Genomic DNA, 131076 nt, shown 5'->3' with positions numbered 1-131076 from the left:
GGGTCTGGTGACTTCTGTTTCAGTGTATCTGAAGAAGTGTGCATGCACACGAAAGCTCATACCAAGAACTGACTTAGTTGGTCTTTAAGGAATTTGTTTTGTTAAGACTTCCATTAATTACTCCTGTGGTGTTCAGTTTCACTGGCCATTCATAATCAGTTCCTCCTGCTTTGTAAAATGCTGCATTAATATGTGAGCAGAAAACATGTCTAATAAAATTATATTTTACATATTACCATTTCTAAGTAAAAGGTTTTGTTTGTCTTTATTTTTTTCCAGACTTGTGTATGTTACCTTGATTCATGTCACTTCAGAGTTTATTTTAGGAAAATAAATTTCTCGGTGCTGAAAGGGAAAGTGCACAATTTTGTAGCTTTTATCTAAATTCTAATGCTATCACCAGATTAAATAAATCTGTATTTTTAATTGGATGATTATTACTTTTTCTAATCTGCATGCATGTGTACATTAATAGAACAACTGTTCTAAATAAAAATACATGAACACATCACAATTGCCAAAGTTATAGAAGATACATTCTCCTTTGAGTGACAGAGAGGTGAAAATGCCTATTCTAAGTAGCTTTTGTCATCTGCAGTTTTTTTGGGTCACACAGTCATATGGCCAGAAATCCTCTGGCCTTCAATAATCTAAAGCAGTGGTTCCCAATTAGCTAATTACTGAGGACCTCATATTTTTCAAAAGCCAAGCCACAGACCCCCCTACATTTGAACATTTTGATAAATCAGAATTTACCCATGCAAAGCATTTTTGGGGGGAAATGTGTGGTGGTCCCTAATAAGCAAAGGATTATAGGTATACCAAAAAACATACCATAAAATTTGTGATATTACCACAAATTTCCTGTCCCCAGACAGTAGGAAAAGGTTGTTTACATTGGTCCACTACAACTGAATAATAAAAAAACCACAGCTGTATCCCTAACCTGCAAGTGTTCTATATGAAGAAGGCTATTTATCCGAGGCTATTTATTTAAACATGCTATTCCTTACTTGTAATCTAAGACGGTAAAGGTAAAGGGACCCCTGACCGTTAGGTCCAGTTGCGAACGACTCATCTTGCCTTATTGGCCAAGGGAGCTGGTGTACAGCTTCTGGGTCATGTGGCCCGCATGACGAAGCCACTTCTGACGAACCAGAGCAGCACACGGAAATGCTGTTTACATTCCCGCCGGAGTGGTACCTATTTATCTACTTGCACTTTGATGTGCTTTCAAACTGCTAGGTTGGCAGGAGCAGGGACTGAGCAATGGGAGCTCACCCCATCACGGGGATTCGAACCGTGACCTTCTGATCGGCAAGCCCTAGGCTCAGTTGTTTAAACCACAGCGCTACCCGCGTCCCTAATCTAAGACGGTACATTTTAGCAAAACTTTGCAGCATATGGTTCTGCTGAGGGATCGTGCACCTTCAAAGGCATAGGTGAAGGCTTGCTAAAGTATTGACAAAGACTGAGTAAAAAGCAGGTGGAATTTTCTAATGCTGGTAATAGTAGTAGTACCGTAATTTATTATCCTGTGCCCAAGTTTCATTGCTGGCTTGAATACAGTGCTTATTTGGACTGAGGTTTCTATTCTTGCTGGTTACCCAATAGGAACAACTAACTTTGTATTTATTAGGATTCTGCTGTACATCTGTTTCCTCCAACCCCAAAATGTAGCTAAATAGCTTCTTACAGAAAAGAAGAAAAGAAAATCCACACAGACTGCCTTTTGCACTAAATAAGCCTGGGTGATGTATTGATACTTTGCCCAGGACAAGTATGAGGAGCAGACTGCGATGGCAGCTTCACTCTGCGGTATATCGCACTTGACTCCTTCCAGCTGGCATTGGTAGCAGAGGGACTCAGGAGCAGTGGTTTCACCAGTGATATACTGCAGAGTGAAGCCACCATCCCACGCTGCCCTCTTACCGGCACAGAGGGAGAAACAAGCTGCATTGGCGAGGCCCTGATACAGCTTATTCCTTCCTCTGCTTCATTAAACTGCTCCACTGAGGAGCACACAGCTGCCTGTGGTGGGGTTGGGGCTCCGTTAAAATGCTCCTGCACCCCCTCTCAGCTATAGAGAGCCCCAATGCTTCTCCTGCTCACATGCAAGCTGGAGAAACATTGGGGCTCCCTCCACTGGGGGCAGATGCCTTCTGAGGCATCTGATCTGTCTAGCTGGAGGGTGGGAAGCCTCTTCCACCCCCCAGTTGAGCAGTTCAGTGAAGCCCTGATGCTCCTCAGCTTGCACTTGAGCCTGCAAGGCATACACTCACTGTGTAGATACCCAGCTCAAGGGGGGCAGTGGTGGGACACACAGAAATAATCCTCCATTTTGCCTTTCTGGGATTTATTCCCAGCAGGTTCTGTCCTCCTGCCACTATGGGTGTGCAATGGACTAAGGAATCAGTGTAGGATACACCTCCTCTGTGGCATGTCCAACATACAACCCATTCTTGGCTGCTTCAGTGCCAGGATTTGGTCCATGAATCCTTCCAGCTGGAAGAGCCTTCTACAAGCATCCCAAGACATCTTTCTTCCATCGAAGCTCATTGTCCACTGGCAAAGCAATAATAGCACCACTTTCAATGATGACTCAGCTGGAGGATTTCAGGGATAAGATTGCAAGCTAATAGTTTTATCAAAAAATATTTAATTTTTTAAAAAATTGCTCCTCAAAAGGTATTCATTTGAGTGATTAAAAAGATTCTTAATGTATTAATCTAACTTGTTGATTGACTAAACGTTATAGTTCCAACACAGGGGTAGCCAACCTGGTGCCCTCCATATATTGTTGGGCTCCAGCTCCCATCATTCCTGACCATTGGCCATGCTGGCCAAGGATGATGGGAGCTGGAGTTCAACACCATGTACCTAACAAATGTGAACAATATCTTGCAAGCATTACTATTTTATTTCTGTGCAATACACCATCAGTGTGCATGCTGCTTTGCAGAGTCCAGGTAGCTTACAATCTAACTTTAGATGGGAGGGGAAGAGAAAAGAGTATGTTATTTGAATATCTTTCATATTCATTCATAAACAAATAGCACAACCAGAAAACATTTAATTGTCTTTACTAGCCTTGGTTGTGTGATTGTAGCAGCTAGGACAGTCAAATTAAGTGGCTGAATTAGTCATTACTTTATCTCCTGTTTCATTGTGGTGTGCCAGGAACAGAAAGAAACAACTTGGCCACCTACTGGCAACATAATTGAAACATCTATGACACTGAATTTGCCCCATTAGGAAAACAGATATGGGTTTTATACGTTGTTACATTAACAAGAATACCTTCACCCAGTTCTGGAAAAGTAGCTGAAGACCAAGTAAAACACAGTTAATAAAGAAGATGTGGGAACAAAGAGAAATTATTAGAGTTTACAGCACTCATAAGGACTCCACAAAAATATAAAGTAATTCTGAAAAGCTGGAAATCTTTAATGCAATATATAAAAGGGAAATTAGAAATTAGATCATATATGCTATAAAATGAACAGTTGTAATAGATTTCTTTGGCTGGAGTCTATACCCTGGAATTAAGCCCCACTGAACTTATGTGACTTAATAGTAGATATGTATGGGATGTTTGCAGTAGATCAGTTAATACTTCAGGTTTTATATTTCAACCCCGTTTTTTGATGCATTAAGATAATGTACAATATTGTATCTAAACTCTATTGTACATTTTGCATTTTCATGAGAAAAGGTATATGATGCTTTCATAAACTAGTTGTGTCTTTACATCGTATGGTGCCATTTTCCAGGGATACAGATTTAGTGGAAGGAGAACCTGATTGGTCTCTGCTGCAGCTGCGGCTTTGGATAAGGCAATAACAAATCACAGTGTTTTCAGGCACTGGCTGGAAGCAGACAAATCTGCCTGAGCAGCAGCCAACAAGACTGCAGTTACCAAGAACCCCCCCCCCCCCGCCCAGTTACTGCATTCTGATATGACAATGGAGAGCCAAGCATGATGCTGAAAAGCACTGCAGCTTGTCATATGGGTGGCATCACTTTTCAGCTGAATGCTCTGCCATGATGGATTCTGACTGCAGGATCATTGAGGCAAAATATCCATTCCTAGCAAGAGTGTGAATTTCATGTACTATGAGACGTCTGGGAGAGTGTATGCTTACTTATGTCCCACTGGTTTGGGGATTTCTGAATGAAGGCATTTTTATGATTTTAAGAATAAACTCTGGAAGCAATTATTGTTCAGGAAGCAATTTTCATCTAGGTTAGGATGGTGAATGGCTATGTTTTAGATTGATCGCTGGTTCTGTTAGCAGCCCAATATACTGAAATTGATTCTCTCTCTCTCTCTCTCTCTCTCTCTCTCTCTCTCTCTCTCTCTCTCTCTCTCTGTGAGAGTGTGTGTGTGTGTGTGTGTGAGGAAAGTTTCACTTACTCAAATTCTGAATGCTGTTAAAAGAAAAAGAGTGATTAGAAAAAGAGGAGGGGGTAAGGGGGGAGTTGCAATGCTACATAGACATGTCACAGCCTGACAGACAGTGGGACATTTTTGGAGGATAAATGAGCACTACCTTTCCAATGGACTCAGTCACAAATGCTTCTCATCCCCCACCTTGCTGACCTTATGTGGCTGGCTGGGGAAAGGGGTCTTTCATGGATACAATCGCACCTCAGTCATTTCTCAGGTTTTCTCCACTCCTCTGTAGAGGTAAATTCAGAAGAAGCTGGGGGCTTATGAGGCATCTTTAGGAGGCCTTTGTAATTAGTTTTATATAGGAGCAGCGTTTATCTTCAGGTTCCTAAGCAGAGCTGCTGTTCACCATCTTGGCCTAATGAGCTTGAGAGTTGTGATCTGAGCCTCTTCCTAAGATTTGACAGTAGGTGGCTACACATAAATTAAGCAGGGGGTGAAGATAACTGATGGGGAACGGTTTTCTTTCTTTGTCCATTTGTATCGTACTTGTATTGCTGGGCAAGCTCCTTTCCTGGCTCAGTTATCTGCCCTTAGTCATGCATTTCAACAGGCTGCTAATACACTGAGCTGGAATGCAGGCTCCTACAACAAACCATTGGCCACCCTTGCTATATGCTACCAGTAATGAGATCCTTATGCTTGAATATCTTCAGATTCAGGTACATTGTTTAAGCTGGGTGAGTTAGCTTAATCAATATTATATTCTAATAGAATGACAACGAATAATGCTAATTCCTGAACAATAGATAAAAATAAAAAATGGCTTTGCCTGCAAATAAGCTTGCATTTCTGCAAATGAAAACTCTCCATAAATCTAGAATTTCTAATTAAGTACGATACAGGACACACCACCTCTGCCATGTCAGACACTCCCAAACTTAAAATAACTCTGGAATTTATATGGGGGAAATAAGTCATAATGAAGTATATGATAATCATTCAGAAAGCATTTTTCTGTTCTGTTCTTTGTCTTTAACCTTAGTATTACATCAAGCAGAAGTATCTTGATTCATCTTCTCCCTAAACAATGAATTCATTTAATCCACCTCTCCCCACCCCTTTTGTGTGTGTTTTTGTGTGTGAACCCTTAAATGGGTCAGCACTAGTGCACGTTTTTCTCTAGCAAAAGGAATTGATATATTTGAAGGAACAGAAATGATCCAGTGCTATTTCGTCTCCACAAGAGATAAAGTAACAAGAATTAACAATTTTAAAAGGACTGGACAGAGCCTGTGCAAGATAATGGCTATGGCTGCTGCTTTGTAATATAGCTACCTAGAGCATTTCTTTTATCTCCCCAAGGAGAACCTTTGAACAACACATTGTTAAATGTGGGCAGAGGAAAGATTTCACTTTATTTTAGGTCATCACTAATGAGTGTGCCAGTAGCCATGCATTGTACAATAGCACACGAGATCAGGGTGTTCAGTTTTTGCTAGTCCTCAGCTGCGGTACAGCAGATACCTGGTTTTGAAACAGGTTGAAGGCTGACATTTTTCACTGCCATCCTTTGGTTTCTTCTAAAATTATGCTTCTTCTCTGGATTCTTCTAATATCATAGTTCTTCCCACCTTTTTTTGATCTTAGAAGAAACAAAAGAACCCCAATGAAACCAAACCACGCAACCACATCTGAGAAGATACTTTATTAGATGCTATTACACCAAAGTACAACATGAATCTACTCATCTTATATTTCTTTTTATACCAGTATGCTCTGCTTACAAGATGGGGGGGGGGATAATATTGTGTCTGCTAGATTCATTTAGATGGCTAGTTCAGAGAGCCACTCCCTTTGTGACCATCTGCATTATTGTCGAATCTTTGGTGGCATTTTAAAGAGGGAACACATGGTGACTAATTCATCTGATTTGTATGTAATGTGGCAAGTATTATCAGGTTTTTGTGATAAAAAGTGGTCACTGAGTGTGGAATAAGAGGATAAAACAGGTGATTTCTTTCTCTGGGTGTGGAACTTCTTCCATACTGAGGTGATGGGAGGAAGGCAATGTATGTTTATGAGAATGTAAGTCCTTGGAGCATTTTCCTGCTTAACATTTCCACCCATCAGATCCACTTTTTTTGTTCTGCTTCCATACACCGATTTTCACAGCATTGCAGTCTACTTCCTGCTTGTGGAGTATTTATGACAACAATTATTAATAGCCTTCTGCACTTTGCTGGTCACATTGTCAATGCATGTCATAAATCATATGCTCTTACCTTCACATCAGCTGCCAAGCCTTGAGTCCCAGGAGACCAAACATGATTACTCACCTTTTCTTGCCATGCTAACTTTTGCTCAGCTGGTTCTTCCTGTTCCTATAAATCAGCCACTTGTTATCCAAATATCAACTTCTTCTCACCCTCCCCTTTTTTGTTTTTTTCCCCCAGCTGATCCTGGTATGACTAAAAGATACCTAGTGGAATTTAACTCCCCCTCATTCAGGTTTAAAAGAACTGTACTGCGTGCCCTGACCTCTGCATCTGTAGTGACACATGCAGTCACTATGCATGTTGAGGGGGTCTGCCAACAGATATACATGCTCTCGTTTGGTCTGCAAATGGAGGAAGCATTGCCTTTGTCTAAACTGCTTTGAGAAAATATTGAGAAGCAGGCTTTACCAACCTTCTCCAACCTAGTGCCCTCCATATGTTTTGGGCTACAACTCCCATTAGAATTGTTCTGGCTGAGGCTGATGGAAACTCTAGTCCAAAACACCTGGATCTGCATGATTGTGTAACAGTTCATGCCCCAAATCTAGCAAATGTTAATATTCACATTTAAATGTTTATAATCTCAGACACATTTGGCAAGAGTAAGTTTACTCTCTAGGGAAGGAGGGAGCAATTTATACAATTGCTGGGCTTAACTGCAAATATCTCCATAAGTTTGAATGCTCTTCTACAAGTAGTGGTTATTTTACTAACAAATCTACACATGAGTTAGTCCTTTGATTTCAGTGGGACATGACGGTTATTGGTAGATGTATTTAGGCTTTTGGGCATCATTCCTGGAAGAGTGACTGAAAATGAGCAGGGGATGATACAAAAACAGTAAGTCAACTCTACAGCTGATATGTATGCATAATATTTCTAGACCACGCATAATTAAAAGAAATCTCAGGGTGAGGTACTTAATATGACAACAAAACATAACAAAGAATTAAAAGTGATATAAAAAATCCAATAGTACAGTACAACCCATCAACAAATGCAATAAACCAAAACATTAATGAGATCAAGCTATTGCCCTCCATAAGTAAGTTAACCAAATGCCTGCATGAACAGATGTGGTGTGTTTTGGAAGAATTTACTTCTTTATAAGTTGGCCATGAGGATTTTATCAGCTATGGGTCAGAAACAGCCCAGAGCAAGTTTGTAGTAGTCAATGAAGGCCTGTAGTATTGCCAAATGAAAACAATCTAGTTCCTTGACCGTAACAAGTGAGCTTCAGTTTAGCACAGAATTGGCACGTTTAAGAACATTGTTTCGAATGAGCATCAGCATAACTAAACTCTGTATTGGATTGCGGCATTTGATACATTGGTCTCAATTACTGTAGCAGGTTTCAGTTGAAAGGAAAATGTTTAGGTCTAGGACATGCACAATTCTTATAAAACAACTATAGTGGTTGCTGGGTCCCTTGCACACAAAGATCCATAGACCTAGCTAAAGTAATTTTTGGAAGGATGGTATATTGATTTGGCTTACTTGAAAATTTAAATGGCTGAAGTGCAAAAGACACCATCCAAACCTTTGCTCCCTGCTGGCAGGGCTTCACAGAGTGGAGGCACCACTGCCACATCTGTAGCCCCTGGAAGGGAGGGAGACGAAGATTGCTGTACCAGCCTAAAACTGGCGCAGCAATCAGGTCCCATGCTGCTGCGTCATGACTGTGAAACTGCCTTGGGATATGAGATTTGGCTTAGCTTCACTTTATCCCCATCTCCAGAATGTCCTTCTGAGGGCCTTTCATGGCACTCCCTGCAGTCCAGGCATTTGGCAGCCAGCAGGATGACAGCTTAGCTGGGCAAGCTAGGCAGAGGGACAGCTCTGCTCATTCAAACCCTCCCTGCCTCCAGCCTTGTGTAATGGACTTGTTCTGTAAAAATGGATAGGATAGGTACTGGACCATCTTTGCAGTGAGTGCTGAGAAAATAGCTGCCACGTGGCCTCTCATGAGCTTCTCCTCATAGAATCATAGAATCATAGAGTTGGAAGAGACCACAAGGGCCATCGAGTCCAACCCCCTGCCAAGCAGGAAACACCATCAGAGCACTCCTGACATATGGTTGTCAAGCCTCTGCTTAAAGACCTCCAAAGAAGGAGACTCCACCACACTCCTTGGCAGCAAATTCCACTGTCGAACAGCTCTTACTGTAAGGAAGTTCTTCCTAATGTTTAGGTGGAATCTTTTTTCTTGTAGTTTGGAACCATTGCTCCGTGTCCGCTTCTCTGGAGCAACAGAAAACAACCTTTCTCCCTCCTCTATGTGACATCCTTTTATATATTTGAACATGGCTATCATATCACCCCTTAACCTCCTCTTCTCCAGGCTAAACATGCCCAGCTCCCTTAGCCGTTCTTCATAAGGCATCGTTTCCAGGCCTTTGACCATTTTGGTTGCCCTCCTCTGGACACGTTCCAGTTTGTCCGTGTCCTTCTTGAACTGTGGTGCCCAGAACTGGACACAGTGCTCAAGGTGAGGTCTGACCAGAGCAGAATACAGTGGCTCTATTACTTCCCTTGATCTAGATGCAATACTCCTATTGATGCAGCCCAGAATTGCATTGGCTTTTTTAGCTGCCGCGTCACACTGTTGGCTCATGTCAAGTTTGTGGTCAACCAAGACTCCTAGATCCTTTTCACATGTACTGCTCTCAAGCCAGGTGTCACCCATCTTGTATTTGTGCCTCTCATTTTTTTTTTTTCCCAAGTGCAATACTTTACATTTCTCCCTATTAAAATTCATCTTGTTTGTTTTGGCCCAGTTCTCTAATCTGTCAAGGTCGTTTTGAAGTGTGATCCTGTCCTCTGGGGTGTTAGCCACCCCTCCCAGTTTGGTGTCATCTGCAAATTTGATCAGGATGCCCTTGAGTCCATCATCCAAGTCGATAAAGATGTTGAATAAGACCGGGCCCAAGACAGAACCCTGTGGCACCCCACTAGTCACTCTTCTCCAGGATGAAGAGGAACCATTGATGAGCACCCTTTGGGTTCGGTCAGTCAGCCAGTTACAAATCCACTGAGTGGTAGCATAGTCAAGACCGCATTTTACCAGCTTCTTTACAAGAATATCATGGGGCACCTTGTCAAATGCCTTGCTGAAATCAAAGTAGGCTACATCCACTGCGTTCCCTTCATCTACCAAGCTTGTAATTCTGTCAAAAAACGAAATCAGGTTAGTCTGACATGACTTATTTTTCAGAAATCCATGCTGACTATTGGTGATCACAGCGTTCCTTTCTAGGTGCTCACAGACTGTTTGCTTAATGATCTGCTCCAGAATCTTCCCTGGTATTGATGTCAGACTGACTGGGCGGTAATTATTTGGGTCCTCTCTTTTCCCCTTTTTGAAAATAGGGACAACATTTGCCCTCCTCCAGTCTGCCGGGACTTCGCCTGTTCTCCAGGAATTCTCAAAGATGACTGCCAGTGGTTCTGAGATCACATCTGCCAGTTCTTTTAATACTCTTGGATGCAGTTCATCTGGCCCTGGAGACTTGAATACATCTAAACTAGCCAAGTATTCTTGTACTATCTCCTTAGTTATTCTGGGCTGTGTTTCCTCTGCTGAATCATTTGCTCCAAATTCTTCAGGTCGGGCATTGTTTTCTTTATCAGAGAAGACTGAGGCAAAGAAGGCATTGAGGAGTTCAGCCCTTTCTGTGTCCCCTGTTTGCATTTCACCATCTTCTCCTCTGAGTGACCCCACTGTTTCTTTCTTCTTCCTTTTGCTACGAACATACCCATAAAAGCCTTTTTTGTTGCTTTTAACCTCTCTAGCAAGCCTGAGTTCATTCTGTGCTTTAGCTTTTCTGACTTTGTGTCTACACGTGCTGGCTATTTGTTTGAATTCCTCTTTGATGGTTTCCCCCCTTTCCCATTTTTTGTACACATCCTTTTTTAATCTTAACTCAGTTAAAAGTTCTTTAGATAGCCACCCTGGCTTCTTTAGGCACCTTCCATGTTTCCGTCTCATTGGTATTGCCTGAAGTTGTGCTTTTACTATCTCCCTCTTAACAAACTCCCAGCCATCATGAACTCCCTTTCCTTTTAATATTACTGTCCATGGGATCTCACCCAGCACTTCCCTAAGTTTTATGAAGTCGGCTTTCTTAAAGTCAAGAAATTGAGTCCTAGTATGCTTGGTTGCTCCTTTCCGCTGTATAGTAAACTTCAGAAGAGCGTGATCACTCGCGCCTAATGATCCTTCCACTTCTACCCCACTAACCAGGTCATCAACATTGGTTAGGACCAGATCTAAAATGGCTGTTCCTCTTGTTGCTTCTCCCACTTTCTGGACAACAAAGTTGTCTGCAAGTCCAGTGAGGAATCTGTTTGACCTTATGCTCTTGGCTGAGTTTGACATACAGCAAATATCCGGGTAATTGAAGTCCCTCATTACTACTATCTCCCGTCCTTTTGCATGCTTGGCCATCTGTTCCAGGAAGGCATCATCTATGTCCTCTGTTTGGCTTGGGGATCTATAGTAAACTCCCACAATGAGGTCCCTGTTATTCATCTCTCCCTTAATTTTGACCCAAATGCTCTCACTTTGGCTTTGAGGTTCTAAATCTTGGATCTCTTCACAGGTATACACATCCCTGACATATAACGCCACTCCTCCTCCTTTCTTGTCTGGTCTGTTTCTCTGAAATAGATTGTAACCCTCCATTATTACATTCCAGTCGTGGGACTTATCCCACCAGGTTTCAGTGATGCCTATTATGTCATATTTAGTTTGCTGTACCAAGAGCTCAAGCTCATCTTGTTTATTACCCATGCTTTGCGCATTAGTGTACAGACATTGAAGTCCATTAATCATTCCCCCGTGTCTCTTATTTAAGGATTTTTTCCTCCCACCACTAGGTCTGCGTGTTGTTTGCTCCATTTGGTCTATGACATTTGGATGATCATCTTCATCAATTGATAGACTCCTACCTTCAGGAGCACTGTCTTCCTCCCCCACATTAGTCAGTTTAAAGCCCTCCTGATGAGGTTTCTGAGATTTTTGGCAAAAACATTCCTCCCAACCGTTGTGAGGTGCAGCCCATCTCTTGCCAGAAGTCCATCTTCAAGAAACTGCAGTCCGTGATCTAAGAATCCAAACCGTTCCTGTTTACACCATTTGCGAAGCCAGCTGTTCACTTGCACTATTTTTCTCTCTCTCCCTGGGCCACGTCGTTCAACTCATCAGCGCTCAGCTCCTCCATTGTTTTCCTCTTAATGGTGAAAGGAGTTTGGGGGAAGGCGAGCTCTGTACTTCCCTTGAGGGGCGTGCTTGTGGGAGAGAGAGTCTTTAAGGGACATCCTGTCGTGCTGCCTCTTTCCCTAGGGACGTTTCAGAATTGCATAGTCAGAGGTAAAGACCACCACCACAGAATATACTTCCCCTGTTCTTGGGCAGAGGCTGTTTCTCTCTGGTTTGCTAGTCAACTAAATGATTATGAACACACACATAAGCCACTCCTATCTAAACCTCCAGGCCTTACCCCTTCCTGTACCTGAAGCTATCTCCACTGTAGCCCAAGCTTTAAAAGCCTCCCTCCACAGGCACCCCAAGCTGCCGATAACCCCCTAGGATCCTAGCTCCTGCTTCCTGCCTTGGGTCCCACTGACCTTTTTTCTCCACACTCCAGGCGCCCCAGGTGGCCTCCCAAGCAGCCTCCAACCGAAACCTCGCTGCTCACTGTCCCCCAGTTGTCCTAAAGCCTCAGTGGCACCCTGCCGCCTGTTATGGACCTTCCTACAAACCCTGAAAGCTCCCCAGGTCAGCAAGACACCGCCTCGTGTCACAAGAGGCTCCTATTGCTCACCGTCCACCAAACACGGCAGAGAGCCTTCCGCTTGCTCACTACCCCCAGTTCCCAATCGCAGGCTGCCTTCCGTATACCCAGGAAACCCTATTAGTCCCATATATACACATAAGATAGGTCCCGCTCTTTCTCCCTCTGGTAGAAGCCCCAAGCTGCTTGCTGGCTCCTATACAGTATATTCAATATATAGATAGATATATGAATACAGCGCCCTGCCACCAGCTATATATTACAACAGTCTCCCCTTAATCGGCTGCCTAACCTGAAGCCCCAGCTTAAGCCACCTTCTCTTCCACCTCAGCCCCTTGAATTCTCCAGGTGCCTGGCTTGGCTGGGGCTGCAGAGAAAAGGAGGCAGTGTGGAAGGAGGGTGGTGGTGGTGGGGAAAGCCCGCGCCAATGACTGGCCTTACACCTCTCGGCAAGCCACCAACACACTCCCCTCAGAGCTGCCCCCTCACACTCTTCTCCCTCAGCTGCTGCAGACGCTGCTTCTGCCTCCCTACACAGAGATTATTCATCAAAACAAGGCGGCAGCGGCGGCCATCTTGGCGTCGGATCACGTGACCTCTCCCCTCCTCTCCCTCGCGCGCGCGCTCTCTCTCTCAACACCTCACCCTACACCTCGCCAGAAGACCCTGCTTCTGGCATGTTGTAACCTGTTCTGATGGGAAAGGAGGAAATCTGGTTGATAAGGAATGTTTGTCCACACTCTCCCTCCCAGCGGCTCCCCCTGGGTGTGTGTTTTGGCAATTTATTTTAAATGCACAATTAGCCTTTTGACACACTAGTTCAAGCGCGGAGGCTCGCTGCACAACTGTATTAAAATGTAAATCGTAGAACAATTGCGTTTTTTAAAAGAGTGGTAAGACTAGGACAAGTGGCAAGACTTTTTTTAAAAAAAGAATTTAAATGCAACAGCAGTAGAGAGAGCTAAAAATAATTTAACCCAGAACCCTAAGAAGCCTGTGGAATAAAAAGGCCTTAGCAACTCTTCTGAAAATCTGAGAAGAACAAGCCCTGGCAGGTGGGATGGGGTCAGTGAACCTATTGAGAAAGGTTTCATTCTTGCTTGTTTGAGACTTAGTAGCACAGAATAGTCTTCCCTCTTGATAACAAAGGGATTATTTTTGGTCAGTGATACATAAAGGTGTCCCCCCCACCCCACCCCGCGCCTGCCTGGCTTCATTCCTACTGCACCTTGAGAAATGAGGATGCAAAACAGAGAATGGGTGACTTCTCAGCCCTTATGCAGAATGACCTTGTAAAGATCACTAAGCAGCACATAGACAGAATGGTTCTGCAGCAGAAGTCTTTCATCCTACAGTCCATGTCTTCAACTCTTTGGCCATTGGGTCAGATTAGTAAAAGGCTATATTTAGGGAAGGTAGCAGGGGCTCATTACTCCTGTTCAGTGTTTCAAACCACATGAGATTATTCCTAACAAACTTACAAGCAGAGGTTGTTAGGACTATAGAAAGTCCTCATTTAGGAAGGGCAGAGGTTGCCCTCTTCAGTTGCTTCTCAGGGTCATCTAAGTACTAGGTGTGCATACCAAAGACACTGCTCTGCATTGCTTAAGCCAAGGATGGAGAACCTGTGGTCCTTTGGAGGTTGTTGGACTTTCAACTCCTATCAGCTGCCTCTACCAGCAAGGGCAATGATCAGGGATGGTGGAGTCCTTGTCCAACAGTGTCTGGAAAGCAACATGATGGCTGTTCCTCCTCTATATCTGCCCCCCCCCCCAATTTAATTGTGAATAAGTCCAAGAACAGGTATGAAACCTCATGGGAAACTTTGCCCTGTCACTCCTCCTAACACTACTTCACTGAAATCTCCTTGCTTCCACTACTCTCAAATCTGAAACATGCTGAAGAAGCTTCACATTCTATTTCATCTCTTTTTCTGTGGTGTTAAATGAACCCTTCTAAATCAATCTTCTCTCATTTCCAAACAGGGGAATGACATGCAGGAAAAAAATTCTTGTTTGGGGGTTTTATAAAAAGCAAAATATTTTTAATTAACAAACATCCCTCTTGCTTACAACATTTGTTTTCATTGACCTCGTGAAAGTTAGTTCTGACTTATGGAAATACCCAGGTAATTAAAATCCATATTGAAGTTTGAAAAGTAAGACTGAGCAACATATATATATGTGTGTGTGTTTTAATATATCATTTTCAACAGTCATTCAACATAAGTTACATCTTATACAATTTTTTTGGACTTCCGTCAACCACATCTGAAATTTTTCCATTTTTTCCACTTAATTTCCATTTCTTAATTTCACTATTGCTATTAATTATCTTATCTATTGACTCTCTCATCATAACCTTCCTTACAATATTTCATATATTCCTTCTTACAAAACTTCTTGTAGTCCTACTAGCGCAATGTGTTGATTACAGTTGCTTTTCAAATACCGGTAGTTCACATATTTCTTCCAGTCTTCTGAGATTCTCTGGTCCTGCAGGTTTCTAATCCTTCCTGTCATCTTGTCTAATTCTGCATAGTCCATTAATTTCGTCTGCCTTTCTTCTTTCGTCGGTAATTCTTCTTGTTTCCATTTCTGTGCCAACAGTACAATTGCTGCTGTTGTTGCATATAAAAACAGTTTTTTGTCCTGTCTGTTAATATCATCACTTACAATACCAAGTAAAAATGCTTCTGGTTTTTTAAAAAATGTATGTTTCAACATTTTTTTCATCTCATTATATATCATTTCCCAGAAGCTTTTTACTTTTTTACATTCCCACCACATGTGGTAAAAGGTTCCTTCTTTTTCTTTACATTTCCAACCTTTATTATTTCTCTTATACATTTTAGCTAACTTCACTGGTGTAATATACCATCTACACATCATTTTCATCACATTTTCTTTCAGGACATTACATGCTGTAAATTTATTCCTTCTTTCCACAATATCTCCCAATCTTCTAACTGTATATTACAGTATATCCAAAATCTTTGGCCCAATGTATCATAACTGACTTTACTTCTTCATCTTTCAAATGAAATTCCAAAGTAGTTTATACATTTCGGACAGTATTTTACAGTCGTTGTTTCTAAGACTTAAAAGAAAATGGATTTGATGATAAAATGAGAAAGCTATTTCACACTCATAGCTTCTAATGGAGATAACTACCATGGTGTTTTACGTTCTAATAGGTTTTTATACCTATCCCATGTTTCAAATAGAGATCTTTGGAATATATGGTTACCAAATCCTTTATGGACTTTTGATTTATTATACCATAAATATGCGTGCCAACCAAATCTATTATCATAACCCTCCAAATCCAACAACTCTATATCTTCTAACAACATCCATTCCTTTAACCAACAGAGGCATGCCGCTTCATAATATAACTTCAGGTCTGGCAGAGCGAAGTCCCCTCTTTCTTTAACATCTGTTAACAACTTATATTGAATTATTGGTTTCTTCCCCTGCCAGATATATCTTGAAATTGTCTTCTGCCATTCCTTAAAAATTGCTGCCACCTTGATTATTGGAATTGATTGAAATAAAAATAACATCTTTGGTAGCACATTCATTTTAATCACAGAAATCCTTCCCCAAAATGACAATTTCATCCTCTCCCATACTTCCAGATCTCTTTTAATTCCATTCCACACTGGTGTATAATTATTTTGTAAGTCTATATTCTTTGATGTTAACCATATCCCTAATTTTTTGACTTTTTAAATCACTTCTATACCGAACTGTTGCTGCAACATATCTACCAAATCTTGTTTCATATTTTTGACTGACATTTTAGTCTTCTTTTTATTCAATTTAAAACCTGCTACTTGCCCAAATTGTTCTATCTCCTCAATAACCTCTTTGGTACTGGTTAGTGGTTCTAATGTTAATACCAAGTCATCTGCAAAGGCTTAAGACTGAGCAACATCTAATTACATTCACCAAGCTGCATTAGTTGTTCCTGTAATGAGGGGGCATAAAATGGGATTGCACCACCCATAATGAAACATAGTATATGTGCTGTCTTCATAACGTACTGCAGGTTACCTTAGAGCACCTTGAATTTTCTAAACTTTAAGGAGCAATTTGATAAAGGCAGGCAATTCCTCTGCACACATGTCTTTGCTAAGTAAAAGGAGAAGTCTTTGAAGGTGAGGGGGGAGTGTCATGTGAGCACTGGAGCTCTCTTGCCTGAAAATAATTGGTGGGGCAGAACTAGCGGTTTGTCGAAAAATTCTTGAGTTCTCCATCCATTAACTTGCATCCAAAAATTATCAAATGGGAAAGATAATTTCAGTGAGATTTTCATGGGTGGATGGTAGGCTTTCTGGTGCACTTACCTTACATGTGAGGTGGCCAAAGGGTGTTTAGCCCACATTCCCCCACCCTCTTATTTCTCTACTCCCAATTAGACTTTGTGAACCCAGCCACAAGGTCATTTTAGGAAATTAGCAGTAGATTATTTCTCTATCACCAGCACAGGTATTGGATTTTTAGTTGTACAGTACAGAAATAATTAAAGCTACCACCAGTTTTGAATAATAAATCCTTTGCGGTGTTTATACTGAAAAAATGAGCTTTGGAACTGACTAGATTTCCAATTTACTTTGAGTGTTCAGGATTTTGATATGCAGGTCCTTACTGATGGAGAGAGTTTTAGATTTTTGTTGCTACTTTTATTGCTAGCTATCATGCACACACTCAGAGCAATTGATGGTCACTCAGTCGCTCATTGCAAGTGATTTGTTTCAGTCAAGGAGACCCTTGTTTTGGAGAAGATCTATATGGGATAAACACATGCCACTTGCTGTCGATTCCTCCAGCGTTTGATGATACAGAAGGAGGATGCTAATTTGCAGATCTCCTCTCGAAAGTCTCCCCCGGCCAGGAAACAGAAGAGAGGGTTGATGCAGGTGTTCAGGCTGCAGATAGCCATCTCCACAAGGAACAAGGTGTCGGCATGCTGAATAGACTGGGTTGCAGAAGGCCGTACAGCTCTCAGGAGGATGCAAGTGTTTCGTGAGACGTGGTAGGGGAAGTAGAGAAGAGCAAAAACGACCAAGGCTGAATACATGAGCTTGGTGAGTTTCTCCCTTTTCTGAAAGCGCTGGAGGCCAGTATCTTGGAGTTTCCTAACGCTGCTGCAATAGCAGTAACAAATAGCAGTGAAAGGAAGTAAGCACCCTGCAACTGAGCAGCTCACAGACAGGGGGAGGGTTATATAGGTAGAGCTGGAAAATACATAGAGGGAGCAAATTGTTTTGTTGTTTGGGCAGGCCTGGGTGCCTGCAACATAAACAACTGGCAGGCTAACCAATCCTGTAACTGTCCAGATGGAAGAAGAAATCAGCAGGGAGTGTTGTTTGTTTAATACCCACAGGGACTTCAGAGGGTGGACAATGGCCAAGTACCTGTCCATGCCCAGGCAGGTGACAAAATGGATGCTGCAGTAATAGCACAGGTGATAGGCAGTCCGTATAATCTTGCAGAAGCTCTCTCCAAAGGTCCAGTGCAGCTGGTTTAGGTGATAGTAGATCAGGAAGGGAAGGGTTAAGATCCACATGATATCAGCAAACACCAAGTTGCAGAGGAAAACTGTGCTCCTGTTCCAGCGCTTCATGCGGAAAGCAAGGATCCAAATGATGGGGACGTTGAGCAGCAATCCCGCAACCAGGATGAAAAGGAAGGTTCCAGGGATTAGAGTCCTTTGGATGGTGTCTAAGAGGGTGTCAGTACTTCCACAAAAGTCTGCTTCTGGTTTCTGCCAAAAGTAAACATGAGGAAAATGACTCCCATTTTGCTCAGAAGAATCTCTCAGTCTTGTAAGAGGAAAATGGCTACAGACCTAACTACCTTACTTGGGACTTAAAAACATTTAAGCAAGCACTGTTTTATGCACTCTTTTTCATCAGATGTTGAATGTACCACCAGTTGCCAATCTGCATGTGTGAATGAATTTTCACAGATCAAAATTTCATATTACTTATTTCCAGAGGGGTAGCTGTGCTAAGTCTCTCACAGCAAAAGCAACCAAGAATCTCATGGCACCTTAAAGATTAACAAATCTACTATGGCTTTGTTAGACTTAAGATGCAGCTGACAGTCTTGAGTCCATGAAAGTTTATGCTACAACAATTATGCTAATCTTTCAGATGCCACAAGATTCTTTGTCATTTTACTCAGTAAGTCACATTTAAAAAATAATAATTCAGCGACGTTTACACATCCAACTACCAGTTATCAAGTGTTGAGTAATCAAGAGTAATGAAGCGATGTACATGCAAGTAAGTGTAAATTGGCTAATGTCTAGGAAATTGAATGTGAAGCTGGAAGATCAAGGAGGTCCAGTCTGTGAAATAAGCAGCATCAATCCACAGCATGGAAAACAGTACGAAAAATGACAGTGTTTATAAATATCTCATCACTGATAGTTCTCCCTGGGCTAGAAATTATGATCAAACATAGTTATAATCAATAACGTAAGTCTCAGAAATCTCTGTTATTCTAAGAACAACACCAAGTCCAGCAAAACAACAACACTAAAAATAGTCTTACCTGGCTAGATGTCTGTTCCATAATCCTTACATGTATTATGCTGATTTCATAATGCTCTCTGTGCCGTTAATTATTCATTTACCAGAATGATTGGCCAACTTCCTGAAATGACAGATGTGCAAGGGATGTTGCTGCTGTTATAGCTCTATGCCTGGGTAGGAGTAGATGAGAGACAGGAGGGGAGTATTTGATTATGCGGTGTGCAAATTTAAAGCTGTTTTGCTTTCCCAAAGGTAGCGAATCTCATATACTGGGGAGTCGGGACTTCTCTGGATTTCTTCAGCTTCTTGACTGATGCAGAAAAAATATCAGAGGAAGAAAGAAGTGGTGGGGAGGGAGCATTTTAAAACAATAAACCAGTTGCACATTCTGGTTCTCCTTTTAAATACTTATATGGTTGGCTACTTTCTCATATATTACTGTAGCCTATACTGTTTTATTTTAATTATTTTTATTAGCTCTTTTGAAAGAACAGATATATTTAGCATAATAATATAGGATTCCATTATGTGTTATTTATGTTTGGAATGAGTCTTTTAAAAAAGAAATATCATGATTTATTTATTAATTTCATTTATCTCCTGCCTTCCAAGGAGCTCCAATACATGGTTCCCCCATTTTTCATCATCACTACTCTGGGAGGTAGGTCAGTCTGAGACATAATGACTGGCCCAAGGTTATCCAGTTAATTTCATGGCTGAGCAGGGATTTGAACCTGGGTCTTTCAAGTTTTAGTCCAAAATTTGAATCGCTACATCCACTGACTCCTGGATTCCATCTCTTCTTCATCATCTAGGTATTGTAAGGTAAAGGTAAAGGGACCCTTGACCATTAGGTCCAGTCATGACCGACTCTGGGGTTGCGGCGCTCATCTCGGTTTATTGGCCGAGGGAGCTGGCGTGCAGCTTCCGGGTTATCTGGCCAGCATGACTAAGCCACTTCTGGCGAACCAGAGCAGCACTTGGAAATGTCGTTTACCTTCCCACTGGAGCGGTACCTATTTATCTACTTGCACTTTGACGTGCTTTTGAACTGCTAGGTTGGCAGGAGCAGGGACCGAGCAACAGGAGCTCACCCCGTTGTGGGGATTTGAACCGCCGACCTTCCAATCGGCAAGTCCTAGGCTCTGTGGTTTAACCCACAGCACCACCCTCGTCCCTCTTGGTATTGTACTGTACCATAATTGTACTGAACCCAGAATGGAGCTATGCAGAGAGGCATGACAGCAGCTTTGTTCTCAGAGGCTCTCGCAGAGTTTATGAGACCAAGTAAATGGCATTCAACCTGGGATACAGGTGAGGACCAAACCAACATCGTGCCTCTTTGCTGTGATTGAGGAACAGAGGCAGGATTGCTCCTGGCTCTAATAGTGTTCCTGTGTGGGTACCATAGAAAGTTGCCATTCACTCCAATGGAGACAAAGTCCCTGCTGTTATGCAGGTACAACGTGAGCTGCCCCCAACAGGAGTCCCACTGAAAGTGAAATACATAGACTGCAAAGAGATATACTTTGGTCTCCCAAATACATCTTCAGCACATAGTCCCATTCTCTCTATCTCAGTCGCTATTACTTGGATACTGACTTCCACTAGTTACTGAATATTCAAGTTCCTGTGTCTGATTAATTCTTCCCTTGCTGACATGGAACACTGCTGGCCTGAATGTCACAAGATGTCAGCGGCGTCCCATTGCTGACAGAGGGGGAGAGATTGGAGAGACAGGAGGAGGTAATGAGGCAGGAATGTGGAACAAAGGAGGAGCAGCCAAGTTGCAGTAGATGCCTGATCTCTGAGAACAAGGGGAAGGAAGGGGGGAGTTCCAGGGAGAAGACACAGACTGACAGTTTAAGCTTGGACTCAGAGGGAGGGCCACCGGAAATAGCCTATCCCAAGACGCGTAGGCTCTCAAAAATTAATGAGAGGCGTGAACAGGAAAGGAAGTGTAAGTGGGGCTTTGAAAGTGGGAAGAGGAAGGGGCAGAACTCAGACTTGGCAACAGCTAATTTGGAAGCAGACACTGAGTGACTGAGCTCCAGAGTGATTTGTGTGTTTTGAGCAATAAACCTGAGTTAATTGCTGCCGGAGTTGTCTCGCTTCTGTGGGAGAGACCCAACCATTACACAAGAACTACATCACTTTTGGTTTGGTTCCCCTCTTCCTCTGCTTTTTTACATTGCCCACGAACATATCTCGTCGTAGTGGCGTCACAGGGGGACCAGTGTGCTCTAATAGTTTTTGCAAAAGGGGAACTTGTGTAAGGTGGAACACCGAGACCAAAAGTGGGTGTTTTGTTTGAAAAGCATGACGGCTTTTAATAATTTCCAAGTGATGCTGGCAGACTAGGTTGTGTCCACATAGGATAACAAATCTGCTGTTTTACTCATGAATGGGCAACAACAAAACATGTGCCTCTGAAAGAATATATTGTGCAGTGATGGAAAGCACACAGTACCAGTTTCTTTGTTCTATTGAAAGTTCCAACAAGTGGGGTGTTTTGCTTTGTTTTAATTCAGCTGCATGACAGCTGCCTGCCTACACAGCTGAACTAAATGAGGTGAAAGGAATTCGTGATTTCCACCACTCCTCCACATGCATGTTCATTTCATGGAAATTTGTGATACACAGTTCTCCATGCCATGCTTGACACAGTGCGGTAAATAATAAAAAATCCTCTTTCCTTATGGGTTGTTTAGGATAAATGCCTTTGTGCCTGTGCATGATGCAACCAAAAATTATAACTCTGTATCGAGTACTCTCCCCCACCCCCACAATCAATGGTGCTGGTAAGTAATGGGACTTAATATTCCTATATCCCCATTTGTGCGTGCGTGTGTAATTTTTATTAAACCTTCTATTTTACAATTAAAAATATTCATTAAACAACCTTAAAATGTCAGGGACTTCCCTTCTTCTCTTTCCATGGTTCAGTTTGCACATATAAATCCCTGCATATTTTACATTAACTAAACCATTCAGTATTCCATGAATACGTACATCAAAACTTGTTTACACTGTTGAATTTATCTCAAAGCTGCAAACGTTTTCAAGTGTAGAGTTTGCTCCCATATATTCAAGAAACATTTCCCAATCTTCTTTAAACGTATGTTCTTTTTGTTCTCTTATTCAATATGTTAGGTCAGCAAGCTGTGCATATTCCATCAGTTTAAACTGCCATTTTTCTTTAGTTGGGACCTCGCTCGTTTTCCATTTTGGGGCTAACGAAACATGGGCCACAGTACAGTGGTACCTCGGGTTACATATGCTTCAGGTTACAGACGCTTCAGGCTACAGACGCTTCAGGTTACAGACTCCGCTAACCCAGAAATAGTACCTCGGGTTAAGAACTTTGCTTCAGGATGAGAACAGAAATCGTGCTCTGGCGGCGCGGTGGCAGCAGGAGGCCCCATTAGCTAAAGTGGTGTTTCAGGTTAAGAACAGTTTCAGGTTAAGAACAGACCTCCGGAATGAATTAAGTACTTAACCCGAGGTACCACTGTAGTGGCATACATAAATAGCCTTTTTTGACCCATTGGAATTTCCATCTGAATTATCCTCAACGAAAAGGACAAAAAGGCAAGTACTTTTCAACATTTTTTTCAATTCATTATAAATTATTTCCCAATACTTTTTTACCGGCCCACCACATATGAAAGAACCTACCCTCAGCCTCATTGCATCTCCAACACTCATCTGATTCAGTCTTATACATCTTAGCAAGTCTAAAAGTAAAGGGACCCCTGACCATTAGGTCCAGTCGTGGCCGACTCTGGGGTTGCGGCGCTCATCTCACTTTATTGGTCAAGGGAGCCGGCATACAGCTTCCGGGTCATGTGGCCAGCAGGACTAAGCTGCTTCTGACGAACCTCAGTGTTAAATACCATCTGTAAATCATTTTCAAATAATTCTCCTTCAAAGAATAACATGCTGTAAACTTCAGATCGTTCAGTTCCCTTCCCCCCTTTAAATAATGATGTGCATTACTTCATTCACTTCAAAATGTGGTAGGACAGCCTTGCTGCATTTAGGGGCCCTCCTGCTCATTCTCCTGAGAGGAGCCCTGGCCAACTGCCCCAAAGTCCTGCCATGACACACACAAAAAGAAAGGCCTTCTTCACACAGCATGTAAACTATGGAATTTTCTCCAACAAGAAGTAGTGATGGCCAACAGCTTGGAGGGCTTCAAAATAAGTGTAGACAAATTCATGGAGGATAAGACTATCAATGGTCATGTTCTATCTCCCCTATCAAAGGCCGTATGATTTTGAGTGCCAGTTGTTAGGACTCACAACCGGGGAGTGTTTTTCAGAGCTCTGGTCCTGCTTGCAGGCTTCTCAGAAGACATCTGTTTGGCCATTGCAAGAAAAGATGCAAATCTGGTTCTTTATCTACTATGTCACCTTCTTACTCGCCTTGACCCAATGGCGCTGACTCTATTTAGAGTCAGATGCCATATCTTCCACTACAATTTTATTTCAACCACTATCCCTATAGTTATCATGGCCTTCATCAAAGGCTTCTGAGTTCGGTGATATTGAGAAATTGCCATTCGAGATCCCCATAGCTCGTAGTTCCTGTAGCTTTCTGAGGGCCAAACTGTCAATGTCCCCCCCCTGCCCTGAAATCTTGGCATGTGGAGCTACAAATCAACTAAGACCAGCAAGGTGGAGGGTAAAGGTAAAGGGACCCCTGACCATTAGGTCCAGTTGTGACCGACTCTGGGGTTGCGGCGCTTATCTCGCTTTATTGGCCGAGGGAGACGGCATACAGCTTCCGGGTCATGTGGCCAGCATGACAAAGCCGCTCTGGCGAACCAGAGCAGCGCACGGAAACGCCGTTTACCTTCCCGCCAGAGTGGTACCTATTTATCTACTTGCACTTTGATGTGCTTTCGAACTGCTAGGTTGGCAGGAGCAGGGACCGAGCAACGGGAGCTCACCCTGTCACGGGGATTTGAACTGCCAACCTTCTGATCGGTAAGTCCTAGGCTCTGTGGTTTAACCCACAGCGCCACCTGCGTCCCTAAGGTGGAGGGTGGGGGGTTACAAATCAACTAAGAGCAGTAACTTTCCCCTTGGACTACCTTCCCAATCAAAATCGCTCCTCCAAATGTTCTCCTGCCTATTGACCAAATAAAACATTTGGCAGTGCCAGTTCTAAATTTTGGGGGTCCTTGGGTAAATGATCTCAGTGGGCCTCCCTTTCTGAGGGGGCTCATCGCCGCCGCCTCCTCCTCCTCATTGTTGCCATTGTCTATTCACTTGTTTTTTTGCTCCATCACATCAGAGAGAAAGAGAGATGGGGGACAAGGTCTGCAGTGAACAGGTAAGAACTGCAAGGAAGAACAGCAGTACAGCCAGGAGGCTTCATGGATTTTAGGCATAGGTCCAATCCAGCCTTGGATAGTGTCCCTTCTTCTGCAGGATTCTGACTGTTGGATTACCGAGATGACAGCTAACTTCCTGCTTAGTGTGATGAAGAGGAAAGCGGCACCAACTTCTTCTTTAATACCACAGAATTAGTCGATACGCCGCACAATCGAACTTGTTTTTGTATTCTCTGTCACTCGATGTTTTAAATCCCTTGTTACTTTTGTTATCCCCATTTTTTTCAAAGTATTCGCCCAGGACGACATCCACTTTTATCTCCCCACCCCCATTTTATGTTGTTATTTCTATGTATATTATGCTATGGCCACATGGCTAATGCAATAAAATCGTCTAACTAGGCATAGGTCAGCAGCACAAACAGTAAATCACTTGAGGCCAGTGAAGTAAAATCTTTATTCCAGGAAACAAACCACAGTTCTGCTTCTTTCTCAGCTATGTGAAGACTATGGACATGGTCCCATGAAACAAACCATATGTGATGCTCTTAATGCTTTCAAAAATCAGCCACTCTGGAAAAATAAAACCTCTTGGAAAAATAAAAATAAAACAGTGAGGCCACAAGGTAGCTTGTGTTCCCATGAGAATTTCCAGCTGAAAATCACCTTTCCCTGGCTGCTATTGGCTTCAAATCTGCTTGCTGCAGTAAACTGCAGATTTGAGGGCAAAGAGCAGCATATGCTCAGGTTTTATCTTTCACATCTGGAAATAAATCCATCTGTTGCTTCCAGTGGGCTTGATCCTGGAAAAAATAGCTGAGTATTATTAAGCAGATTTTTAAAAATGTGAAGGACATACCCCAAGATCCCCCCCCCTGTAAACACACACCTGCCCATTTTTATAACACTGAAAGGTTTACATAGCACAGGAATACTATGTTCATTGTTCTTATTCTCTGATCTTCTTAGCTAATGCTATACACAGAGAGCCTGCAATGCAGATAGCAACACTTGAAAGCAACACTGGGTAGCTAAAGCACTACAGTGTTTATTGATCTTTTCCCTAATGGGCCAATATCAAATGTTTATTCAAAGGCTACTGATAAAAGCCTAAAACGGTGGAAACACAGCACAGGGCTATCTCTTGTTCATCATGTTTTCCTTGTTAATGCTACCCTAATGGGGTACTCTTAATTCATTTCCAACAGAACTGCGTAAAAACAGTCAGTTCTTATTTAAAGACTATCCTCCCAGAACATTCTCCCTGCTTGGTGTAGCTCAGCACAGCAAAGTGATTCATCGGCAAAGGCTAATGCAATGAGAGCTAAGTGGGAATTTATTTTTTTTAAGAAAAAAATCTTATTTTGAGGATGTTCAACCCAAGGCTCTGTTGCCAATAGCAAGGGGTATATGGCTGTACTCTATCCATTTAGAAAAGGCCATAATGGCAGAGTTCTAGGGATCTCACAACATTACAGTGGTGCTTCAGGTTACAGACTCCGCTAACCCAGAAATAGTACCTCGGGTTAAGAACTTTGCTTCAGGATGAGAACAGAAATCGTGCGGCAGCAGTGGGAGGCCCCATTAGCTAAAGTGGTACCTCGGGTTAAGAACAGTTTCAGGTTACAGAATGAATTAAGTATGTAACCAGAGGTACCACTGTGCTGCTAGGTACTCAAAATACTGTAAGCCAAACATACCCAACTATTTAGTGAAGAAATGCTTTATGAGCTTGTTAATTTTTATAAGAGACAGTAACCTTGCTTTGAAAAAAGGTGCAATACTTCTGAAGACATGAACCAGAGAAGTGCTTCTTGGAATTTTACTCATTGTACAGAGATTAAGTAGCAACAAGAGATCCTTCAGTGACCTGATGCTGTTCTTTCTTAGTCAGACTCCCATCTGTCTCTCACCCTCTTTCTCATGTACACACATAACCAGCAGCACTCATATGTGGAAGTAGTAAGCACTAGAGGTGTGCAGGAACTCATGCTGAGATTTTAATCATAGGGTTTTATTTTACCCAAACTCTCCAGCGTCAGTATTTTGGGGGAGGAATGTTTAAGGAAATCAATAGTCTTTGTTTCAAGTGCTTCTTGCTCTTTCTCAAGTTCTGTCTCAGAGGACCAGGAACATTATTAAAGGTGTGGTGGTGGTGCAGTTAGGTTTGCTGCAGCTGTGTAAAGCAAATACATTCAGAGAAGCATTCCTGAGAACTCAGAGGGCGTGTGCCAAGGGACAGTGGCCAATAGAGCTTTCTAGAGTTAAGAATCCTTTGTGGGCAACTGTGAAGTCACTTGAAGAAAAACATCATGAACTCCCCTGTGGTGGCAAGACAATTCAAATGCTTCCTGCTTTTGTCTTACCTATTCCTAGGGAAAGTCATCACCATTCTTTATCATGGATGAGGTAAGTTGTGACAGACAGCCTCTGGGATTCCGGAAAAGAACAGTGGGAGTGAACAGGTAACAAGCATATATGCATTAAGATACCTATGATCTTGTTTTGTTTTCGAATTCTTATTTGTGGAATCTGCCAGTATACAGTGATAAAGTTTATGACAGAAATGAAACCAGGAAATGAAAATGTGAAAATTCCTGATTACAGACATTCTACAATGAACCTTGCTTGTAAAGGCAATAAAATGAAATACAACATAGAGATAATCTGGTCCAGGAATTGCGTATTAAAGAATAAAAACAGAATCAACCTCTGCACCATATAAAAATTCAGTGTTTTGCTGTAAATGCGATTTGCAGTTCTCGTTAAACACAATGTACTTAATCTCTTTCTCTAATTGAAGGACCATTACTTTAATTCATCTAATATTGATTCAACATCTTTTAAACTACATCAACTTCACCTACAGGTCCTGTATAAGTCTTTGATCGAATTTCATTAGCATATATTTAAAGTAACATCCATGTTGTGCAATTCATTTAGATCATTTCTTATATTCCTTGAATCATGGGGAAATGGAAGGCTTAAAAAAAAAAAAGCTTGCCTTGATGATCTTAACAATAAATTGAAATCCACACAGGCCTAATACTACTTTCTTTGTAGGTTTTCAGCCCTTAAAGTGCTACATTGTTGATTTTTGTTCTTTTTCTGATGCATGTAGATTCTGAAATACTAGCACAGCATCTGCCATTTCTCAAAGGTACTACAGGTAAGCTGCAAGTGGCAATTTCTCCCTTCCAGCTCACTCTGCCTTTTATTCCAGACACAGGGCTGTCATTCAGTTATGGTTCCTCAGTAGAACAGAGTGTCCTTTCTCCATTTTCCTTCCTCCTTCTCTCTGGCATTAACTGATTTCCCTGGCTCTTTAAATGGAAGCTGATGCTGGAGAGAACAATGAAAGAAAACCACCTGAGTACACTGTGATGCGGTAACCCTGTGCTACCACAAGTAGAAGTAAGGCAATTTGCTGTTATGAAGGTGAACTGCAGAGGCCACAATGCCTGTTTGGGATGGAAGGGGAATCTCTGGGCATGGTGCCCATTGTAGGTTTTGGGAAAGGAGTTGAAGGAAACTTATTTCCTACATGGTGCTGTAAATATATTAATTGGCATAAAATATAGATAAGTCAATTGTCAGCCTTTATACAGCTTTGGTTCTTGTATAGGACACACTTCTTTCCTTTGATGAAGACAAGTTTTCCCCATTTCTGGACTGGTGTGGAATTCAGTTTCATCTACCCTTTGAGACAAGGCATTGCAGTGCCTAACTTCCATCTCCCAATATTCCAACCCCCACAGCAGTAACAATGGTCTTGCATGCAACACAGCTGATAGGGTAAACTGCACAGAACTATGGATGTAAACAAAACCTTTTATTAACAGTCAACTTTTCACAGAATCAGTTGAATACATGTAACAATGTATTTACAAAACAAGCAACACACTATTTGCAGACACCTTTTAAATACCATCATCAGTTAGCTGATTTTTTTTAAAGATCCCAGTATTGCACATATCAGCTTGATGATCAACCATCTAACCATAGATATCAGTTTATGAGACACAATTTGAATAAGCTTAGACTACCAGGCAAACATCCCAGATCCCCAAATTTAGCTTAAAATTGGCAACATCAACAAATTGCACTGAAAGCCCAATAAAAACCATCTAGTAAATGTTCACTTAGAAACTTAAAGCAGACTAATTCTCTGTAATAAGCAAAGTAGGGAGTGGGGGGGTGGGGGGGTCCCTGATCACAGTCAACCACCAGCACTGAAAATCCTCTCATTACGAACAATAAGAGTGAAAGGATATGGTACTCTTCGTTTCACCCAATTTTGACGTTATGGGAGGCATGCTGATATGCCTATTGCACTACCAGAGCCTTGATGGGTTAAAAAATGGAGTTAGATCTCTGCTCTGCTAAGTTAAGGTTGGTATGTATTATAGCGTAACTGACTGCTTGATTCAATGTTTGCAGGTATGTCTGTTTGGAATGGGACCATTGTCCACAAAAGGATACTGCATTAAGCAGAACACTCTCTACATAGTTGTGGTTAGTGATTTGGGACTGTACTGTGTAAGACAAACATGAAGCAAGTTTAATACCAATTACTTGTTTAGGAGTGTGGGAGAATTGAATCTCAAATTCTTCACCTTTCTAGCCTCCTCCTGAAAGCACCAACTATTCAGAGGATGCAGGCAGGCAGATGCTCTTACACTCAAGCTTGAATTCAACCCACTGATGTGGGAGCGGGGCTTAAGGCTGCAATTCTGTATGTATTTCTTAAAATAGAGATTTTTTTTATTGAAATCAAAGGGACTTACTTCTGAGTACAGAACTGCACAGCACAGAATCGGGAAAGAAACTTGAATGTTTGTTGTCACAAGAAAATTTAAAGCAATTTTTGAAATCACAACTTCTACTTTAAAAGCATAAATAAAAGTTTGTAGTCCTTAAAGGCATCACAGGACATTTATATACCATGATTCAGTATGCATAAACCAACAATTTACAAATATAATCATTGGATTCATCCACCAGTATACACAAGACGGCATATAATCCATATGCAACAGAAGACTAGCGCTCACACAATGATAAGACAGGGATACGGAAAGGTTAAAAAAAAATACACAGGTAAACAGATGCACAATACATGATGCACAATTCAAAAACTCTAAGACAGGAGTGTTATGCACAATTCAAAAACTCAGACGGGGTAGTGCTAGACCACTTACAGTTCTCTGTCAGAAGCAAGGGCATAGAGGCAAACATGCACAACACCATTCCTTAGTAAGTGTTGTTACAAGGCACAAGGGTCCAGTGCTTGCATATGAATTAACTGAAAATATAACACCACAGCAGTACTTGGTAACTTGGCTCTTTCAGTGGACTAGTATAAAAGTATCTATTGAAAAGGTTGCTAGAATGCAAAAAGCACTGCTGCCACTCAGACCACAACTGATATAATTCTCCTTGAGTGAGAGCTCAGTTTGTACAAGTTTAACAAACTGTGACTCAAAATGTATCATGCATGGGCACTTAAAGCTGCAGCCCTGTGCATATTTTTAAGAATAAGTCCCACTGAGCAAAATGAGGTTTCCTTACAGATTGAGCTAAGCACAAAGAGGCTTTATCTACATATTTTTGCCTAGAAGTCATAGCCTACAAATTAAAATGTCTGGAATTTAATCCAACAATACTAAAACAATACTTGGAATTGGTTAAAAGGGAATTGCATATAAATACAGAACAGAGGATGCCATCCCAATGTTCCAGATTTACAAATAAAACCTTCCATGGGTACAGTTGCCCACCAGGGGCTTAAAATATCTTGTGTTTTTGCTCCCTGCCAGGAACTACAAAATCATAGACTCAATGCAGTTGTAAAGATGGCTGGTCGCCTGTGTACCAGAAGTTGCTAGAAGTTCTGTTCTGTTGATATCCTCATTCAGGGCTTGCCCCACAGCCTCCTCAAATGACAGGTCAGAGTTACATAAGTAAACATGCCACTTCTTAAAAATTTAACCCCTCTCATTGCTCTGGCTGCAATGGGTAGAGTGCATAATAACAGCAGACAAAGCTGTTTGTGTAATCTTCATCTCAACTGGACTAGACAAAACGCAACCCAAGGTACTGTGCAACTACAGCCACTTATTTCATTTACATCTGTGCCAAGTCACTGCAGCTCAGTGTTCATTTAAAAAAATATATGATTCTACACAATTTAAAATAACTAGTGTGGCAAGCTAAAAAAAACCACACATTTAATTTGTTAATACATTTAAGTTTGACACGGATGGCATTTTTTGTCAAGCAGAACTGTGATTTGTTGGACTTGATTTGCACTGTTTGCTGCCTGTTTTACAACCACTGCAGTTCATTATACATTAACATAACACAAACATATTTTAAATATGAATCTATCGCAAATCCTCCATTTATATTTACAAGAACACTTATAAATAAGCAGCAGAGTGTTTATGCTCAAACGATGAGAAAGTGTTTTTGGCTAAATATGTAGATTTTTTTGGTGACTGCAATGTATCTTTGGCATATGTAATATACACTATATAATATTATTTGTCTTAACTGTACATCATTTCGGGGGGGGGGGGATGACAGTATCTTAGGAGACTGAGCACATCACAAATAGAAAGAAAGAAAATGTAAGCCAGACCGTTTCAAGATGTCAGAAAGGTTTTGATTCAAAATTTGAGGAGGATGCTAAATTCAGTCTGGTGCTGAATACTTTTTGTCACACCACTCTCCAAACTCTCTTCAAAACCCCATAGGTTATGCACAGACCCTTATAATATATGCACAAAGCAGAGAATGGGCAGTAGGGCAATGGTGACCAAAACCCTGTCTCTGAGCATGGAAACCTTTGAAATTAGGTTCAATAAATAGAAATTGGGCTAACAACTTACATTATGCAGACAGCACCCTTAGTACCTTAGTTTTTCCTGCAGACCTCTCTGCTGGAACAGCCCATTAAATATGGGGTGTGCACAGGCTCTAAGATTTGCTTTGTATCTGTACATTTTAAAAACTTACAATTCTGTGCTCTGTTTGCTTCAATCTGTGCCCCCCCCCCCCCGGTTCAGAGCTGCTCTGTATAAAATGAAGCTGTGTGCTCCCGATTTACTATAATGGGGAATCTAAAGTGAATCTAAAAACCTTCCTCCCACCTTTGACCAAAATGGATGAAATTTACATGCCCAGGAGCTCCATCAGAGAGATTAAATCTGCCAAATTGCAGACAAAGAGGTCCAGGGATTTTTATTATTCACTTTCCTCCATAATGCTCTACTGGATAAGCGCAGGGAAATGGGTGTTTGTCTCTTTCTTACCATAAAACAATTAAGTGATAGCCAAGTGGTGCATATTCTTACCTGAACATTATTTTAACATTTGCAGCTTCACAACAGCCTTTCTTTCTGGCTGAGCAAAGAAGACAATTGAGGAGCAAAGTGGCTGCAAGTTCCTCTCTGGGGGTCTGCATAGTTTTGGCAAACCATGCTATTATAAATGCAAACATTGAATTATACAGCACAGAAAAGCAAAGAAACAGAGCAACAGAACCCCAGGAGAGGGCCAGGAGAGGGCCCTATCTGATTTGGGGGAAGTTACTGATATCATGTGTCAATGAAAAAAAGGAGGAAACCCCCAAACCCTGCAATTCTCATTGTTCTATTCCTGGAGCCATTGCACACCCCTAGTATCTGCATAACCTTCTTGTTTGTTACCCAATATCTGTATAAGTTTCTTATTTGCCAAAAGCACCATTCTTTTCTTGTTTCGTTTTTTCGATACAGATACTATGAATCTAATCTGGGCATTTTGCCCATTAATCTAGCTCTTTTCTTTGCCAAGGATATGAGTACTGTTCCTTCATTGATTGGGATCTTTTACCATAGTGTTTCAAAGTAGATAATTTGCTCTTTTGCCATAAGAAATGAAACCGAAGCACACAAATGTATAAAACAGCATAATCTTTAGCTCACATGCTAGACACAGCCTGGGATATTTGTTCCAATACTTAACAGTCAAGAATAAGCTTCAAAGTGCAAGTACTTTATGTCCAACATGCTTCATGTTTAGTGAATTCAGAATTCAGCAAGTGTTTGTTTCTCAAGGTTCGTATTGCATTGAGCAAAACACCTTGGACGTTTGCAAAACTTGCTCCTGACCAGCTACTAATGCACAAGACTGAGTTTGAAAGCTGATACTTTCATAATACCTGTGAATTCACTGATAAGATACATTATGCTACATAACTTACACTACTAGCATTTTCACATCTTTTTTTCCTTCACAAGTGCATGTAAATAAGGCACTATGCAGTGTGGGGCAAACTCGGGTATAAAAATGTAGCAAAACTTCAAAAATACTTGTAAGAACTTAAAATTATATAACAAAACACTGCCTGTAACACCTTCTAGCTAAGTCTACATGCACAGTTTACACTAAATAAACTTTATAAATTTGCAAAATTGTCTCAAGACAAAAAAAAAAGGAACTGTTTCTCTTCTTAGCAACAATTTAAAAAACCATTATTTCTAAGCATTGCGGATTTGGCTACATTAATGTACATAACCTTTCATTCATTAAATATTATGAATAGATATTCTGTACAAACACAGAGATCTAGTATTAAGGCATATTCACAACAAATGGCTTTGTTTACAATTTATCCCTGTAGATAACTTACTCAGGGGTTTTGAAAAATATGAAATCATTTTTAAAAATTTCTGAAATAATGACTTCAGATCCCAAATAATACTACTACAATCACAGGTAAAACTCCAGATTACCTCAGTGGATCTGGTCTTGATAAAGTATATTTCCAATTCAATATCATACTAATTTTAGGAAGAATCTGGTCATCTTTCTAACTCTCACTAATCATGTAAGAATAGAAAATTATTTTATTTTATTTTAGCAACTCTGAGGTATAATTCCTTAAACTTCCCTTACTATTTTGGAGAAAATATGGCTGATGAAAATTATTAAGCATAGAAATTGCTTATGAAAAAGTAACTGTGGGTTTTAATTTTTGTTAGGTCACTATAGTTACTGAACTGTTAAATCTACAAATATGTTATCTGTGCCTTAAAAATAACCTACGAAACAACCCACCTCAAAAGGTACTGAAAGGTACAGGTTTGTGCGGCAGAAATGCACACGTGATATGTGAAAGATTTTCCAAGTAATGTTCCAAAGTAATGCATGATCAAGGCCAATGTGTGGAAAGTACATGCTTTTGAATAGCCAGTGCTACCTATCAGACAAATACAGATTAGTACTTCTCTAAGTAAGGCATCCAATTTAGTTTTTTGTTTGTCTGATGTTAGCATCTTACAGTAAAGGCTGCCCAAACGTTTGTGTACTTGCTGCACTAAGCCCCTTCTGCCTTAACAAGGTTAACTATGACTAGCATATTGGCAGTTCAGATCCCAGTTTCCCCAACTCTGAGAACAGGCAAACAAAAATAGGATTGAACTATAGAGCCATAGGTTGGAAGGGGCCTTGAAGCTTGGTTAGTCCTACCAAGATGATGCATGAAATCCACAGCCACAGCATCCCCACCGGAGTCTGTGGAGTGCTTTAATATCACTTGAAGAGCATGATGAAAAGATACAGAATTCCGTTTAGGCTCTAGCATCATCAGTTGACAGTGCAACAACTGAAGGACAACACACCAAACTCTTGGCCTTATCAATTAATAATGATACTAATTAAATATAGGCTGGGTGAGGGAGGAACTTCCTGAGCTTCATTCAGGACGCCATTGCCACACTTACCAAGAACTGTGACTGCAAATGTGGAACATTATGAACTTTTCGCTATAACACACTTAAGACAATTCTAGTAATGAGAAACATACAGTCTTAGAAAGGCAAGGCATTTCAGCAGTGTCATGAGCAGATTCATTTTTCAAGGTTCCACAGCAGCAAAGGTACGTAGCTTGTTGATTGGCCAACAGGAAATCCATGTTGATTCTCTCCACTTGCTTCAGTAAAATTGTTAGAACCAAAAGAGAAGCTTTCACGCATATTGAACTGCTCATCTCAGATTGGACAACCAATTTTCACAGGCTGGAATTTCACAGTCAGCTGTTCCTCAGGTTACATGACTTCTGATAACTCCACTCTCCCTTCGGTGGCAATGACTTCCTTTTCCATGCTGGCGGTGGTCCTGTTTTCACACAGCTTCTGCTTGAGTTTATTGAGTTCATACTCATGCAAGATTTTCTGAGTTAAGTACTTCTCACGCTTTATTTTGGCTTTCACTTCAGCCGGGACATCAGGAATCATCCAAGCCACAAAGAATTTGACAATGAAAACAACATGCTGCAAGGCAGGGGAACAATGCAAAAATAGGAGGATGTATGCAAAGAACTATGGAGGCAAGGTATTTCATCAAACAGTTGTTATTCCCTGTCCTAAACATTTGCAATGCAGACTTTCTAGGCTTGAGCTCTGAGAAAGATGGTTTTGCAAAGTGATGATATCTTCCTACACCAGGCTTCCTCAACCTCGGCCCTCCAGATGTTTTGAGACTACAATTCCCATCATCCCTGCTAGCTAGGGATCACGGGAGTTGTAGACCAAAAACATCTGGAGGGCTGAGGTTGAGGAAGCCTGTCCTACACCTTAAAGTTGTGGCTACAAAGAGGGGTTTTTTTTGGGGGGGGGGTCAACAATAGCATGCCATGCACACTAATTTCATCAAAACAAAATAAAAAAATTCCTTCCAGTAGCACCTTAAAGACCAACTGAGTTAGTTCTAGGTATGAGCTTTCGTGTGCATGCACACGAAAGCTCATACCTAGAACTAACTCAGTTGGTCTTTAAGGTGCTACTGGAAGGAATTTTTTTATTTTGTTTTGACCATGGCAGACCAACACGGCTCCCTATCTGTAACTAATTTCATCAGCTTGGGATGCATTTAGATAAATAGCACAAACTTTTGGGAGGCAAAACAACAGAGGGTTGTTTGCAGTAAAGCTTGCAAAATTCTGCACTTCTTTTATAATCTGCATATATGCAAATAGTATTCAATTCTGGATTTCTGTTTGCAACTTGTAAATCCTTTGTGTTTTGTTGTTACCTTTCTTTTAAAGCTACAATTCCATGAATCACAACAAGATAATTTTGTACCCTCATCAAAACTGCAGTAACTCTACACTGACACTCTACAGTGAATCAATTACAAGAGGCAAGGGAACAACTTACCTCCATAATAATGATAAAAGCCATCTTGGCAGCCAGGATGTGCCAGAACTGCATTGTGTGTGCATATTTCCTCTCATGGTCTGGTGGATATCGATAGTCCCTGTACCTGTTGAATACAAACATGTAAAGGTGAAGGGCCACATTCAAAGGCAGACAGATTACAAGCTCAGTGGCATTTACATTCAAATACACCTGTCACTTAAGAAGCCTTTCGATCCTGATCTTAATGTTTTGCTTTATTTATTTCTTTTCAGGACATGGCTTTTGTAACTGGTTCAGTGTCCCTCGTTTGCTCATTCATAGCAAAAGCAAACTGTAGAGCACATGCTAGCAGAGCTTTCAGCTATCATAAGGTGATGTTTGGATAGGTGGATCATGGAAGAGCATAAATCAGGGAACAGAAACATAAAACAAGACGTGATGTAGGAAAGTTGTTCAAACAAAGCACTAAAGCTTAAATGGTACAAACAGAAGCCTTGGGCTTTAATGGGAACATGTCCTACACTTCTACTGTAGATTTCCATGGCTCATTTATAGCCAACAGGAACAGTCCTCCTCACATGCAACTCATGCAAATGGATAGCACAGATATAAAGAGAGCTGCATGTATAGCCCCACGCCTGAGGCAGTGTGAGTCCTCCTGCCCGCCCCCCCCTTGAGCAACACCTTCCATTGACAAAAAAGGCTCCCTCTTCCAGAAGGTATCTGTAAGCACACTGGGGGCCAGGAGGAATTACATGAGCTCCAGGGTAAAGCTAAATGTGTGGTCTTTTACAGCCATGATGCCCCTTTGCATGAGAAACATGCAAAGAAGGCTAATGCTAGAAATGATTCTGTAGGCACCTTGTAGTGAAAAGCCATGTGGAATCTTGTGTGTTATAGTAGCCCCATTCCAAGAGGTGCACTCATCAGGGAATAGGGTTATCAGGAATGTCATAGTGGTAGCACTGGATAAAACAAAATGTTGAATCCATTCCTAGCTAATTACATATGAGTCTTCTTTTAAAGGAGACTGTAAAAAGTCTCCATGTGATACAACTCCCCTTTCTCTGAACTCTGATATATGCATTTTATTTTAGGTCACCTCTCCAGGTGAGACAATCACAGAGCTACTATTGAAAACTGTAGTTCTGTGTTGTGGGCCCCTTCTTCCCCTAGTGACATGTTAGAGAAGCAGGTGACATGACATCATTTTATTTTATTTTAGCTTTTCCTGACACACATTACATGTTACTGAGAAAGGTGGCAGGGGGGTTGCCAATATGGGGTTGCAGAGACACCATGATCAGCATTACATCTACTTCTAGAGTGAAATTACTTTAAATTTAAAAGTGAGAATAAGGCAATGAAAGGTTGTAGTCTTTACACTTCCTTACTTCTGTCCTTTGGGCTACATTTGTTCTTTTCCCCCCTACTACCCTACTGGTAATATTGCCACAATTACATCTTGCCTTCAAGATGACATAAAATTACATTCCCTAAAACTCATATAATAAAGCAAATGTCTTATTCTGATGGCTAAAGGGCCCCTCACTTCATCTTATAGAAGGCAACAGTAAGGAGAAGAATTTAATGATCAAGACCAATATAACTGATTTATTACAGAAATCTACTGCAAAAAACCACAAACAAACAAACAAACAAACAAACACACACACACACGTAAAAGGGGTTAATTGCAACTAACCTGCAAGTGGAAAAGTTTTCTGGGTTTATGTCAGGCCTGTTTTTATCAGGAAAATCTGAGGTTTGAAATATGGAGAGGCTGTCATTAATGTATCCAGACATGGGTGAAGAAGGATCCATAGAGTAGGCATAATAATAAACCAATCGAGGGATCATATCGGATGTGAAGGCAACAATAAATGCCTGCAGGAAAGAAGTTGGATTATATGTTAAATGTTTCATTCACAGGAAATGCAAAGAAATGAACAATGTATCTACAGTGGTGCCCCGCAAGACGAACGCCTCGCAAGACGGAAAACCCGCTAGACGAAAGGGTTTTCCGTTTTGGAGGCGCTTCGCAAAACGAATTTCCCTATGGGCTTGCTTCGCAAGACGAAAATGTCTTGCGAGTTCCTGCGGGTTCCCCCCTTTTCCTAAGCCGCTAAGCCGCTTATCAGCTGATCCTCTGATAAGCCGCTTAACAGCTGATCGCTAAAAGCCGCTAAACCGCTAATAGCGCTAATCCGCTAAGCTGTCAATGGGCTTGCTTCGCAAGACGAAAAAACCGCTATACGAAGAGCCTCACGGAACGGATTAATTTCGTCTTGCGAGGCACCACTGTACCTTTGAATACTAATCCATGCACAGATACGAAGGTCACCAGCTGACCTTAAACCACTCTTTCTCAGCCTAAGCTACTTCACAAGAATGTTGTGAGGATATCGGAGAAGAAGAAAAACCAGGCATGCCACTTCGAGCTCCATTGAAACAGGGATTGAAAAGTGTCTATTTATTGATATATGTAAAAACATAAGAACAATGGTGATTTATCAGATGAAAACCCTACCTAGTCCAGCAACCCATTTCCCACAGTGGTCTATCAGATGGCTATGTGAAGCCCACAAGTAAGACAAGAGCACTTGCCTGTTCCTATTCCACAGCACCTAGCATTCAGAGCCTCTGATGCTGAAGGAAACCTGGATATACAACTGGTAAACTTAACTGGAACCATTATTGATCTGCCAGTGCTCTATGATCCTCTGCCAAGGCTCTCTTCCATGTACCTCTTCCATCTGGAGTATGACAATACCTTCAGAGGAGAGGGCTTTCTTGGCAGTGGTTATAAAGGATCCTTCCCAAAGAGGAAGGTGCAATCATTTAAATGCCAGGCAATAGCACATTTTAATTGATTTAATTGAGCAATCATTTAATAGTTCATTTTAAAGCTTTCATCTGCTGCTTTTATCTTTGTTTTTGTATTTCATTACATTGATCTTTTATGTTTAGTGCTGCCCTGAAATCTAACCTGACAAAGCATGGTCCACAATGGAGGCACCACTATGGATGCTTTGCCATTCACACTTCTGCAAAGGTCAGGACGAAAACCAACATTTATTCCACTAATTTTAATGAAACTAACTTTAGCTGAATTGGGGTCCTGTGCTTTACATATTACAATTTCCCTTAGAAAAAAAGTGATTATGTTGGAGTGCACCAATTAGCACCTTCTTAGAAATTCGGTTCCCAGGATCCCTGAAGTAAGACATGAGCTTTAAAACAATGTGTACTACCATACACCTTCCAATCGGCTTAAACGTACACCCAAGCCTCAGCAAAATGCAGGACCAGCTGTATGGATTCTAATACAATAGCAATTCAAAGAGGCACAAAACAAGGATGCCCACTGTCTCCCTTCCTATTAATCTTGGCTTTGGAACCTCTAGCAAACCGAATCCAAGCAGCCACAGACATCAAGGGAATGGAAATAAAAGACAGAACCTATAAATTAGGGCACTTTGCAGAAGACCTGATGATCACAACACCAGACCCCATAACACAGCAACCACCCTAACCAAAGAACTCAACACATTTGCAATGGTGTCGGGCCAACAATTAAACATTGCAAAATCTGAGGCCATGTGTTTCAACATCCCCCTCATATCCAAAAAGAATTTCCCCCAATCTCTCTCACCACCAAGGAAATATAACAGGCGAATAGAAAGCGAACCCGCACAAGTGGCACTGACACAAAACCCCACACATACACTGAGTACAAGAATAGAAGCATTACCACACCACTCTACTCACTGTCCCCCTCCCCCTCTTTTCTTCCCAACCTAATACTGCATGCAACACTAATGTCTCACAACAAATGAAACGGATCTGTAGAAAACACAACTTGAAAAAACAGGCAATGCACATATTTTTGTAAACTAAGAAATCACACACACACACACACACACAGAAAACTTACATTTGTGACAACAGACAAGATAGCCATCCCATTCAGAATTTCTTGCCAGACTCCTATGCTATGGGCTTTGGCTGCCACTGGCCTTCTAAACTGCGTTGTAAGCTTCCAAGAATCAACTCGAATTTCCAGGATATTGTTCATCAGAGCAAGTAATGGAGCCAAAGGAAAAGAGGCCACAAATAAAGTGATAAATCCAAACTGGATAACTACATGAAAAGGAGAGAGAAAAATAAAGGAAAACATCTGAATGAAACCTTAGAGAATTTACATTTGAATTAATTGTGAATAGTAAACATACATATAAGAATATTTGTGTGCAGCTGTGGATGCAAGTACATGGTATGAATCAAAACAAATGTAGCAAGTATTCCTGGGGAAAAAGTAAGCCTAATTCAGAAAAAATGGTAGTTATTTATTAAGAAAAATAATACAGAGACTGAAGATGAAGAGATCAATTCCAGAATAAGACTGAAAATCTTTTCCCTGAAGAAGAAAAACCCTAACACAGAAAAGGAAATTCTACCTCTTCCTTCAAGTCTTTCACTCAGAGGCTGGAAGCCAACAACCTTCCAGATGTTGCTGGACTACAGCTCCCATCATGCCTGACCATAGGCCACACCGACTGGGGTTTATGGGAGCTGGAGTCTAACAACATCTGGAAGAGCACATGTTCCCCACTCCTTAGTTCTCATGACCTACCATAGACTGCAGTCAATCTTAAGCATGCATGATCAAAGCAACAGCATAGTCTTTCTCTCCGCCTCCACTTTCTTCCCTTTTCTTGGTTGATTTCCCTTGACTGAATTTTAGATTGTAAGCTCCTCAGGGCAGGGTCTCTGTAAGTGCCATGCATACTGTTGGCATGGTATTCACGCTAAATGATAAACCAAGAGTTTGTGTGACTTTAGCTGTGTTCCAGCCCCATCCCTGGCCTAAAAGCCTTCATGGCAGTAGTGGCTGGTGTGGCAGCCATCAATGCTCTCCCAGCTTCCAAACACACTTACAGGACGGAGAGAGGCTAGGAGCATGGTGCTATGCAGTGGACCCAACCCACTGCTGTTGCCATTATGTGCCTGCACAGTGCCTAGTTTGGTGCTGGGAGGACAGTGGTGCCCCACCTAAGCCACTACTCTGGCCACTACAGCTTCATTGAGACTTTATTTCCTTGCAAGTCACTGCCTCTCCATGGCTGTCAAAGTGAGCATGGGTGGGAGAGAAGGGCATTTTATGAGGTAATAAAATTTTAAATGGGGAAGAAGGGGCTACGATTTGACAAGCTGCCCAGTGAGAATAGGATAGGGTCTAAAAACAGAATAATAGAATGCATATTTACCTTTACACTATAATCTTCTCTGCCCCCCAGCTTTAAATTTTCATTTGGTAATACAGGTGTCCCCCCTCCACTTACGCAGGGGTTACGTTCTGGGCCATCATGCACATAAGTGAAATTGCATAAAGTGGGAAGCACCCTCTAAAATGCCTCGAAATGCTCATTTTTCCATGCTTTCTAGCTCCCTCTCATGCTCTCTCTCTCAATACAACTCTCTCTTCAACTAGTGTAGAAGCTCTGGGGCCAGCTGGAGGCTGGAAGATGCGTGGGGAGGCTGAGCAGCCTAAACAAAACCCAGCTGTGTCTCAAGTCTCTTTGGGGCTTCCTCCGCCCTCACTGATGTCCTCTTTGGGCTCTGTGAGGGTCTCCTCATGAGCAATGAGGACTCTCTCCCGCCATTTCCTGGTATGATTCTATTTAGAACATGGGAAAGTGGGGAGATGCCTGTATGGTCCACAACAAATAAAAAAATATTTCGCTCTATGGTGCTTTCAGATAAAGAGAAAACCCAAAACATACTTTATTCATTACTGCAATGAATACCAACTCAAATCAGCACGTCTGCTTTTAGTTTCTTAAAGGCTAGCACACAAAACACAATGTAGCAGCCATAACAGCACTATTTTAGAACAGATTTTCTTGCAAGCTACCATATGCCATCTGTTGGCTGCTCTGTGAAATCACAACAGCTGTTGGCTTCTTATCTTCTGCTCTCTGTAGTCATGCTCTGTTTCTGTGGTAGCACATTGTGACAGCAGAAAGTTCATGTCTTTCACTGTACAGAATGGGTCAAACTGCAGATACTGCTGTGTTCAGATAAGGCAGGGGTTTAAGCCACATGAAGTCTGTGCTGAAAGCTCACTAAAAGCAACGTAATTATTGTTGTGAGGCACAGCACTGCAGCAAAATTTTAGAATATATTTTTTTAATGGATATTCTACATTTTGTACCCAAGAAGTTGATTCTTTTCCAATACTTCACAGCTTGGCAGCCAGAAGTTGTTATTGTTTATATAGTGCCATCTATATATAAGGTGCTTTACAATGAAAAGGTTTGACAGGTCCCTATTCCTAGGGGACAACCACTGCAAATGCATGTACAGGTGTATATGTAGTACTATTAGTTCACATAGTCTTTCAGCCAAGAGACATCAGCTGAGGAATATGTATTAGCTCCATTCAATTGCACAGAAGAAAAGCAGCTGTCAGAAACTTAAAAAGCTCTATACAGAGGTATTTTATAACCATTCCTTGTGCTTACCCATTTCCAAGTACTCATAGAATAAGCCCAAGGCTCCAAAGTTCTGCAGATCATGGTCCTGCTCCCATCGACTGTATAAATTCTCAGGACTGCTACTGGCTTTCCGACGGCCCCACCAATTCCGGATCCAGCTGTGGGTTGGGGTAACAGAAAACACAGGATGGGGCAGGTTGCATAAAAGGTACAGCATTGAAGTCAGAATCATGTCCCATATGGTATGACACCAAAAGTGTTTACAAAGTATCTCTCCCATAAAGAAGACTACCCAGGGTTTAATACAGGGTGGGAAAAGTCCAGATTACAGGGCCACTGTAGTTCTATGTGGGTGTTCTAAATCACACAACACACACAATGCATCTGCAGTCAAATCACCTACCATCATCACCCCTACTGTTCACATACTGGGGTGAAAGTCTGAAAAGAGGAGCTTGGCTCTTTGTGTGTATGACAGTGCCATGATTTGTAACCCTGATCTCACAGTGCTCCAAATCAAAGAGAGACCATGTGTGTGCAGACACTCCCTCCTATAGCACTGATTCAGGTGCCTAGGAATGCTCCCTCTTTTCCAGTTCCATAACCATTGCCTACATTTTAAATAATTTTCTCTCATGCTGCAGTAAGAAGTTTCTGCAACCAAAATTAATATCGTTATGCCTTTATGCACTGACTGCGTTCACTGTTGAGATGCATAACGCAACCTATTCCCCTCTCTTAAAAATGAAACTTACTCAACATGAAGGCATCACTTACGGTACAATAGCCTCTTGGATGTTGCCCCATATCTGTTTGCCAGCCATGATAATGGTAAGCTGTGTTGTCAGCTCTATCAGGCATCCTGCAGGATCACACTAATGAAACAAGGGTGGTGAGAGGAAGAAGCAACACGTAATTGGTCTTTCCCTTGAAAACCACAGTGTTAAAGTAGAAGACAGGAACTCTTTACTAAGTAGTAAAAAAAGAAAGCGAAAAGAAAGAAAGCAAAACCACATGGGTTTAAACCTAAAACTGCTTACCTACAGAGCAACTGTTCTTGATTATGCCGAGAAATTAAACTGACTACAGCATTCATTATACTCCTCAACCTTACCCCAAGTTGACACCAAAAGCCAGCAGAAAGTTTCTGCCAGAAAAAGAGAACAGCAGGACCAAAAAAGAAACTTTCCAGTGCTGGGCTTGCCATCTTTTGTTTTAGGAAAACTAAGGCAATGAGAATTGGTTAGAGAGCTGGGCCAGGGGTGAGAGGTTGAATTATGTGTATACCAAGTACTGATGTAAAGCGCCTATTTTTAATATTAAAAAGCCAGCAGCCAAACATCTGACTGGCTGTTTCAAATCAACAGGCGACCCCTCATTTCTGTTCCTGGGCATGTGCAGCTCTCTTCTGTGCCCACCTCCCAATTTTACTTCTGTCAGGTTTCTCATTCTTGCCTTCTCTTCTTACCCACATTCCTCTGACAACTCAACCCAGGAAAGTAACCTGTTCCAACCTTCATTCCATGGATTCTCTTGGGCAGCAATCCTTCTTCTCAAGTTCTTGGCTCCTGCCTTCTTCTGCCATTCCCCCCCCCCCCCATGGTCTTTCTGACTTCTCTGTCCCTTTCTAAGATCTGAACACCTCAACTAACGGCAGCCAGAGACTCAGAGAAAGGGAGCTAGGCTGACTTGCTTCCTTTGCCTACGACCCAGTTAGCTGTACAGAGGATTCTTATGCAGAGAAGGTATATCCCACTATTTACCTAAGGTCAACTTCTGAGGAAGCCCCCTGAAAATTTATCCATCACATTTTGTAGCGGCAATTTCACTGATAGGGAACAACAGATTTCAGCCAATCAAATCCAGAAGCTATTTCTCCTACCCCACCCTGACATTAGAGTGGCTTAGTCTGTCAGTGGCACTGTCAGCACCATAAAAAAATCCCTTAATACTATATAAATTTATGATTTGGGAAGAAAGGGAGAGACCAAGTCTTAACGCCAGAATGAGAGACATGACTATTGTTCTCAGAGAGCCAGTCTGTTTCAGCAGTTTACTCTTGAGTTATATAATGCAAGGACCTTTGTTTGCAAATAGCACATTCCAAAACATACACTGACAAACACAGACAGGCATCTTCTACTGCATCTTATGTACATTTGTGACATTTTTCTGGCTTTTTATTCAGAATATTGTGCTGTTTTATTGGGCTGTCTTTACAAAAATGAGGGTGGTTGGCAATTACTTCCTTAATTCACTGAAAAATGACCCCATACCTCTTCATTTCTCCAGCGATCAAACATGTATGTGTAGTGACCTGGGTACCCCACAAATTTCCCTTTGAAGAAAGCCACGTAGAAACATGAAGAATAATAGTTGACAAACTGAAACAGGAACATCTTCATGGTGAGTCTGTTCTCGTATTCAAGGTGAGTTCTTGGGATCTCTGCAAGGTCAACAAAATAAACAAGGATTTTTTTTCTTTTCTGCACCATGCACAGCAAACAAGGCTACAGCAAACACTGACAATTTTGAATTTGGCTGAAGCAATGCAGAACTATTAGGTATGAGTAAGAACAGGGTTTCCAAAAGAATACTGCAAGACCATTCACTGCATTTTTATGCCAGCAGAGGGCAGCAGCTATAGATCAGTGAGTCAAGTCTATAGCCTCTCTATGCAAGTGACAGAACTACTGCAGAATTATTCCTATAGGTGAACAATTAAATTCTTTCACATTTAAAACACATTATAATTATTATTCCCACTGTGGAAAAATGAATGCAGATTAAAACATTTCCATTTGCCAGCTAAAATGGGGGATCATCATCTTAGTTCAGGAAGCACTTATTTTAGGATTACTCTAAATGCTTCATTATCCCCTGATAAATTTATCTGAACAACAAACATCACTCTAGTGTGGTAGTTAATGACACAAATGGAATTCGTGGTCCAAATCTTAATTGTAAGGTTTTCAAATTGTAATAAATGCTCACATAAGCAGCCTACTCATATGAAAAATGTAAAATCTGGAGGGGCGAGTCAAGAAAAATGTCAGTTGTGGATGGTATATTATTATGGAAGGGGAGAAACGCTCTTCCATGAGTTCCATACAGTGATGTTACACTCCTAATAAGTAGTTATTAGCATAGTCAAGCCAGCTGCAATAGTGTACAAGCTCTTCCTCATAAAATCACAGGATGCAGCTGTGGATAATCTAGGAACTAAACTACATGATACAGAGGGAGGTCTCAAAAACAGTTTCCCAGGAATGCTAGCCAACTTGACCATATGGAAAAATTGTACAAATATTCAGCTTCTGGTTGCCAATAAACTCAGCATTTCCACCACAGGGACAGAAACATATCCCTGACAATTCTGTCTTTATGCAACATACCTACCCATATCTGTGATCCAGATGGCTATCCTCTCATACAAGAAATTCAGTATCATAATGATGACAAAATTCAGGCATGAAGCAGTGACCGATGTTGCCAGTTGTGGTGTCAGGATACCTTGAATAGGCTGCAAGGTTTGTGCATTCTCCATGATGCTGGCAAAAGCAGCATAGACGGCAAGGCGGTAAACTATCACAGCTATCATACTAGCTATGATCAAAAAGATCTGAGAGAAACCAGAGGGTTAAGGACAATGACATCGTATCAGAAACAGCCTTTGATGCTTTTTACTATATAGCAAGCACGGGGAACCCATGTCCCTACAGCTGTTGATGGACTCCAAGTCCCATCAGCCCCACCCATAATATCCAATGGACATGATGGGAGTTGTAGTTCAGCAACATCTGGAGGACCACCAGTTCCCTAACTGTGCCATATTCTAAGGACCACACTACACATTGAGAATAATAGTGTAGTATGGCCCCATCAGGACTGTATCACTTCAGACTGCAAGAGGGAGGATATGTGTATCTGAAGGCTCATCTGATACTCATCCAATGTATTCTTCTTGCAAGTAAAACCCAATCTTATCAGGGTGAGAGCCAAGGCAGACCCTTTCCGCCTGATGCACTGTTATTTTTGTGTCTTTCAGTTGATATTTGCTACCAACAGTTGTGTGTAATGGACGCAATGCTGTGATAGTTCTGCATCTACCTCCAGGGTCAGTTTCAGAAAGCTGCAGTGGGGAGCTTCTGCTCAACCACTATGACACTTGTGTCGTAGAGTCCTACATGGCTCTGTTTTATGCCCCCATGCTCTTTCTCAAACCGCTCAGTAAGGTAATCTAACCTAGATCTATTTCTCTATGTCATGTGAGTCAAGTGAGCCTCAGCCAATGCCTGGATTTGGAAATGGACAAATGAGGGTCAAGACTGAAGCTGAATCCTGACAAGGCAGAAGGACTGTGAGCAGGTGATTCTTGGGTCTGGGAGACAGATGTTCAGTGTGTTCTGGATGGCACTGCACTCCCCCTGAAGTAGCACACATGGAACTTGAGTGTACTCCTTGATTTAACATTGCCACCTGATGCCTTAGTGGCCTTGTCTTTTAACATTTGCCTGGTTCTCCAGCTGCATCTGTTCCTGGCCAGAACCTCTGGTAATAACCTGGATGGTTTAGACACATTATACATAGGGCAACCCCTCAGTGTTATACACAGGGCTGCCCTTTAAGACTATATAGAAGCTTCAATTAGTGAAGAACTCAGCTGACACAATTTTAACTGGCTCAGCCCAGTTGATTCACAGTATTCTGATTCAGAAATTGTCTCGGCTACATGGTCATAACTGGGACCAGTATTCAAGATGGTGATATGAACTTGTAAAGTCTGAAATGGTTTGGGTCCTTTTCTGCAGTGGTACTCCAACTCTGGAACACCCTCTTCAATGCTGGTAAGCCTTTTGCTGACATTGTAATATTTCTGGTGCCTCTTGTATTTGGCCAAGCATTTCAAAGGGCTATGTTTGTTTTTGCTTTTGTAGCTTTTCCTGCCTATTTGTTTTCAAGGTTGGTTGTTTTTAATTGTGTTTTTGTTTCGTATAAGTTATTGTTTATGCTTATTGTACATTACCCTGGAAACCGCTAGATGAAGGGAAATTTAGAAATAAGTAGAATAAATGTAGTCATGTCTTCAGTCTAAAGTGGTATAGTCCCAACAGAGCAGTAATATTGTCCTTTTCTGCTTAGCTTGTCTGTTAGTACACCAAGCAAAATCATGCAAAGCACACTAGTGGCATGCTGTTTCAAAATCCACCAATACCATGTTACAATTTCATTGCATAGATATGGTAGCATTATAAACATTTGTGTTTATAACACATTATCCACATACTAAAGATCTCTCAATTTTTTTCTGTATTGAAATAGAGAAAGTTGAATTGATTCAGACGTAAATGATGCAATCCAGAACCCAATTTCTCCAGAGTGTTTTAGTCAATAATATATGACTACAGGTGATAGGAAAATTTTATAATCAAGCATTTGAACAATTCAAAATAGGGCAAAATTCCCTTGGTCTACAGACAACTACAGAGACTGATTATCTAGATCTGGTTTCAGGCCTGGTTATGGAACAGAGGCTCTGTGCAAGGAACTGTGCAAGGACAGTGTATCCCTGTTGACTCTGCTAGACATCTTGACAGCTTTCAGTCCACCAAACATGGTATTCCTCTGGACCACCTTGCAGGGATGGGACTTGGAGGTACTATTTTACAATGGCTCTGCTCCTTCCTGGAGGGACTCCTGTTTGACACCTTGGACATTGGCCTGCAGAGTCCCTCAGTGTTCTCTTCTGTCCCCTGTGCTATTTAACATTTACATGCAACCACTGAGAAAGGTAGTCTAGAGTTTTGGGGTTCATTGTCACCAGTATGCTGATGACCCAGCTCTATTTCTCCTTTCCACCAAAATCCAAGGAAGCAGTCTCAGATGCAAACCCACGTGTGTCATCTGTAATGGACTGGATGAGGGTGAACAAATTGGAACTTAATCTAGACAAGACAGAAGTGCTCTTGGTCAGTCAGAAGGCAGAACACGGAATAGGGATTCAGCCTGTGCTTGATGAGGTAACACTTCCCACGAAGACACAGTTTGGGTGTGCTCCTGGACTCCAGACTGAGCATGAATGACCAGGCTTCCGCAGTGGCCAGGAGTGCATTTGCACTGTGCCAACTCCACCCATTCCTTGAGATATCTCAATTGGCCACAGTGACACATGCCTTAGTTACCTCCTATGTGGATTACTGTAAAGCGCTCTAGATGGGGCTGCCTTTGAAAAGTGCTTAGAAACATCAACTGGCTCAAAGAGATATGATCAGATTATTGACCAGAGATAATTATAGGGAGCATAACCCTTTAGGGAGCAGTGGAACAGCTCCACTGACTACCAGTCTGTTTCTAGGCACAATTCAAAGTGGTGGTTATGACCTTTAGGCGCTACATGGCTTAGGTCCAAGCTACCTGAAATCTTCAGGAAAGGTTTTGAAATCTTCAGGAAAGGTCCTTCTCTTGGTCATGCCACACTCCTATGCACAGTTGGTGGGGACATAGTAAAGGGCCTTCTCAGTAGCTGCTGCCAGATTCTAAAACTCCCTCCCAGGAGAAGCTAGACTAGTTCCCTCCTTGTTGTTCTTTCATCAGATGGTAAAAACTATCTTGTTCCAACAGGCTTTGGGGAACTGCTTTTAATGAAAGGGCTGGTGACATACCATTTTTACTGTAACTATTTGCTTGTTTTAAACATATTTAATACACGTATATGGTTTAATTCTATCAGTGTTTAATTGTTTTTTAATTATTATTTTTCTATGTTTTTAGTGATTATTTTTATCTGCATGCTGCCCTGAATCCCATCAGGAGAAAAGGTGGGGTATAAATAAATACAATAATAATAACACAGTCAGTGGTATCTCATAGATGTCATCTTAAAAGTAGGTTCCATTGAATTCAACAGAGGTTATTCCCAGGTATGTGGGTATAAACTGTAACCTAAGTCACTATATTCATTATCATGAATAATGGACAACTAAATAAAGTCAAATGGATTGATTTGGCAGAAGAGAGAGTTATGGATTGTATGCTATACGATTCAGTGTGTACTTTGCATGACACTAAGAAAGCAGAATGTTAGTTACAACCCCTTGTAGCCAGAAGCACAGAGAGAAAGATATTGACAGCAAAAGCATTAAGGCATGTTAAAATTCAAGCTTAAAAAGTGATGCCTTGCTTGTTATGCATTACAGTGATGATTCAAAAGGATGCTCACCCAGAACAACACTGTCGTTCCCGAGATGCAGAATCGTATAGCCTGGCTAGTTAAAGGCAAGTAAGGCTCCAACTCCTGAAACAGTCAAGCAAGCACAGCACATTTCACCTCCCGCAGACATATTCTTACACTGAACACTGCAGAAAGCAACCTCAACCACTGTGAGAAAGCAAACACACCCCAAGAAAATAGTTTTTACACTCCCAAGGAATGCATGATGTAGCACATTTCATCTTATGGGAGAAAGACAGAAATGGAGGAGTCAATAAGTAGATGAGAAGCCAGTCATCCAGAGCTTTTAAGACTTTGCCAAATTTACAAGAAGGCCATTTTTGTTTTCCTTCTCTATGATCTTCTGAACAGAAGGGAGTGAATGCAGTTCAGTTTCCAATATGCCCAAATTACATGACAGGAAAAAAACATGTATGTTTGGACTGGACTAGCTATTGCTGTTAAGTGTTGTCCTCCATTCTCTCAGGTCTTTTCATTGCTTTCCCACTTGAAGAAATGGCTCTTTCATTAGTTGCCACTCTAAGCTGCTGAATTCACGCAGCCCTGTCTTACCCAAAACAAAATTCCAAAGTACAACAAGCTCAGTTTCCCATAGTCATGTATGCTCTTCCTCTTAACCAATTCTAATTCCTAGAATAGCAGACCAGACAATTTAAAAAGCAGTAATTAAAGAACAGAAAAGATTTCACTGTACCACCATCACCTGATACTAGTGCTACTCATGTCTGCAGCTATCTAACCAGGAAGCATCCAATTAACCAGAGTTTCTCATTTCATCCAAGCCAGGAAACTAGGGTCACCACCATCAGTTTAAATGCTATGAGAAACTATGGTTAACTGGAGACTTTCTGGCTTGATTGTTGCACAACACAAAGGGAAGAATGGAAGTAATTTATAACAAAGGTCAATGGTTATGTCCAGGCCTTAAGGCTAAGGTCTATGCTGCTATAAGCCCTTTGCTGCCTCTCACCTGTGAAAGCCAGTGGAAGGAGAGCAAATAGGCAGAAGGGATGACAACAACAAAGAACTGAGCACATTTCAAACCAGGCATTGCCTCTGGAAATGTCTGAGCTCAGTTCAAAATTGGCTTAAGATGTCCTCCAGAAAAGTGTTGTTCAACCGCACACACTCCTCCCCCATTTTGAAGTTCAGTACCATCATAAGTAATAATCTCCATGAGAGCAGATCATAACCCACTGTGACCTAGCTTAATGCTTTAAGATTGATTACAATGTTGCTATACCTGCGGGTTAATAAAGAGGGCACAATTCTGATATAAGTCTATGGAAGTGCAAAATGACTGGTGACCAGCAAAAGTCTCAAATTAGTGTAAGTAACAATGAAATGTAGTTGTACAGTTGAAGAAAATGTTAATCTAAGCACATAGTTTAGCAAATTTGCTTTATCAGTGTTCTTTTCAATCTGCAGATATAATCTTTAGAGCACAGAGGTCCTTCACATTTTCATTGTCTAATGTCACACAGCAAGAACATTCAACTATAATTTGGTTAACCATTGATTTCTTTCATATCTGGACTGCTGACAGGATGTGTACAAATTTCTGTAACCTAGAACCTTGAGAAATAGATAATAGATTATTTAAATGAGAGGGAACAAGGTTTTAGCTTTCTTTTTTTTAAAAAAAATGTAACTAGGAATTAAAGCAAGTGACTTGTAATGATCAAACACATATTTAAGAATGTCAGCACATTTAGACTTCTCATTCTTCATGAGCTTCGTGTACAAAAGGAAATATCTAAACTAGGATAGATAATAATCTGTAATATAAATCAGGATTCCTCTAACTTGTAGCTGCGCTCAGAGGATACCTTCATTTTGTCCCAAAACATTTTTCCAATCCATTGTAAAGATACTGCAAAATCATCAACTTGCTGATTCTAACTGATATGTTTTATTTCCCTTGCTTGCTTGCTTGCTTTATTTATTTATTTATTTATTTATTTTTACTTTCTATTTTCCTGCAGTTGAGCAGCTTTGACAGAAAGGCAGGATAGAATTTAACAAATAAATAGATACATTAATATTACTTACATCCAATGTAATCACATTAACACCAGAGAATTGTTCCTTAAAGCACCAGAGTTCCATCATAAGGATCAGGCTTAGTGAAACAGACATTTACTGCACCTGAAGTAGAATTGTAGCCATTTTGTCTGTTATTTCCCCCCTTTGGTTTAGCTGCCCAGAAACTCACGGCATGCAGATAAAAGCTTATCAGCAATTCAAACACTCAGAAGAAGCACATGCTGTAGGGCCCTAGGACTGTGTTGCTCCAGAATGCAGGTGTGAAAACTGCATATTTGAATGCCTCCACATCAAAAACTACCTATACTTAGAGAACTACTGTTTCAGGGAAAAGGCTAGGTAGAAACTTTCCGTGTTCAGCATTTTGGGGGGTATGGGATAGCATTCAAACATGCAACTGTTAAGCTGTATTCTGAACCAATATAGTCTCAAGGAGAGCAACATAAGCTTTTTTTTCTGAATGGTTGAACCAATTCCTAGAGAAGAACAAATCAGTTAAATTTGCCCTCTTGAGCTCCTGCCTTTCCCTACTGGAATGATATATCTTCTTCTTCTTTGGCGATCACTTGTAGCAGAGTAAGATTGTCTTCTATAAACATGGTTTTAACATTGAGTCTGTAAGTGACTGTGGATAACAGCATTTGGAGAAAGCCTGATTCTTTTCAAATCCATTTTATATCAGTCATTGGATCCCAGATGTTAACCCTAAGCACCGGCAGCTGATTTGTCACCTTGTTCTGAAACATTTACAGAATTATAACTTTCTGGATCATGTCAGAACAACATGCTTGTGTAATGTTCTGGCATAATTCCTTCTTAAGCACTTAAGAGATGGCATAAAAGGTAAAGGGACCCCTGACCGTTAGGTCCAGTCGCGAATGACTCTGGAGTTGCAGCGCTCATCTTGCTTTACTGGCCAAGGGAGCCGGCGTACAGCTTCTGGGTCATGTGGCCAGCATGACTAAGCGGCTTCTGGTGAACCAGAACAGCGCACGGAAATGTCGTTTACCTTCCCGCCGTAGCGGTACCCATTTATCTACTTGCACTTTGACGTGCTTCCGAACTGCTGGGTTGGCAGGAGCTGGGACCAAGAAACGGGAGCTCACCCCGTCGCGGGGATTTGAAGCATTCTGATCAGCAAGCCCTAGGCTCAGTGGTTTAGAGCCACCCGCGTCCCACAATAGATGGCATACTTAGTTTTAAATACACAATGGGTAACTGGATCTTATGTATCCGCCAACCTCCATGTGATTTTTGTCTTCTAATGCTCAGGTTACCTGCGTTACTGGGTTCTTCCTTTTTTGTGTACATTTTGCTTCATACTCTGGCCTCAGTTGGAGTTGTTGCTGTTCCTCCTCAAAATCAACTAGATCCCATTCATATTCAAGTCGAGCTTGCCGACGCTTCCAGAACTCCAAGAAAAGTGTGACTGCAATGAATAGAGTATGGTGCAAACAAAAATAAGAATAAGAAATGTCTAGTAGCAACTGAGCAAAACCAACATTCCCAGATGATACTTTCTCTATTATCATTGTGATGGATTTGATGTCTATACAGTACATCAGTTACATAAAAAACTACTGCAGATTCCCTAGAGAAGCCATTTCTCATTTTGATGGAATTTTTGGAGCTGTGACAAAGTTAGTCAGATTCATTACTGTCTGTATATTTTTGCACATTGAGGGTTGTACCACTTCATGGGATTTGGTGTGCTTAAGAATATGGAAGCGCTGTTCAGTTCCATTGAAACAAATAGGAGCCAAGTTATCTAAAACATGCTTAACTTCCTCTGGATCAAACCCAGTGAATTATTGCACATTTACATATATCATTACAGAATGATATTTATAGCATTCATACTATACTTACAGAGGCTGAGATCTAGAGTTGCTCACCCAAGAATAAAAGCAACTCCAATCCAGCAAAGGTAATATCTGCTAATTCCCCCCTTTCCCCTGCAATCACCTCCCACATAGTTCAGAGCTGAACACTTGGGGGGGGGCATGTGGTGCTGTGGTCTAAACTACTGAGCCTCTTGGTCTTGCTGATTGGAAGGTCAGCAGTTTGAATCTGTGTGATGGGGTGAGCTCCCATTGCTTTGTCCCAGCTTCTGCCAACCTAGCAGTTTGAAAACATACCAGTGCAAGCAGATAAATAGGTACCACTACAGATGGAAGGTTTTCCATTGTGCCAGAACTGGTTTAGTCATGTTGGCCACATGATCCAGAAAGCTGTGGACAAATGCCGGCTCACTCGGCCTGAAACGAGATGAGCGCCACATCCCATAGTCACCTTTGACTAGACTTAACCATCCAGGGGTCATGTACCTTTACCTTTTACTTTATGTTTACAGAGGGATTCATGAGGGAGTCGTGAGCTCTCCCTCTTTCCCTTTCTACCAGAAGGAGCATCCCATGAGTGAACAGTCACTCACAGGACCAAAGTCATAGTCTTGTTGTCAAAAGTGCCATTGACTTGCATGCACTATGAGACAAAGCTAAAGCTGACCCACATGGCTTGAGTGTTATTTAAGTAGCACTAACAAATATACTCACCCCAGATCCCCATAAAGATTGCAAAAAAGAGGGTCGCCACATTATCAAACAAATGGGAGTACTGGGGAAAAAACACAAATTAATAATTTGAATGAAAACAACCATGGAAAAGCTATATTTTAAAAACAAAAATTGCAGCAATGACTACAGACCTCTGAAGACTCACACGTGGAGTTCAATCTCCAGTAATCACATTTTTGATCACATAGAGGGCACATGATAATCTTTCCCCCAATTTCGGAGTCACATATTTCTTGGCTGAAGGGGACAGATAAAAGTATTTAATTAAGCAAGACAGATAAATTGTGTTTTTGTGCAGATGCTGATATTTGACTTTACAAAAGGAATATAGAGAACCCGTTCCCCCTCTTTCAGTGCGCAATATTCAGCAGGGCCATACTCACAATAATGCAGTGGCACATAGTTCTACATCTGGATCATACGTTTAAGCTAATGTTTCTGTACAGTGGCTCACAGGATCACTGCACACAATGTTACAGAAGGCAAGGGGACTCAAGCTTTTCAAAGAAAAAATTGATCCACAACAATTAGCATTGAAGTGGACAGGACAGCTGTCATCAGTGAACTGGTCATGATTCAATCTAACCAACACGACCATGTTAATTACTCTTACCTACTCATATTTTCATTCATTGTAAATGCACCATACAGGAAACAGATTAATCCAACGATAGCGGCAAAGAACAGCATCTCAGTGTAGAACCCCAGCCAGGCAAAGTAGATTCCAATCCTCTCCCCATAATACTTCCTGCGGGGAAGTAACGTGGAATGGAAAGTAAGGGAATGCAAGAAACAATCATCATCTTAAAAAGGGAGAGGAAAGGGGAGAAAAGCTTGGAAGACTAATTGCAAATAAAGATACAGGGCTAGATTTGGATGACAAGTTTTCAGGCAAAATTTAAAGGAATGCTACTGAGTTGACTGTAAAACAATTCTCAGAATTTCTTGTTCTTATTTGTGCCCTAATTACATGGATAGCTAGTTTTTGCTCATGTGTTGCCCAGCAACCAGATATGATTCTCCCTCCCCTCATTTTGATTTGAAAGCTGCCTTAGACCCTGGCATGAAGCCATGGAAGTGATGATATGAACATGGCCAGTGACAGCACCTTTAACATCCACAGAACGTTGTTTAGCATAATTGGTCAAACAGCCAGTTGGGAATAAGCATATAGAAGCTGAACACCAGAGAAAAGGAATCTAACAGTTCAAAGTACATCCTTTTACAGCTATACATTGACATTGTACCATCACCTCAAACAAAATGAAGCATTTTGTGGTGGGGGGTGAGGGTTACTTGGAAAACAAATCTGATTCTAACATAGGAGGACACTCACTGCAATGAGAAAAGAGGGCTTTACAGTGTGATGTAAAGAGAAACAATATTGACACCTGTACTGGGATGGGTCAAAAATCTCATGCAAAACATTTTTCATTCTTTCTGCTTTTGAACGTTCCAATGATGATCTTGGCACATACAGGTCTCCCAGCTATCTAGCTATATATCTTCATTTCCATTATTAGAAATTGTATCCCATTGGATACCCTCTCAAAGGAGCCCAAGGCAGCAAACAAGAAGGTACCAAAATAACACAGTAGTGGTTTTTTAAAATTAAAAAAAATAAAACAACTAAAAAACAGTTATATATCTTCAGATTCAAGGTTGCTGGAAACCATTTTTTCCAGCCATTAAATGCCTGGTTGAACAGGGATGTTTTAAGATTCCTCTAGAGTGTTGATAATGAGGGAGACCACACACCCCACCCCACCAGGGAGGACAGCCCACAAATGGAGAATGGCCAATGAGAAGGTCCTGTCATGGGTCAGCAACAACAGGGCAGCGGGAAGTGGCAGCACCACCAACAGGCTCTCTCCTGTGAATTGTAGTGATTGAGATAGTGGGCCTTGGGAAAGGTGCTCTTTTAGGCACATGGACCCCAAGCCTTTTAGGGCACTGGTACTAATACCTTGAATTGGGCCGAAGAGCTCACTGGCAGCCAGTGCAACTTTCAGGATTGACAGAACATGGTCCTATCAGGATTCTGCGTTAGCTGCAGCTGCCTGACCAATTTCAAGGTCAGTCCCATGTAGAGGACACTGCAGCAGTCCAAGCAGGAGGTCATTAGATTGTGGACCCCTAAGGCCATTTTACAATTTTTGAGGTTTCCTTGAACTATGGAATAATCTACAAATTAAAGTAGGTATATATTGCAAGGCAATGCAAAAGCTGACACTTTCATTAAGACAAGAGTACCCAATTGCTCACCTGATAAGGTCCAAGGGCTGTTCTTTGAAAAAACGAGGAAACCTTGCCCATTCTCTGTAGAGGGTGTACCTTTCATTTTCACACTTCGGGTCATTCGCCCTCTTCCAGTACTGGCACTGTGTCAGCGTGGACAATGAAATAAAGCAGAAATAAAACAGATCAGTAAACGGCAGCATGTGTTCTGCAACACTGGTTCCTCCTAAATATGTACCAGGATAATATACGTAGAAATTGGAATATGACAGGCTGGGGGCGGGTGGCAACAAATAGCTATTTATAGTATTAAGACCAACAACGTGGGCATTCCTTAAGAACAAGCACACTTAATCTGAAACTTGGGGACTGCATCTCTGCCCGGACTAAATAATATATACTTTAAAACTTAACTGACTGTGGGGCAGCAACAAGCAGGAGTGGGTGGCAGGGAACTAACTACGCTGGCACCCCTGTGGCTTACCAGGAGGGAGAAGGGAAGGGGCAGAGCAACAAAGAAACTGGGATTGTGCAGATGTAGTCCTCCTGCCAGCGTGTCATCAGAGCACAGACCTTCCTGCTGCCTGCCTTCCCCACCCCACCCTGGCAAGTTGCAGTGATTCTAGTGCCAGGAACAGGTTGTGCTTACTCTCCCAGCAATTAAGGCACTAATTATTTTTCAAATTCTCAAACTATTTAGGCATAGAACTTTCAATTCTGTTGTGTTAATATACAAAGTGCTGATCAACTTGTATTCAGGAAACCCTATATCCCATCTTGATCACTGAGATCATCAGGAGCCAGCCTGACTGGCCTCTACCAGAAGCCAGGCTGGTTGCAAGCAGTGAAAACAGTCTTCTAGCAAAGATTCAGCAAACACCCTTGCTTTTGATTCTGATGTTTCGCTTGAAGGAATCTCTACCTTGTTATGCAGGCAGGTCCATGCAACTGCTTAATTTTTTTTGAGCAATTAGGAATTAAAATGATCATTTTGTACTATTTTATATTCTATTGCATATATTGTTGCATTGTATATATTGCTGTTCTTGTTATATCACATGAACCAGCACTGTGCAAGTATTTTTATGAATACATAAAAGGCCACAATTTCCTAACATAGTTTCTAAAAACAATTATTCACCCCATTCATATATAAACTGCTAAAAAGAAAATCCAAAAATGGGCTCCAGTGAAGCACTTGTATGCCGCCAGAGGGCGCTTTGACACTAAACTTTAACCCTGCAGTAACCATCCCAGTTTGACAGCACAGTTGTAATTAACCTTCTTCCCCGCCTCGCTCTTTTCCCGAGGCTTGCACAGGTGTTATGTTACGTTATGTTATGTTGTAAGCAGTTTCCCATAGCAGTAGTCACAATTACAGAGAATCACACATACTATGTCTTCCCCAGGAGGTGTTACTTAAAAACAGATAAACTGAGGTTTGGAAAACAGGGAAGTATTCTGAAATGAATGAATGAATGAATGAATGAATGAATGAATGAATGACAAAAAAAAATACCTACATCATGAAGAGGATAAGCAGCAGTATAGGTGCCATTATTCAAGAGCCGTTTGATTCCAAACTTCTTTTTCCCTTCTTCTGTTCCATATGGACACCTTGTTAAAATATAGAAAACCTAAAAGAGGGAGAGAGAAACCAACCCCACAGTTTAAAATGAATATACTATGATTATCAGGTAATCTACTGGTAATTTTCCTTCGCAACTGTTCTTCACTGCAGTGCGTGGATAAAAAACATTTTCCACACTCCAAAAATAGATATGTTAGTCAAATAAAATTATATTTGACCTTTAAACTAATTTATTAACCCATTACCTTTACAGACTAAAATACTTCAATATAAGGCTCCAGAACATTGAATTGCACCTCATATGTGCTAATGTGTCGGAAGTACTCACAATTCTGTTCCTGACAGACGGGGAGAAAAATGTATTCTCATCTTCAATGAGGTAGAGTTCCTGCCTTTCTTTGCTGAATGGGGCTGTGAAGTAATCTGGTTCTGGGTGCATCACAATTTCAGGCAGCCTAAATGGCCAAGATATCCAATCCAAAGGGTTTTCCGCAGTACAAGGGATATCATTTTCTTTGATGGGCATTTTTATGCTCAGCACTTCAGCATATGTGATCAGAACCTCCCATGGCGCATGAATCTTCACAAAGTAAGTTTTGCCATTGTCAGATTCCTACGAAGGAAATGATAAGATTTGAGGTTAAAACAGGCAATACTTTCATATTCATACATCTATAAAGAAGCTTCACATTAAATACAGATATCATCTATGGGAGCTAGGGCCACTGAATCCATGTGGTAAGCAAAAACAAGAATACTTTGGGTGGTACTGAACTCCTGTGACCTGCCAGTGCAAAGATTTCCACATGGGTAATTAGACTTACTCTCCTTTTTTTGCACCCTCCACTATGAGCATCCTATGCCCTCACTAAATCTGCTCCAGAAGGGAACCCCTGGAACAATTTTTGGGAGGGTGCAGAGTGAAGAGAAAGGGAGAACCTTTCATTACCCATCGAGAAATCCTTCCTCTGATGAAATGAGAGACTTAGTGCTACATTGGACTCTAGCATAAATATTTATTTAGCGTTTACCACCATTTTTAATCCATTACAAGTGTTTCTAGGCGATATACATTTCTTAAAAAAACAAAATACCATAAAGTATAAACATGCAAAATAAACCTTTAAAATATTTTTTAAACTTCAGACCAGAAACAAGCCCTAAAAGGCATATTTTGAACATAATGAGAAAGTGCAGTTTAGAAAGCATGTGCTTCTATTCTATGTCAAGCTGCCCTGTTTGCTGTTCATCTCATTACTCTTCTAGGTATTTGATAGTATTTCTTTTGGACTATGATGTATAAAATGTTGTTACATTTAAATCTCGCTGAAACCAATAGCACTAACTTGTTCTATTAATCCCAGTGGGATTCAATCATGACTAATCATCTACAGGCAAAATGGGAGTACAGTGGTGCCTCGCAAGACGAAATTAATCCGTTCTGTGAGGCTCTTCGTATAGCGGTTTTTTCGTCTTGCGAAGCAAGCCCATTGACAGCTTAGCGGATTAGCGCTATTAGCGGTTTAGCGGCTTTTAGCGGATCAGCTGATAAGCGGCTTAGGAAAAGGGGGAAAAAAGGGGAAAAAACCTGCAGGAACTCGCAAGACATTTCGTCTTGCGAAGCAAGCCCATAGGGAAATTCGTTTTGCGAAGCGCCTCCAAAACAGAAAACCCTTTCGTCTAGCGGGTTTTCCGTCTTGCGAGGCGTTCGTCTTGCGGGGCACCACTGTATAATCAAGACCAAGAGAAACTAGTTGTGCTCATCAGAAGTGGTCCGTATTCTGTCTCCATACAAAACCTTTATTTAGACCACATGCCTGAAGATTTTCTGCATGTACAACTTAATGCTCTTCTAGCCCTTCCCTTTTCCTTTATTGTAGGCCTTTAAGAAACCTCCCACTGATGATAGCCGAAGGATTACAGCTTATCAACAAGATCTACAAAGAGGCTCTATTTCAATGGGGCTACCTTTCTCATCTCCCCATACCCCCGCACAACAAAGGATAATGGGCCCAAACAAACCCTAGGCACACCTGGAATCAGAAGATCTCATAATCAGAGCAATTGCCATACTTTGAGTTAAGAAAGTGAAATTCCTAGGCCTTGAAACTACTCGCTGAGACTTCTCCTATAGAAGCATAGTTTTGTTGCAGCTGGACTGTGCATCTCCTGATCCCAGGTATGTCTTGGGCTTGCCAGGCAGAGGAGCAAGGATATCACTGTAGCGCCTCTCCATGTTGTTAGACACTGCAGGGTTTGGGATGACACCTAAAGGTCACAGAACTTCTCCAGGAATTGAATGCATCACTATTATTTTCTGATCAGCATCTAGCATGCTGTTAACAAACAAATCTTAAACATGCTGCTGGCAGGGAGGTGAAAGATGCCGCAATTCAATCAACATTCTATTTCCTAGCAATTTCCAAGCAGAGTTCTTCATCCCCCATCTAGTTTAAGCATATGTTCAAGAAGTAAGAAGGCACAATAATGCTTCGTTACCTTCTTGTCTTCAGTTTCTAGTTCCAGGCCAGCCTTCTCTAGATTGTTCTCAAATTCTCGTCTCCGTTCCTGAAGGAAAACAAAAAACTCTTTACTTCTTATTAAAATAGTAGGTGCATTTAAATCGATAAATACCTGTTATGTGTCAAAGAAATGTTCTCAAGGGCAGCCCAATACAAAGCACAGTGCAATAGTCTAAAAATGATATTACCATTCTCTTGGTGACACTAACCACATCTTGGGTGAAAAAGAAGAGAGATCATAGCCACCTTAGTCGCCACACTGTCAACTGGCCATGGCTGCTCCCTGGACATCCAGCAGCAGAAACGGCATATCATTTAAAGGGATGTTTTTTCTAGCTAGATGAAAATGTCCCTGCCTTAGGTGACCATTTTACATTGTTTTCTGTTTTATGGTAGGACTATAAATCACACCAACACATGTATAAAAGGCAGTAACTAAACAAACAAAAATAATATTTATCAGCACCTATTTAGAATGACTTGAACAGTTTCCTTAACAGACTTCCTGTTTTATATTGTAGACCCATCCCAAGTTCACCCTCAGGGTAACAGTTGAAGGCAGACTTCAATTTCCCATGGCACAGTTTTATGAAGATAAAAAATAGGCACCAAAGTCCAGTGATTAAAGTTAATGATTCTGAAAGAAGTTTAATATAATGAACAGATAATACATGTTATCTTAGAGAAAAGTTATGCTATCAATGTAAAAAGAAGTTCACTTTCAGATAACAGTGCTGTTTGCTCCTAACCATCAAATAATCAGCAAAGTGATGTTTACAGTGTATGTATTATAATTCAGGGGTCCTCATGCAAGGCTTTCACTTTGTTACGACTCTTTGGAGGGCATCATCAATGGTCTCCCTTTCACATCTCTCAGATGTCCTACATTGTAAGAATGTTTTGCATTTGTGATTACTGCCTACAAGATGGCACAGTCCACATTGCGGGGGGGGGGGGGAGAGAAACAGAACAGGGCCTTTTATTTTAGGCAAATGATTAGTACCATTTTGGTTCTTTAGTAAAATCAACAAGACTAGCACCAGGAAAATCCACCAGGTGGACAAACAATAAGTGAAAATGATATGTGCAACAGTGGACAAATTCCAAACATTTGCCTGTTTCTAATTTGTTGCCAAAGTTTTTGTTATTTTGATCCAGGTAAGTCAACACCAGAAATACCAAAAACAACTAGTGCTTTTTTGGTTAGGGGAAAGGGGAAGGTTTACTAAGGGGGAAAATAAGACCAAAATTCATATTCTGAACATGAACTTCTCCCTGTACTATAGACAAAGAATAACTTTCACCTGAGGGATATTTCTCTGGAGTTGTTTGCCTGTGAGAATCAAGAAACTTGATGCACCACTTTTCAAGCCTGTTTTCTGATGTAGCAATTTTTGCACAATCCATTATTCTTCATGTGAAACTTAGGGAGATGTATTTCAGAACTGCACATGTAAATTCGCCCAACTTCTAGCAGAGGCATTTTTACCCAAATAAACATGCTTAGGCATGCACTAGAGCGTGTTGGCATGCAGCATTGAACCAACTCTTTCTATTAGACAACATTTCAGCTCCTCATTGATACATTTTAAGGTTCTGCTGAAAATGGAAATTATTTTTAAAAGTTTTCTTTGTATGAAAAATTAAGTGCTCCACTAGCATATGTCTGCAAAACAAAGCAAGCATACAGACTTCCAGACTGTGCAGCTCTCAGATGTTTTCCCAAGAATGCTTCTATTCTTAGCCCACAGAACATTGCCAAGTCACTGTGCGGTAGAAAGAGCAATGCATGAGATTTCCTAGCAGTTACTGTGCAGTATGACACTGCATGCATTTTTTTTCAATCCTTAACAAAGTGTCACGCCCAAATCCATTATAACAGCAAAATAAAATAAAAATTCATGGTTAGAGTTCACTGCTTAAACGGGAGATGTTACTAAGTAAACCTTTACGTCTGACAACGCCTCCAGCTTTGCTTCTCCCAATGACATATAATTGGACTGAATGTATTCAGGCAGTGGGCAGATGTTAAAACTAATATCTCTATTAAGATTAGTCAACGTTCCAGTTTATTTCCATAGAGTAACCCTCACAAATATTCCAGATGATCTTCAGTCTGAGAGTTTTTAACGCTACAGTTCCATGGTTTGGGCTTTTTAAACCAACAAGAAGTCAATCTGGGGTTGACACAAACTGGGACAGGAAAGCAGTCTCTCCCGGGGCTGGCGGTGAGAGAAGCTTGGCTTTCCCCACTGCCAGCCCCACAAGCTTCAGGAGGCTTCCAGAGGCTTCGGGATGCCTTCTGCTGAAGCCTGGAGAGCGAGAGGGGTCGGTGCGCACCGACCCCTCTCACTCTCCAGGCTTCAAAGATAGCCGCCTGAAGCCGGAAGCACTCTGGAGGCTTCGGGTTCCTTTCGCTGAAGGGTAGGTGCCCCTTCAGCTAAGGCGCAGCGCCCCTTCAGCTAAGCGGGAGGAGAAATGAAAGGGGCTCCATTTCTCTTGCCACTTCACTGAAGGGGCGCTGCGCAGAGAGGGGGAAATTATTTTTTTCTTGTTCTCCCCCTCTAAAACAAGGTGCGTCCTATAGAGCGCAAAATACGGTATTTTGGGTGCATAGGCCTCCTGTACAAATGGTTCCTACCAGAGGTGAGACCACAAGATGATCTCTCCTTTAAGGGTTACATACAGAATATGTGTGTGTTATCTATGCATTTTTTATTGAGTAATTCTGTGCAGTAAAGGTTCTAATTAGCAAATTAAGGATAACATGCCATGTATTATCTCGTCTCTTTGCATTGCATTCTGAAAGCCACGGAATAATTGAGATGCAAAAATAATATGGCATATGTAGTGCTTTAAAAACACACCCAACCATCCTATAATAGAACAGTTATCATCAAATTGCACAAGAACAGAAATATGACAGTGCTCCGTCTGTGGCATTAGTGATATGCTACACTGGATAAGGGCATCACATCAGAAAACATGCAGAACAAGCCAATATAAAAAAGCAAAGGCAACCTAAAAAGCCAAAAACTTTCTAGTGCTGCATATTACAATGAGACTTAAGGTCATGTAAGCAAACCCCAGGAAACTGCCAAATGATTCAGTGAATGATCCAGTTATTCAGTCACTGGAGCCTGCAAGTCTTCTGCATTATTGCCTAAGATCATACAGATGTGTATGTTGAGCAACAGCTATTAGTCACATTGTGGGATTCATATATTGCTCACCTGATTCTACATAAGCCAGGGTCATAGCCAACTCAGTTTAAACTCACTGAAATTAATGGACATGACTAATTTAGGCCCATTAATTTCAATAATTAGAACACAGTTGGATATAACCCCCTGGTCTCCAAGGGAAAATAGTATTATCAGTACAGGATGGTAGCTGGGATCTCTGAAGTACTGTTGTCCCAAGAAAATCATGTAGGGTTACACCACCAGAAAAGAGCCCTGACCAGGAAACCAATTTAGTGTACAATCCCCTCTATTCATTGCCAAGTGATTGATTAGCAATAGGCAAAGCTGTCTCTGCTTTCTCTGTAGTGCAGAGGTAGCCAGTGTTGAACCCTATAAATGTTGTTGATAACTGCATGGCCAAGGGTGAGGAATGATAGAAACTGTAGTCTAAGCATCCAGAGCTCCACATTGGCTATCCCTGCTGTTGTGTATAACAGCTATATGGAACAAGATGTGGTACAAAGTACCGAGGACAAAGTTCCCACCCCATCTTAGAAGATAAGATTATTTCAATGCTTTTGTGGATAAGGAAATCTAAATTGCTTACAGCCTGGTTCTCAAACTACTCTGGCAGCATTGCAAGTCACTAGATGGGTAAACAAAAAACATTTGCTGAAATGCTGTTGTTTATGATTAGTGTACTGGACCCCTGAAAATATATAGTATCTTATGTAAGCTATGCAAGAACATACCGGAATGTTTCCAATACATTTGGAAATAAATTGTTTTGATTATAAAGGCAAGTCACATTCAGATGGAGGTCTATTTAATTTTTTCCTAACAGAGTTTCAGGGCTCCATGACCTTGAGTTTTCTTGCAAAAAGTCAGTGTCTAAGCATACATTCCTCTCCTACATTGAGAGAGGAATCCAACATTGCAGTGAGGCAATCCTTCTGCCAGGTCAAGCATTTTGGCTTGCCAAACAAAACAATTCCCCCTCTTCTCCCCACACATGCTGTTTCAGTGTTTCTCCCAAAATCCCCCAGAACCAATTTCAGGGGGCACACGGAAAAGGGAGTGGATGTCCTTGCACAGAGCTTCTGCTGATAGGATTCATCAGTTGAATCCCTCCCAGAGACTTTTCTACCAGCAAGGGAATGAGGGATAGACCAAGAACACTACAGCATTCCCATTTGTGCAATGAAGGACCAGTTTGCTAATTTCATACAATTAAGGGAAGCACATGTGCTTGACATGACTGCAATCTCCAACATCAGGAAGAACTGCAAACAATCTTAATCTTGAGTCATTCCCTATGTCTGTTGTTGTTTCACTGAATATTTGAAGGGCAACACAAACTATGATTCTATGAACTGTCCAATTACACGAAATAGTGCTCAGACCTGCAGTCAAAATGGTGCTATCGTCATCAAAGAAGCTGCTGCTCCTCACCCTTTCTTTTAGGATAACCACACGATTGCTGCAGCTCAACTGGCACCACTCAGCACATCTATACTTTAAAAGCTATATTATGATTATTTAGAAGATATATACAGGCATTAACAGAACTTTACACAGATAATATTAAATATATAGAGCAGAATCATTAACAGTGAAGAATGCAACACTTAGAATGGCATCCTGACACTTCTGAAGAAGTAGATGCCAACTTAGAACAGAAATTCAGACAGAACTACATCATGCCTCAGTAAATTGCTTGGAGCTGGTATTTTCTGATCATACAAGAAGCAAAAACAGGAAGCAACCATTTGTTTCCTAAGTTGCTCCTTCAGAAAATGTCATAAAAGAAACTTACCACTTTTTTTTCTCCTTCTATTTTTGGATCATCTACATATGCAAGTACGAAGTCTATTCGCCGGACACCATCCCTGAAGAAAACAGAGTCCTTGCTTTGATGGCGTTTATCAATCTATATAGAATATAATGTACACTATTAATATTTGTGGCTGCTTATAAACATGGCAGAAAACCACACATCTTCCAGTTTGTTTCAAGCACTCAGTCTCCTATTTCCAAAAGAAGTATGAGATTTATGAAATAACTTGAGGGAAATGCTTCATAATTTATGGATGTAGAGTGTGTGTGTGTGTGTGTGTGTGTGTATGCACACGCGCGCACACGCGCACACACACTTCCCCTTTACATTTCCTCGCATTTGCCCTCTTCTATTAATCACTAATTTCCAGACAGTCACTCACACTACTGACCCCTCTCCATGCATGAACAAGTTCACACACTCCCATACATCACAGATGTTTTCAAGTCACACATTTGACTGAATGAAATATATGAAAAAGAACATCTGAAGCCCATTGCACATAAATGTTATTCACCTGCCATACATCAGACGTGTTAAATGCAACATACAATGACAAAAGACAACAATCTTTAAATTCTTTTTACATTTTGTCTAAATGTCTGCTTTTAGAAGCAACTGCAAACACTGAAAATGTTATTTTAGTCCTAGCATAGTTTTGTACTGTAAAATAATAACTGCTGTTAAAACAACACACTTGCAAGGAAGCAGGAAGCACAGCAGTGGTGCTGAAAGTAAAGAAAATCTGTCATTGTTTTTTAAATAAATATTTAAGAAGGCAACAGACGCTTAGCAACAAAATCTAGTTGACTTTGGATTCTGCAGTAACAAATGTGGGAACAAATTTGGTACATAAGTAATGTTATAGAGGTACTTGCTTCCATAAAGACTCCATAAATCTGGGAGCGGTGTCTTTTTCAGCTAGTTTTAATTTTATTTTATGCACTTAGACAATTACTATTAATCACATAGCTGTAAAGTAAGTTTCCTTCTGATTTGCTGCATAATTAGCTTGACTATTCTGAATTTCATTAGTGAAGTCTCAGGGCTTGCCCATGAATTCTCCAACAAAACTTGGAAAGACCAAGTCAAGGAAAACTCCTTGCCTTCTATTGCCAACCCTCCATTACTGTGTCTCCCTGCCCTTCCCAAATTTACTGCGCAAGGAAATAGTGAGGGGAAACATTTGGCGAGAAATTGGCGATTATACACCCTGGACAGCAGTGGGTGCCTTAAGCTAGAGGCTTCCTTTACTGCAAGGCCTTCTTAAAGCTATCTCATTACCAGAGTAAATTTGTGATTTTTTTTTTTTTTTGCACCATGTCAAGTCCCTTATGAGTTAGGCTAAACTTCAGTAGGGACCTCGGATGGCATTGCAGGCAGGCAAAAAAATATTTTTATTTAACCAGACATTGGCCTTCTGAGTCATTCTTCTGGGCTGCTCTGTGTTTTAAACTGAATTATGTTTTTAACTGGCTTCCGCTGTTTGGATTTCTTATCTGATTTTACTGTACTATTGTTTATGGTGTGTGCAGTCAAGCCAATTGATTTTGTGGACTTTAGTGCTATCTGCCTTTGTAATTTTTTATGGATAGGTGGAGAACAAATGCAACAAACAATAAAATCCTAAGTTTACCTTTCTGAATTCCACTAGACTTGGTGCCATCAGTAGTAGCAACAGCAACCGTATATAGAAATTTAGGCTATATGCAATGCCAAATGCTTTGCAGCACTGGTTTTATTCATTCTCACAATTATGAAAGGTAGCTCTTCATTTTCATTCCACTACGAAGCCCATATTATTATTTATTCTGCTAGCTGAATTTTGGGTGTGTGTGAGAGACAGAGTTTCAAGTGTCATTTGCACCTTTTCATAATTTTGCTACAATGTCATATGTTGCTTTTATCACACTGTTGAACTGACTCTTAATTGTGCTTTTTGTTCCATTTTATCTTATGGGATATCCCTGAGCACTTTATTTCTGTGCGGAAAGCAGACTCATAAATCACAACAGCTGCTATGCAAATGTTCATCTAATGCATGGTGGTTGGGTGTTTGAAGGAAATTTGGTACAATACAGCAATTGCAGTTTCTCCCAACATATGCATGCAAAACAGAGCTTAATTTAATCTACATTTAGGTTTGTATTCATTACCTTGCAGTTGGTACTCAGTACCTTGCAATGATTAGAATGAGTCTCTAGTAATATCAAGTTCGCCCTAATACAACGTTTTTCAATGCTGAAGCAACCCCATCAGAAATTAAATATCATATAATGTCCAATTGTCAAATAATTGGATAAGGTTTGCAGTCATGTAGGCAGAGTTTGATGCTGTCATCAAGTTTAACATGAAATTATGTTAGGGTGGCTGTGGGTTTGTTTTGTTTTAAGAAACAAGCTAAAAATCACTGATCATTATTGGGGGGTTTTCTGGTCTAAATTCTGTTCTTGTTTATATTATGCAAACAACTATTCTTTATTTAAAGACTATTGAGGCTACAAATTTAATTCCCAATTAACCAGAGACATCACATAGTGAAGCTTGTTATCACTGCAGCCATCCAAGCTATTAGCAGTATCAGCTCTCTATGGTTTACCCTGAGACGTCGCTTCAGGAACAGATTGTATCTCCTTCCAGCCTTCTGGAACAACCAACAGGGAATTCGCATGTCACCACACTATTTTTTAAAAAACCTAAATCTACAATTGCGTAAAGTCAGGAACAAGACTCATTTTTCCAGATCAGAAAGTTATGGCTGCAGTAATAAAACCTGCCATAATAAAGAATACTTATTTCAAAGACAATATATGCTTACATAGACCTTAAGTTCTAATACGTATATCATGCATTCAAGATATCATTTTTGGAGATCTGGTTCTTAAATTCTCTATGACACATTCACAACAAGAAAACAATGTGCTCCAAGAGACACCCATGGACAAATACAGACTGAGCATTTTGCATTCAATTCCTGTTATTGCAAGAGCTGGAAGTTTACAATCAAGGTAATTTGATGCCAGGAAGCTATAGCTATACCTGCAGACTTCCCAAGTTGCATTTATGTGTCCACACTGAAATATACGTGATGAAAAAAGGTAAAGGACCCCTGGATGGTTAAGTCCAGTCAAAGACGACTATGGGGTTGTGGTGCTCATCTCGCTTTCAGGCCGAGGGAGCAGGTGTTTGTCCACAGACAGCTTTCCAGGTCATGTGGCCAGCATGACTAAACCATTCCTGACACAACGGAACACCTTGATGAAAACTAGAGCACATGGAAACGCCATTTACCTTCCCACCGCAGTGGTACCTATTTATCTATTTTCACTGGCATGCTTTCAAACTACTAGCTTGGCAGAAGCTGGGATAGAGCAACGGGTATTCACCCCATCGTAGGGATTTGAACTGCTGACCTTCTGACTGGCAAGCCCAAGAGGCTCAGTGGTTTAGACCATAGTGCCACCCACATCCCTTTCTGTCCACATAGCAGTAAAGGAGAACTTTCAGAGCTATGTAGTGGGCACTGCAGTTATTGCTATCAGAAGTATTTTTCGAAGGAAAAGGAGCCATTCCATGCAGGGGCGAGAGTTTTCTCTGAGGCAGTTTCCCATGCTTTGCTCCAAAGCAAAATTGGAAGAATGGATATGCCCTCCAGTTCATAAAGCTAAGAACAGATAAAAGCCTCACATTTTATTTCTGTCCTGAGGCTTTTACCACAATATGATTAAAACCAGTTTCAGTGCCCTCTTATTTAAAAAGTCAAAGCAAGATCCAAGTTGTCTGTACCCTAACAGATAAGTAGGTTGTGTACAAGCTTTTAGCACTTCATTCCCTAAAGGTAGCTGCTAACTCCAAAACAAATAAGAGGTCAGCCACCAGTAACATAGCTAAGAAAAGCAAATTTTGGTTACAGCCTCCACCACCAAATTATATTAACAGAAGAGTTCTTGGTGTTTCTTTTTTTAATAATACTTGCTTATACATTTATTATATCAGATGAATACTGTAATAATTATTTGCTGCATATGCCACTGGTTCCCAAACCCTTTCCCCTGTGGACAACTTAAAAATTACTGAAGTCTTGGCAGACCATTTATTGATTTTTCTGCCTGTTGTAGCAATCGTGATGCACTGTGCTAGATGCTGGATGATTTTTAATTGCTTTTTAATTGCTTCATTTATTTCTTATCATGTATTTTATTGCATTACAGGTTGCATGCCATAAATTTCAAATTGTAATACAATAAAATACATAAAAAAGAAGCAATAAAAGACAATTAAAAATAAATATGAGTGTTTGATGCAGACATGCTGTGGATCACCTAGATAAAGCTCATGGAGCACTAGGGTCCACAAACCACAGTTTGGCAATCTGCACATGTACAGTACAACAAATCACTTCAGAAATAAAATCGGTGCACAAAAAGGAGATGATGTTCATGATGCATATGCACTGTATTGTAAGATAACAAAGATATCACCGAAGTCTGCTAACATGATTCTGGGATGGAAGTGTGAGCGATCAACTGACCAGAAATACCAAGGAAGAATATATGGTCATAAAAAGCAGTAAAAAGTCACAGTGATATTTTTCAGATCTTTAAATTCACAACACATTGTGTTGGAGTTATATTTCACAATTACAAACTTTATATTGCTTAATTGTACAAAATATTATATAACATATTAATTAAAACCTGTGGGGTTTTGTTTTGTTTTTTTTTAAAAAAAAAAACAGTTTAGGGGTACTCTCATTTTCCTATACATATTGAAATACTGCCCCTCAATGAGGCCAAACTTAGATTCATAAAATGTTTAGGGGTATGCGTACCCCAGCATCCCACTAGGGAAAAAAGCACTGATTAAAACCATAAAAAAGACAAACATTCATAGAAGTTATTAGGTAAGAAAAAAAACTAAGATAGGCCTACTTCACTTAAGCACATCAAATAAATAAATGTAAATCCAGAGTTATAACTTTCTCTTGGCTCAGAATACAAGGAGCAGTACAGTAAATAATGATAAAGATCCATCCATCGGGCACCACAAACCGGATAGATAAATAAATAGAAAAGTAACACCAGTATTGGTAACACCAATACACAATGATAGTAAGAAGTCAGCGGCTACCTCATATAATTTCGTCCATGAAGCTAAGGATATCTAGGTGTACCTGAAAGGCAGACTGCCTGAACTCCATTCAAAATTCATTGGATTAAAAGCAAGACACCATGTTAAGAATGTTAACAGATACCATTTTTATCCTGCTTTCACTAGCTGCATATTGTTACAGTAATTAATAAAGCAAAGCATTACACTTTCTTGGACTTCATTTTTCAAACTGATCCATTAGGGACTCCCCACTACCCAACATTTATGCTTGCTTCAGTACAAGGCGAGGGGGTGTTGAAAGTCCATTTATTCAGAAGGGGCATGCAGACTCCCACTGACAGATGAATGAGCAAGGTGGTAGAAAATAAACCCAAAGTCCTGTTAAAACAGCAGAAAAGATCCAAACACATAATAGCAACTCATTCCACAGCAAACCCAAGAAATTTTTTTAAAAAAACTTTCCAGTTTTCAACATTGTGTGGAAATTTTATGCAATTTGTCACTTTATATTTGGTGTACTCTCTGTCCTTGATACCACTGTCCATTTTAACGATTGAAATGAATGCCAGCAAACTGAGAATACTAGGCAATTAAAGATTCTTTAATTTTTGGATGGACAGAGACTCCATATCTAAAGGGTAATCGCTTATTCTAAAGTGTCATTCCAGAAACAGACATTACCCTTATTTCTGAAATCTTGATACTGTAACTCAAAGGAAGAAAATCAAGGGTCACCACTGCATTTGCAGAATGGCTTCTGTTCTACTAGAGGTGTCTACTAATATAAGAGAAAGGGGGATCATTGTTGCTGATTTCTCATGCAGTCTCCCATTTTACCTTCCACACTGTTCTGGAGAGTCTATTGCACAGATTGTTGAAGGGATATCCAAAATATCTTAAGAAAACTGGAAAATATTTTTTTTGCTGTTGTTGCATTTTGACATACAGTAAGAGACAACACTATTCATGCAGGGATGCATAACCACTGCCACTGATTGCTGCTTACCCCTTGAAGATCAGAGATGAGTAATGTAGTCTCAGTGGTACTTAGGCCCTGCCAGTGGCATCATGAGAAAAATATAATGGGATTAGTGTGGATGCAAAAGCTGCAGGGTGCTTAAAACAAAAAACAAAAAACCCAGCAGTAACCATGAAGCCTTGCAGGGTTTGTATGTGTTTTTAAAGCTGCAGTGAGTAATTTCCAGTTTAATTCTGAAGGAAACAATAGACTGCCATAGCCACCAGTCAGCTTTATTTCCTGTGAGGAAATAAAGTGAGGAAACTTAAACCACAGTAATTTATGTTTTACATGGTTATTATCTTCCTGTTTGCGAACAGGAATAAAAGTTTCTATCTAATAATCTTTTGGTTATTCTGCTGTAAAAAAATAAAAATAGAAAAAGGCTATGGTTTTGATAAGAGTTTTATTTCACATTTGGAAATGATGGGGAAAGGAAGCTTTCTTTACATTTTTATCATAATAAATTTCCTGTTGGTCACTAAAAGCTTTTGGAAATTTCTATAATCTAGCGGTCTCTTGAATGCAATCAAATTTACTATGTAAATTAGAAGTTTGCTGTATACCTCAAGAAGCGAGTAAATTTGGTATGAAAAATGATCTAATGTTTTATGTAATAACAAATGCTTAGGATAAGGTTTTCCAACAGTGATCTCAAAACATGAGTTTAAACTGGCAGTCGAGCAGGGTGTATAGTGGTGATGCATAAAGATATATAAAGACAAATGTTTGATGCGTTAGTTTCAAATACAGGTAGGGAATTTGAAACAAGATGTGCAAATTTTTCTAGGTTAATTTCAGTCCAGTGCATATGAGTGCATGAGTAAGTTACAGTATTAGACAATAAAAGCCAGATGGTGATATTCATCCACAAATTAAACTGGATTCAAGTTTGTCACTGAGCATCTAGCACAAAAATTCAAAGAAGTGATCACCTTTGTATTTAAATTAGATAAAGATGTACAACAGAATATATTGGACAGTAACTGTTGCAGCAAGCAAAGTGGATAAGGTATTTATTATGTGAAAGTATGGCAGCCAAGCAGAACTAATTTTAGACTAACATTCATCACAATAAATATTACTCAAAATGCATACTCATAAAACATTTTGGTAATGGCTTATCCATAACTCATCTTGTATACTATGCATTGCATGTAAATTATTGTAAAGAAATCAGAATTTAAAATGCTGAAAAAACTTAATTGAAGTTGCAAATATCTGCCCTTTTATTATTAAGCTACCATATTTATCATAAATATGTGTAGCCTCGATGCAGCTACTGAATTTACATTTGCTTTGCAACCGGAAGCCAAAAAATACAATTTTAGTATCAGATTTACGCACAGGCTTTACCCAATAAAGCAAAAAATACATTTGCCTTGAAATATAATTGCAAAAGTGAGCAAAATCATATTGCCTTCCCCATTCCTCTACAGTGGGTCTTGAACTTGCATCTCATTTTCCAGCTCTATGCCCTATGGCATTGGGCATTATTGCTGTCAATATGTGGCTATTATGTTTAAAAATAAACAGTACCTGTGCACAGTTTATGGTACAAAGGAAAATAAACTTCTATGTGCAGGGATACATACACTGGCCTCTTCGTGCTTGTTCAACGGTGGTTCACACACTGGAAGATGCTGTGACATCATTATATCTGGCAGGTGAGTATTTTGTGAGAGAACAGAGATTGACTCCTCCTACATCTGGTTAACATGGGGGCATCTCTGCAACCTCAACCTCAAATCCACACCATTGCCTCACTCCACTGCCATGGACGATGGGGTGTGGTGGTTGCTGTTACTCTATTTTGGAGCAGAGTGTTTTTCTGGGATGGTGAGTCTAGAATATGGCAGATGTTGTACCAGTGTAGTGAAAGCACAGCTCTTCTCCTGGTGTATGGGAATAAAGGATTGTTCTTCCCACATAGTACCGGTATATGCCCTCAAATACACGTGTTTAAACGCATTAAACTCATGCTAGGTATGCGATTCGCAACCTGAACAATTTCACTAAAGTAATGAAGAGAATATATATTTACAAGAGCAAGTACATAAAGTATCCAAAGTATACAACAAGTGGGCTACCAATATCAAATCAAGACTTTCTAATAATCAGCCTAAAGTAATATAAATAAATAAAGCGCTAAATATATATAAAATAAATACAGTTTGAGTTGGGTTGTTAAAAAAACACTTCACATTAAGATATAGGAAGCTGCCTTGAACTAGGTTAGACTATTCTTCCAGCTATGCAAAGAAATGGACAGCATTAACTATGATGAAAACTGTGAATTAATACTTTTATTATTATATCATATGGGAATACAAACACAAGGCATAGATGGCTTTCTCATATCTAAATCACATAACATTATTTGATTTCATGTAGCATTCATCAGCTTAATCATCTAACCAATTCACACATGTAACCAGGCTTCTATATGCAGTTTCCTAGATTAGGGGGCACTTGCACAATTCTGCTGCGCAATGGAATTTAGGGTGGACAAACTTTCCTGGCTCCATTTTGCTTGTCTTCTGTAGACTGGCAAGGCCCTGCATTCCACTCTTTTTGTCTTCCGATTTCCCCTGAGAATTCTATAATTGATTCCTTAAAAGCCAATTTCTAAATATTAAGGTGTATGCCTTCCCTGAGAGATTACTGGCAATCTAATGAGGTTTTCACTTACCCACAGCATTACTTCCCTTTCAGTATCAAAAATCACATTTTATAAAATGAACTGTGCCCACAGTTAAACCTTACCTCAGAGTTGCAAGGCAGTTCTGAATCTGTGTTTGATAAATTTTCAAATAAAGGTCCATTGCTTTCTTCTCCTAAAGAATACAGGAATAAAAGTCACATTTACCTCAAATGTATGCTTCCCTAAATAATAATAATAATTCATGTTTGAAGTTAAAAGAAATATTTACAGCCCAATCTTAAATATGTTTACTCAGAGCTAAGACTATCTGAGTTTAATGAGGCTTACTCTTTCTGTTCACATGTACTAACCAATAGGTGCCCTTGGCAGTCACATAACAACACAGACAATTCTGGCAGTGTAGCCATGCTTGCAATTCTGGGATATTGATTTCATATTTTAGTAGCTACATCCTGAGAGGCAGGATGCACATATCCTGAGAGGCAGGATGCACAATAAGTAGTGCATCATGTATAGCAAAGGGAGGACAAGCGTGTTTCACATCATAGGAAGCTGCCTTCTACTAGCTGATTTGTGATGGCTCTCCACCCCTGCCTGGAGATGTCAGGGACCTTCCACACATAAAGCATGTGTTCTGCTAAAGGCACAGCCCTTCGTCACATCTGTGCAAACATACTGAATTGAGGCAAAAGTTAGGACAAAGGTAGGGGAGTGGGGGAGAGGGCGGGGGAAGGTGGGCGAGGAAGGGCTTGGTCTCCTCCATCCCTTCAAGATGGGGGGAGCTCAGCCCCATCCCAAAAGGCACTGCGGGAGGGGGGCTGCAGGCACCTCAGCCCTACAGAGTTGGCACCTATGTGTACCAGCAACTCTGTTCGACACTCCACATAATCCACGAAAGTTTATGCCATAATAAATGGGTCAGTCTTTGAGGTGCCACAATTTTTTTTTTTTGCTGTTTTTGCTGCAACAGACTAACATGTCAACCATCTCTAAATACATTGTTGTGCTTGTTCTGTAGCCATTTCCGGCCTTTCATTGTTAAAGAATCAATGAAGAATACTTTTTTTGTGCTTCTCCAAGCAATGGGATCTTGTCTTTAGTACACTGAAAGAAGTATGAACCTTCAAGCAAAGATTATCCTGTATTTTGGCCACACTTTTACCCTACATAGAGTTTCTACCTCTGAATCACTACATGAAGAAAAGCCACAGAACAACATGCATCCTAATAACTAACAGCAATGCAGGAATTCACATGAAGAACTTTCTTGTAAATGGGCTTTTCTCTGTTCACACTTTGTCCTGAGCTCAATAAGAGCTGTTTATTTTACCTGCAAGCATACAATGTCTAACAAATGGTTTTTAATGGTGCCAGTTGATGCCCTGATATCAGATTATATAATTTACATGAGGTAAATAATCTTTCAAAAGTGATAATTGTCAGGGAACTGCCATCGGAGCCTAGGGTGGTGGCAAGGCTCACAGATGCTGGAGAGGGAACCAGCAGGGAGCGAGGGAGAGCTTCCGCTGAGGAAGGAGAGGAGGAGGGGGCGTCGGAGGGAAGGCTCAGGGACGCTTCCAGCGAGACCAGTGGAGAGAGCTCAGGACCTCCCCTTGGGACACCCACCCTGCGCAGAAAGCTTTCGCGCAGGGAATCTAGGCGGAGACTCACTGTCAAGGAGCTTTTATGTTGGAAGAAATTCAGGAAACGCCCACTGACGGATTCTGCCAGTGATTAAGACAGCCACGAAGTAGGGGCTGTCCGGCTAGGGAAAGTTTTTAGCCAACTACTCAGCTTGGAGCGGTTCTGCGCTTACGCACAAGCAACCCCTTATCCCATTACAGATAATATACATGAGAATATTTTATAACCTTATACCTTGCTGCTGTTCATTTAACTGCTTGCCAGTGAGAAAGTAAACAACTGAAACATCTATGTCTGGTATTCAGTTAACTTCTTGCATTCCAGTATGAAACACCGACCACAATTTACCTATTTCGTATGGTCATGAAAGCTTTAAAATATGCATCAAGTCCCCCACCTACTAGGAGTTTCCTGTTCAGTTGAACTATTTCTATTTGCACTGAAATCAATGGAGAAACTCAGACCTGTTCTTTGGAACTTCCTCCTGATGCAAAACTGGTTGTTTTTCATGACTTGAAAATTTCCATAAATTTTACATAAAGAAGAGCTTTATGTGCACAGTGGAGAGTCCAAACAGCTTTGGATCATAGACCATTCATTTATGAGCCCAAATGATTTCACCATAATCCCGCCCCCAAGCGTGCCTAGAATGGCAGCTTTGGATTTTTGTATTCCACTATGCTGAGCTTGCATTCATGAATCTAGTAGTATATGTAAATTGAACATTGTATGTTGAACATGCAATGTTATTAGCATACCTTGTTGACTTATTGTGTAAACTGCCTTTGAAGTACCATCACATGGAACTCATCCTAATTCTCACATGCAACCTATACTTGATGCTTCTGTCACCGACTACCAAATATGAATGTGTGAACTCATGCTTAGGCTTTTGTCTTAAGCCCATTTATATGGAAGGCAATTCTGTGAAGTCAGTCTGTGAAACACTAAAAAAAAAAAAATTTGGCTAAAGAAGAAACTTATTATCTTCTTGACTTACAACTACATCTCATTAGATAGAAAGGAGGGGAAAACTGAATTAAATTTCCTTTGAAATGTGTTTGAAACATATTGAGGTACATACACTAACCAGCAAGCACTTTCTCTAGCACACACTCACTTTATTTAATAAACTTTACATTTCACTTGGCTATAGTGAAACCTCTATGTGGTTTTCAAGAAATATTGTAATTATCAACAAAAACAGTTTAATACAATTAAAAACATTTTTAAATAAATAAAATTAAAGTAAAATGTATTAAACATGTCAACATGTCTGGATAGGCTTGCCTGAACAAAAATGTTTTAAGCAGGAACCGAAAAGTGTACAGCAAAGGTGCCTATGCAATGTCAAAACGCAAGGAACAGACATAGCACAAAGGAATTGAGTTTCCATTGTGCAATATCTGTTGCAGAACAAATCTTTAAAGAAATGATTTGTGTTTCTAAAGCAGAATGAAATCTACTTTGTGGCAAAGGAATTAAAACTGCCTGGAGAGGACACATAATAAATCTGATTCAAACCAGCTCTACCAAGAGACTTGTATCATTCTGTTGCTCTGAACATGTTGTTCTGTACCTACAGACTTCCCTGCCTTTGAGTGTAATGAACACTCTAAACTGGACAAATCTGAGTACAGTGGTACCTTGGTTGTCAAATGGCTTGGCTCCTGAACAAATCAGATCGCGAACTCTGCAAAACCGGAAGTGAGTGTTCCAGTTTGTGAATGTTTTTTGGAAGCCGAATGTCTGTCACGACTTCTGCAGCTTCTAATTGAGTGCAGGAAGCTCCTGCAGCCAATCGGAAGACTCCTGGAACAGATTAAGTTCAACAACCTAGGTACTACCGTACCTCTCCTCTCTCATAGCTACAGAGAAGTGTTCAGAAGCTTCTGTTTCCATTTTGAATTGATTGTAGATTTCTGTCTCACTCAAACCTGGACAATGGTAGTTAATTTCAACAATGATGAAATGAAACAAGCCACAGTTTATGAAATTGGCTTGTTTTGTATAACCATACTATCCTCAAGATTACAGTTAGGGTTCAGACAACAGAATAAAACTATGGTTAATCTAAACCAGAAGTGGGATTTTACACTCTCCTCCTTGTAGGCCACTCCAGAGGAGAGGGAAGGAAGTTCATGCATGACTCAGGTTTGCAAAGGCTCATTCTCACAATGCTAAACCAGGGCAGATCCATACCATACATGTAAAGTGAATTCAACATTCATTTAAAGCATATGGCTTCCCCCAAAGGATCACGGAAATTGTAGTTTGTTAAGAGCACTGAAAGTTGTAGCTCTGTAAAGGGGAAACCACAGTTCCCAAGATTCTTCAGGGAAGTCATGTGCTCTAGAGGTATGGTGTGAATCTACCTCAAGACACACAAATAAGCCATGGAATTCCATGACACTACTACTACCCTGAAGGACAGAAGAAATAAATAAATCATGTAAAACTTGTTTCTTTGTGGAAATAACCACATCCTTCTTTAGAATGAAAAGTTGTTTGCTGAGCCACATTTGAACCCAACTTTGGTTTGGTTTGTACTTTGGTTCCCCTTGTTAGTGACAAAGACTTGCATAATTAAAGTCTTTCCTCAGGCCAAAACATGAGGTGAGAGGCTTTCAAATAGATCATCCCAGCAGAAGTTCTGTCATGTGGATATGGTTTAAGTGCCCTCTGTTTCTCCAATTTCTGATTTAGTCACTGTATCTCTTTGCTTGATATTTGTTCCTGTTCCTCATTTGGTTTTCAACATCCTGATTCAGAGCAAATCTCTTAATATCCTCTCCTAGTTCAACATACTGTGTGGAATCTTGTGCACACAGAAGCACTGCTGAAGCAACAGAGGTATCCACTAATGCAAGAAGAGGGGAGGTGATTTTTGCTGATGCCTCTTCCTCTGCACAATTTATTTTGTTTGTGTGTTTCAAAATTGTTGATATATGCAAGCTACTTTAAAATAAACAAAATGGTGGTATATAACACCAGCGAAATTAGCTAAAATGTATAAAACAGATAATAAATGTTGGAAATGTAAAGAAAAAACGGGTACCTTTTACCATATGTGGTGAGAATGCAAGAAAGTGAAGGACTTCTAGGAAATGATTTATAATGAGATAAAAAAAATGCTGAAATACACATTTGTTAAAAAACCAGAAGCCCTTCTGTTGGGTATGGTGGATACAGAAATTCATAAGAATGATTAAAAAATGTTTTTATGTGATAACTGCAGCAAGGATACTATTAGCCCAAAGATGGAAACAAGAGAAATACCAACTAAAGAAGAGTGGCAAGAGAGATGGCGAGACTAACAGGGGAAATTCAGGACCAGACTTTCCTAAAGGAATGGAATAAGTTGGCTTCCGGTCGGCGCCAGCGTTTGATGGCGGTCCTAGCCTCAAGCTCCGAGGCAGGACTGCTCCGTAAGTTCGGGTCTTACCCGCTACGGCAAGCGGGGGACCCCTAAAATCACAGGCGCTGAAGCCTGTGAGCAAGGAGATTCGGTGGGCACCTTTGCGCCCCCCCGGCATCGTGAAAGAGCCTTTTTAAAGGCTCCGGAGCGGCATCGGGGTGAGCGCGGTGCTGAGGATCGCTACCCAGCTTACGGAGTGAAGCCGCGTCGCCATTAACGGAGAGCGCCGATTCCTTTCTGAAATCAACGATTGGCAACAACAATACCCGTGAGTAAGACTGCAAAAGTAAGACGGGACTTAAAAAATTTAGAAGATTTGGCTGAAAACGGGAAGGCAAAATTAAGGAAGTCAGCCTCCCGGAACTGCATGATTAACGGAGCAATGAAAAGACTAAGCTGTGTTTAAATGGACTTTCCTTTTAACTCTTATTAAACCAGACATCGAAAGGGTCTCCCCCCTGTTGTGCAGGAGAAGGGGGGGAGGAAACAGAATTAATTTAACCTGCAAAAGAAAGGGATAAGGAATAAAAAACCTCTGCTGCTGATACTTCTGGCCAGGCTGCCGGAGCAGCGATCGCCTGAAAAAAGGAACTGTCAAGTGAGCTGTCAAAGGACAGCGGCTACAAAATAAGACTTATTTTGAAACATACTTGGGACTTTGGTGGATTACAATTTTAACAGTAAAGTGCTACAAACTAAAGACTTTTAATGGGACTTTTGCCTTTGGACTTTCTGTTTCTTTGTTCTGGGTGCCTTTGGACGGTTACAATTTCCTCCTCTAGAGGGCTTTAGTTACATTACGGAGTATCCAGTGGGATTTTCCACTTGCAACTTTCCTGTGTGAATGACCTTGAGTTATGAGCAACCCGCCAGAAGAGATTTCAACAAGAAGTAAAACAAAGCAGGCTCAAAAACAAGCTCAAAAAAGAGGCTCCTTATCAGGAGCAGCAGCTGCACAAGAAAAAATAACAGCAGCATCAATGGAGTCAATGACACAGGCCCTGCTTAAAATAAATCAGTCACTAGAAGTACTTACCAAGCAATCTGCAGAACTCACTAAACAGTCTACAGAGAACTCAAAGAAATTGACGGAGTTGACAACAAGACTAGACCTGAATACAACAACAATTTCATCTAACACAGATTCTATAAACCGTTTGGTTCAAGAATCTACGGAAACAAGGAGAATAGCTGAGAGTGCTAGGTCCACTGCCGAAGAAACCAAAGGAAAGTTTGCGCCTATTGTAAAAAAAGTACATGAACATGATTCAGCATTAGCCCTACTAGAACTGGAAAGGAAAAGTAAGAATCTGAAATTAAGACTGGTTCCAGAAGAGGAAGAGGACAAGCTCGGGGAATTCCTTACAGACAAATTTCAAGACTTCTGGAATGATGAGCTAGATGGAGAGGAAGATGAATTTATGATAACTTCAGCCTTTCGGATTGGCAGGAAGCAAGGGAAGAAGCCAAGAGATTGTTTAATTACCTTAGGATCAAAGGAACAAAGAGACAAAATATTGAACCTACATTTCCAGAAGGCCTTGGTCATTAAAAATTCTCAGATTCAAATCTTCAAGGATATTCCTAAATACTTTTTGGAGGTTAGATCTCAATTTAAAGAACTAGTTGATCTACTTAAGAAGAATAACATCCCATTTAGGTGGGAATTTCCACAAGGGCTGTCCTTTAGCTACAAAGGGAAGAAAATTAAAATAAAAACAAACCAGGATAAAGAGTTCTTTTTGGAAAGAAATCAAGAGGATCTTCAGAAAGGAACTGTCAGCGAGGAGGAAGTACCGGACATCTCAAATCTATCATTTGGACTGAACCGAGCACCGACCGAGGAGGAACAACAACTTGGTGCAGTCGGTGGAAGGTCTACCCAGTAACCAAAATGTCTCTGCAACTCTTCAGCTGGAACTGCAATGGCTTGAACCACCCTCGAAAAAGGGGCCAAGTATTTCATTTATTAAAGAAGGAACATCTAGACGTAATCTGTTTACAAGAAACTCACATTGCCAGGATACATAGAAAACTTTTAACAAACAAGAGATTAGGACAAGAATTTATATCATCAGATAGAGTCAAGAAAAGAGGAGTTGTGATTTATGTCAAGGAAAAATTTGAACCAAAATTGATCTTTAAGGATGACCAAGGAAGATACCTGGCAGTGGAAATCCAAATTTATGGAGAAAAAATATTGATTGTTGGAGTTTATGCACCAAATGAGGGGAAGGCTGAATTCTTCAAGAAGTTGCATGAGACTTTAATGGACTTTTTGGACTTTAAAATTATAATGATGGGTGACATGAATGGAGTCGTCTCTACAAACATGGATAAGGCCCAAAGACAAACAATATCTAATGACGGAAGACTACCAAAGACTTTTTTTGACCTGACTGACACTATGGATCTGATCGATATTTGGAGAACTAGGAACCCTCTGGAAAGGGAGGGGACTTTCTTCTCTGAAGCAAAAATGACATGGACTAGAATTGATCAAATATGGATTTCTAGTAATCTGGCATCAAAGGTTAAAAAAACAGAAATCTGCCCAAAGACCTGCTCTGACCATAATGCTGTCAAGATGGAAATGAAACTGACAACAGCTGGAACCTTTAGATGGAGAATGAATGACACTCTCTTTGGAGATGGGGAAATTTGCAAAAAGGCCCAAGAAACACTTAAAGACTACTTCGAGATCAATTTGAGATCAGACACAGAAAAAAGAATCATTTGGGACGCAAGTAAAGCCGTGATGCGTGGCTTCCTAATACAACAGAATTCAATAAAGAGGAAAAAGCAGAATGAGAAGAAAGAGAAAATTTGGAATCTAATAAAAGAAGGGGAGAAGAAATTGAGATCTAAGCCTAAATCCCAGGAGATATTAAGAGAAATAAAATTCTATCAAACACAATATATGGAATTGACGAACCAGGAAATAGAATGGAAAATTAAACAAATGAGACAAAAGACTTTTGAATCTGCAGATAAATGTGGGAAGCTACTGGCTTGGCAACTGAAAAAGAGACAAAAATTGAATACAGTGACATCACTCGAAGTAGATGGGAAGTCTATTAATAAACCAAATGAGATAAGTAATTGTTTTCAAAGTTTCTTTAAGAAATTATACAAACAAGGGCCAAAAAATGAACAGGAGATAGAAGAATTTATTGGAAAATACGGACTATCAAAAATCTCTGAAAACAACAGAAGGAGTTTAAACGAGAAAATTACAGATCAAGAAATAGAGAGTGCCATCCAGGATATGAAGCTGGGAAAATCACCAGGACCAGATGGATTAACTGCGAGATATTATAAAGTATTGAAGGATTGGTTAATACAACCATTGAAAGAAGTTTGCAATCAAATTTTGGAGGGGAAAAAGGCTCCCGAATCGTGGAAGGAAGCATTCATCTCACTTATACCAAAGACAGAAACTGAGAAACATCAAGTCAAGAATTACCGCCCTATATCACTTTTGAACGTGGATTATAAAATTTTTGCAGACATTCTAGCAAAAAGATTCAAAAAAGTGCTGTTAGAGGAGATTCACAGGGACCAAACAGGCTTTCTACCAGGCAGGCATTTGTCAGACAATGTGAGGAATATTATAGATATTCTAGAACTTTTGGAAACTGACATAAATAGAAAAGCTGTTTTGATTTTTGTCGATGCAGAGAAAGCCTTTGACAATATTTGTTGGAGCTTTATGAAGAGGAATCTCCAAGGAATGGGGGTAGGCAAGAACTTTGAAAATGGTATAAGTGCAATTTATTCTGAGCAAAAGGCCAAACTTATTGTAAATGGTATGGTTATGGATGAAATTCCAATAGAGAAAGGGACACGACAGGGATGCCCAATTTCCCCTCTATTGTTTATATCGGTACTGGAGGTTTTCCTTAACATGATTAGAAGAGACCAGCTGGTTAAAGGTATACAGGTCGGAACTAAACATTATAAGCTAAGAGCATTTGCAGATGACCTAGTTTTGACACTACAACAGCCAGAAACTAGTACAAAAAGAGTTTTGGAACTTATTGAAATATTTGGTCAGGTAGCAGGTTTTAAATTGAATAAACACAAGACAAAGGTGTTGGAAAAAAATCTCACGGTGGGGGAAAAAGATAGTTTTCAAAGAGAAACGGGTTTGGAAATTACTAAAAAGGTAAAATATCTGGGGGTGAACTTAACATCTAAGAATGTGAATCTATTTAAAGATAATTATGAGAAATGCTGGGCTGAAGTGAAGAAAGATTTCGATATATGGTCAAGATTGAGACTTTCCTTGTTAGGCCGAATTGCTGTAATTAAGATGAATGTATTGCCGAGATTGTTGTTTCTGTTCCAGACATTGCAAATTTTAGATAAGATGGACTGTTTCAAGAAGTGGCAGAAAGATATATCTAAATTTGTCTGGCAGGGCAAAACACCCAGAATTAAATTCAAGATTTTGACTGATGCAAAGGATAGAGGGGGCTTTGCCCTGCCGGACTTAAAACTTTATTATGAAGCAGCAGCTTTTTGCTGGCTGAAACCATGGCTACTTCTTGAGAATACAGACATTCTGGACCTGGAAGGTTATGATAATAGTTTTGGTTGGCATGCATATTTATGGTATGACAAGGTAAAGGTACATAGAAATTTTAAAAATCATATTATTAGGAAAGCATTGTATAATGTATGGAATCGATATAAAGATTTGCTTGAAAGTAAAACCCCCAGGTGGCTGTCACCAATGGAAGCTAAGGCGGTAAAAAGATTGAACATGGATACAGACTGGCCAAAATATTGTGAAATTGTAGAATATGATGGTGAAAAGCTGAAACTACAGAGTTTCGAGAAATTGAAACCTAAAGTCCGAGACTGGTTACATTATTACCAGATTAATGAAACTTTTAAGCAGGACAGAAAACTAGGATTTCAGAAGGAGAGGTCAAAGTTAGAAACAGAATTGCTAGAACCCAATACTAAGAATTTGTCTAGAATGTATAATCTGCTGCTAAAATGGAACACACAAGATGAAACGGTTAAATCAGCCATGATTAAGTGGGCACAAGATATTGGTCATGATATTATGTTTGCTGACTGGGAGCAGTTATGGACCACAGGTATTAAATTTACGGCATGTAGTGCCCTGAAAGAGAACATAATGAAAATGATCTATAGGTGGTACATGACCCCAGTCAAGCTTGCAAAGATATATCATTTGCCCAATAACAATTGCTGGAAGTGTAATGAATGTGAAGGAACTTTTTATCACCTTTGGTGGACCTGCCCAAAGATTAAGGCCTACTGGGAAATGATCTATAATGAAATTAAGAAAATCCTTAAGTGGACATTTGTAAAGAAACCGGAGGCTTTTCTCTTGGGCATGGTCGGCCAATTGGTACCAAAGAAAGATAGGACCTTTTTTATGTACGCAACAACAGCAGCAAGAATCCTTTTGGCGAAGTATTGGAAGACTAAAGAACTACCTACTCTGGAAGAATGGCAGACCAAGGTGACTGAATTTATGGGACTGGCAGAGATGACCGGCAGAATCCGTGACCAGAAGAAAGAGACAGTGGAGGAGGACTGGAAAAAATTTAAAATCTATCTTAAAAATTGTTGTAGAATTTCGGAATGTTAAGATGTCAGGGGATTGGACACTAAGAATTACAGCTATAAATCGAAATTTATAAAGCAGAAACTCTTTTTAAAGAGAATTAAAGATAAAAATGGGATGAAGAATTGCTAAAAATTTTGAAATTTGGATGCAGTGAAGGGGAGGTTTGGGGAAGTCGCATTATGTTTGTTTTGTTTTTTCTTTATGTTGTAAAATCAATAAAAATTATTATAAAAAATAAAAAAAAAAAAAAGGAATGGAATAAGTTTTTGAAATATTTGGAAAGCAATTGTAATCAATTGACATCGCTTGTAGGGTTAAAAGAAGTTTTGTAAGGAGTAATTTATAAATTATTATGAAAAGAATTAAGAATAGATGTATTGGAAATTTGAGTTTATAGCAATAATTATAGTAACAAAATGCATAATTAGAAAGGCTTTAGAAAACCATCTGTCAAGGTTGAAGGAAGTCTTAGGGTGTGATAGCCAAAAACTTCGAAATGATGTTTAAAAGGATGTTATGCTAGAAAGTATGTGTAAAAGCCAATGAAAAAATATTAAACAAAATAAAATAAAATAAAATAAAATAAAATGAATTTGAAAATTCTATCTGAGATAATCTTGGGGACCAAGCGGAATAAAAATGAGATAATGAGTTACTGTATCTAATGAAATACAGTTTTGAAACTTTCAAAAGTGTAAATCCATAGATCCTTGTAGCAAATGTTTAATCTTTCACTCATATTATAGTTTCGGGTTACACTCAAAATAAAGTAAGAGCTGGCTGCTGGCTGCTGGCTTTACTGTGGCCTTGCAAAGGTCTTTTTCTTCTTCTAAGTATCCATTTTCAGTTTGTAATTGTCAGCAAAATACATGTCAGGCTTGCTCCAAAGATGCTAAGTCTGGTCTTTCACATATCCTAACTTATAGTTAAGAAGAACTCTTTGAATAGCAAACCACATATCACTGTGTAATTTCAAAGTAAAGCTATGGAAAAATTAGAGGCCCAAAGAAGTTAAAGTTAGCAGAGCTGCTTGTTAGCATGTGCCCCACCAAGCGGTTTCATGCCGCAGGGGCATTTGCCATCTTGCCACATTCTTGGTCGTTCTAAAAATCCCTAGGTATCACAAGAATCCTGTTGAGAGAAGCTATATCATCACTTGGAATGTCAAGCTATAAAACTGGACCACACCTAAAGTATTGTGGCTTCTGGAGAGTGTGCTCTCTGGAACTATTTTATCAGCAATAGATAACAAGAAGAAAATACTGACCCCATCAAGAATTTCAGATAACAGAATAAGCATGTGATTTCTTTAAATATCATGCTTCTTTGTGCTCATGAGGTGAAATGGGAGGGGGAGAGGTGATATTCACAGATTCCCACTTTGCTATGTACTGCATTTCTTTACACAACCTACCACTTTGTTGCAAAGGTCCATCACACTTCTTTAGCAGATTGGCTGGGTATGTAGGGTTTCAGAGGAAAAAGGAATTACCAAAAACCATTCCTCCTCTTTACACTAATGGAAGTATCCATTAGTGACACGGGTGGCACTGTGGGTTAAACCACAGAGCCTAGGACTTGCCGATCAGAAGGTCAGCGGTTCGAATCCCCGCAACGGGGTGAGCTCCCGTTGCTTATTCCCTGCTCCTGCCAACCTAGCAGCTCGTTTCCGTGCGCTGCTCTGGTTTGCCAGAAGCGGCTTAGTCATGCTGGCCACATGACCCAAAAGCTGTCTGCGGACAAACGCCGGCTCCCTCAGCCAATAAAGCGAGATGAGCTTGTATTATGTCTTTGCATTAGTTACTTTCATTATTATAGATCACAAATATTTCATATACAGTAAATAAGTAATACTGAATTGTTTATTATTTTAAGTGTGCTTTACAGCCTTGACCTTGTTTCCCCCTTATAGCAACTCTGCAGCATGCACCACTTCTAGTAAAATATTGAATGAAAATATAAAAGCACTTTAATTCCTTGTCATTTGCCAGTGAATTGTGAGAGCAGGTCTTGCTATAGTCTCCAAGATCATGAATGACATCAGTTTGTAAAATAATGTGCTAGCACTCTATGATATAAACCAATTCAAATCCCCCCTCTGCTATAAATTCACTGGAAGGCCTTGCACAAGGTTTTATCTCTCAAATTCAGTCCCTAATCACAAATATGGTTACAGTATTTTTGACCTAAACTACAGGATAGTTGTAAAAGTTAGTGAGATAATGTATATGAAGTGCTATGATTATACTGAAGTAGTATATAATGACAATTGTATTGCTGAATACTGTGTACAGTAGAGTATACTTACAAATGTTAAATACGTCTGATGGTGACATCCATTGTCATCAGAGTGATATGTTCTTCATATACAGCCTATGCCTAAGTGACAAACGTATTTAAACAATGTCTGCCACAACGTTTAAGCAGCTGTTATAGTATCAATGAAACTGGAACAGCCCAAAAAATTGACAAATGACCTCTGTCTTTTCAAACTCCACAGTTAATATTCTTGTTTCAAAACTGACAGTTTGTTTTTGTTTTTATGTGCTGTAACAAATGATGACAAAACAGGGTAGGAATAGTCCCTTCTTTTGGGACAATTTAAAAGCCGTGTGCAATAGCTAATCAGATCCCTAACAGGCACTGGGTCATTCCTTCATCTCGGTCACTTGATAGGAAAGTTGTTAACTGTTTCTTTATTTGACATCTTCAACATGTACATGTGGAGATTTGTGGCTGTGAACTAGAGACATCATATGTATACAAAAACAAGGTCATCCTTGTTTAGTCATCATCCCAAGAGAACGTTAATTATTTCACAAGAGATGCTCAACAAACTGAAAATACATTTTCCTAAGTACTGGTCTGGGAATACACATGCTATCCTATCTCTCAGTGTTGTTAGGAGGAGTATTGAGGGGTTAGCTACACATTACAGGCAAACAATCCTGACACCCTAACACCCTTGAGAACTCTCTTTCTCTAATCAGACCTCACTCCATATTTTTTCAGTGTGTGAGATATGAATACCATATGAATATGTTGCTCCAAGCAGAGCTGTAAAATGACTTCAAGTCATGAGGAGGGACTGACCTGCTCCACATCATTTTAATAAAAGCTCTAAAAACTTTGGCTTTTGATTCCATGCTATCCCAAGGGGTTTTGATTATTTTTTACCTGTTTGTTAAGTTTACAGTGGTATAGTCAAACCTCGGTTGTCGAACAGCTCCGTTTTTTACATTTCGGCTCCCGAATGCTGAAAACCCGGAAGTAAATGCTCTGGTTTTTGAATGTTTTTCAGAAGCCAAATGTCCAACACGACTTCCGCTTGAGTGCAAGAAGCTCTTGCAACCAATCAGAAGCCATGCCTCAGCTGTCGAACATTTCGGAAGTCGAACTGGCTTCCGGAACGGATTACATTCAACAAGTGAGGTTTGACTGTATGTTTATTGTTGATTTTTGGATTAGAATTTTATTCTTTACATTATAGCTGATTTGAACATTTTTAAAAATATGGTTAAAGTATTGGTCTAGGACTGGGGGGACCCAGGTTCAAACACACACACACAGCCATGGTCCTTTGTTAAAAAAGAAAAGAAAAAACTAGAGAAGTAATTGGAATGCATCTTACCCTTTTCTGCTTGCCATTTCTCTATTCCAAATACAGTAGTACCTCGGGTTAAGAACTTAATTCATTCCGGAGGTCCGTTCTTAACCTGAAACTGTTCTTAACCTGAAGCACCACTTTAGCTAATGGGGCCTCCCACTGCTGCTGCTGAGTGATTTCTGTTCTCATCCTGAAGCAAATTTCTCAACCAGAGGTACTATTTCTGGGTTAGCAGAGTCTGTAACCTGAAGCGTCTGTAACCCGAGGTACCACTGTAGTGAACAACAGTTTCCCCCATTAAAACAAGCTATTTCTGAGGTAGAAGGAAAGCATCCATCTATTTCTGAGGTAGAAGGAAAGCATCCATCAATGCTTCCTTTCTGCCCTACATATGGCTACAGGGCTGTTATATGCATTAGTATATAAATAACAGTTAGCCCCAGAGATACTATCAGTGCTTCCAGATGTGGACAATCAGCAGCACCCAATCATTCCTGGTCTACTTAAAGCTGCAAATGAAATAGCAACTCTGTTTCCAGACTAATGGAATCCAAGAAATATTCTGCATCCATGTGGGTAGTTCCCCTTTCCCCAGTCCCAAATTTCTGGGAATGTTACATGGACCACAGTGCAGGTGAAAAGTCAAATGCTCCCGCCCCATTTGCTGCACTTGCAATAAGTATATGCCTTCTGCTGCAATTTGGGGCTGGGTAAAAGAAATAGAGGGACGCGGGTGGCGCTGTGGGTAAAACCTCAGCACCTAGGACTTGCCGATCGCATGGTCGGCGGTTCGAATCCCCACGGCGGGGTGCGCTCCTGTCGTTCGGTTCAAGCGCCTGCCAACCTAGCAGTTCGAAAGCACCTCTGGGTGCAAGTAGATAAATAGGGACCGCTTACCAGCGGGAAGGTAAACGGCGTTCCGTGTGCTGCGCTGGCTTGCCAGATGCAGCTTCTCACGCTGGCCATGTGACCCGGAAGTGTCTGCGGACAGCGCTGGCTCCCGGCCTATAGAGTGAGATGAGCGCACAACCCTAGAGTCTGGCAAGACTGGCCCAAACGGGCAGGGGTACCTTTACCTTTTTAAAAGAAATAGATATGAAGGCAATATTATTTGAAAAGGGGATGGTGAAAACGATAGAAATGATTGTTAGAAAAGAGACGAAGCATATGAAAGGAAATGGCTACAGCAAGTTACGAAAGACCACAGCTGGCTCCAACAGTTGCACCATAAACCATCTATCCCTAGGGAAATTCAATACAGTGTTAAAGGAGGCATAATTTCTGAACATGGGGGGAGGGAAGGAAGCTAAGCAGGGGAAATATAGGAGCAGGGCATTTTGTTGACAATACCAAGCTAATGCTCTGTAAAAATGAATGAAAACAGTTGACTATTTCACAGTAAAAGCCCAGTGTCGAAACAGTTTATATGTGAAACACTCTGAACTTGTCCAAAAATAAAATCTATAAAACATTAGTAATTATGGCTATGGCTTATGCCTACCTTCCATTCTTTGCCTCCTTTCCCCCTCTGCACTCCTAGCCTGCTCTCTCTCTCCTGCATGCATGTCAGCTGATCAGTGAAAATTTGAAGCCTTTGAAGCTGAGGCCACACCCTCCTCTTTACAGGCCACTTTCAGAGAGTCAGGCTGATTCTATTCCCCCCTCCCACAGCCATTTTATTTTTCAACGACTCTGTGTTCCATGGCTATTGGGAATGCTCTGTCCTCCTCTTTACAGGCCACTTTCAGAGAGTCAGGCTGATTCTATTCCCCCCTCCCACGGCCATTTTATTTTTCAATGACTCTGTGTTCCATGGCTATTGGGAATGCTCTGTCCTCGCTGGGTTTGGGGGTGGGAGGAGTAGTTTCTCCTTATGGTCTATATCTATAGCTATATGGATGGAGAGGGGGGGAGGGGAATTGTATTTCTGCATCTCTTTAGAATCCCCCAAGTATGCTTGTGAGATGAGAGTGCTTTTTTATTATTGCTTAAGGGTTGGAGCTCATCCATGAATTTTAAAAATATTGCTTCAATATTGCTCAACTAGAGCACAGCTAGAGCCTTCATAGCTCACAATATTATCATGGATAATTTCAAATATAGGTATGTCATAATTGCAACTGAAATGGTAATTATTCTGGCTCATCTGCAAGAACATTAGTTGCCAATATAGGTATGTCATAATTGCAACTGAAATGGTAATTATTCTGGCTCATCTGCAAGAACATTAGTTTGATAAACAATAAACCAGAAACCTGGACTTCTGGATTACCATGGAATGGCAGTGGATGGTGAGCTGTTTTCTCCATGAATGGGGAGCTCGTCATGAGAGCCTTGGGAGAAGCACGAAGGTGGCATGCACCCCCCAAATAAACCCCATAAGACATAAGAGAATTAGTAACTGATTGGTTGCAATATCACCAAATTAATGAAGTGTTTAAGATGGATAGAAACAAAACCTCCCAGTTCGAAAGGGAACTGTTAGAAAATAAAACTAAGTTAATTTCTAAAATGTATAAACTTTTATTAGACTGGCAAACAAAAGATGGAACAGGTCAAATTGGTTATGATTCACTAGGTGAAGGATTTTGGTTATAATATTGAATTAGCAGCATGGGAGAGATTATGGACAATAGGATTAAAATTGACAGCCTGTTTGAAAGAAAACTATATGAAAATGATGTATCGTTGGTACTTAACTCCTAGTAAATTAGCTAAAATGTATAAATCAAAGTCTAAAACCTGCTGGAAATGTAAAGAGAAAGAGGGCACATTTTATCACCTGTGGTGGTCATGTAAGAAGATAATAGACTCCTGGGAAATGATAAGCAACGAATTGAAAAAAAATGCTGAAAATAAGTTTTGTTAAAAAAAAAAAAACCAGAAGCTCTTCTTTTAGGTATTTTAGGTCCAGAGATCCTGAAAGACCAGACAAAATTATTCATACATGCAACCATGGCTGCATGGATGATGTTAGCCCAGAGATGGAAAGATGGCACAACTCTGACCAAGGAAGGGTGGCAGATAAAACTGATGAATTATGCCAAGATGGCAAAACACAGGAAGAATTAGAAACCAGGAAGAACATGACTTTAATAAAGAATGGGGGAAGTTTATTATTTATTTTAAAAAGATACTGTAAACAATTACACACATTGGTAGGATTGACAGAAAACTTGTAGTAAAAATTTGAACTATGGAGTGATAAAGGATTTATAAAAATAGACCTACGGAAGAGATGCAGAGGGGAAAATTATTATATGAAGATCCATGAAAGTGGGGAGGTACCGTGTTTTTTGCTCTATAAGACTCACTTTTTCCTCCTAAAAAGTAAGGGGAAATGTGTGTGTGTCTTATGGAGTGAATGCAGGCTGCGCAGCTATCCCAGAAGCCAGAACAGCAGGAGGTGTTGCTACTTTCACTGCACAGCAATCCTTCTTGCTGTTCTGGCTTCTGAGGTTCAGAATATTTTTTTTCTTGTTTTCCTCCTCCAAAAACTAGGTGCGTCTTGTGGTCTGGTACGTCTTATAGAGCGAAAAATATGCTAAGTCAAAGGGGATTTTATGTTTGTAGGGTTTTTTTAGTTTGTTTGCAAAATTGAAAATGCAAAAAATAAAATTTTAAGCTGCTCAATAAAATGAAGAAGAAGAAACCAGAAACTTGAGAACTGTATGAAGGAGACAAAACAAAACTAAGAGCTGACTGAATTAAAGAATTTCTGAACAAATGCATGTTTCCAAACTTGCATTTGGCAAGAAAACAATTATACAGATAAATATAAATAGTGTTTGGGATGGTTACCCTAGTTTAGAACAAAATCACTCAGATTATTTGTCTGTCCTCACCATGTCCCTGTACTAGCTTTCAAAACAGCAGGCAAAGAGCACGACTACCAAGTTTTTGATCTAATATCTGCACTAATCCTAAGATCATCTGTACCATAAGGCTGAGATGTCCCTGACTCAGTTTCATTCACTGCAACTGAAAATCTTGCCCAAAAGGCTTAACAGTGAATGTGCACTTCTACTTGATGTGAGTCAGCGCCACAGCAAGGCTATATTTGGTCAGAACTAGCAACAAAAGTTTCCCTCCCCTTTCCCTGTAGGAAGTTGCTACTTTAGAACTAATGATTTTACATCAACATTGTGTCCATGAACTAAAGACCTCATTCTTAAATTTGTATGGGCAGGGTAAAACAGACTTCAATATATATAATGCCAGTGCCTTAAATATGTCCCTGTTTTCACAAAACTAATCAGATGCAAATACATTTCCTTCAGACTAGAATACTGACAGACTGACTCAGTTGTAAAACTCAGTATTTTTCTACAGCAGAACAAACATGTACGGTATTTTGAATAACATGGAAACAGTACTGTTTATTTGAAGGAATAGTAGTCAGTGGAAACTTGTCTGTTTCAGGTTCCCGTTTTTCTCTCCCTTTTCATAATGCCCACTGGATGATGACATCAGAATAATATATAGGGCTGGTTGACATGGTACCCAATTGGAAATTTCATGTGCCAAATCCACATCAAAGAACAGGCATTGAGAGACCTTACCCCTTTTGTGCTATTGTTGGACTCTCCCCAAATTGACAGAACAGAATCATAGAATCATAGAGTTGGAAGAGACCACAAGGGCCATCGAGTCCAACCCCCTGCCAAGCAGGAAACACAATCAGAGCACTCCTGACATATGGTTGTCAAGCCTCTGCTTAAAGACCTCCAAAGAAGGAGACTCCACCACACTCCTTGGCAGCAAATTTCACTGTCGAACAGCTCTCACTGTCAGGAAGTTCTTCCTAATGTTTAGGTGGAACAGGGTTGAGCGTGTCTAGACTGTACAGCATGCTAATCTTAATAGATACAGATATAGCTGATGGTCTAAGGCAGATGTGGGAAGCTGACAGATTACTATCAGTAGAGACGACTGGACCTCAACATGGGGAAAATTTGTTTTGAAATCTGCCTTGGCCTCAACGGAAGAGGCAGCACTTAAAACATTGTAAAAATGCCATCTCACACCTATACATTTGGCTCATATTACTACCTGACATTCACCAAGCTGCTGGAGAGGCTGCAGAGCATTATGCTTGAATCAACATATTATGGGGTGTGTGGAGGGGGGTGAGAATGGTTCAATTCTGTGAGAAAGTATTTGTTGAAATAAAAGCAGTTATTGGACAAAACACCTTGAAATGTCCAGAGCTAACCCTGCTCAATTTTTTGTTATGGGAGACAACATTAACTTACATTTCAAACCCCTAATGTCATCTTTTACTAGCGGCCAGGCTGATAATAAAAAGTTACTGGGAAAAAACAGAGGGTGCTTCTTTGACAAACTGGTACAATAAAGTACGATAAAAAGCACTAATGGAAAAAGTGACTAATAAAATAAAAATGTTACGAGGTTCAAAGCATAAAGATTCTTTTGCAACTGATTGGTACAAATTTATTATGTATACAGCTAAAAATGAAAAGAGAGGACTTCCTTCATACTATAAGACTTTTTGGTTAGCATAGCTGTATGTTGCCTTTGATGCAAATAAATGGGATAGGAAGTGATAGCAACACGCAGTGTTAGAAACTCAGATATATAAGCGAGGTGCCAAGTGGCTCCTTAAACCAAGGTTACAGTCACCAAATTGCCATTTTTGGGTAAAAGAGCTCTAAAATCTTATTTTTCAAATGATGGTTTGACTATGATTGACTAGCTAGTTGAGATGACAACCTTGAACTAGGTTAAGAACTTTGAGAACCTTAAGAAGAAAAGTCACTTGATCCAGGTCCAGTTCATGAATATATTGGCCTTTTCCGACCACCTTTTTTTCTTAAAGGTGACTGAACCTGCTTAGGCTGCACAGAAAAAGCATTTTGGTTTCAGAAATTCATTTTGATTGTGCAGATGAAATATAACTGATAGAATTCTACAGGATGGGGTATTAGTATGTGAAAACAAACCAGATCCAATGATCCCCAGGCATGCACCTCCACATGGTGGAGATGTCAGGCACCATCCTGGCACCCAGGCATCTTCACTTGGTTGCAACTGGTCAAAAACCAGGTGCAAAGGGAGCCTGGCACCTGGCTAATTTCAAACATTGCTTTCACGATGCAGAACCATGAGACCTATCTTGTGATTGTTTATCCTGACCTTTCAATGGTCCCTGACTTGGAATATGACTTCTGTGGAACTTTTATAGCTGCATTTCTGGGCCTTGAAGGAATCAGAAAGCTATTGAAGTATAGCCATATCTCCTAGCCTTAAAGAGATATGAGAAGCAGGTAAAACAGCATTCCAGGGCATCTCTGGAGGCAAGGAAAGAGGCAATGGATGAATAAGTTAGGGAAGGGGGTTACTTTGGACCTAGGAAGTTGACAGTTGAATGAAAGCTAGAAGTGGGAGAAGAGTAGATAGGGAATAGAGGCATCATTGGCTCACTTTGCTGAAAACCTCCTTGAGGCCCTTATTACTTTGCTCTTTTCAACTGCTTTCAGGCTCATCCTATATCAGTTTTTAAGGTATATGGTTGAGGTCTGCCTTTCCAGGCTTTTCCTGGAAATTAGCATAGTCAACTGATGTGTTCCACTAGCACAAAGACACACAACTGATAATTTGAAACCCTTTGCCTCTCCCCATGCATCCTGTGCATGCCCCATAAATCTGTTCTGGAAGACTGTGGGAGCCCCCAGAAAAAAATTAGGGGTTGCACAGGGAGCGAATAAGCTCCATTGCACAACTAAAAGTCATTGCTCTAGTGGAACTGTTTAATTGAATACCACTCATGGTCTCAGTTTCCACAAGAGTGCCTTGTCTGCTTCATTCTTTCACTACCTAACAGAGGGGAACTTATACTTCTGTGCAGTGCATGACTGAGAGAACACACCTGCATGTAAGTGATTATGTGAATGTGTATGTGCAAGTGTTGTATGTATGTGTACACGACAGAAAAATCACACATGAAGTATGCTGGTTATTACAAAAGACAGGATGTCAGAGCTGCTAGAACTCTGACTTCAGTTTTATTCAAAGATGACACCTATCCCAAACACAGTCTGGGATGCCATGGAATGCTTTAAAAAACTTTCAAGTCAAAGGCCACTGAGACAGAAAGTTCAGTGTGTTGGTGGTGGGAATGGAGCCAGTGAACATCAGTACATTTCTAGCTTGCATTATGCTTTAATAATGGGTTCCTTTAATGATTAAGTAATGATGGGGGAAAGATGCTAGGCAAAAATTGATGCAATGGATTTTTTCCTGGCTTAGTAACTGCTTTGGGAATGGCATCAACTATGCACTTTGTAAATATTCACTTTAGCTTAGTCATAGCAATAACTTCATCTCAGACACTTACGAGAAAAATACTCCAACTTGGAAGTCATTATGAAAGTGCTTAGTAAGTCTATTTTAGGCAGTATTTAATTTACAAACTAATGTTTTCCAGCATGATGATAACACCACACTCTGACTTTCACACTATATTGGTTCACTTGATCTATCTTATAAAAGGGAATGAAAACTAAGGATCTTGAAAGAAGGGATGAAGCGTCGTCCCCCCCCCCAGATTTTACTGTCAATTTTTAAATTGACTAATAGTATACACATACACACACCAGAACACACATACAAAAATACATTATTCACTTCTCTACTGCTATGACCTGGTTGCCATAGCTGCCACCAACCAACAACCAAACAACATGGCTTTCCACTTCCACACTCAGTTTCTCTCCTTCCTCACCCCAGCCAATTTTGTTATTTCCACCTTTTAGCCTAGCCTACAGAATGACCTGCCAGGCATACTGTCCTATTCTCTTCTTTGTCTGGGGTAACGAAGATGGTACCTGCAGCAGCATTGTTCTTTGTTGCTTTACTGAATGATGCCACCCTCCATTGTCACTACAGCCCAGCCTGGCAAGCATATGAGGATTGGGGGAGGCTGAAGCCAAGGAAGGAACAGGTGGCAGCAACCAGTCCAGAGCTCAACAGTGAAGCACTGAAGAAGGACCTGCAGGAGGTGCTAGTATTTTCATTTCCCAGGATAAGGTGCGAGACTGGTTACATTATGCTCAGATTAAAGAAGTTTTTAAAAATGATAAAAAGTTAGGGTTCCAGGTGGAGAAATCGAAGTTAGAAACTGAATTGTTAGAACCAAAGACTAAGGTATTATCTAGAATGTATAACTTGCTGTTAAAATGGAATACACAAGACGAAATGGTTAAATCGGTTATGATAAAATGGGCACAGGACATTGGGCATAACATTATGTTTGAGGACTGGGAAAGGTTGTGGACCACTGGGCTGAACTTCACCGCATGTAATGCTCTGAAGGAAAATGTAATGAAAATGATATATAGATGGTACATGACCCCAGTTAAACTTGCCAAAATATACCATTCGTCTGATAATAAATGTTGGAAATGTAAAGAAAACGAAGGAACATTCTTTCACCTCTGGTGGACATGCCCTAAGGTGAAGGTCTTCTGGGAAATGATATATAATGAGCTGAAAAAGGTATTTAAGTATACCTTCACTAAGAAACCAGAGGCCTTCCTTCTGGGTATTGTCGGCCAGAAGGTGTTAAAGAAGGACCGAACATTCTTTATGTATGCAACAACGGCAGCAAGGATACTCATCGCAAAAAACTGGAAAACTCAAGATCTACCCACACTGGAAGAGTGGCAGATGCAACTGATGGACTATATGCAACTGGCCGAGATGACAGGCAGAATCCGTAACCTGGGAGAAGAGAAGATGGAGGAAGACTGGGAGAAATTCAAGAAGTATCTACAAAAACATTGTAATTTGGTTGAATGCTAAGAAGGATGCTAGATTATAAAAAACTGGCCACCACTAAATTAGATTTGAAATTTGATGATAAGTGAGACTAAAGAAAATATAAAATTTTTTGGAAGAAGTGCTAGATTATATTTGAATGAGTGGACATGAGATTGTAAACAAGTTGATAATTTGTTTGGAAAAAACTTTTAACGATGTAAATGGGAGCGGGAGACGTGAGGAAGTCCAAAGAAGTGATGAAATTATGTCTGTGATAGAAGTAAGACTGTTTATTATTTGTGCATTTATATTTAAAAACTTTAATAAATATTTATAAAAAAAAAAATAGTATTTTCATTTCCCTCCCAAAGCCACCAGAGTTGTTTGGGGAGGAGACAGAGGTGCCTTTTAGTCTTGGGAAGGACCTGCATCCATTCCCCCGTGCCATGTCTAGCTTAGCTATAGTATCCATTTCATTTCACCTTGAGGTGAAAGTCCTGCAAGTATCAGTTCAAAGGCAGTGACATAATTTCCAATTTGCATATAATGTAGGCAAGAACTACCAGGGAAATAATCAATAGCATCTGGTAGAGTGGAGCTGAAACTTCCCCTCCAGCGCTAGCATCACTGCAGCTTACCTGGGCAGGGCAGGGCAATATCAAGGTTGGGCTGTTTTACAGCCTCCATCAGCGGCCACAAACACCCAGCCTCATCACTACCCTGCCCTGTCCATCCAAGCACTGGTGTCAGGGGGTGCCTCCAAGCTACACCACACCAGTCACTACTGGGAGTAGTTTTGCAGCATGTAGAAGGGGAGAAACATCCAGACTCTAACTTGTGTTTAAAACTTTTGTAGTAATAAGGCCCAAAACTTAGTATCGGTTAAAGACAATTTGCTCATACATCTTCTGTTGTTGCACCATTGGGAAACCAACTCCTGCCTTCGTCTATGGCTTTGTAATGAAGCAGGTTTTTCCCTCATGCTGGGTCAACCATGCCAAAGGTGCTTTTAGGGTCATGTATGAAAATATTCTTTGCCTCTATTTCTTCTCCTTTACAGGTCTATTTTTCACAGGTTATGTGTTATGTAGCCTTGAGAACCAAATCATGTTTTGAAGAGGCTCTCAGTTTCACAGAGCAGAGCTGTTTCTTTTGAATTACAATGCAATGCTCAAAACGTGGCAGGAAAAGTTCATTTGGAAAGCTAACAAATAGTATAATCCACAATACCCATGTAGGCTAACCCGAATGCCAAAACCGTTGTGCAAGTTTTCAACTCAAAAGCTTGCACACTATTTTGGGATATATTGGCTGGCTTGATTAAAGTGTTGCCTTAAGATAGAATGTTATTTTTTCCTTATGGGCCACCTTTATTTTAGTTTTGTTTAGAACAGAGATCACCAAACTAGTTGGTGGCCCTACGGTATTTTTGCAAAATCACTAGTTCTTGCATTTTGCAGGGGGAGATATTTTATTTTATTTTTGCAATGGTAGGCACTTCCTTCACTCATGAAGGGCCTTTTCTGAATGTGTGTGTGAGGGTTCTCAACTACGCTCTCTGTGTGACTGAGAGACATACACTTGGGTAGACAGAGGGGGAAATGTGTGTGAGAGATAGAGATAGAGAGAGACTTTTGCATGTGTGTCTGTGGTCTATATGTGTGTAGTGAATGTACGTGTGTGCTGTGGTGTGGCCAGCTTGTATATTTTTTCCTGGTACAGAGACATGCTCTCTCTTCTTAGCGTGAGTGTGTTCAGTGGGTGGGTGTGATCTGAACAATCAGGGCCAGCAGGACATATATGACTGCCCACAGCAAGAATGGAGGGAAGGGAGCAGCTATTATTTTGTGTTATGCCATGCTCCCTATAGCAGCCACTTTGAGAATGGCACCCATAAAGGTAAAGGGAACCCTGACCATTAGGTCCAGTCGTGACCGACTCTGGGGCTGTGGCGCTCATCTCGCTTTATTGGCCAAGGGAGCCAGTGTACAGCTTCTGGGTCATGTGGCCAGCATGACTAAGCCGCTTCTGGCGAACCAGAGCAGCGCACGGAAACGCCATTTACCTTCCCACCGGAGTGGTACCTATTTATCTACTTGTGGCGCTCATCTCGCTTTATTGGCCGAGGGAGCCGGTGTACAGCTTCCGGGTCATGTGGCCAGCATGACTAAGCCACTTCTGGAGAACCAGAGCAGCGCATGGAAACGAATGGCACCCATAGAACTTTGAATTGTGTCTGCTGGTCCAAAAAGATTGGCAGCTTCTGGTGTAATAATAACAGCTTTCAGAAAATGATATGAAGGCCTTTTTTTTAAGAAGGAGAAAGTTAAATAATGGCAATCAGCCTTAGCTTCATTATCTCTGATGCAGTCTGGTGAACTGGCTGTTGGAACAGTGTTGGGAGCCCAGCCCCATGATCTCAACAAGGCCTCACTCTCTCACCTTTCCCCAACGGTGCCAGATGCAAAACACCGCACCTTCCCATGTTTCTGGTCAAAGCTTTGGGTGACATAGGCGTATAATGTGGGCGTCCTACGATCTGCTGAAGGAAGGACCCTCCCGTAGAAATCTACTGGCGACAGAGCCTTTCGGTTTGGTTCAATCCCTGGGAACGGCTTGAAGAGGCCTCTGGAGCCGGAGCCGCTTCCCTTGGAGGAAAGGCGGGAGCCGCCCTCCCTCCTTGCACGGCCGCCTGGGAATTCCGCTAGCCTCGCTCCTTCTCGCCCACCCGAGGCGCGCCTTTTTCTCCGGGCTCACCCTTCCTCCCCACACCGCAGGTGCCCCCATGGAAAAAGTGAGCCTGAGGCGACGCATTTCAGCCAAACACCGGGCGGCGGAATGAACAGCCGCGGCCCGCCCCGCCCGCCCGCCCAGAACCAGGCCGGGATCCTCCACCTCCCAGCGACACCCGGCCCGGTTTTGTCGGTCTCGGGGTGGGGGGTGGGGAGAAGCTGCGCCTTCAGCACCGGACAGGGAGCGCGAGCGGGGCAAGGGAAGCCCCGGGATTCCCAGGCACTTGCCCAAGCGCCGCCTCAGGAGCCGGAGTGGAGAAAGGGAAGTTTTTCCCCGGGCAAACTGGCGAGCGACCAAGACACCCCCCCGCGCGCGCGCGCGCCCCGCTTCCCTCCCGGTGGCTTTACTCACCGTCATTGGCCAGACCCATCTCGATGAGGGTCTCATCCTTCTTGCCCACTCGGTTCATGGCTGCTCGGGAGAGGCGGGCGCGCAGGCTAGCCAAGCAGCCTTGCCCGCTAGAGAGAGCCAGTGTGTGGGAAGAAGGGGGGTGGGGAAGGCGGGCGGGCAGAGCGCGAGCGCGCCGCCCCCAGCCTTTCCTCTCTCTCGCTCTCTCTCCACCCTCGCCCGCCCACCGCTTATCTCTTCGCCCTGGAAGCCCAGAGGGGCAGCGGGCGACCTAATGAGTGTTCGCCGGCAGAGCTCAAGGAACGGGGGGGAGGGAGGGCGCGCGCGGAGGGGGGGGGGAGAGGTTGAATTGCTTTAAGGGGAGGCTGAACAGGGGAGGAAAGGGAGGGGGCGAGAATGCGCGAGTCGGGGTCTGCGCGCGCTGCCAAGGTTGGGACTCGGGTTACTCCTGCGGATTGCGTCACGGGGGAGGGGGGAGGCGCCGAGGCTTTGCTCCTTGCGCTGTCTCACACTCTCGAGCTCCACACCCTTTTCCTGTTGAGTCTTTCGGTGCTGATGCTGCTGGCTGTTCTCTCTCTCTGAGCAAGCTCACACCCACGTGCTGCATTAGGAGAGAGGCATTCTCAAGAGTATAGTCACCCGTCTTCCACCCCCTCCTCTTTCACAAAGGCGAATATTTTTCACTTCCACTTGAGTGTTATTATATTTTTATTTTTATGGACATCGTCAAATATCTCAAAGGCCAGATGGAGCAAGCTTGTTTTCTCCTGCTCCGGAGGGTAGGACCCAAACCAATGGATGCAAGTTACAAAGAAAGGAGATGCCGACTAAACACCAGGAATAACTTTCTGACAGTAGGAGCAGTTTGGCAGTGGAAGGGACTCCCAGGAGAGGTGCTGGAGTCTCCTTCCCTGGAGGGTTTTAGGCAGAGGTTGGAGGACCATAATAATTTAATAATAATAATAGTTATACTCTCCCCATCTGGCTGGGTAACCCAACCACCAACCATCTGTCATGGATGATCAACTTGAGGTTCCTGCATTGCAGGGGGTTAGACTAGATGTCCCTTGGGGTCCTTTTGTTGTTGTTGTTTAGTCATTTAGTCGTGTCCGACTCTTCGTGACCCCATGGACCAGAGCACGCCAGGCACTCCTGTCTTCCACTGCCTCCCACAGTTTGGTCAGACTCATGTTTGTAGCTTTGAGAACACTATCCAACCATCTTGTCCTCTGTCGTCCCCTTCTCCTTGTGCCCTCCATCTTTCCCAACATCAGGGTCTTTTCCAGGGAGTTTTCTCTTCTCATGAGGTGGCCAAAGTATTGGAGCCTCAGCTTCACGATCTGTCCTTCCAGTGAGCACTCAGGGCTAATTTCCTTAAGAATGGATAGGTTTGATCTTCTTGCAGTCCATGGGACTCTCTCAAGAGTCTCCTCCAGCACCATAGTTCAAAAGCATCAATTCTTCGGCAATCAGCCTTCTTTACAATTCTGGGGTCCCTTACAATTCTCTTATCCTGTTACCAACACCACAAACAGGAGGCTGTCAACTTCAAAGGAGTGGAGAGGGAGGGAGAGGAAAGTCACCATAAGAACATAAAAGCCCTGCTGGATCAGGCCCAAGGCCATCTTGTCCAGCATCCTCTTCTCACAGTGGCCAATCAGATGCCTGTGGGAAACCAAGCTGGAAATCAACACAAAAGCCCTCTCCTCTCTTCCATGGTATCCAGAGACTGGTATTCAGAGGCATGATGCCCCTGATTCAGTTTTCTCACACCGGTCAGCTAGAATATGTGAGGACCATGTGTGCCATCCTGGGGAAGGATAAGGATTAGAAAAAGAAAAAGAAAGGATCTGCATCTCCTTTCCCCCCCTCTTTACAGTCCCCCTCCCCTCAGAATTTGCCTCCACCCTGAAGCTGCATTTCCATCACTGGTTCAACACTTTTATAAGTTTTATGGGGATACAATTACGGTATATAGCAAGCTAGTTCAGTAATAAAAGTTTTGGATGCATTTAACAAGAGAGCCAGAATAATATGTGCATGGTTTCAAACAATAAAATGATCTAATCATGAATAAGAAGGGGAGAGGAAGTAGTATCACAGTAATTTCTTAAGTCGAATAAATTCCAGTGAAGTCCACTTGATATATAGTAAATTTCTATTAATTTCTTCCCCACATTGGTCTCTACAGCAGACACTGCAACCGTCCAACAGTTTGACCTCACCCCCAAATGTACACTCCTCCATTGTCTCCAAAGACAGACAGATGCCAACAATTGTTATGTATGTATGATTGGCCTTGGTATTATCAGCACATGTATGCAGCAGCAACACATGTGTATGTTGGATTGTCACAAGTAGTCTACAAAATGATTTATAATATATTAAATCACCTATAAAATTACTCACTTGTTCAAATACCTGTTCCTTTTATAGGACCACCTCTCCCCATATGAACCTATCTGGACCCTGAAATCATCCTCTGAGGCCCTTCTTTGTGTGTCTCCTCCAAAAGAGGTTTGGAGGCTGGCAACTTGAGAATGGGCCTTTTCCAATGGTGAGGTGGTCCCAGGATTTTGGCCATTCAATAACCATGGCCCAATGGGAAAATTTATGGAAGATCAATTGGAAATTCACAAACTGTTACACAATTAGAGAGAACTTTCAAAAAATGCAACATCGATGGTATCTAACACCATGGAAACTTTCAAAAATGTATAAAAATGTGTCAAGTAATTGTTGGAGATGCGGAGACTCAGGAACATTCTACCATATGTGGTGGACATGTAGGAAAATACAGGTATTCTGGGAGAGTATACATGCAGAACTGCAAAAAATGCTAAAGATCTCTTTCAATAAAAAACCAGAGGCCTACCTCCTGGGAATAACAGATTTGGATATTCCACAAAAGAGGAAGGGTATCTTTTTATATGCGACGGCGGCAGCAAGAGTTTTGATCGCAGCAAAATGGAAGAGTAATGAAATCCCCTCTATACAAGATTGGATCCAAAAGCTGACAGAATATGCCGAATTAGATGGTTTATCAGAAAAGATAAAGAATAAATCAAAACAGGAATTTGTTTCTAAATGGGAGGTTTTCAAAGAATATCTGAAAAATAAATATAGTAGTTTAAATTCTGTTGCAGCATTCGAGGAACTTCAGTAATAGTTGCTAGATAGATAGAAGAAATTAGATTTATTGAGAATAAGTTTAATTATGAAAAAAATGTGTATTGGCAGTAAGTAACATGAATTTGAAATATGGAATAGACGGGAAGTTGGGTCTTTAGTGTTAAGACCAATAGATGTTTTATTGTTTGCCAAGAAAATTATGTGGCTATGGTTATTTTTGTAATTTGTGTGTAATTTGGTATTTGTGTTTTTTGTGTTTTTTTTCTTGTTGTATAAATAAATAAATAAATAAATAAATAAATAAATAAATGGGCAAGTTTCAAAAAAGAAAAAGAAAAAAGAAAAAAGAGAATGGGCCTTTTCTGCTGTGTCTCCCCGTTTGTGGAATGCTCTCCCTAGGGAAGCTTATCTGATGCCTTCATTATACATCTTTAGGTGCCAGGCAAAAATGTTCCTCTTCACCCAGGCCTTGGGCTGATTGACATCCAATGCCCTTTCAAATGTGTTGTGGGAGGGTGCATTATTTGTTTGTTTTTGTCTATATTTTCATTAGGTATTGTGTGTGTGGTTTTTTATATTGTGCTTTTATGTTGTGAACCATCCTGATATAGAATCATAGAATCATAGAGTTGGAAGAGACCACAAGGGCCATCGAGTCCAACCCCCTGCCAAGCAGGAAACACAATCAGAGCACTCCTGACATATGGTTGTCAAGCCTCTGCTTAAAGACCTCCAAAGAAGGAGACTCCACCATAGGCGCCGACTCCATGGGGCCTGAGGGGGCCCGAGCCCCCTCAAAAATTCGTTTGGGGGGGCTCTGCCCCCCCCAATAATTTAAGAAAATTATTAGTTATATTATGCTTTGTAAAATCACAAAATTATGTTGGTATTTTTTATTTTCCTTGTTTGACGATAGTTACCTTTTAAAATACATTCAGTAATGAGTTAAAACAAAGCCACTCCCGATCTAGAGAGGGGGTGGGGTTGCGGGCTCTCGACCCATCAACAATCTCGCGGGGCTGGCGTCCCCCTAGCTCATTAATATTCACCGCCCACGGCGGCAGCCAATCGGCTGCCGCAAAGGGCAGGCCCTCACAGGTTCACTTAAGGTCGGGGCAGCCCAGGGCTCGCCCCTTTCGTTCCCCCAGCAGCAGCAGTTTGGAGGTCTTGGGCCCCCCCAATATTTTTTATAAGTCGGTATGGGCCCCTGCCCCCCCAATATTTTTTATAAGTCGGTGCCCCTGGACTCCACCACACTCCTTGGCAGCAAATTCCACTGTCAAACAGCTCTTACTGTCAGGAAGTTCTTCCTAATGTTTAGGTGGAATCTTCTTTCTTGTAGTTTGGAGCCATTGCTCTGTGTCCGCTTCTCTGGAGCAGCAGAAAACAACCTTTCTCCCTCCTCTATGTGACATCCTTTTATATATTTGAACATGGCTATCATATCACCCCTTAACCTCCTCTTCTCCAGGCTAAACATGCCCAGCTCCCTTAGCCGTTCCTCATAAGGCATCGTTTCCAGGCCTTTGACCATTTTGGTTGCCCTCCTCTGGACACGTTCCAGTTTTTCAGTGTCCTTCTTGAACTGTGGTGCCCAGAACTGGACACAGTACTCCAGGTGAGGTCTGACCAGAGCAGAATACAGTGGCACTATTACTTCCCTTGATCTAGATGCTATACTCCTATTGATGCAGCCCAGAATTGCATTGGCTTTTTTAGCTGCCGCGTCACACTGTTGGCTCATGTCAAGTTTGTGGTCAACCAAGACTCCTAGATCCTTTTCACATGTACTGCTCTCAAGCCAGGTGTCACCCATCTTGTATTTGTGCCTCTCATTTTTTTTGCCCAAGTTCTTTTTTTTTTTTTTACATTTCTCCCTGTTAAAATTCATCTTGTTTGTTTTTGCCCAGTTCTCTAATCTGTCAAGGTCGTTTTGAAGTGTGATCCTGTCCTCTGGGGTGTTAGCCACCCCTCCCAGTTTGGTGCCATCTGCAAATTTGATCAGGATGCCCTTGAGTCCATCACCCAAGTCGTTGATAAAGATGTTGAATAAGACCAGGCCCAAGACAGAACCCTGTGGCACTCCACTAGTCACTCTTCTCCAGGATGAAGAGGAACCATTGATGAGCACCCTTTGGGTTCGGTCAGTCAGCCAGTTACAAATCCACTGAGTGGTAGCATAGGCAAGACCGCATTTTACCAGCTTCTTTACAAGAATATCATGGGGCACCTTGTCAAATGCCTTGCTGAAATCAAGGTAGGCTACATCCACTGTGTTCCCTTCATCTACCAGGCTTGTAATTCTGTCAAAAAATGAGATCAGGTTAGTCTGACATGACTTATTTTTCAGAAATCCATGCTGACTATTGGTGATCACAGCATTCCTTTCTAGGTGCTCACAGACTGTTTGCTTAATGATCTGCTCCAGAATCTTCCCTGGTATTGATGTCAGACTGACTGGGCAGTAATTATTTGGGTCCTCTCTTTCCCCCTTTTTGAAAATAGGGACAACATTTGCCCTCCTCCAGTCTGCCGGGACTTCGCCTGTTCTCCAGGAATTCTCAAAGATGACTGCCAGTGGTTCTGAGATCACATCTGCCAGTTCTTTTAATACTCTTGGATGCAGTTCATCTGGCCCTGGAGACTTGAAGACATCTAAACTAGCCAAGTATTCTTGTACTATCTCCTTAGTTATTCTGGGCTGTGTTTCCTCTGCTGAATCATTCGCTCCAAATTCTTCAGGTCGGGCATTGTTTTCTTTATCGGAGAAGACTGAGGCAAAGAAGGCATTGAGGAGTTCAGCCCTTTCTGTGTCCCCTGTTTGCATTTCACCATCTTCTCCTCTGAGTGACCCCACTGTTTCTTTGTTCTTCCTTTTGCTACGAACATACCCATAAAAGCCTTTTTTGTTGCTTTTAACCTCTCTAGCAAGCCTGAGTTCATTCTGTGCTTTAGCTTTTCTGACTTTGTGTCTACATGTGCTGGCTATTTGTTTGAATTACTCTTTGGTGGTTTCCCCCCTTTCCCATTTTTTGTACACATCCTTTTTTAATCTTAACTCAGTTAAAAGTTCTTTAGATAGCCACCCTGGCTTCTTTAGGCACCTTCATATCTATGGATGAAGAGCAGTATATTGATTTAATTAACAACAACAACAACTTTTTTGGGCTCCATGATCACTGACAGCAGTCACGAAATTAAAAGACACCTGCTTCTTGGGAGAAAAGTAATGACAAACCTAGACAGCATCTTAAAAAGCAGAGACATCACCTTGCCGACAAAGGTCCGTATAGTTAAAGCTATGGTTTTCCCAGTAGTGATGTATGGAAGTGAGAGTTGGACCATAAAGAAGGCTGACCGCCGAAGAATTGATGCTTTTGAATTATGGTGCTGGAGGAGACTCTTGAGAGTCCCAGGGACTGCATGAAGATCAAACCTATCCATTCTTAAGGAAATCAGCCCTGAGTGCTCACTGGAAGGACAGATCCTGAAGCTGAGGCTCCAGTACTTTGGCCACCTCACGAGAAGAGAAGACTCCCTGGAAAAGACCCTGATGTTGGGAAAGATTGAGGGCACAAGGAGAAGGGGATGACAGAGGACGAAATGGTTGGACAGTGTTCTCGAATCTACCAACATGAATTTGACCAAACTGCAGGAGGCAGTGGAAGACAGGAGTGCCTGGGGTGCTCTGGTCCATGGGGTCTCGAAGAGTCAGACACAACTAAACGACTAAACAACAACAACAACAATTTAAAATTGTTAAATATATATATATATATTTATGAAGGGTCCAGTTAATAGATCTGAATTAGTCTAGTTAAGCGCTCATGAATTCTTTCATTGACTCAGTCATAAAAAAAAAAATATCTCAGAAGCATAGTATGGCTTTGAAATAATTGTGGCCTATGGCTTTGAAATAATTGTGGCCTTGGAAACAATGTTAAGCAGATGCCACATCTTTTAAGATTCAGCCTATATAATTTCTGACTGCTCTTCAGATAATAAGGATTAAAGCAAGCAAAACTCTCCTGCTACCAATCAGATATCTTTATGTTTTCATTAATTACTAGTGTTCTTGAAGCTACTAACATGAGTTTGGCCAAACTGTGGGAGACAGTGGAAGACAGGAGTGCCTGGTGTGCTCTGGTCCATGGGGTCATGAAGAGTCAGACACGACTAAACGACTAAACAACAACAATCTATATTTATGAGTTATTAGTATTGTAAGCCACCCAGAGTGGCTGGGGAAACCCAGCCAGATGGGTAGGTACAAATATCATCATCATCATCAAATTAATTATTACTAGAATATATTACTAGTATATATTTTTATATGTAATTTGCAACTGATGTGCATAAAGCAAATTCAGCTTTATGTGCTTGGCAAAAAAAAGTGGGGTGGAAAGGGGGTGGGCATCTAAGAAAAAAGACTTTGGCAATCCCACTTGCCATTGAACCATGTGTGTTTTGACTATATATGTTTTTGGTTTTATGCGCCACCCCTGGAATGTAACCCTTGCATAAGTTGAGAGTTGCCTGTATACTAGTGCACTTGGTATTCCCTTGGCAAGCAAAGGGTTTAAAAAGTCTGAGGATCAGCTGATATGATTTATAAGTGAATAGGCCTTGTTGTGGCAGGTCTTGTTTATGTTTCCTAAATAGGTATCAAATATAGTTACTTGAAACAAAAAGAAAAGTGAGGCAACAGGCAGGCACACAAGGTTGCTTGTCAGCTTCAGTTCAAAAGAGGCTGAAATACGTCTGGACTCTCAAAATGTTACCCATTATCAAGTGAAGTAATAAAACACTGTGGACCATTATATGTGCTGTACAAGTGTGAAAGATCATTTATAACTCTGGAACCGTCCGTTAGAGTTATGAGAAAATTGTGTAGCCTTTTTCTCAGTACTGGTTCCAACTAGCACATAAGAGCACATGACAACTTCAGGAAAAGCTTAGAGAAGATAAAGATCAAGTCACTTGGCTGATCTTCTGAGACAAAAATTTCCCCACATTGTGGCTGATTATTTCTTAGAATACAACGTTGAATGTCCACAGCCAAGGCATTTCAGTTTAATTAGTGCCCGTAGAAATTTTTTAACAGCCTATTGCTTGTGAACTTTGTTCATGATTAGTGGACAATGTATAGTACTATAATACATGCCTTCCCAGATCAAACCGAGGTCTGCCTAGCGACCATCACTGTGCTTCTAGTAGCATCTAGCCAGATGCATCTATCAACCTCACAAGCAGCATACAGTAGCAATGTCTGTTATCCTTTTGTGCCCCTCTTCCAGTGCTCTAGTCTAGAGTTACTGAACACACACACACACACACACACACACACACACACCATTAAACTCATTATGGCTAGCCTTCCCTTCATCTAATTCCTTCTTATAAGGTACGATCATCACACCGAAAGTCATAACTTTGTATGAAAATTCATAAGAACATATAACACAAATGATGCCTCGTATCAGGAAAGCAACCAAGCAACTCCATTTGGATTTAAAACTTGGCATAAAGGCAGGATAAAGGGTACCAACTCAATTTTACCTTCGTATAAAACAAAATGCTCTGGAATATCCATGCCCCACCCCCAGATGCATCTTTTCCAGCTGCCTGAGCTGCTGATTGAGCATTTTTATTACTGATTGTGACAGTGATGCGGAAGGGAAGCAATGGATACGTATGAAGAACTGGTAAAATGTATCACTAAGCTTAACACTGGTGTGGCATTATGCGAGTCTCTGAAAAATACAGACTCTTTCTTTCCTCATTATCTAGTATATAATTTGAAATGAATGACATTGAAAAGGCAGGTACTGTTTTTGCTGGGTTGCCAGCTGAGACGTGCTAAGAATGTTGCACATCTCCATTAGCAGTGCCAGCGGGGATAGGCAGGGGACTGGCATTGGCTGAAGTCCCTCTGCACTGCGAAGGTAAGTGATAAGTAGATACCCAAGTCCTACAGCCCAGTCAGAGTTGCAACAAGTTAATTTTGATTGTATTGAGTGTTCCGGTTATTTCCCATGCATCTTTAACATGCAGCTATCCACTTACAACCAATGTACGGTATGTGAATCTATTTTTGAAGGTTCTGTATGCCATGGGGAGTGGAAAGTAGTTGGACTTGCTGGTAGACCTCCAGGTGAATTATAATAGATCAGGTGTCAGCAAGGTTTACCGGCCATGGGTTGGAACACTCCCATAGAGATCATCCGTGGGCCGGACCAGCACAGCGTGACACTGGAAATCATGCCTGTGCATGTCCGCAGCGCCAGAATTTGCTTCTGTGCATGCCCAGATGCCAAAAATCATGCCTGCGCAGAAGCGATTTTCAGCATCTGGACATGAGCAGATGCGATTTCCGGTATCTGCGCGTGTGCAGACTTGATTTCCAGCAGTGCTTGGCGAGTCCCCACACCATGCTGTGCCGGTTTAGCACAGCACATGGAGGACTCACCAAGTGGACAGCTCAGTTTGAGGGCGGCTCAGGGGCCGGTAAAACAGTCTTTGTGGCCCACATCTGGCCCATGGGCCGCACGTTGTTGGCCCCTGTAATAGATTGTCAATAATTTCTTTTTTATTATTAAATATTTTCTTGTTTTACAGAAGTATGTGTAATGTCTCTCGTATTTTTTCCATGTAACATTTTTACAAATCCATTTCATTTGTTGAGACATTGGGGGGGGGAGGGGGGGAAGATGGGGGGGGGGTCAGGTGGTGATGTTTCTATTATGCTTAATGTATGTAGGGTTTGGTGTCAGCGTTGCTTGTGCTGTTCACTTGTGTTCCTTTGGTGGTGAGAGAGGTTGGGGATGGCCTAGGGTGTGGTTGTTTGTTTGTGATTGGCTGTGGTGATCTTTGTTTTCGTGTGTGATTGTCAATAATTTCTTATTCCCCAAACAGCAACAGCAAGAAAAATGGCAAGGATCTCCGTATCTCTTAGGGTGTGTTCACAGTGAATTTTTAGTTTTTTGTTTGTTTTTGGGATGCATATCACAGCTGTTTCCCTCCTGGCTGTTCACATCAGCATAGCTTCAATAGGGTCAGGTTTGTTTCTGTTTGCATAGACAAAAAAGAGGCATTGCCAGAGGGATGATGTCTACCATATGCAAAGGTGCTCACGCCTTTGCTAGAGGCAAATTAGGAATGGCTAAAAGCTTCCAGTAGTTGAAATATTATCTTGGATTATACTGAATGACACCAAAAAAGGGGGTCTGACACAAAATGATGCCGGTGATTTTGAATCTATTCTGGGTGTTAAATATATGTGTGTATGTTTTGTTGATAGAGGGTCTAATTAGAATGTTAGGACTTCACAAAAAGCAAGACAAGAATGCCAGTGGCTGTATCTTATTTACTAATTACAGACCACTTGTGACTCCACCCAATCTGTTGTGCAAGTAAGCTGAACAGTTATTCTGCAGAAATCTAGAATCCAAAGAATGTCTGGTATATTTTTCTAGCCAAGTGGGTTACTGAGACGTTTGTGGTTTACTGACATATATGATTAGACTGTCCTAATTTCAGAGTGACTCAGGATACAACCCCAAGGAAGCTGTAGGGAGTGTGTGTGTGTGTGTGTGTGTGTGTACCCACCCACCCGGGGGTGCCAACTTGAATAAAATATTGTGTGGGCCCAGGTAACCAATCACATGATGCAGTGCACACACAACATTTGAATGGGAATGCCCATCAACTTTGTGGGGGCCTGGTCCCCTCAAATATTTTACGATGTTGCTCCTATGCACCCACTCATGCCTGCACAGCAATGTATTTCAAAGGATTGCCCCCACCCATTCAGTTAAGGCCAGCTAAGCAGAGAGCAACAGTGAGTCTCCTTCTATAATAAATATCTATTTTTTGTTCAGCATTTTGCATTTTTTTAAATTGGGAGGGGGAAACGTGGGTGGTGTGTGTATGTATTGCAACAAACTCTGTAATAATAGTTTCCCTGCATTTGCTCATTAAAACCTACAGCTGCTGCTGCTGGGTAGGGCAGGACAGGTAAGGTAGATCTCGGACACGGGCAATTCCAGTGTTTTTTCCAGAGTATTTTCAGAAAAAGTTGTGCAGATCTGCTTCCAACAAGCTAGATATATCCAAAATGCAAAGGAATGGAATCAAATGCTGCCACAATTATTATTTTTTCCTTTATCTTTATTGACTTTGTCAGTGAACAGAATAATGATGATGATAATAATAGTGACGATGACGACGACGACGATAATTAACTTGCCTTTTGGCTTACAGATAGAAACAAGAATTTCTAAAAGCATAGAAAAAACAATCATTAAAAAATGAAACATTAATTGAATTAAAATCATATACATAAATCTATTTAAAACATACCACTAATTACAATAAAAACAGCATGGCACCTGAACTTTCATTAAAAGCAGTCAATTCCCAAAAGCATGTTAGAACAACTTCTTCACCTGCTGGTAGGAGGACAAGACAGAGAGAGCCAGTCTAGCTTCTCCAGGGAGACAGCCAAGGCTTAGAGTCAGTATAAAGATTTACATGCTCTTCTCTGATTAGAATTTACAGGGTTTTTTGATGCATGGTGCCCTCTCCTGGGCAAAATGGATACTTTAAGCATTTATATTTTACTTCGGTTTGTTGCCATGCGCTGATTTGCAATAAATTCATGGATAGATCAGATGGAAGTTAAGGCTTTTATTTAAATTTATACCCCTGCAGGCTTTACACCCTGAGGTCACCCTGTAGAGCTCAGGGCTGATAACCACTGTTTTTTATTCAGCTTCACAGAATTTGGGCACAAAACCCATTTTCACATGAAAAATTGATGCTGGGGAGCAATTTGTTCAGTGCCAAGGAAGACTCTACAGCTAAGACTATGCTGGAGCTGGAATTTTAACACAAGGTTTTCTGTGGATTTATTGAGTGGTCTCTGCTATCAATTGTCAACCAAATCAAACCTTAGTTGTTTAATTATTTGTTCTGAAGATGAAGCAAAAGTGACTACTGACTGCATCAACATTGTGTTTGTTTTATAAACACGCTTTTAAAGTGTAGAAATAGTATTTATGCCCCAAAAGGAGGTGACCTGTGTTAACGGAAAAATCTGAGGGCTCCCTTGGACAAAAACAAAGACACCAACCAGGATTACTTGGAGCAAAACAGCAGCCTGTAGGCTTGGCCTTTATTGAACTGTTGCAACAGGGTGCTCCCCTCACTTACAGGAGAGAGGAGGGATCCAGAAAAATGGTGTGCAAGGCCTTATAAAGACTTTTGAAATTGCCACCCTGTAGATCAAGACCACCCCCCAGAAACATCATACATACCTCACAGAAGGGGTGTAACCTAAGACCATGCCTCAGATACATCATACCTACATCACAGAAAAGGAGGTCCAAAATAGAAAATTTAATATTGTTTTTCTCCTGTTTTTGTTTATCTCCTGTCTGGCAGGTTACTTGATTGGATTTCCTGGGTAGCCTGGCCAGTCTTTTGTAATGATAAATACTTAGTTCCTGGGCCAGGTCACAGGCTTACACCCTATTCAAACACAGACATACCCTTAAGACAGGATTTGTGAAGGAAAAGACAACGGGGAGGCTTTTACATTTTGACCTTGCAGAGAAAAGATTTGGTCAGTTTAGGAATCAAAATGGTTCCAGGTTGGCCTTCCTGTGCTGATCTATGTGTGTGCTTGGTTGGTACGCTTATGAACATTACCATATATCTAAGACCATAAAATTCCTATCACACCTGAAAAAGCCCTTCTCTGTGTATCCATGTAGGCAGCAAGTGTGTGAAAAGTGCATTCTCAGAAAAAAAGTGGATTATAACCATTCCAGCAGAAAGTGCTTTATATTGACAAATAGCATAGGGGCAGGGATGAAGTCATGTGTATTAAGTCTAATTTATTTAACTGACAATGAAATGGGAATGCCTGTGTATCGATGAAAGGCTTTAACTGGAATACTCTACTGAAACTAAATTAAGAGCAAAAAGGGCTCTCCAAGCTTTAACTGAGCTGATTTCTATTAACTATTGTTGTTTTCTGCTAGCTAACACATGAGTGTTTATGCTTAGATCACCTGAGAAGTATTGAATTGCAAATTCACCATCTTGGAAGCATGGTGGCTGGAGTTCTTTGTTCTCAGACTCTGTGAGAGCAAGGATGTACATGAAACTCTCCAGGTAAACTGCCGAAGGCAGGATGTAGGCTGGAATGCAGGCCCTGAGGAGAGACAGACCTTTGCTTCGAGGTCTGTTGGAATTATTTCAGATTTTGTAAGATGTTGAGCCTATGCCTTGGACCACCATATATCTTATGCAACTGTTTGGATGTATCAGCTGATGTTCATGTTCTGTTTTAAAGAAAACTTTGCAAGTCAAGTTTTGAATAATATCTAATGGGTCTGGACAATGCTTCATTTCCAAAGGGAGTCAGTTTTTACGCATCCAGTCACTTCAAACTGTGCGACATCAATGTCTGCAATAATGTGTTCTGCACCCCCAAAAGGCACTTGTTTCCAACACCAAATGCATATTATCAGTGTTTACATGCCCTTCATTTCATCTTGCTTTATGTGAACATGACCCATATTGGCCCTGTATCTGACTGCTTACTTTGAGCAACATGCCTCTCCAATTTATGATAGCTAAAGAGTGGAGTAGTAGTATGACAGCAAGTTCTTTTACACTAAGAACTAAAACTAAGGGGCAATGTTGCCAACACTTATTTTCTGACAGCCATACAGTAAAAGCCGTGATCTCCTCCTAAATTGCTGGAATAATTTGGAAGGGGGAAAAAGTGGTTCGGTCACATAAAATAGTGCATGTCACAAAACAGACAGCAGGGTGACATATGACCTCTAATTATTTAGTTTACAAGGAAGTCCAAATAGCTCAGACTGAAATGCTGTAAATGAATAGGACTGCAGACTAAATAAATGTATCGACATCTCAGTCACAACTGAAATAAATGATTTTTTCTTGTTCACCATTCATTAAGTTTCAGATTAATTTAAAAACAGCACATATGAATTTAGAGCCGCATATTAATTAACAGCCTTGCTAATTGTATGGATTAAAACTGAGTTAATAGCTCAATGTTATGCATTTGTTAACTCAGTTAATGACCTTGATATGTTCTTTTCTAATTCATTTGGGTGGGAAGGTTGAAGACAACTAGCCAGCTGGATGCACTGAATGTTAATTTTGGACTGTTAGTTGTACAATCCTTCTGCTTTCCTTGTAACCCAAACAACAAATATAGCCAGAATCCAAGAAAGGCATGGCAGATATTTATGGAATTATCCATGATGTGGGAAAAGTGGATAGGCAGAACTCCCTGTCTCATAATTCTAGAACCCAGACTCATCCAACAAAAGCTGAATGTTGGGAGATTCAGGACAGATGAAAGGAGCTATTGCTTCACACGGCACACGGTTTGCTAGCCACTAGCTTGGACTGCCTTAAAAGGTTAATATACACATTCAGAAGGGGATAAGAGGATAAAGCTTTCATAGTTATGAGTAACAATGACTATATACAACCTCCATGATCAGAGGTGCACACGTCTGAATACCAGTTGTTGGGGAACAACAGCAGAGAAGTGTTAGCCTGGTTGGCCACTGTGGATAGCAGGATACTTGAGTAGATACTTGGGCTGTGCATCATGTTTGGACAGATTCCAGATCCCAAGCTGAGATGTGATTGGGACTTGTTCAAAGTGAAGGAGGAGCTGTACAAGGCTGTATGGGTATAATGAGAGACTCATGAATTGCATCCTGATTCCTTAGTGATCCAGAGAGAAAAGAAAAGAAAAACAAAGCCTGTAAACTTATTGTAGAAAGAAGGTGCCAAGTCAGGGGATGGAGAGAAGCTTTACAAAAATGAAACTTAAGTGCCTATCATAAATAATGGACCAAGATCAAGATGGATGAGAGGGAGCTCCTTCTTGATTGACAGTCTAGTATACTCAGTCTAGTATGCCTGCAAATTTAATCCACTTCTGCTAAAATAAAAAAGTGTTGTAGCTGTTTTTTGATCACCCAATAGTGAAAAGGAGTGGCAATGAGAGGAAAATAGTTGTAGATGTTTCCTTTTAAAAAAGAACCCCACAAAAAATACTTTAAAGGTGTCCAGCACAAAAGGTGTGCTTTATCCACCCTGGAGGGGCTAGTATGCCTGTAAATATTACCCATTTCTGTCTGAAAGAAAACAAAAAGATATAGTAATTTGTAAAATTTTCCAATAGTGAAATGGAGGGAGGAGAGAAAGAAAAGCAAAGACCCTGAGTCAAATCAGACAGCCCAAAGAGCACCATAGACTGTGGCAGGCTGTTTCTCAGAGCATTGAATCATGATACAAACCTAATCTTGTGATCAACACTAGTTAAGCTTCTGGCCCAATCCAGCAAAATTCTGTTGATGTGCTTTTGTTCTCAAGCCATCACCTTTGTAATACCTTTATTAGATTCCACCCAAGTGCCACAAAGTTTTGAGCAAACTTTTGAGTTCTCCAGAAATCTTCATCAAGCACGATATTGAGCAAAACAGATGGCTAAAGGAGAGGGGAAGAGAAAGTAGGAAACTACTGTATTGGCCTGAATATAAGCCTCACTTTTCTTCCAAATTCTGAATTTGAAAAGCTGAAGTGCGGCTTTAATTTGTGACCTTACAAAAATGGGCTTCTATGATATCACTGCTGTAACAGACATGTGGTAAAACGGAACGGGTGTGCAGCGGCGAAGCTGCATGCTCTGGCACCAGGGGCGGAGAGCAGGCGGGGGCATGGCGCATGTCCCGGGGGTGTGGCGCGCATCCCGGGGGTATAACATATCGCCCATGGGGGCATGGTGTGCATTCCGGGGGTGTGGCACGCTGCCCATGGGGGCGTGGCACCCAGCACGGGGTGTGTGTGCATGGCACATTCCGGGGGTGGCCATGATGGTGGTACCCCCTCCCCGATGGTGCCAGGGGCAGTACGCTCCCCCGTCCTGCCCCCCATTCATCTGCCAGCGCGGGTGTGAGTGCCTGCGGAATTTTAATGGAGCAGCTTATATTTGGGTATTGTCTCCCCCCCCCCTGAATTTTAAAGGTGCAGCTTATATTTGGGTGCGGTTCATATTCGGGCCAATACAGTATGTGGGCTTTGGATTCTCCCCCCCCCCCTTATGTACCTATACTGCTATCTTCTATGTTTGTGTGTAAAATGTAGCCATGTTTTTGACTATTTCTGCTCTAGTGAGATTCTGTGAACCACCCTGAGACCTTCAGGTATAGGGCGGTATATAAATTCAATAAATAATAATCAGAACACATTTGGGCCAGTTATTTTGCAGTGGGCATTTCTGTGGTTCCCAAACCAAAAATTGAACCAGGCAGGAAGCACACTTTTCCATTCCACAAATAATGAAACATTCACTTCCTATGAGAACTCACATCTGAGACCATTGAGCAGGCAGAAGAGCAAGTTGTCACCAAGTGCTCTGCCATGCGATGCTATGGAATTTCATCCATTCCTTCATGAAACACTGTAATGTTGGTGAATGAAAGAGATAGGCAGCAAATCTTTCACGAAAGGCATCTTGCAAACAAGCGGGAGAGAAGGGCACCCTTTATGATACAAAACAAATCGAACCAGCACGTTCAGAGACCTACCTGCAGATGACTGAGCCTTTTCAATTGGGCAGCTATATTAAAGAAACCTTTACTCATTACATGGGTATCAAAAAGCATGAAGCATTCTGAAATCAAGGAGCTAGTGCCTAAGTTCAAGTTTATTGAAAGAATGATTGATCGCTTGCAGAGCGGGTAGAAATTACATGGTGCAGCTCTTACTGCAAACAGCTCTCTTACTTGTGCTTTTATTCCTTAGCTAAAAGATGCTGTGAAATGCTAGTTACAGGAAATTGACCCCCTTCTATTCTGAAACACAAATATCCTACACTTAAGACTACTTTACTATTCAGTACAATGCAGGATTTTCTAAATTTTCTTTTGTTGTTGTTGTTGGTGATTACTCTATATTTGGTTGTGGTGATGATTACTCTATATTTACAAGAGATGTATTATTTCCGACCTAAAATATATATACTTTTGTGCATTCGTAGAGTCTGCCATACCATTTTTCAGCCTGGGTAAGAACAGATTCCAAAGGGACCGGGTTATAACATTCATAATTGGGCTGAAATAATTCCAGAGAAAGATTTGTAATAATCAATATTTCCTGTACACCAAAACAAACCCTTCCTGTTGTAAGCAAGCAGACTTGACTAGGTGTTAATTCTTAACTTGCTTTCAAAGACAGCAGGTGTAGCATGGTCTATGTATTACTAATATATACAGGTATATATTTAATGGGCACTCTCTTCCAGTGTATTTGTATCAAAGATGACATCTTAAACCACAAAATAAAAATAAAAATAAAATAACAATAGTAATAGTAATAGTAATATAAACCCAATAAAACAGAGGCATGTGGAACAGATAATATTATGACTGATGGTTCATCACATAAAAATACTCAGTCTAGCTGGTTAAATGCCTACTGGAATAAGGTTTCATAACCAGCAAGTGCCATGGAAAAAACAGGACGTCCAATTTTTTTCTTGTGAGAGGACAGTGGCCGTTCTGGGTGCTGTGATGTCATGCACCTTTGTGCACTGAGCTCCCCCTGAAAAAACATTATTGTGCATTATTGCACAGTGCCCCAAAATGCATGTTTTTGGGCACAGTGCCTAGGAAAGCACCTTTTACAGGCGGGCACTAAAGTGTGAAATCACACAAGATCACAACACCCAAAATAGCCACTGTCCTCTTGTGGCAGGCAGTGAAAACTAGTAAGAGATGAAGGTTAATAAATACCCCAAAAACTGTGTGCAACAACAAATAAGGAAGGGGACAGACTGGTATGGGAGGAAATGGTTCCTGAGAGATCTTGGACTCAAGCTAGTTAGGGCTCTAAAGCACGGTTGGGGAACTTCTGGCCCTTGGGCCAAACTTGGCCTGACAGGCTTTCTTAGTTGGCCTGTGAGGCTGTTTTGGGCAAGCCATGTCCACCTGCCCTACACCTGATGTGCTGCTGGTCCCGTGGGCTAAGCGAGAGGCGAGGTCCGAGTCCAGTCTGAGGTCAAAGGTGCAGTATGGAGGCCATCCGTAAAAGTTGAAGCTGGATGCAGGGCAGGTAGTCAGGTGAGGTCAGGAGTTCCAGCAGGATAGCAGGACAGGGTTCAGGCAGGAAGTGACAACCAACTGAGGATGGCTGGCTTTTATCTGCCCCGAGGCACAGGGCGGCCCCGATCCTCAGGTGACTCGCCTCTCCTGGCCTGGAGGCGAGCACTCCTCCTGCACGAACTTAGTTCCCTCCGCCTCTCTGCCCTGAGCCTCTACAGCTCAGGAGAAGCTGGAGGGTTACCAGACCCAGAGGCAACCTCAGCTTCCTCTGACGGGGCTGAGGGCGGAGCACCTGCAGGAAATGGGTCCTCCACCCCCTCAGGAGCCAGAGCAGACTCAGCTGGTGCCTGTACCTGAGGATCCAGCACAGGTGAGGACCCTTCAGGCTCATGCCCCAGCCCCGACTCAGCTGGTTCTGGAGGCTGGGATTCCTCAGGTTCAGCATTCGAATCCGAATCCCAGGGCATCACACCTGATATCATATAGATCAGGGTAGGCCTTGACCTAATAGCTGGGCTTGATTGAAGCTGCTTTGTGCATCTCCCAGAGTGACCTACAACTAGGGGCACAAAGTGGGGACACAGCACTAAGTAGGATTGCTCCGCCTTCACATCACCGAATGCACAAGGACAGTGATCATTCTGGTTTAGGGTTCAGGGAGCTGTCTAGCATGTCCAAACTTAGAGGTACGTTTTGGAGAGGGGGCAATTCTGTTTACTGCTGGGCTCAGGAGGATCCCAACTCCTCCTTGTTCATCTCAGCTGCCTTTGGCTCAGACCTAACAATGGCATCCCAGAAAAAAATTAGAATCATAAAAAATGGTGCTTCCAAGGGCCATCTCACCCAACAAAACCCAGGAGGCTGAATGCTGCTGAGGTGCTCAGCAGAATTAATATGGACATTTTCCTTATCCAGTTGCTAACATAGGCCATTCATCATAATGACCAAAGAAAAAGTCCCAAACAGTTTCCAAAACAGGCTTGGAATGGGTCTTGTTAATAGTAATAAAAAGTAGAGGAGGAGGAACTCACAATGCACAAACACTAAAACTGCACTGCACTGCTATAGTTTGGGCTTATTAAGGGCATAAAAAGCATTAATGATAACATACAACATGCTGTGCCGTGGAGTGGGGCTTAAGAGAATGTATCTGAATGTGAGCAGAGAAGGGAGTGTGGCTTTGCAGGTCATATTGTTGTGGGGTTGCCGAATATGCATTAACATATATGGCCTCAATGACCATAAGTGCTTTGAGCAGGCTATTGCAAGAGATGAGGAAAGGAAGATATTCAATGCAATAACCTGTAACACGAGATCCAATCTGCTGTGAAAGGCATCTTCCTTCAATTTGTCTCCATTCATTGATCTTGCTGCATGCACCTGAGCCTTATTCCCCAAAGACAATCATTTTCCATGCAAGAACTCAATTTACTCATCTTATATTCTGACATTTCCAGAAAATCATAGTATTTCATTTCTCTGGAAGGGAAATGCGTTCAGCATGCAAATTAGACCACAGTAAATGTCGGGAAAGTTTTAAAAGAGAGAAGCCAAGGTGGTGAAGGACTCGCAAAGCATAATGTACAAGGGCAGGCTGAAAAAATCATGATCCAGTCTGGGTTCCTACCTGGTTTGGGGACAAAACTGGCTATGGTTGCCCTAATGGAGGACCTTTTCTGGAAGAGAGACAGAGGAAATGCCACCTGGTTAATTCTCTTGGACCTTTGTTGTCTGCTCTTCCTGAACTATCACCATGAGTTGAGGGCTGGGGCACCATTTTACTGGGTTCTCTCCTATTCACATGGTCAGTTGCACTGCATGCCTGTGCTTTGAGCACACTGATAACAGTGTGGAATGGGGCCTTCTTGTTTATAGCAACTGTGGTCTAGAACACCCTCACCTCAGTTATTCATGAGGCAACTGGGTGAAAGCCAAATTGATTTTATCTGTAAATGTGCCCTGATGCTTTCTGAAGTCCTTCTATAAAACAGTTTGTTCTTGAGATGTGAAATGCAAGCTGCCCAAGATGTTAATAATAAAGATACAGCTCAACATAACAAAAGAGCAATAAATATAACACCTGGGCTAGCCTGGGGAAACTTTGTTTTTTTTAAAAAAGAAAACTGTCTAACAGAGAAATAATAATTTTGTCATTTTTGCTGGGTAGTTTTGTGGGGGAAATCTGAACTTTTACTGGGAAAGCTGGGTGATGCTTGTAAACAGGCCTGTGAAATATGTCTGTTCTACTGTGATATACCAACAACTTACTGCATCTTATCTCTCTCTCTCTCTCTCTCTCTCTCTCTCTCTCTCATTTCTTTTTACCAGCCTGAGCTTTACGGTTATAATAATACCCTTACAAAAAGCGATGTAAAAGATCTGAAAGTACCAATCAACTGTCCTATTCATACATGACTATGTATGAATAGAATATATGCATTTACCTGAACAGATGTGCTGACTCCATAATTTACCCAGTTTATTCTGGTCCACAAAAGTAACCGGAATTAGCAGCAATAGCAGAGCTCAGTAACAAGAAGAGAGAAATTTATTGCACATATTTACCTATTGAGAACAGGTCTGGAGTAAATTATACGGTTTCGTTTTAGCAGTCATATAATTTTTACACCACTATTCAAGTCCGATTGCTTGTTCTTGTTGTTGCTCTATTCTTGGTTGCCATGTTATTCTCATTATTTCCTCTGTTCACACAGAGTGAGTGAAGGTCTGCATCAGGAACAAGGAGGGAATAAATACCTACATAAGGACAAGGGTGGGAGGAGACCAGCAGCGCCTCCTATTTGCCAACAGGCCAAGGTAGAGGCAGCATTGGAGAGGAAGGGCTGCTGAGGAGAAGTCACATTTGGCCTCGAAGAAGTGTGCCGCTGCAGGTGATGCATTTCCTGAAGCTTGAATCTGCTGCCCCTGTGGATCCTGCCACCTGAGGCAGTTGCCTCACCTTGCTTCATGGGAGGGCCGACCCTGCATGCAGACATTACACACTTGAACTTTATATGTTTTCATTTTTGAATGTGAAAGTCATTCTGCCATATCTGAGACAGAGCTCTAAAACTTGAGTTGTATCAAGGACATCATGTTCCCCGTAGTAGTTCTTCAGATAACACCCAAGTTCTGAAATGCACTTTGTAGTCATGTTATATTTAATAGGTGCTCTCCTTCTTATCAGCATAGCAGAAATAAATGTGGCTGGTAAAATATCTCTGCTTAGTCTCTGAGAGATTAAAGTGATGTAGCATTCTGTGGGCCAAACATTAATTTCTTGGGGTTTAACTTCAGGCCAGAATAAAATATTGTATTGTGCCAGGAGTCAGGTTTGCTTCTGCCTTGCTTTGATTCTTACATTTGCCCACAACCTTTATGCATTCAGTTCTGCTACCAATTGTGGTTTTCATTGGTGGATCAGGCCATAATTTGGGACATAAAGAAGGTTTAATTTGAGCCTGTGTTCATCTGGGCTGAGCTCTGCAATTTCCCTATGAACATATGCATAATGATACTTTTCTCACCACTTAAATACCACATCGAAGAGTCCATAAACATCTATGAATTGGGTGGATTTCCCTGATCAGAGTTTATTAGGAAATCTTGAATTTAGTATATAGCTTTTTAGAAATTAAGCACATAACACCATTCTGCACATTGTTAGTGAGTACACTACTAGAGAAAACTCTGTTGTTGAACTAATTGTATTCATTCCAGTGTGGCTTCTACAACAAATGTCACCTGACAAAACATCACTAGGCCAACCCCCACTTAACTGTAAAACCTGAGATGTTTTCTACTGGAGCCCCTCCGCACACCCCCATCTTTCCCCCTACTCCTAACTGATGTGGGTAGCACTGTGGGTTAAAACACAGAGCCTAGGGCTTGCTGATCAGAAGGTCGGCGGTTCAAATCCCTGCGACGGGGTGAGCTCCCATTGCTCGATCCCTGCTCCTGCCAACCTAGCAGTTCGAAAGCATGTCAAAGTGCAAGTAGATAAATAGGTACCGCTCCGGTGGGAAGGTAAACGGCGTTTCCGTGTGCTGCTCTGGTTTGCCAGAAGCAGCTTAGTCATGCTGGGCACATGACCTGGAAGCTGTATGCCGGCTCCCTCGGCCAATAAAGTGAGATGAGTGCCGCAACCCAGAGTTGTCCACGACTGGACCTAATGGTCAGGGGTCCCTTTACCTTTATGTTCAACATTACAGGTAGTTCTGGTATAGGAAGCAATAAATACATGCATGCTTTAAAATAATTGATAGACAGGAACTATAAGCAGCAATGCCTATGCACAGACTGAATATCTCAAGGACCTCCTCTCCTAATATGAACTGACCCAGACCTTGTGATCATATCTGAGGAACTGCTTTGGATGCTTCCTCTGCAAGAGGTCCAGAAAGTAGCAATATGAGAACAAGCCTTTTTTGTGGTGGCTCCCCGCTTACAGAATGCTCTCCCCAGGGAGTCTCAGCTGTCACATTTGTTAAATATCTTTAGGCGCCAGTCAAAAACATTCCCCTTCTCCTAGGTCTGTGACTAATTAGTAAACAATCTATGATGTTTTAAATCAGGGTTTCCCAAATCCCCATCATTCCTGACCACTAGTCCTGCTAGCTAGGGATGATGGGAATTGTAGTCCAAAACCAGCTGGAGACCCAAGTTTGGGAAACCCTGTTTTAAACTTTGTGTGGGTTAGTGCTTTTGTTTGTTATTATGGTATGTATTTTTGTGTTTTTATATTGTGAACTGTCCTGTGATCTTTGGACGAAGGGTGGTATAGATCTGTAATATAATTAATTAATTAATTAATTAATTTACCATGAGCATCTGAGTTTATCCAATCTATAATGTAGATTCCATCCAAAGAATCAACAGTCTGGCAAACAAACAAACAAATCCACATAAAATATATTAATAATTCATACAGCATTAAACATATTCCTAAAAGTGATAATGAAGGCCAAGCAGAAGACAAACCTATTCTCCAAATGCCTGTCAGAATAAGCAACCTCATAATCTGAAAGTGTTCAGCCCCATAGGAGATAATATGCCGCAAATAGGGTCTTACCACTGAAAAGGCCTTGCTGCTTATAGATTCCAAATTCAGTTCTTCCAAGGAAGGCGCCTGGACCAGAACCCCACCAGAAGATCTCCGTTCCCAAAGAGATTCATAGGAGGAGGGCTCTGTCTAAGGCGCCTGGTCCATAGCTGTGCAAAAGTGTAAGATTGAACAGCAGCATTTTGAACCTGGTCTGAAAACAAACTGATGGCCAGGACAGTTCTCTTAATACCACCATAATATGGTCCATGCAACCAGCACTAGCTGACCATTACAAAGCCACATCTTGAAGTTTCAGAACTTTAATGCACTTCAGTTATATTCCCATGTATAATTACACAGAACTAATATTTATCTGGCCCTGATCTATGAATCTAATAATCCCCAAATGTTTTTAAAAGGCTGTTTATTCTTTCTATGAGCCAAGCGTCATTGGCCACTTATGCACAGTTTTAATAGCACAATATATTAAGGAAAATGTTCACTTGGAGCCAGCAGGGGGCGCTCACAGATTGGTTTGCTTATTTTGTAAAAGAGGAGCTAATCCCCGTTCTGGAAAAAACTCAAAACGCTATTCATCCCCTCGAAACATTGGTCAGAATATTGGAGCAACTTAACATTCCTCTCCTGTCTCCCTCCATCACTTCATCATTCTTTGCTCTACCTTGAAGTATAAGGTTTATTTGCTGATATATTGCAAATCATAAATCTGATAATAATCGCAGGGTCAATAGCTACATTCCTAATTTTAGGCTCAAGTGTCTTTTACCCCCGTCATACTCTGCCATCATCTCTCTTGTGCCGACTGTGAAGAGCAATTGCCACACCAGTTCTGTCATCCCCTCCAAATCCGTGGCTCTTTCTGAAGACAGGGTCTTTTGTCTTCCTGATCAGAAACCCCTATGTGAGCCTTGATATCCGTGAAAGAATTTTGGAAGGGGAGGAGGGCGATGGCTCCATTTGCTCAGTGGCTTCGTCTCACTGTAGAAGTGTGTCATTGTCTGACACCAGATTGACTTTGCATCGTATCGCCCTTAGGCAGTAATTCTCTCTTTACTGCCAGTGATGGAAGGCACTTTGCCTGTACAGGCTCTTTATGATTTTATTATTGGATGTTTACTTTATGGCTTTCTAGGAAGTTCAAATCTCTTTTGTCTAAATGAAAAGAGGGGGAAGCAAGCTTGGCTGGCAGAGCTTAGGAGAAGGAAACCAGCCATCTCAGCAGCCAGAGGCCTCCAAACTTTTTGGGTCTCTCTCTCTCTCTCTCTCTCTCTCTCATACACACACACACACACACACTGCAACCAAGCATGAGCATAGCCAGGTTTTTGTTGGGGAGGGTAGACCTTTGGTTGGGGGGCAGGCCTTTTGTTAGGGGTAGGGTAGAACCTCACTTTGCTATGTATTTTTATTGATTGGGGGGGCCAGCTGCTGCCAGGAGTTCAGCCTACACTCGAATAGGACCCTGGCAGAGACACATGCCCGACTGGCATGTTCTCTCCCTCCTGGTCGATCGTTCAGGAGCTTCATAAGCTTTCTTCTGCCTGAATATCACAGTGACTGATGTCAACCAACACTGGCACACTTAGGAATCTGCAGAGTCTTCGCAGCTCGTGCGTGACAGACCTCAGCAACTCAACATTTTGGCTGATCTACCTTATTTACATATAAACACACACGGAACACTGCAACATGGCTCCCTCTCTCTCTAGCATCAGACAGCAAAAAGAAAGAAGAACAAAGGACAATAGTCCTACTTCATGGAACACAGTAACACAAACATCCTGTCTCCATCACTTCCCACTCTATGGAGTCAAAACATATACCGTCATGTGAAAGACAACAATCCCATGACTGCAATCACGGAGCAGGAATTCTAACCGCTGTCTCTCCCTTCTCCCCCTTTGTCTACGCCCATGCAACCAAGCACACATCACAAACTATTTTATTCACTTTCAAGCTTAATTTCAGTGGGGAGAGGATCCTGTAGGTGCCAGAACTGATGTGTGTGTCCCAGTGGATGCACCTTGGTGGCGCTTCAGCAATAGGAAGTTTGTAATAACTGATAACCAGGCCAGTTGAAGGGGCAGCAGACTGTCTGTATGGCGTAAGTCTTCATTGAGGAAGTGGAAGAATGCCTCGATTGGGAGTGAGAGATGCTGCTTGTATGAGCATATCTACGTTTGTAAATGCCCACTTTTGGCTGATCCCACTTTCAGAAGAGCAAACATGACTACAGGTAGAAAAAAATTAACAACTAAGTGTGCCCTGTGATGTATGCAGGCAGGCCTCCTAAGCAACAAAGCCTGCCAGCTAGTGTTGTAAAACCTTGGGAATGTCTCCTTGGTCTCTGCACATGTGTTCTCTCTGTGCATTTGTTTTCTCTCACATACACACACTGTGACAAAAGGAGGGGGGAAAGAGAGGGGAGTGGGGGAAAGCAAAAGAGAGAAAAGAGAGAAAAGGAGAAAGACAGAAAATCACAAAGAATGTCAGAAAAACACACAGAGAGAACCAAAGTGGGGGGGGGACTAGAGAGAAAAAGAGGAAGGAAGGAAGGAAGGAAGGAAGGAAGGAAGGAAGGAAGGAAGGAAGGAAAACCAACACAGGAATGGTATTTAGGGGGATGGGAGAGAGAAACCCAGCCATGGAAGGGAGGAAGGAAAGGGAAAAAACAAGGCTCAAGGATGGTGGAGGGAAGGAGAGAGAGAGAAGCTAGGGAGACTGTCTTCTTTGCCTTTGCTCTGTTTCTCTGCACTTCTCTACTCAACACAGGAAGCAGAAGCGAAGAAGTCACTTGTCCTATGCTTTTGCTCCTTTTATTACAGAACTTCCATCCAGTGCCAGTGATGCAGTACAAAAGCAAATCAGAAAACTATAAGAAAGGAGGAGGAATAAAAATAAAAGCCATGCAAACTTAGGGAGAGAGGACAGGTGGAGACTCTCATGCGGGTGCAGTGAAACACTTCCAAGGTGCCATGGCACCCCTAGGACTACAATGAGGAACAGTGCCCTATGCCAGCCACTAAAGTAGTTCTGAACCTCAGCTTGTATGGTTAGAGCTGTATGACACTTTTACATTACCTTCCACTTCTACTCCCTTACAAAAGGGAAATAACAGAAGGGTCCCTCTCATCCACTTGACCTCTGTGTCAATACAGTGATTTCTTATGTACTTATTCCTGATTTACATGGGCATAAATGGAAGGAGAACTCAGCCAAATATTTCTAATCGAGGTCAGCTTGGAGCAATAGCCTACTGTAGATCAATATGCACTGGATATTCTGAAATGTGGCTAGCTTGCTGTGCGGATAGTATGATAGAGTGACCCTCATTTGGGGGGAAGGGATGGAGGTGTTAGAAGGCAGCTCCAAACAAAGTGTATTTTCCAATCTGTTGATATGCAGATTTGCAACCACATTTATGGCCTTGTGGATATCTTTTCTTGGTATGTGCCGCTCGTAATGAGTCAGGTGAAGTGTTATTAATGGCAAAAGATTACTCTGTAAAGTTTATGGTTGCAGTCCTGCTGATACAAGCAAATACCTTCCATTATATTAATGTCCCATTTAAATAACACATTGCCAACAGCTGAGTTTATGTATAATTTCACCATATGTGAGAGGAGGAGCGGGTGGGATTTATAGTTCAGCAGTCAACACACTGTTAATAAAAGGTCATCTGGCGTTTAAGGCTCACAACTCAATGCTGGCCCCCTTTATAAGTGATGTTTATCAATTTCCTTTCAGTGCAGTAATGAAGTCAGAAATTACATGGGCTGAAGCTGAATGCTCTGGGGGATAACGGAGAAGGAAAAATTAAAGTGAATTAAAGTGAGGAAACCTTTCTAGACATCGAGCAGAATGTTGTATGCCAGCGTGACATTTCATCCCGCTCGGGCTGCCGAAATTTATCAGCCAAGCAGATGAGCTGCTTCTGCTGAAAAGCACAGGTGCAGAACTAGTCAAATTCCCTTCCAAGCAGGTCACCTCATCACAATCTGTTTGACAAAATACCTAATCAAGGCTGCTGATTTCCCACGATCCCAGAAAAATGGAAAAAACCACACAGAGAGAAATTGGTTGTCAGGACTTTGCATACTGTGTGGAGGCGCAAAGCAGAAATCACCTGTACTGCAGTCTTTGTTCTGAGATTTCTGTTGAGTGCAGATTTCCTTTCCCATCCCAGCCTTTGTGCAGGAGGCAGTCTGAGCTGAGGAGTGAGGGAAGAGCATTTGGAGCTGTTGCGTTTAGAGAAAATCGAGTAAGAGGAGACATGTTTGAAGTATATAAACTCATGCATGGAACGGAGAAAATGAACACAGAAAAGTTTTTCTCCATCTTTCATAGCACTCTAACTTGTGGACAACCAATGACACTGAATGCTGGAGGATTCAAGACAAACAAAAGCACTTCTTCACAGAGAGTGTAAACTATTGCATTTTGTCCCACAGGAGGCAGTGATAGCCACCAATTTGACTGGCTTTAGATGGCGATTAGATAAATTCATGGCATTAAAGGCTATCAATGGCTACTGGTCATGATGGCTATGTTCTGCCTCCATGGTCGGGGCAGTATGCTGCTGAATACCAGTTGCTGGAAACTACAGGAAAGGAAAGGGCTCTTGTCAAATCCTGCTTTCTGGTTTCCCATAGGAAACTGGTTGACCACTGTGAAAAGAGGATACTGGATTAGATGGGTCATTGCCCTGATCCAGCAGGCTCTTCTTATGTTCTCAAGAGGTGACAGGGAGAAATATCAAGCCAGTGTTTAAATTCCCATAACCAGGATGAATATATAGTAGTTTAAAAAACATAGGCCAATCATTTTCCTGATGTTGTGTGAGAACTCCGGCTTTCCTTGTGATGGAGGGCATTTAAAAATAATCATTCACCCAACAGATTTATGATCTTCTTTTGACCTCACTCAAATCAGCTCTGAGCAGGAGGATATTCTTCTAATCTAAAGGATCTCTCTTCCTTTCAGTTTGATGAAGAAACTAGATGTCAACCCATTGGCTACAGATGTTTTGTTTCTAGACTATACAACTCCAGTGGCGGCATTTCTCTTAAGTGACACATTGCCCCACCAACCTCAAGCTGCCCACTTGATGGATTCCAACAGTTTTTATGCCCTCTCCTATGAAGTGAAAGGCAGCATATTCCCAAATTCTGATGAGTGTTTCCCCCACCGCAAGGCTGGAAAGGGATTTCCAACAATCAAAGAGCACTGATGTTGTTTTGCTTTGTTATAGCAATCAAGATGGCCCAACTAACAATGTCAAGTATTCCCCACAATGCTTCATATGTTAGGTAGATGCTCATAACAGGTGCTGGAAACACCGCTGGCTTTCTAAATACAGCCAATGGTGCATTTCCACTTACAGTTAAAATTAGTTAAAGTAATTCTGGGGGTGGGACACTTGTTGCAATAGATTGATCATCTATAGAAGGAAATGGCCACTGTGGAAAACTGAATACTGAACTAGATGGTCCTTTGATCTGATCCAGCAGGTCTCATCTTAGGTTCTGTTGGGAAATTTTCAGTACTGTACAGGAAAATGTTCCACATGGACCACAAGGTTTCAAGTGCAGACTGACTGGAAAACAAAATGTCAGCAGGAGCTCAGTTTGCCCAAGGAAGTTACCAACTTACTATAAATGTCTCTGCTCTGGAAAAGAAAGTGCTATTAAAAAAAGAAAAAGAAGAAATGAAATTTGTTGCTAAGCTGCAACAAGAGAACGGCACACTGAAACATACATCTGTCTGGGAGTAAGTCCAGTTGAACACAATTGGATTTGTTTCTGAGAAAACATGTATAGGTTTGCACTGAATATAATCCCAAACCAATTCCAGTATTCTCATCAACACTACTCTGGAAACAAAAGAGCTTAAAAGGCTGTATTTGCTCCAAAAAACACAATCAAAATCACAACAAATGAAGACAATAATGTCAATTTTATTTTTCTCATGCTAATATTCTCCATGTGCAGCAGCCTGATACATAGTATTATTTTAGTTTGGATATCTACTGAGCTGGCCACAAACTAACACATTATTGCCTAAATCCTGACTGGATTCAACTTTGGTTTACCTTCCTCTAAATCCCAGGTATTGCCAGATAATGTCAAATAACTAAAACTGAACATTAAATGTGAAACAAAGTGTTATCAGTGCATAGCTGGCACCCTACTCTAAATCCCTATGCATTCATAGCCCCTAGCCTCATGAACTGATTGGCATATGGAAGAAGACATTTTACAATTCTAGAGAAGTGATGGGCAAGAATAACTATCTTCCTTTCAATTCTGCCTTCTAGAATGAGCAGAACAATGCAAGAACAATAATGTCAATATCTGTGAGGTCCATTTGTCATGTTGCCAACACTATGCAATCAGAGTATTAAAAGCTTCTTGACTATCTAATAAAATCAATGAGGGACAATTTCCTCTGTCAGTGACCAGGTACAGACCATCAAGCAAAGAAAAGAGTCAAGTCATTGTATCAAATGTAGGATGGAATAACACACTAAGCAAACACAGTTGTTGTTTTAATTCTCATTTATACTGTTGATGTCTTTCTCTGCCACTTCTTGTATTATTGGAAGAAACAAATAAGAAAACTGTGTTTGACTTTGCTATCTAATCCACTCTTCAAGATACCTTTATTATGTCCCTCTTCATCAGCTTGCCTTCAAACTCTCAATCATTTCAATGTGTCTTCTTTGTGAAAGCCTTGTTTTTAATAACTTGTCCTGCCCATCATGAAGTCTCTATTTTCATGCATTCTTCCCTGTTAGCTGAAGTGGGTCAAACAATTAGCCTGTTGATCAGGCATATCTCAATTATTCCTGTACTAGCTTTCCTCCTGAAGGCATTGTTTCAATTTAACTAAACACAGAGATATGCATACTTTTCCAAATAGGAATTTCTCTGACAGCAAACTGAGTGAAGACTGAACAAAAGGATATTGGTTATTATATGAATTCTACAAGCATAGAAATTTCTGTTCCTGTGGTACAGACATTACCATAGCCAGCTAACTTCTGTGAATAATGTCTCATGAAAGTTGCTTATTCATGTGAACAGTGTAACACCTAAAAGGGGGCTGCATGGAATAGTGTAACAACTATTTTTGTGATTAGAAACTACAAAATATGCTCCCCCGCCCCCCAAAAAGACATGGAGTTGTTAAATAGTTATGATCTTCTATGTATCCCCAGTACAAACATTAATCTATATGTGAAAAAAAGAAGTGGAAAGTCTTTTGAAAGGTGATGTGAGTATCAACATTTTCAGCACAAACTTGCTGGATGACTCCCAAGTAGCAAGATGAAAATCTGAAGCCACAGCATTGTCCAGTCTCCACACAAGCACACTGAGTAATGTAATTTTGTTATGTTTATTTCTTTTAAATACTGTTGATCCATGCTTTTGAAAAACTGTATTATGTAC

At 41.1% G+C, this 131076-nt stretch overlaps 2 protein-coding genes across 9 annotated transcripts; both read right to left on the bottom strand.

The window, feature by feature from the left end:
• Window positions 1–14475: 14475 nt before the first annotated feature.
• On the bottom strand, window positions 14476–19296 carry LOC309352631 (P2Y purinoceptor 1-like). The gene is made up of 2 exons (XM_081881239.1): window positions 19034–19296; window positions 14476–18239 (listed from the first exon to the last, which is right to left on the bottom strand). Exons 1-2 carry the CDS (start codon window positions 19052–19054, stop codon window positions 17259–17261), a joined length of 1002 nt encoding a protein of 333 aa, XP_081737365.1. The 5' UTR covers window positions 19055–19296; the 3' UTR covers window positions 14476–17258.
• A 12121-nt stretch (window positions 19297–31417) lies between these two features.
• On the bottom strand, window positions 31418–100576 carry ANO5 (anoctamin 5). Of its 8 annotated transcripts, none has more exons than XM_081834665.1 (22): window positions 100268–100576; window positions 74164–74234; window positions 71386–71433; window positions 67867–67911; window positions 65247–65360; window positions 60223–60291; window positions 58052–58336; window positions 57656–57769; window positions 56160–56275; window positions 54508–54642; window positions 54026–54131; window positions 53874–53934; window positions 52596–52747; window positions 49825–49902; window positions 45441–45663; window positions 44318–44487; window positions 42819–42916; window positions 42069–42199; window positions 39479–39684; window positions 37247–37428; window positions 35560–35665; window positions 31418–34674 (listed from the first exon to the last, which is right to left on the bottom strand). In XM_081834665.1, exons 1-22 carry the CDS (start codon window positions 100323–100325, stop codon window positions 34450–34452), a joined length of 2793 nt encoding a protein of 930 aa, XP_081690791.1. In that variant the 5' UTR covers window positions 100326–100576; the 3' UTR covers window positions 31418–34449. The 8 variants fall into 8 exon arrangements, with proteins under 8 accessions (XP_081690791.1, XP_081690792.1, XP_081690793.1 ...); XM_081834666.1 differs by lacking the exon at window positions 49825–49902 and adding an exon at window positions 49261–49335; XM_081834667.1 differs by having other exon boundaries at window positions 67867–67908.
• Between the last annotated feature and the right edge of the window lie 30500 nt (window positions 100577–131076).

Source organism: Podarcis erhardii (genome assembly GCF_964252035.2).
Source record: "Podarcis erhardii genome assembly, chromosome: 1".
Lineage (NCBI taxonomy): Eukaryota > Metazoa > Chordata > Lepidosauria > Squamata > Lacertidae > Podarcis > Podarcis erhardii.
Note: the sequence above shows the minus strand (reverse complement) of the source record. Positions and strands in the feature narration are given on the sequence as shown.

Bases quoted from the DNA above. Each gene is read 5' to 3' on its own strand.
- LOC309352631 (XM_081881239.1), bottom strand. From the start codon at position 19,054: ATGGAACAGACATCTAGCCAG. The intron at 18,240-19,033 runs GTAAGACTATTT...TACTTTTGGCAG, and splicing joins TGGAACAGACATCTAGCCAG to AAACCAGAAGCAGACTTTTG.
- ANO5 (XM_081834665.1), bottom strand. From the start codon at position 100,325: ATGAACCGAGTGGGCAAGAAGGATGAGACCCTCATCGAGATGGGTCTG. The intron at 54,132-54,507 runs GTAAGAGTAATT...TGTCCCCTTCAG, and splicing joins ATGAATGAAAATATGAGTAG to CCAAGAAATATGTGACTCCG. The intron at 44,488-45,440 runs GTAGGTATGTTG...TTGACCTTGCAG, and splicing joins CATCTGGATCACAGATATGG to AGATCCCAAGAACTCACCTT.